General features: G+C 53.6%; 1 protein-coding gene across 1 annotated transcript; it reads left to right on the forward strand.

Moving 5' to 3' along the window:
* Positions 1-39745: 39745 nt before the first annotated feature.
* NKD1 (NKD inhibitor of WNT signaling pathway 1) lies at positions 39746-121663 on the forward strand. The gene is made up of 10 exons (XM_032424419.1): positions 39746-39920; positions 40058-40090; positions 40806-40939; positions 95732-95798; positions 109546-109652; positions 112828-112923; positions 117994-118141; positions 118600-118684; positions 120098-120225; positions 120986-121663. Exons 1-10 carry the CDS (start codon positions 39896-39898, stop codon positions 121573-121575), a joined length of 1413 nt encoding a protein of 470 aa, XP_032280310.1. The 5' UTR covers positions 39746-39895; the 3' UTR covers positions 121576-121663.
* The last annotated feature ends 12026 nt before the right edge of the window (positions 121664-133689 follow it).

The following is a 133689-nucleotide window of genomic DNA, read 5'->3' on the forward strand; positions in this document are numbered from 1 at the left end:
GAAGCAGGCTTCCCGCGGAACAGGGAGCCCGATGCGGGGCTCGATCCCAGGACCCTGGGATCATGACCCAAGCCGAAGGCAGACGCTCAACGACTGAGCCACCCAGGCGCCCCAGGGAGGACTCTTGTACTAAGTCTGGCTTCTCTCTTTCTGGTGTGTTTCTCCAGTGGTCTCTTCATTCTGTCTGCCATGGTGTTGACCTCCTCCCTGGGCTTCCAGTGGTCTCCCCCTCTCCTACCCAACTCCAATTCCTTCAGGCTCTCCTCACATGTCGCCAGGACAGATGGAGCAACACTTGGGCGAAGAGCTTCACACCACACCCTGCAGGGTGAGTCTCTTTCCCTGACCGTCCACCTTAAATTTGGGGTCTGGGTCTCACTGGACTCATCTAGAAGCAGAGGGTGGAGACTCAAGAGCCCCTGCTCCTCGCATGAGGCTGCTCTGGCCACAAGGGATGGAGCCCCTCGCATTACTTCAGTAAAATCACGTGAGCCTCGAAGAACGGGGACGGTCGCTGGTACACCGAGCGCTGAGACTGGAGGGCGTTCAGAGTGCCAGGCGGCTGTCCCATGGGGCTGTCTCTCTGTCCCCTCCGCGTGGAGCACAGGCTCCTCAGCTCAGAGGAAACACTGTGCAGGTGACTCTCCTGCTACCATTTGTCGCCCTACTGTGCTCTGCTGGGTTTCTCTCCACCCGACTCCTGTTGACTCAAGGCCTCTGCTCTCAAGGGCCCCGTGACCCCTCCTCCTTCACAGCCTCGCAGCGTCTGTTCCCGCTCCTCACAGACTTTCCCTCATGTCTCCCAGTCCAGAGGAAGGACCCAGATTGGCCTGGTGTACTAGATGTCCACTGGATCCATACGACCCTGTCTGCTCTTGGCCCTCCGTCCCCTGCTCCGTGCCCAGCGGAGTGGCCCCAGCAGTGGCTTGTGCTGCATGCACCTACCTGTGGGAAGCCCTGGCCGCCATCTCTGTCATGGCGTCTCTTAGCGCTGCTGGCTCTCTCAGCTTCCTCAGGTGGGGAAGGAGCAGCTCCAGCCTTTGGGATGGATCCGACGGGGCCCATGGAGGCTCTGGCCGCTGCCTGGGGTGCCCAGATAACGCATGGAAGAGTAACCACCCTGTGAGGCAAAGCTGGACAAGTGAGTCAGGAGGTGGAGGTTTCTCACTGTCCTCCCTTAGATAGACTCTTCTAGATGCAGTGCTTCCAAGGGTCCTCTCCACATCTGTGGTCACATCTCCACAGAGCAGGCCAACCCACTGGATTTCTCCAGAAGCTGGGACTAGCTAGATCATGCTCATATTTGAATTTTGCTTTCCTTCTTTGTCTCTGAGCTCCCTGGGAAGCAACGCCCAAGATGGAGCTTAGTGCACCCGAGGTTTCCTGGCGTGCTCTTGGGGTCACCGTGTGTGGACGGGCAGGATGGAATCAGCGCTGGGCAGCGGGAGAAGTGAGTTGTGATGGAGTCTCAGTGAGAGTCCTGAGGCTGGTGGGGCTCTTCGGAGTGGTCCTGAGTTGGGGTGAGTGAGGGATGGGGCCTTTCTGCACAGGTGCTCTCAGCCATCGATGGGCTGCTCCGGCAAGGGGCAGTCACCTGGGGGCCAGGTGACTTTAGGAGAGCAATTCCAAAGAAGGCTGGCAGTGGGGGGTCACCTGACAACAGCACTCCCGGGAGCTGGGTGGATAAGTTCCCCACTTCTGAAGGGGGATCCACTCACCCCTCTTCCCAGCCTCACTTCCCTTTTCCCCTTATTCTTGCTTCCCTGGGATTGTATTACCTGTATTAGCTGGTAAGCTTTGACCCAGGTTCTGCTTTCTGGGGAGTCTGGGTTAAGACGCCCACTAAACCACCACCATTCCTTCTGGGGAGATCTTTGTGTTGAGATGTACCATAGATGATTGGCTAGCCTATGATTTAGCTTTCCTAGGTCAGGGGATCGACTCTCTACCAATCCTCTCTGGTCAGAGGCAGGATGACACAGACGTCAGCTACCTGGGCCCCAGGGACAGTCTGTCCCCTCTTCCCTCAGCAGGGGATTGTGAGCTCAGCAGTCTCTAGGACTGATGCTTCCAGTACAACCAGGCACCTGCTATTTAATGGGCCTTGACTAGACAGGACACAGGCAGGGCAGGGTGACAGACATGATTTCTGTCCAGGGAGCTCAAGGTCCCAAGTGGGATCACCAATCTGGTCTTCTCAGAGCCTTTGTAGGGGGAACCCCACACAGAGGCAGAGGCAGACACTCTTGGCTGCCTGCATCGGCCATTCCCACCTACGCTTGCGGTTTCAGGGGGTGAACTGTGACTGTTCTAGCCCCATTATGGTTGGCCATGATGATTGGTTTGAGTCTGGGCATGGGACTCAGCTTGGTCAGTGGCTCTGAAGGGAAGTCTCAGAAGTAAGATTTGGAAAAGAATTTCCTCAACAATGGAAATTCCTCTTTTTGCCAGACTGCACATAATTGCCCAAAACTGCACGTATGATGTGGCCGTAGGGGTGGGGAGACATGGTGGGTGTGGTGAGGGGGGCGGCATCTCTGACGATGTCACTGAGCCACGGAACTGACCTGGCTCCACTCTGGGCTGATGTGTTAACATCCTTATTAGTGCAGGGGCGCCTGGGTGGCTCAGTCGGTTAAGCGTCTGCCTTCAACTCAGGTCATGATCTCAGGGTCCTGGGATCGAGCCCCGTGTCGGGCTCCCTGCTCAGCGGGGAGCCTGCTTCTCCCTCTCCATCTGTGCCTCCCCCTGTTCATGCTCTCTCTCTCTCTAATAAATAAATAAAATCTTAAAAAAAAAACAAAAACAAAAACAAAAAATCCTTATTAGTGCAGCAACCAAGAGCAAGGTCTCTGAAGCCTGACTGCCTACTACTCATTAGCGGTGTGACCCTGGGCGGGGTGCTTAACCTCTCTTGCCTCAGTATCTTTATCAGTAAAATGGACATAAAAGAAGATCCACCTTGTGAGTCTGCTGTGAGGTGTACACGTGTCTGTATGTGTGAAGAGATTAGAACAGGGTCTGGTACTCAGGAAATGGTGTATCAGTGTTGACTGTTCCTGAGGCCCCCTTTAAAGATAGATCTAAGTTAACAGGTAGACAGAATTGGATCAATCACAAGCCTTGGTTCGTGACATGCCACTGCTATTCTTGTTAATGTAACGGACACCTGTGAACCCATCACTCAACTCAAAACTCAAGAACTAGAATATCACCCATTGTAGTTACTCCCTTGTACGTGTTTCTCTTGAACTGGCCCCCTGATCACCCCACTCCTGAGCCCCCCAGTTGAATACTGCCCTGAATTTTATGTTTATTATTCCTCTGTGTGTGTGTGTGTGTGTGTGTGTGTGTGTGTAGTTTTGTCAGATAGATGTACGCCCAAATAGCATGTTATTTTGTTTTGCCTGCTTTTGAGCATTATAAAATGGGTACACGCTGCGTGGTCTTCTGGGAGTTTTTCTTTCCACAAAGACACTTTTATTTGGGGTTTCTGCTCCTCGCAGTCAAAGGAATCCAATCCCCAAGCACCTTCCTAAAGGGAGAAAGAAAAGCCCACTTTTGACGGACAAGAAACAAAAGTTAGATCTTTTCTTCTTTCTCGATTCTTGCACTTAATTTGGCTGTGGAGGTGTCCTAGCCCTCATAGGGGTCCTTCCAGAGATGCCTTTCTTCTGAACTAGTGTGTGAGGGGGTTCCTGTCCTGCCAGTCTGGCCGTCCTGCTGGGCACAGGGTCCAGGTGTGAGGCACCAAGAGATGTGACAGCTCCGAGCCCTGGTCCCCGTGGAGAGAGGCTGCGGCCCCCCTGGAATTTTTCTGATGCCTTTGAATCCCCACTGGGAATCATTTTCCCTTTTCCATCCCAAATATGGGCTAGGGCCCTGGAAGGCGTGGGAGAACTAATTTGAGGCAAGCGTAAACACTTCCATACCAGTGGAACCCTGGCCGGCAGGAATTCCAAGCCATCCGAGAAGTCTGCCAGCCTCTCGTTGGACTTTGGCTGGGACCCTCTGCTGTAGCTACTTTTAGCTGGGAACATTTTTTCCCAGACTTTGGAAGGCCACACTTGAAGGGTTATGATTTACTCAACCAAGACCCCAAACTGACCAGGGGCATTTCTACATCGAGCTGGCCACTTACATGCCCGCCTCCCCAATTTCCCCTTTCTGGGTGGTGGAGCCTGCTTGTTAAGACCCAGAGCTCAGGAGGCAAATCAACCTGGATTCTACCCCTGGGTCTACCTCTTCCTGACTTGGGGCCAAGACCTAATATGTCTGACTTTGTCTCCTCATCTGGATTATAGAGATAATATATTCCCTGCCTTAAGTGTGGTGAGGATTAAGAGAGGTAACAATGTGTATGAACGTATGCACACAGGATAGTGTTTGTACCAGTCAGTCCAGGTGAGGTTATGCTGCAGTAACAAACATCCCCCAAAGCTCAGTGGCTTAATACAACAGAAGTTAATTTTTCATTCTTTTTTTTAAAAAGATTTTATTTATTTATTTGAGAGAGAGAGCGTGCTCGTGCACGATTGCGGGGGAGGGGCAGAGGGAGAAGCAGACTCCCCACTGAGCAGGGAGCCCGACGGGGCTCCTTCACAGGATCCCGGGATCATGACCTGAGCCAAAGGCAGATGCTTAACTGACTGAGCCACCCAGGCGCCCCTATTTTTCACTCTTATAAAGTTTGCTGTAGGTCTAGGCCACTCCCCAGGGCAGCTTTCCTCCCCACCCGTGTGTGATACACGATCCAGATCAAATTCTAGATCCAGCATTTCAGCAAGAAGCCACCGTGTTCCCTGTGGCAGAGGAAGAGATTAGCTAAAGAATTGGGAAGAGCCCTTTCATTCCCAATTAACTGGACAGAACTAGTCACATGGCTTCGTCTAGCAGCAAGGGCGTTGGGATATGCGATTTTCTATAGGTCCAGGGAGGAAACGTGAGCCAGATATTGGGGAGAACTTAATGTCTCCTACAGTTTTCAATAAACATTAGTTTCCTGCCTTTATTATCTACCCTCAAAGAGTTTAGAACCTGTTCAAGGTGACAAGGCATAGATAGATGAAAAGATAAACATATTTCCTTAGTTCTTTAGAAGCATGCAATCCTTTGCATTTTGTAGAAGGCTGTTCAGCCTCATTTCCATAGTCTCCTGGGGAGGATTTTTCCTGCTGGCGTACGGGAAGGAAGACGGGGAATGGAGTGCGGGGGACCTATGTGGGGACTGGACGGGCGAGTGTCAGAACCATCTGGCTTTGTAGAGGAAATTCAACTGCACCACGCCTCCCAGGAGGGCAGGAGAGGAGGCTTGTAACTCAGTAGTTCTTTGTGGACAGAAAGAAGGACAGACCATGTGCCAGGCATCAAGCCAATGCTCTCTGTGCTGTCAGTCATGTCGTTATTAGCACCCTGATTTTACAGATAAGGAAACTGAGGCTCAGGGAGGTGAACTCTCCTGCCAAAGACAAGCAGCAATGGCACGAGGAAGGAGGGAGGAGGGGGGTGGTCAGGACCACCTCTGGCTTGAGGAGGGGGTCAGGGGTGCCTCATTCCTTCAGCTCATGCTATGACTGAACAGGCAAGACAGAGGGATGTTCGCAAAATGCGAAAACAGACAAGAGGCTCTTGGCAAAAATCCAAGGTGCTCACGGGACTTTTTCACAAGTAAAAAATAAGATAGAACTTTTTGGTATAGGAGCAGCGAGTTGCTCCTTTTGGCTAGAAGGGCGTTGGGGAGGGAGGAGGATTCTGCAGAGTGTGAGGGAGGACGTTCTTTTCCACGCTGGGGTCTCAGGCTGGCTAAGATCAGAATCAAGGTGTCCTTCCCTTGTAAGATGGGGAAACTGAGGCCCAGAGAGGGGAAGGGTTCGTTCAGGGTCACACAATCAGGAAGTGGCAGAGGCAGGTGACGACTGGGGTCTCCGGATGCCTGTCTTTCCCATCACCCCCTCCACAGCTGCCTCAGGGCAGAGGGACGTGGAGGCCAGAGGCCACAAAGCCAACACCAAGCCTTGTGTGCAGGCAGGGCTTGGGGGGCCCTCCCCTCCCGGCCTCGTCCGTCCCCGCAAGCCTGCGACATCACAGACAGGAAGGGAGCGGAGGAGTGACATCCCCTCCACACTTCAGTCCCCTCAAGGATCCCATTTCCCGTAAGCGTGATCCGCAACACGTCGTCGTGACAATTTTTAGGATTCTGATAAGATGGCAGAAAAATCAAGACCAGAAAGCACAAGGAGAAGGCAATCAAATGGGGGAAACCCTTTTTTTCTGTGCTTACCAACGAGGCAGGCCTTCTAGCTAGTTCTGCCCTGGCTCTCCCCAGGCTCCCCCTCCTGACGTTAAACCACAGCCTACTCCCTAGTATGTGTGTGACCTGCTCCCCAAACCCGGAACTCGGTTTTGCCAGGAACTGAGGTTTGGAATGTTCAAACGTGGGCAGGCTGCCTGGAGGTGGGGGCGGGGGCGAGCTCCCCAGCTCTGGGCGCGCACAAGTTGAGGTTGGCACGGGTGTGACACGCGGCAGGGGGTGTCCCACAGTTGATGGGGCGCCCCTCCAGATGCAGCCCTGTGCTTCGTCCTTCCATCTGTGTCTCCCCTGGGCTTTGGCTTGTGTTTGGCTAATGGGAGGCAGCATCAGTCAAGCTGTTCATTCATTCCCTGCTTCTCTCCCTGCCAAGGCCACACAGCTCCTACCTGGTGGCCTCTCCCGAAGTCACCCGTGCTGGGTTCTGGTACCTGCTCCATGTCCTAGTCCTTTTAGGCTCTAGTGGGGGGAAGCGCTCACCACTGGTGCTCCCTCATCTCAGGCTGCCTCCCCACCCCTCTCTGTTCCCTTTCCCGTGTAGATGGTCCCATCGGAACCCCCCCACCCCGACTTTGGAAGATGCCATCTATTTCCTGCCGGGACCTGGACTGATACAAACAAAAGGGTGGGACATCGACCCCTTGGACCTGGTCCTTCCCAGAGGCGGCCGTTCCCAGGTCCCGCTGGCGTCCTGGCGTCCTGGCCTTTCCGACAGCCCGGCCCCTCCGCGTGCCAGGCCTGCGCCGAGCTCCCGCCAGCCTTATTTATTTATTGAACAACATGCAAGCACAGTTTCCTTTTGTGTTTAATGTGTCAGCGTTTCAGTGGATTCTGACTTCAAGGCTTGGATGTTGTTGACAATAATGAGATCACCCAGACAATTATCGTTTGATTTTTCAGTTTGCCAGAGAGGGGAAGATTAAAGAAAAGTTAAGAAGCTTTGGCTGTTTCCTGTTATCCATTTGCTGGGAGGGGTGGGGGTGGGGCCGAGGGTCGGGATGAAGAGAAAATCTAACTGCTTCAAAATGCCCACATCGGGAGACCCTCGGCTGTCGGCACCCGGCAGGCTTCGCACGCAGGCGGCGCCCACGTGGGATGATCCGAGGGGCACTGGAAGCTCCTCTCCCAGCGGGTCCTGGCTCCCCTCGGACCACAGGATCCGCAAGTCCGTCAGCTCCCATGTCCGTTCCTGCGGCGTCAGTCCTGGAGTGAGACACGGGACACCGGAATTCAACGAACATTCATAATTGTTATTATGATGGATAGAATTGTTGTTGTTTTGGTTCAGCCAATAACTTGTTGATGCGGGGCTGGCTTTACTTCTCTGGCCTCAGTTTCCCCTCTGGGCAGTGAGGAATGAATGAAACCATCCAAACCCGCCTTGGCCCTGACCTCCACCGCCCATAGCTCCCCCTTGATCTGTGTGGCCAGATTTTTCAGATGGGGAGTCCCCAGGAAGAGGGTGCATGGGTGCTGAAGGGGAGGAGGGTGCTGAAGGCACAGGTAGGTACCAGAACCTTCTTTGCTGCCATCATGCATTCTTAATGAGACCTCAGCCCCAGGAGGATAGCATGTCCCATGGGGTCCCTGGAGGGGCAAAAGAGCCAAGTAGGGCAGGGCAGGTTGGAGAGTCTGCTCCCTCCTTCCATCCTCCATGTGGGGTTCCTAGTGGGGCCCCTCCTGTGAACCCACCCCACTGGCTGACAGGATATGGCTTCTATGCTCAGAAAGACCATCTGGAAAATGGCTCTACCTCTGGAAATGTTCTCATGGCCTCTTCTACACCTTACACCCCTTTCAGGAACAGCACCGAGACCCTCACCCCCAGTGGGTTCTGCCTTCCCCTCTACCTATCACCTCCCCTCTCCCTCCCTTCTAGCCCTGCCTGACCCTGCGGCATTGCCTCCCTGCCCCTTCCTGTGCATGAACCCATTACCCTCTGCTTCTGTCAGGTTGTCACTTCTGGTCTCAAACAACCTGCTAGGTATGCTATGTTGGAAGGTGATCATCGGGACAAAGCGGTTTGTTACTGAAAAATAAAAAAAACAGGAGAGAAATAATAGGGGGGTGAAGGGGACTCAGGAACTTTAAGCAAAAAGAATGCTAGACAAATGGGGAAACTGAGACCCAGAGCGAAGATGGAACCCATGTCTCCCAGCCCGGCTGTAGCCCTTCATCTAGGGCTTACATCCCCCACAGCAAGATCAAGCAAGCAAAGGCAGTTTACTGAGTGTTTCATAAAGCTATTTCTCCTGAGAGTTAGTCCTTCCTATTTTTGGTGTTTAAATGTCCATCCTTTTTTTTTTTTTTTCTTTTCTTTCAAGTAGGCTCCATGCCCAGCATGGAGCCCATTGTGGGGCTTGAACTCATGACCCTGAGATCAAGACGTGAGCTGAGATCAAGAGTCGGATGCTTAGCTGACTGAGCCACCCAGGCGCCCCTAAATGTCCGTTCTTTTATGAAATGTTGGTGATAATGAATAATTGCTGACCTCCTTTTGAGTTTTTAATTTTATTCATTTATTTTTATTGACTTTTTTTCTGATTTCCTTTTTAAATATCTTTGCTTGGCGTAAGACACAGATTTTAAAAATTGGCAATATCAAATTGATAAGCCAAGTTTCGGTGAGATTTGACTGTTGTATGATAGTCAATGTCTGGGAACGTGAGCCTTCCAGCACACTGAGAAGGCATAGACTGGCATTTGCTGAACTCCTCTCCTGGTGGGGAGCTCTCTACCTCCCCCGGCATGTGGTTCTGAGGAGCACAGGCTCATGGAAGCCAAAGCTCACAGCCCCCATGGGCCCAGGCCTGAGCCCCATTGTGGGAGGGAGTTCACAGTCAGGGGCCCCCCCCCCGCCTTGGTTCCTAAGGCCTTCCGTTGCTGTGCGTCAGAAAAAGCAGGACGAGATTTCTCCTGGCCAATCTGTGATTATGGGTCATGTTTCACTTTCTTTACTGTTTTTGCTATTGTCTGACTTTTTACAGTGAGCAGAGTAACTTCTGCAGCCACCTCTAATAAATCATCTCTGCGTCGAAAAGGTATAAGCCCGCAAACCTTTGTCCTCCAATGTTAAAAGTTGTAATTGCTCATGGCGCTATGTTGGAACACGCAGGAAGGACAATGAGAGTGTCTCCTTCCCATGAGAAAGTGATGGCCAGCATTTGGGGTCTTTCCTTTCCATCCTTAGGACCACATAGAAATGGAGGACACAGTCGGCTAGTCCGTGGAAGGCTGTAGAACACAGATGTCGAACGCCTTTGCTTTGGGAGGACACCCTTTGGGAGGGTAGAAACTAAGTCTGCTCCCTCTTGGGGTTCGTCCTTCCACACAGCCCACCCATCCCCTGTAGCTTCCCCAGACACCGATGTCAGCCCAGTAGGAGCTCCCCTGATAGATGTTTGCGGAGCTGAAGGAAAAGGCAGCAGAGCAGAGCAAACCCCTGAGAGGTGGGCCGCCACTCCCCGGCTGGCCCCCGGGAGAGCTCTGTCTTTGTTTCTTCTCGTTGTTTAGCTCAAAACAGAGTTAAGACTCCTAATCATCTCAAATGACCTGAAATGGTTTCCCAAGCAACCTGGGCAGACCCTGGGGGGTCCGGAGGGCATGCAGGGGCCCTGGGCCTCTGGGGCTGGAGGCCTGCCCGTCCCTTCTCTGCCTGACACGGATTCCAGAAGGGCAGCGGATGCCTGATGCCGAAGGGCTGGGGAGAGTGAGTGTGTGTGTGTGCTCCCGGGTGTGGAGTGGGGGGCTGGGCGGGGAGCAGGGGTCTAGCTTGGGCCTGGGGCATTGTGTGCAGGGGCAGGGAGGAGGAAGTGGCCTGGGGTAGCCGGGGACAGCCATGAGTGAGAAGAATGGGGTCATTCTTCCAGAAAGCTGAGCGCTCAGAGCTGGGGTAACTCCCCGGGGCAGGGGGTCCCGGCCACTGTTTGCCCAGGGCAGGGCCGTCTGGGGATCAGTGCCAAAGTATGCCTGGCCGGGGCGGGGCGGGGGAGGTGTCCCCGTAGGAGTGGCCAGTCCCAAAGTGGAGGGAGAGCTGGTGCTGGCCCACCGTGCTGTTCTGGGATCTGGGACTTTAGGACGGGGAAGGCCTTCCAGTCATCAACAGTGTGGGGGAAACCAAGGCCCAGAGAGGAACAAGGACTCTCCTGAGCTCCCTGAATGAGTTAGTGGCAGAGCTGGGACCCTAATCCCGATGACTCTGGGGACCGGAGTTTGAGCCCCGGGTTGGTGGCTTTGTAGGTGAGTGTGTGAGTCCTGGGGCCTCAGTTTCTCCATCTGAACGATGGCGATAAATACAGGCCCCCACAGAGCTGGTGCAGGCCCCAGGCTAACGCATGCAAGGACACTTTGTAGCTGCTATTTACAACTCTTAAATCGAGTCTCCACGCTCCTGCTGGACCCTCAAGGCCCCTCACGGCCACCCCTCCTCCTGGCTCCTCCGTTCAGCTCCTTGGGGACACTTGCTCTTTCTCTGTTGGTCCCCTGGCTCCCAAGGGAGGATGAGCCCAAGTCCTCAGCCTCTCCTGCATTCCTTGTGGTTTTCCTTTCAGAACAGAGGCCTGGGACAAAGGTCTTTCTTCCAGTTCTGGGCATGGCTGATCAGCTGGGGAGAGACGGAGCACAGTTTCCCAGGAATCCGGGTGACGTGTCACCCGGTTTAGCGGCTGCTGAGGAGCCATCAGTCCTCCAGCCCAGGAACGAGGGCTCTGTCCTGTTTCTCACCATGACTGGGCACTTTGGGGGCAGGGTTGGGTGCCCTCTGGCATGGGGGCTGAGCAGCGGGTGGAAGGGGGCCAGGAGGCCAGGGCATTTCCTCAGCACACAGTCTAGGCTTCTGGGCACGTGGAGGCCACGGCAGGGGAAAGTGAAGTCACACCATCGCTGGGGCTTTTCACTGCTGTTCCCACGGCAGCTCTGCCCCCAAACTGGGTGGCCCCCAGTTTCCTTATGGAGCCCAGGGCCTTGAAATCACCCTTCCAGGCTTTCCTACCTCCCTGCCAGGTCTGTGAGGTCAGAGGAAACACAAACCGTTCTTGCCTCGCCCTCAAGAAGTTGAGGCCTCAGAGAGCTCTGGGGTTTCTCTGACCTTCGAGCTCCCAGAAGACCCCGACTCCATACCCTCACCCGTCCCCCTAAAGGGATAGGTTCCAACTGCGCTAGACATATGGAGGTGCGCTCAGCCAGAGGCCTGGGGTCCCGGGGCATTGTCAGGTCAAGCCAAGTCCACAAGGGGCTTGGAGGTCCTGCTCAGTTGGGCGCCCACGGCAGCCTGTCGTCTGCTGCAGTCTGGCTACTCGGCTTTCTTGGACCTCTCTCTGGGAGCTCATGGAGATTCTGTCAGTTTTAAGGCACAGAGATCCCAAAAAGTAGCAATTTTGACCACTAGGTCATTTATTATCTCCTATAAGAGAAGCCCAGGGACAGGGTAGCTCCCTGTTGGTTATGCAATCTCTTGGGCATTCACTTCTGTCCCTTTGTTCCCTCCCCTGTTCTTAGTGTCAGCATGACCTCTTGGTTTGGCCATCCTCATGGCCTCAAGATGGCTGCAGGATCGCCTGCTCATGTGGCACCATCCAGTGGGGAGGAGATGGCTGACCTCACGTGTCTCTCTTTGAGGGTAATAGACGCCCTGCTGGAAGCACCCCCAGCTCATCCCTTGCCTCTCGCTGGCCGGAACTGACACTAAGCTGGTTCTACACCAGGGATTGGTGAGAGGAGTTTTGACCAGTCAGGATTCATCCTGGGGATGGAGTCCAGACTTCCTCTAAAACCTATTACCTTGGACCTGAGCAAAATGTGAATGAAGTGGCAGAGGGGATGCTGGGAACAGGCAGTCAGACACATCCCTTAATCTCTCCACGTAAATACGTGTTTGTATATATATACACACGCACTTATACGTTTGTTCCATTTTTAAAGCACCTACTTTAACATTGTTTTAAAATTCTGATGCTGGGGCGGCCGCTGAGATGGCGTTTAGTTGGTCGGGTCTCACCTGGGCTTGAGGATTACTGGCAGCGGCCCCAGGAGATTCCAACACGCAGCTCGCTCCCACTGAGGACGCACCAGAAAGTTCCCGGGGCCTGTTCAAACTGCCACGACGACCACAGCAAGCTCTCAGTATTAGCTTCATTTCTGCCCATCTGAGAGACAAGAAACAGTCCCTCCCTGCTGTTTTCACTGGAATTTCCCTGGTCACCCCTGAGGATGGGCATCTTTTGGAATGCTAATTACCCCTCGTGCTCCCTACCCCATGATTCCTTCCCCATACTCTTTTTTTCATTTATATTTTTATTTAAATTCAATTAATTAACACTTAGTGTATGATTGGTTTCAGAGGTAGAGGTCAGTGATTCATCAGTCTTATATAACACCCAGTGTTCATTCCATCACGTGCCCTCCTCAATGTTCATCACCCAGTTACCCCATCCCCCAACCTCCCTCCCCCCAGCAACCCTCAGTTTGTTTTTTATGATTAAGAGTCTCTTGTGGTTTGTCTCCCTCTCTGATTTCATCTTGTTTTATTTTTCTCTCTCTTCCTCTATGCTCCTCTGTTTCGTTTCTTACATTCCACGTATGAGTGAAATCATGTTTATAGCAGCAATGTCCACAATAGCCAAACTATGGAAAGAGCCCAGATGTCCATTGACAGATGAACGGATAAAGAAGATGTGATTATCTATCTATCTATCTATCTATCTATCTATCTATCTATCTATCTCAAGGAATATTACTCAGCCATCAAAAATGAAACCTTGCTATTTACAACAACATGGATGGAACTAGAGGGTATTATGCTAAGTGAAATAAGTCAATCAGAGAAAGACAATTATCCTATGGTTTCCTTCCCCATACTCTCACCCATCTCGCCGCTCACAGAGCCAGAGCCCATTCATAATCCTGTCTCACTGGGTCTCCCAGAGGCCTCGGAGGACAGATAGCAAGGGGGAGCCCATTTCCCATTTTGGACACATGGACATCAAGACCCAGGGAGGACCCTGGGTCACCGATGGGACAAGAGGCAGAGATGAGCTCACACTGGGGTCTTTATACTGTTTTCAGGACACTGATAGTTCCCAAAAAAATTTAGGTAAGGAAGTCTTTTTTAGCATCTCACACGTAACCCCAGGTATAGAAGACGGGGAGGAGGCCCGTCACTGAGGGGAATGGTCTAAGGTCTCACCTCTGCAGCTCTGCTCCCTGAGGGCCCGGGTTGGGTCTTCTAAACCTCCTCTTAGCCTCTGCCCCGTGCAGGCCAGGCCACAGGCTGGATTTCATGGATTCCACTCATACTGCTGCTTTGTCTGGTCCACAAGCGATTTTTATTTTATTTTTCATGTTTTATTAAGGTATGCTTTTTTAGAAGGTATAATTTTATTGTACAACTGACATATAGTAAAATTCACCCTTTTCTGGTACTCAGTCCTACGAATTTTGACAAGCCGTCACCACAAGCAACATACAGATGATCTCCATCATTCCTCAAAATACCCCAAACGCCCTTCTTTGTCTATGCCTGTCCCCATTCCCAACCCCTGGCAACCACTGATCTGTTTTCTGTCCCTATGGTTTTGCCCTTTCCAGAATGTCATAGAAATGGAATCCTACACTAAGGTGTCTTTTGATTCAGAGCTCTGTAATTTAGCAAAATGCCCGCGAGATTTGGCAATTTTGTTGCACGTGTAGGTGGTTTATGCCTTTTATTGCTGATCAGCACAGCATTCTGTTACGTGGATATACCACAATTTGTTTATCCATTACCCAGTTGAGGGACACTTGGATTATGTCTAGCTTTTGGTGATTACAAATAAAGCCATCATGAACATACACTTAGAGACTTTTGTGTGAACATAAATTTTCACTTCTCCTGGATAAGACCAGGGAGTGGGGTTGCTGGGTTGGATAAGCAGTGTATGTTTATAAGAAACTGCCAAACTGTTTCCAGTGTAGCAGTCCCATTTTGCATTCCCACCGGCAATGCAAGAGTGTTCTAGTTGCTCTGATATTCGTCAGCACTTGGTATTATCAGTTTTTTTTTTTTTTATGAATTTAGTCATTCTGATAGGCTCATAGTGTTATCTTAGTGTGGTTTTAATTTGCATTTCCCTAATGACTAATGTTGTTGAACATCTTCTCATGTGCTTATTTGCCATCTGTATATCTTCTTTGGTGATGTTTCCAAATCTTTTGTTTAGTTTGTTTTTAATTAGGTTTTGAGAGTCATTTATATGTTCTGGATACAATATAAAGTGGTTTTAAAAATCAGCATCTGTTTATAATATTTAAAGAGAGGCCAAGAGATTTCATGTAAGTGTTGCGTTTCTGGTTTAAAAAAAAAAAAAGGGAAGATCTGACAAGGTTGAGCCCAGTGTCCCACATGGCAGTAGCGGCTGAGGCTGGGTAGGCCCTGCCTCTTTCTGTGGGCCCCATTCTCCAGCCCCTTGCCCGTTTACGGGCCGGCCTCGCTCCTGCAGGCATCAGAGTTTGAGACCCTCTGAATAAAGTGTTTAATGTTTGTCCTGTGATGTGGGTTGTCCACATAGATGGCGCCCCCTAGGGCTGAGTTCAGGTTTTGCACTGTTTTTCTTCTCCCCTTCTCAATGACCCCTTGTCTGGGACTGAATCCCCAAAACCCACTTTTTCAAAAGACCACAAGACCCCTCCTTATGCTCCTTGGTTCCTTGATCTTCCCCCACCGGCCACCATGTGGTGCCACTCATGCGGTGGTTGGCGCCCCCCGGAGTTGTGCAGTGCACAACCCACATGACCATACACGCTTAGGGGAGTCCTTTGTCCCTCCCTAGCCCAGGGCTCAGGTGTTTATTGTTTGCTCACCAGGTGGGAAGATGCTATGCAGCAGAGACCAGAACCTGAAGTTGTCTCAAGACGCCCTACTTTCTTGGCCTTTGGTTTTAAACTTATAAATTCACTTGAGGATTATACGGGACCAGTGGTCCTCAATTTTTGGCATGTGCTAGGATCACTTGGAAGGCTTGCTAAAACACGGATTGCCAAGCTCCACCCTCAGAGCATTCAGTAGGTCTTAGGGCAAGGGACCCAAGAATTTGCATTTCTAACAAATTCCCATGTGATGCAGAAGCTACTACTCCTGGACCCTGCCCTGGGAACCACTGTTCTAGATCATTCCAGAGGAAAAGAGAGAGAGAAGAGTGATTCTGAGTGGGGGCGATTGATTTAGGAAGAGGAGGTAATGAGAAGAAAACGAAATTCCCTGAGAAAGGAAAGGGGGGTGTAGGATTCTCAGGTCCCTAACGGACAGAACCAGAGAGTCGGGGGTGGCAGCCCCTCTGAGGGGAATGGCTACACCTGGGGTGGCTGGAAGGAGACCCCGGGCCTTTGCAAAGGTGCCATGCCCAGGTGAGGCTGGAGGCCTCAGAGCTGCAGCCTCGGGGGGAACTGGGGTCCTGCAGCGTTGTCCAGCTCTGCCTTGGGATGGAGACCCATCAGCAGGGGCCAGGAGCACATTCCTAGTCAGGCTGCCAGGAGAGTGCTCGGAGTCTTGTTTAATTTGATTTTAGAAAAATAAAATAGGGACTTTATTTTACACATCTAGATCACAGAGTAAAATTCATATCCCCTATCCATGATTTTCATCATAAGCACCTCTGCCTTCACAGTTGCTGGGGTTTTAGCCAAAGATAAAATAATTCCATTTTCCTTACACATGCAGAAACCAATGGAAAGAAATCCACGGACGATGAAAATCAGTTTGTAAATAACTGCAAAGTGGAATAGTCAAGAGGTGGTTAAAATGACTGCTTGTTCTCCCTATCACTAAAGCTGTTTAATAATAATAATAATAATAATAATAATAATAATAATAATAGCTACAAGGATGATAAAAGCACAAGCCAGGTGCCAAGGGTCGATGGTATCAGGCACGATGGGCAAGGATCTCCAAGCACATTACATATTTTGAATCTCCCCAAAGCCCTGAGAGGCAGGCATTTATTGCTTCCACTTTTAAAGGAGAAACTGAAGGTCATAAAAGCACTTTTATCATAAAAGCACATAAAAGGACAAGGTGTCTTGCCTAAAAGCACACATCCAGGGGCAAAGGTAGGATTCGAACCCAGATCTGTTTTACTATTTATGTTGTGGATCATACGGCTGTAAGAACAGATAATCTCTCAAATCACCGTAAATTAACATGGTAAACCACAGGAAGGATGGAGGTGACAGCAAAGGGCAAAGGCCGGGGGTGGACTAGACCTCAGAAGGTTTCTCCCCCGGCTCCCTGGGACCATCTGGCCTGTGTGTCTATTTCTCTCTGCACATCAGTTTCATCCTTCTTTCCTTTCAAACACTTCGTCATCGGGGTGCCTGTGGTCCTGTTTTGGTCCTTCCCCAACACGGTTTAACAGACTGGATCCCACTCCCCAGGAGGAAGGATCTGATGGGCCCAGCTTGGGTCAGGTGTGGCCACTAGTCCAACTGGTTGTTTCTAGGGAAGGCATGGGGCGGGGAAGCAGGGGGAGGGGGAGGTCCAGCCCCAGGCAGAACAGGTGTTCTCTGAACACGTGGCCCCTATGTTGTATAGGAAAACCCAAGGCTCTGAGAAGCAATCACCCAGCTCATGATGAACCTGGAATGAAACTGCTTAGCTGGGTTTTGAGCCAGGCAGATGTGGGTGGAACTCTTGGCCCTACTGTGTAAACTCAGGCACGTCCTTGAGGCCCCAAAGCCTTGGTTTTCTCAATTGTAAAATGTAGAAAGCGTAACCCATCTCATAGGCTTGTTGCGAAGAGTAGACAATGTCTAGCTCCTGGCACATGATAGACGTTTAGTGTTAACATCAAGCATCCCTCTGTATAGGAAGGCACCTTTGTTGCTCTTTCTTTTCCAAAATAGCTACATTGACCATAATATTAAAACGGGAGAAGACAGATAAGTGCTGATTCCCTGTGTCTTGTAATTCTTACTTCTGGAGTCTATCGTTAACCTCTGGTTGACCTCAGACTGGTTATTTGAATGCTACATGGCCTCAGGTTTCTCATCTACAAAATGGGCACAATAATTTCCCCACCACCCCCTATAATCTCCAACAGTGGGACAGAGGTTCTGGTGGGCGCAGGGATATACAAGAAAGAACTTCGGGGGAATCATTCAACAGATTTTTTTTTTTTTTAAGATATCTGAATAGAGTTGAAAACTCCTATGCTCCAGGGATCAGGAAAAACCTTCAGAAAACTGGATATCTCATTTCCTTTATAGAAGCCCAGTATTGCCAGATAATCTGATTTTTAAGGAGAAATTAGAAGGGAAATCCTCAATTTCTTTAAGAAGTACTTAAGTATCTGATAATTTTTAAAAAAATCATTTAGGAGTTGAATTCGTATTCACATGAAAAATCATCACAGGGGTCACATAAAGCACACCCCGGGGGCTGCCCATTGGAGACCCCTTCTCGGAGGCAGGCAGGGCGGTTTGGGGGCCCTTACAGTGAAAGCTGTCCCCTACTCAAGCTCGGGTCCAAGCCTCTGGCCAGGCTACAGACAGCGCTTCCCCCCCAGCCTCCTCCCCGCCTGGGGCCAGGGATGACTTCAGCTGGAAGACAAAGGGGCCTTCATGTTCAAAGGCCGGCAAGACGGTTCATCCTCAGTCCTCCACAAACAAACAGGGCGGCTTTGATCTGGGTGGGGGTGGAGGCAGCAGCTCCAATTAGGAGATCAACCCGTGCCTGGGCTAAAGAATGTTTGTAATAAAATAAAAGATCTAAGTGGTGGTAATGAAGGATAATAGAAAAATGGTGTCACTCAGGATTCCCCCTGAGCTGTCCCATTTGACGGGGATTAACTGACTGGTGGGGCGGGGGGCAGTCCGCAAGCCTCTCCCGGCCTTCGCCCTCACCCCCACTCTGGGTGCACACCGAAGGCCCACCCGGAGAGAGAGCATGACCATATTTTCGGAAGCATGCCCTTCTTCACCTTTGCAGACATTGCCACTGTCGCCCAGGGGTGACCACCCTCCTTCATTCAAGACATGTGAGTCAAGACCGTCCCCAGTGACCTTCCTATGGGGAAGGAGCCCCTGCTGTCCTGACCTTTGTACCTCTTACCCTGCTGTGGGTTGATTCACTCTCTGGAGCCTGATCTATGGAGTTTGGTCCTGCGAGATAGCGGGCTTAGACTATTTCTTGCTGGAAACTTTTGTTCCTTGAGGGCAGAGGTGCTTGCAGATTGGGGATGGCAGTTCTTCCTTAGGGTTGACGTCCACCACACTCAGTAGGGAGGAAGGTGCATGGAAAAGAGTGAGCTAAAGTCAATGGTTTGATACGTGAGCTCATACAGACAGAGGCACAGGGTTGGTATCTCCAGCCTTTACATTCGTCATCAGGGCTGCTTGGTATGGTTGTTCGGATTGTGCACTGCACAACCCTATGGGATGCCGTTTATAGTTTAGGGACTAACTATTTCCATAATGCCCTTTGTCTTCATGATAATGCTCAAGGCAGTCATTTTGGTTCTCAGATGAGGAAATTGAGGCTCAGAAGGTTGCATGATATTCTCTGGGCAAGATGAGTAAGCTGGGAATGTGGGTCCTGCTGGCCCATGAAGCCCCTGTTTTACCACAACAGGATATGACACTGAAGGTGAGAGCCTGGAAGAGGTATTCTGTAGGCGCTCTCCTAGGGCTTTGTCTTTATGAATTCCTTGAATCCTTACACATCCTGATGAGGTGGTAGAGTGATTATCATCTCCATTTTACAAATGAGGAAGCTGAGGCAGAGGGTGGACTGGAAGTAGCTTGCCCAAGGACATTTAGTATGCAGAGTTGTGGGTATTTGGTTTGTGTGTGTGTGTGTGTGTGTGTGGTTGTTTTTTTTTTTTTTTTTTTTTTGAGAGAGAGAAAGAGAGAGAGTGAGCGAGCAGGGGAGGGGCAGAGGGAGAGGGAGAGAGAGAATCCCAAGCGGGCTCCGTGCTGAGCCATGGGGCTCGATCTCATGACCCTGAAATCATGACCTGAGCCAAATTAAGAGTGGGACGCTTAACTGACTGAGCCACACAGGCGCCGCAGAGTTGTGGGTATTTGAAGGCAAGGAGCTGGGTGCTCAAAGCCCGTGACATTGTCTGCTATGCTATCTTACCATCATCATTGCCCCATTTCTGGTTACTTGTGGGTTCTTTCCCCTTCTAAATTGGTGGTTCCATTGATCTGAGAAAGCCTGGGGGGAGAATATTAATTCCGTCCCTGACCACGCTGGTCCCCGGCACGTGGCAGGGATCCCTGGGCAGAAATTTCCCGGGGTGATGGGGTCTTCCTCCTTCTTGGCACCCTCATCATCCAGCACACCTCTCCCCGCTCTATGCTGAGGTAGCAGAAATCACCCCCGCTCTCCTTCCTCCCTGCAAGGGGGCCCTGCTTCTCGGGAAACTGCCCGAGGACAGTCTGGATTTGTCTTCCAGGTATAAGAGATTCACATGGAATTCCTTTAGCTTTTATTTTATTTTTTCTGTTGCTAATTAGTAGTTTCTACCAATTTGGTATGATTTGACGTTGGTTGCTTCTGAATGACCAGTGAGTAGATGTCAGGGAGACATTAGCCTGGTTCCTGTGGATTCAGTGACTTTTTAAGAAGACAGGGAGGCTCCCAGCCTCCTGGAAGTTCCAAGCCAGAGGGACCCAAGGTGGTTAGCTCTAATGCTGGGATTTGGAGTTAGTTCCTGAAATGGAGGAGGTCACCAAGTCTGCAAGGTCGAGCCAGTTTCCCTCTGAGCAAGGACAAGCAAATCCAGAATACCACTCTGGAGGCCCCTTTAGAGCCCCCATGTGTATTTTTCTCCTCACTGGCCACAGACTTAAAATCCTTCAAGCTTTTGAAACTTTTGAGTTCGAGTCACGAAGTCATACCTCTGCCCCACTAATGGGCCAACCACATTGCCAAATACAAATCCCAGTGGGGCCCAAAGCACATTGTAGAGGGTCCCTGCCCTTTGTAGAATTCTGGGGGGCTTAAGGCTCCTTTGTTGGCAAAGGTCCACTGGCATTCCCATCCCCCATGGGGAGGGCGATCTGCTTTATTCAGTCTGCTGATTCAAGGGTTAATCTCATCCAGAAACACCTTCACAGACACACCCTGGATAATGTTTGACCAAACGTCTAGGCGTTCTGTGGCTGAGTCAAACTGACATAAAATTCACCATCGCCACATCCCACAGAAGCCAACTCCTCGAAGAAGAGGTGGAGATCTGCCCCTCTGCGCACTGGCTTGGCATCCTGGGCGGGGAAGGTTTCCTTAGAAAGACATGTGCCACTCTCTGGGCCACGGTAGGGGTTTTCCAGGGTAAATCTGACTCTACTCCCGTCTCCCCATCCTGGCTGATGAGTGCTCGGTACCCCCTAAACCGCACATCCACACACACCGCTCAGGCCTACCACCTCCAAATTTCCTCCCTTATTGTCACAACCAATCCTGGGTCCCAGCTACCTGTACTTCCTGGCTGGCCCCCGCTCACCCAGGCTGCTGGGGTGGGGGGGGGGCCTTCAAAATGCTCGCCTTTGCCAAAGACCCGTTGCGTGAGAGTGCGTGGCAGGTGTGGGACCGATAGGGGTGGGCTGTGCACACGAAGGGGGATGTGAGTGTGAGTGACTCCTACAAAGCAACCCCAGGCAGTGGACATGGGATTGTGGGCCGGGGGCAAGGGCCAGGGCAAGGGCACGGGCCAGGCAGGGTCGGCTAGCTGAAGAATAAAACCGATTCCCCAGGATCCTCATTAGGGAGCCAGCCTTGCACCTGCTTCGGACACAACCCACTTCCACGCACACGTGCCTGGGAGGCTTGCACAGGGGCTGCTCTCTCTGCTCCCAGCTCTCCTGGGAGGGGCGAGTGGCTGTGAAAGTTCACCTGGGGTCCTCCTGCCGGTTGGTGCCCTGTCCCAAGGCGAAGCCAGGGCCCAGCTCCCTTGAACCATTTCTAGCTGTGTGCCCCCCCCCCCCCACCGGCGCACAGCCCTTCGGGGCAGAATTTCTCCCATCTGTACGGGAAAGGGTGTGTCAGGCTGGAGGCCTGCCACACATCAGTCTTCCCGGCCAACATCTGCCCCCTGGCCTTGGCAAAACCCGAAAAGTAAGGACAATGCCGTGGGTTGTTCATAGATCTAAATGCATTCCGTTTAATGGGCTTTCCTTTCTTCTGAGATGATGTCCTTCTCTTTTTGATATTTAAATGCCTTTTTAAAAATCCAATGCTAGCTGCTGAGTGTGTGGGGTGTGCACGGGCATGTTAGTTTACATGCTTATATATATATTAAAAAAAAAAAGGCAGTGTGTGTCAAAGGATGGCCGGAGAATGCCCGGGGGTCCCTAAGACCCTTTCAGGGGGTCTACGAGGTCAGGACTATTTTCATAATAATACTGAGATGTTATGTGCCCTTTCCACACCAGAGGTGCAAGAGTAATGATGGGTAGACCTGCTAATGTTGGAGCACAACGATGCACTCACAGTTAAGACAAAACACAGAAAGAGACCGGATCACCGAGGAATGTTCTCGAAGCAGGAAAATCTATTAATGCGTTGATTTCTCCACACTTGATATAACCAATTCAATATCTTCGGCCACCAAATGCATCCAGCCTTTCTCCTGCAGACTGAAACACAACAGTTGTCTTAAGGAGAAGTATTTGTGTAGTAGTTTGAGTTGTGAGCTGACCTCACCGAACACCACTTTTACTTTGGGGGGGGGGGAGAAAAAAACAACTCACAGAGAAATTATGGTTCATCAGACTTGAGTGCCGGCAGACATTTCCTTGCCAATGAATGAATGAATGAAACATGCCTGTCACGTCAAGGAAAATAATGGGGAGTGTGTGTTGCCAATGATAAAATCCAAGCTTTCAAGATACTGGCAATAGCTACCTGGAACAGAATGAGTGTCCCATAAATGCCATCCTTCCCTTTCCCTCCCAGCCCTGCCTCCCTCCTTCCTTCCCTCTCTTCTTGTTGGAGATTAGCTCCTCGGCACCTGGACAGCAGGCCTCTGAGAATGTCGTGTGAGCTGGGGGAGGAGGGCACAGGTCAGTTAGGGCACAGGGTAAACTGCTAGAAGAATCGTGCCCCTGGACACGCCAGGTGACCCCCTACCCGAGCTGACCACCCGACTCCTTCTCCCGTGTTACCTGGGAAACACTGGCAGACTTTACATAGGGAAGAAGTTAAGCAAACTTGTAACGCACAGTCGGAGAGAACAGACAGAAGGAACAGAAGGAGATAGCTGAAGGAAGCTCATCCAAAGAGGGGTTATTCTCTCCCTTTTCATTTATACATCACTCGAGATCCTTGTGGCGGTAGGGGCAAAAATCCCACTCAAGCCTGCTTACACAACAAAGGGGGAATTTATTGGCTTCCACACTAAACGATTTCATGTTTTTAAGGTAGGTCACTTTCAACACCCCACTCCTGGTACCAATTTCTGTATCACGTGGGGTGGCTTGAGGACAGGTGGCTGCCGCAGGCTCTGATTCACCTGAGCTATTTGGGCTTTTATTGGAATATACCCGGGGTAGCTCAGAGGACTGGAGAAAGGGCTGAAGAACTGGATCTGGAGGTTATATCTCAGAGGATGTCAGAACAAGGGATCTGTCTCCTGATGCTTTGGTTGCAGCCACCTTCAACCCCCTAAGTTCAAGGGCCAGGTCTGGGGAAAGAGATTTGGATTGCGTGCCCGACCCTGTCTGATACCAGAAAAAAGATGGGGCCAAGAGGGGGACTTTTGCCTGATAGACAAAAACCTCACTATCACACCTTCAACCTCCCCGTGGACGGACCCGTGTTTATTTAATGGACTGGTTACGGCTTTCATTCTCAAGTTTTAACTTACAGATATGTGTGTAGACCTTATTGGTGGCATCTTTCTAATGGGAGGCGGCACATACTGTAGTGAGAAAATCTTGGCCTAACATCTAGTAATGCTATAACCTTGGGCAAGTTATTTACCTTCTCGGAGATTCCATTTCTTCATCTTTAAAATGGGAATACAGATTCCTCGCTGTTGAGATGATGAAAGAGATAAGGCATGAAAGGATCTTGAGGTAGAGTGGCATTCAGTTTATCCCCGAATGGTGATAAGTGGTGGCGACGTTTATCACTGTAGCTTCTCTCCCTCTCTACTCTCTTAGGTTGGGTTCCCAGAAGCAGCTCCAAAGAGGAGGGAATGTGCGGGATGTGGGAAAGTGGGGCTGGGAAGGGAAAGTGTCGGTTAGGGCACAGATACTCAAGCAAGGATGTGGTACCCAGCGAGGACGGGGTATAAAGCGAGGATGGGATATCAAGAAAGGATGGAGTGTCGAGCAAGGGTGGGATATCAGGGATGTGCTAGGATGAGCTAGCAAGGATGGGCTATTGAGCAAAGACCCCCAGAGGGTCGTGTGGGCTCCCCGCCACATGGGTGCTCTGGAGATGCATGAGTCACGGCTCAGAGTGGCAGAGAAGCAAGAGAACTGGGAGAGTGACTTCCTCACTCTGCTGGGCATTGGCTGAGTTCTCCAGTCACTCGAAGGGAGCTTGCCAGCCATGAGATACAGGTGCTGGTTATTGGGAACCAGAGCACATCAGGGGTCGGGTAGAGGGGTCCGAAGAGGTGCGGGCAAACCCTCTGTCCTCAGCAGTCTCTTTCATATTCGCACAGGAGACTTGAAGCTGGAGATGATTTTAATGGAGGGGCCAGGGTTAGAGAAGGCGCGGGGTGGGCCCAGCAGCTTCTGTTCTCTGGGTCAGAGAACTCCACGGTGCTCCTCTTGGGGCTGCCAATTTGCAAAGCACTTCTGAATAGGAGAATCAGTGTGCTCAGCTCAAAAGCTGGGAGTGGTTATTTGAAATCCCAGCCTGAGGAATGAGGATTTTGACCCAGAGGCCCTCTGCACCGTGGCATTTCACCAGCGGGCTCTAAGCTGGGCCAGGCTGCATGTACGTACTAGCCTAAGCTCACGCCGTATTCCCAGTGCTTGCATTTTGAGGGTGTAGAGACAGGCTGCAGTTTCACAGGTGGTAAAAGGCCTCTTGCTCTGGTGTCCTCCCAGGCCTCCTAAGCACCTACCAGGCACCAGGCACTGACCTCAGCACTGGGAAGACCTCAGGCCTCACAGATTCACTGACTCCAGCTGCTGCTCAGCATCGGAAAAGACAGGCAGACCATGCGTGTTGGAGTGCTGAGAAAAAGAGATGCCACTTCCCACCTGGAGATCGGAGAAGGCCTCAGGGAAGGGGCAGATTCTGAGCCCACCTAGAAAGGATCTGAACTTACCGTATCGGGAAAGGGAAATCAAAACGGCCCTAATTAGTTCATGGCCTAGAAGGTTTTGGAATATTCTAGAATATTCTAGAATATTTTAATATTTATTGAGAAACATTCATCTGGCACTTACTATGTACTAGGACGAGTTCAAGAGTTTTCATATTTGTAAAGAGTATGAAGATTCAAGGGATCCTGGGGACTTGGGCTGCCTTGCATCTGACCCTCTCCTCTTTAGGAGTCATATATCCATTCTTTCTTCTCTAATGGCTAGGGTGTGGCTGGGCCAATGGGATGCTTCCTTCTTCAAAGAAGCAGGGGGAGCCAAAGATTCCCACTCTGTAAAGCAGTGGCCTGAGGATCCAGTGCCCAGAGTCCAGGGGGCCAGGGGTGGTCCGTTCCTCAGCTATGACTCTTCTGGCACTGGTCCCAGCTGCCTGACATTACTTGCTTTCTGCCCATTTTCTCAGTCTGATTTTACAGCTACCTGTGCGTCCCTTTTCTGTTAGGATTAGTCATGGTTAGATTCTGTTTTAGCGCTCAGAGTCTTGACTGGTTCAGAAGAAGACGTGAGGTGATGAGGCCGGAGAGAGAGATGGAAGACTGACTGAGGAAGGTCTTGAGCGCCAGGCTAAGCATTTGTGACTTTTATCCTTTAGGCCAGTGGTTCTAAATCGGGGATGAGCTTCCGAATCACCCGATGTATTCGTTAGCTGTTGCTGTGGTAATGTCGCATAGCGAGTGATCCCTTGCGGCATACGACAACAAAGATTTATTTTTCTCACTACAGCTCTGAAAACCAGCTGGGGGACTCTGATGCGTTTGACTAGAATTGGCTGAGCCGGGCCGGGGATTGGGTTCATATCCGTTCTGCATGTCTCTCATTTGGGGACCCAGGCTGAAAGGCTATCTGGGGCAAACTCTTTCATGGTGGATCGTAGAAGAGTGAGGAGGAGGAGGAGTGGAAAGATGAAATGTCTCTGAAGGCCTTGGTGTGGAACTGGCACTGTGTCAGCCCTGCCCATATTCAACTGGGCAAAATAAATCACACGGCCAAGTCCAACTTCCTGGGTATGGGAGAGCCTCCTCTGCTCACCATGAATCATGTGAAAGTGGACAGGGAAGAATTGGGGACAAATCATTTCATCTACCACACCAGGAGTTTTTCCCCAGTCTGAAGCCCTGATTCCAAGCCTTTGAGTAGAATATTTGGAAAAAGCTGCGCTAGTCCTTCTCATGTGCCCTCCCAGGGGATAAGTCGTCCTGCTCGGGACAATGAGAGGCCGTGGAAGGCTTTGAGCAGAAGCAGGACATCATCAGTCCTGCACTTGGAAAACAGTTTTGAGCAACCGACGGACGTGGAGGCCGGGAGATCAGTCAGGGAGCGTCTGGTTGCAAACTGAACCAGAAGAGATCATGAAAGCTTGAGCCTGTTGTTCAGGTCCCTCTGCTGTGTCACAAGCCACCACAAAACTCGGTGGTTCAACACAGCCACCATTTAAATGTTCTCTTGTGATTTGGGCGGTGACTGGGCTCCGTGGGGTAGTTCTGCTCTGTGTGATGGCGACAGGGACCTCAGTCGCCCGGGGACTCTCTTATGTTAGACGTCCAAAATGGCAGTCGTCGCTGGCTCTCCACTAGAAGCTCAGCTAGGGCTGTCTACAGGCACACATACATGACCTCTCTGTGTGGCTTGGGCTTCCAGCATTGCAGCCGGGTTCTGAGAGGGAATGTTCCAGAAGCAAACATTCTAAGTGGGAGAAAACAGAAGCTGCTCATCCTCTTAAAGGCCCAGCAGTTGTGCAGAATCCTTCCACCAGACTCTGTTGGTTCCATGGTCACAGACCAGCTCAGACTCAGCGGGAAAATAAGTAGTCTGCTTCATAGGGAGAGGGACAGGTAAGCCATCTTCAATCAATCACACCTGGGCAGTGGCGGTGTGGAGGGAGGGGATGCAGATGGAAGAGACATTTAGGAAGAACTGTCAGGACTTGGCACCTTTTTGGTCATGGAAGGAAGAACTGAGATGCCCAGAGAGCCTCGCCCTGAGGGCTTGCCAAGGTGGAGTCAGCTCTGGGGTTCTCACATGGAGTGGCCCCACTGTCATGTATTAAATGTGTTCCCCGGGAGGGAAAGGTGATTGGTGTCTTCACCCGGGACACCTCAAATGACTCTGGCAGGTACCCGTTAGTCAGATGAGCTGGGCTTCTCACAGGACACGGGACAGGTAAGTTTGGAGAGCGGGGAGGGGGGAAAAGAAATGCTGGATGCTTCTGGAAGAGGAGATTTGCGGAAGCCAGAGGAGGATGGAGCATGGGAAGGTCTGGGAGACGGAAGGAGAATGGCTTGTCATTATCCTGAAGAATGAAGACCTTGCAGATCCTGCCGGAGACGGAATGATTTCCCCTCAAGGGCAGCACTGGCCTCTTCCCAGCGGTGCCCATTGATCCAGGGGGCCAGTCCTGATGGCAACGCCCCCATCACAGATCCCCTCTGTCCTTGGAGGCCCAACTCCATCTGGAGAAGGACATCTTATGGTTCTCCTCACTAGGAGAAAATCCCAAAATCCTCTTCCTGAACATTGAGACCAAGCTTTGGAGGGCGGCCTGGGTCAGAGTATGATACAGATTTTTCTTTTCTTTTTCAACCTCTGGCTCCCTCACCAAGCCAGCTTTCCTTCAGATCTGTGGCTTCTGGTCTCCATGTCACCTGTGTGTCCAAGAACAGTTGCTAACTTGCTCCTCAGATTGTTCAGTCTCTCAGTCCTGTGTCCCTACTGTCTCCCATTTCCCTTTCCCAGGGGTCAATTTTAAGAGGTCAAGTCTACGCATTTGAAGACATCTCCAAAGACCAGGCTCCGTTCTGGACATGGGAGGAAGTGCCTACTCATGGTCAGTCTTTCTCCTCCTCATATCAGGTGCACAGGGAATAGATAGAAGGGACACTATGGAGGCAGACACTCCTAGACTGAGTCCCAGGGCCACCACTTACAGATGATATGACCTTGGGCAAGTTACTGTACAGATTTGAGACTCATTTTTCCCATCCATAAAGTGGGGGCAATACTTCTCTGACAGGCCCTGAGTTTTGCACACTGGAGGGTGGAGTTATAAGGACATTCTGCCTTCCTCAAGTGAGATAATGACTCCTGTCTCCCCCTTTCCTTTGGGGGACTTGTTCCTTCCCAACCAATATTGTGGTGGGGGTGGGGCTGGAGCTGCCAATCAACTTCATCAAGCCACAGGGCTGGGCATCTGACTCAGGGGGGACCAACCAAACTCCTGTAGGGATTGGTTCAGAAATGTGCACATGACCCATGCTGGACCAATCAGAGCCCTTTCCCAGGATTTTTCTCTCCTGAGCTGGGAAGAATAATTCTGTTTTCAGTCTCAACACAAGGTTGTTAGGTTATGAGTCTGAAGCTGCTCATGATCTGTCGTCCCAGTACCTGGGTTACGTGAGCCCATAAAGTTCCTTTCTGCTTGGGCTAGTTTCCGGTGGGTCTTGTCACTGCCATTTATAACCAAAAAGTGCTAAAAAAACCATTATTTTTTAGTGCTTTCATAATAATAATAATAATAATGATGATGATGATGATGATGAGAGCCCCTTTTATCACATGTTTCTTTGCTGGGCTCTGTGCCGAGTGTTTCCACACACTGGCTCACGATTCACCTTGGTCCGTGGTTATTTGTATGCGTGGTGACACTTTCCATGTACCTCATCTCCTTGAGATGGGTTCTGTCCCAACACCGTGCAGAGCACCCAGCCGGTGCCTGGCCCGCACGAGGTGTAGGGCAGCCTGATGCCAGCCCCACAGTGGGTCACCTTGGACTTAGCGTTCAGTGTGAGGTGAAGGGGGTGGTCAGTGTAGACAGTCTGTTACCACAGAGATTCCACCGGCCACAGGGGCTTGGTCCTCTGGCCAGAAGTTGTGTGGGGACTGATCCTCGGGAGGCGGCTGCCTAAAAGTGGGAAGGAGCCCGCTCCTGCTCATCTTGCAAACCCAAGCCTCAGTGCCTCCTTCCCTATTAATATGTTGACAGCTGGCTCCAGAATTCCTTCGGAACTGTCTGTTTCACTGGGGCTGGAGGTGAGGCCTCCCCAGGGCTCCAGCCTGGGGTTAACACGGAGGCTGGCAGCTGGCTTGCCGAGGAAGTGACACTGAGGCCGGCATCGAAGGACTAGCAGGAGCCCGCAGTGGGGAGAGTGGGGAGCAGAACAGCAGAGAGAGGTCATGGCCTCAGGGGGCCGCCGGGGCCTCCATGGAACTGGCCCAATGGTAGCACTCAAGGGGGCCCGGGTGGGAGGTGAGGGGGAGAGTGGGCACTCCGACACTGGCCCTCCGGGTTTCAGCCCAGGTTGCTAATTTTTAAGAACAGAAAAGGCATTTTTATTGGCATTAACAACTTTTTCAAGTTGGAATTATTATTATTTTTTAAAAAGATTTTATTTTATTTGCCAGAGAGAGAGCGAGAGAGAGAGCAAGAGAGCGAGAGAGAGGGAGAGAGAGAGAGCGCACAAGCAGGGGGAGCTGCAGGCAGAGGGAAAAGCAGGCTTCCTGCTGAACAAGGAGTCCGACATGGGGCTCGATCCCAGGACCCTGGGATCATGATCTGAGCTGAAGGCACACACTTAACTGACTGAGCCACCTAGGCATCCCTAACTTGGAATTATTTTTACCTGGAGTTAGAGATATCCAGGATGTTACATGTGCATTAAAACACTAACTTGAATGGAAGGGGCACTGGTTTTGAGAGGGCCCACAGCTCTCCTTGCGTAAAACCTTGACTTATTGTTGTTTTGTTCCCATTGCTTGGGTTTTTTGTGAGGCCAAAGAACTTTTCGCAAGTTTGCTAGTCCACCGTATGTCCTCCTGGACCATCTGGGCGCCCGATAGATAGCGGGCTCTTACAAGGGCAGGTTCATGTACAGGGGAGGGGCAGGGGCTCCCAGGACCTGTTCTCAGCCCCTCCTTCCCCTCCACTTTTCTTGCTGGGGTCAGCTCCATTCTCCCAGGGCCTGACCTGCCAGCCTTGGATCCTGTGTTATGGCCAGGGCCCTCCCTGGAGACACCCATGGCAATGGATGGAGGAGCCTTGGCCCTTGCCCCTGGCCCCCTGCTCCGGGGAACAGCATCTGAGGACGGAGGGCAGTAGGGAGTGTGGGTTCCACCTCACTACACATGGTGTGGGAGCTCTGTCACCTTGCGCTTCTGTTGCAAACACAAAAGGTCAGCTGTGATGTGCAGCCTCGTGAGTTCTTGGAAGTTAGCCTGATGCCAGATGAAAGTGGGAGCCATGGAAGTCTCTACACAGGAGGGAGACCCGGCCTCTCCTGAGCATGGTTCCCGTGGTGGAGGGCTCATATGACGACAAGCATTAGTGATGGCCAATGCCTATGGAGAATCCACCCTGAGCCAGGCACTGCGTACCATTTAACAGATGGAGAAAGTGAGGCCAAGTAGCTGGCCAAGGTCACCCAGCTGGTAGGTGAGGAAGGCAGAGCCATCTCGGATAGCTTAGAACCCTCTCCAATTGTTTCTGGCATGCTCATTTCCTAGCTACACTCCCCATTTACAGATGAGAGAACTGAGGGCAGATATGGGAGACAGGAAGAGCTAATGTTCTGCGTGGTCTTTGTTTCTCTCTGGTACCCACGGAAGGCGGAAGATCTGGGCAAAGGAGGAACTTGTTTCTTCACCAGAAGCAAGATTTGTGCTGGGAAGAAGGATCTCGGGGGTGGGGCGCCTGAGTGGCTCAGTCAGTTAAGCAGCTGTCTTCGGCTCAGGTCATAATCCCAGGGTCCTGGGATTGAACCCCGCATTGGGCTCCCTGCTCGGCGGAGAGCCTGCTTCTCCCTCTCCCTCTGTCTGCCTCTCTGCCTACTTCTGTTCTCTCTCTATCTCTGTTAAATAAATAAATTAAAAAAAAAATCTTAAAAAAAAAAAAAGAAGGATCTAAGGGGGAGGCCCCAGACTCAACATTCCTTGGCTGAGCCCCAGGGCTTTACATATACCCTGATGAACACTCACTTGGTTGACATGTACAGTTGCACAGTTGAGACACTGCACAACTCCAAGTGGTATGTGGCATAAACCTGGGTGACCCATCCTGTAGCCCATGAGACAGTGTACAATAGTGGCCACATGTAAGGGCTTGGCTGGCAGGCAGTGGGGGATCGAGTCTCTTTAACTTGGTTGAGAAGCCCTGTTATTCTCCTTGAGCCCACTTCCTCATCCATAAAGTGGAAATGATCATCACAGTCTCTTCATTTCCAGGGGGTTTGTAAGGATGATGTGAGATAACAAAACACATAGAGCCCTTCACACAGGGCCTGGCAATTGTGGGGGACCCTGAAGCAGCAGGAACCAGGCTGGCATCCTCTCCCTAAGTTTTCCCTTTTGGGGCCTGGTCTGAATGATTGCCTCCCCACAAGTCACCCTCCCTGTCTCCAGTGCTGGGTTCCCCAGGCTGGGTGTCCGCAGGCAGGCCTGTTTCATACTTAACATGTTTTACGATTAGTTGCCAACTGAAAAAAAGGGGGAGATTTCACTTCGAAACCTGGCTTTCCAGCTACTCTCGAAAAATCCAAAGGTCTAGCAACTCTGGGCCGTTGGGTGGGAGCCGGTGTTGAGCAGTACTGTACCTTTAGGCTGGGCCGATGGCACCGGACCTCGCTGGCCCAAGCCCCTCCCTTAGACTCGCTGCCCTTCCCCTGGTGAACCTGTGAGCCCCGGTTCTATGGCGCCCCTGTGCTGTCCCCGCGACCTCTCAGAGCTTGGCTTGCTGTGCCAGCCGGTGCCAGGGCCTTCCTCCGTGTGATGGGTGTACCTCACTGGGGAGATTCTGCGCAGGCGCTCTCAAATGTGCCGGCCAACGTGCACAAGCAAGCCCCCAGTGTCACCGTCCTGCGGACCTTCTCTTCCTCCCCCTGCCTCCGTCCTTCCTGCGAGGTGGCTGCATTGTTTTGGGACGCAAACATACACACGTTATTAGAACCCCAGATCAAAGGCGGCGTCCCACCGCCTGCCTCTCAATGGTCCCTTTGTGCAGACGGAAGCCGGCCGGTTGAGTCAGAACCCAGGGATAGAGGGAGGGGCTGGGGAGGGGGCGCCCAGCACAAAGATACTTGTCACCCAGAGAAGTCCACAGATCGTGATGTTAAAAGAGGCGCCAGGTGGAGGATGTTCCCCCAGCCACTGTGGGAAGATGCAAATGGGGGAGAAAACACTCATCCCTGTGGTTTCAGAGGGGAGGGACCACGGTGGCCGGTGCCTGAGCAGCAGTCTCCATCTGTCCCCCTGCCCCGGCTGGGAGTGGAAGCTGATTGGAGCGAAGGCGTGGGCAGTGACCTCTTGGGCACAGAGTCAGAAGAAACAAAAATGATGTGGGAGGGGCCTGGAGGAGGCCAGGAGAGGCCGTGGGGGACAGTGTCGCCTCTGGTCAGATGGGTCCCTGCGCTGTCATTCCTGCCTACGGCAAGCATCTCTAAAGCCCCTACTGTGCGCCAGGCGCGGTGTGGTGAGGCCGGCACAGACCTGACCGACTCAGGGCCGGGCCCCCACACGTGGAGGGCGAGGTGCCGTGCTGTGACCGCCCTCAGGGATAGCTGGCGTCTGCCCGGTCGGTCGGTCCGTGCGGGACGCCCTAAGCGGTTCACACACATTGTCTCATTTATCTCCGGGGCTGGTTTGAACAAAGAAGTGCTTTGAGAGTTCAGATGCTGAGCCAGGAATCTGCCAGCTTGGGGGGGGGGGGGGGGTGATGCAGGCAGTGGTGAGCAGGTATGAGAAGGATTACTGAGAAGGGAAGGGGGTTCTCTGGGAGGGGAGCCTGTGAGGACCGAATGGAGGTCAAGAGGTCGAGGTGGTGCTGGATTCTAAGGAGAAGCTTGCCGACCCCTAAACTTGGCAGGGCCCCAGGGCTCGATTCTGTTCTCGGTCTACACTCCCTTCCCAGGGGATCGCATCCACTGTCAGGCTTTAAGTTCTGTCTACATGCTCATGATGCTCAGGTGGATCTCTGCAGACTGCAGCTTGCTTCTGAACCCTAGTCTCACGGATCCACCTGTCCACTTGACCTTGCTGCTTGGCTAGGCAACAGGCCTCTCCAAGTAACGTGCTCAGACTGAGCCCGGGAGCTTCCCCGCTCTGCACCCAACTCCACCTGCAGTCTCCCTCCTTTCCGCGGATCAGGTCAAAAACTCTGGCATCTTCCGTAACTGCTCGTTCTCTCTCACCCCATGTCCACTGTGTTAGCTAACCTCGTTGCTTCTGACTTCCAAATACGGTCACAGCTGACTTCTCACCTCCTTGGCTGCTATCACTCAGGGCTAAGCCACGATCATGTCACAACGACATTGCTGCAGTCACCTTGTTACTGGTCTCCTTGTTTCTGCCAGGTCTCCTGCTGCCAACCCCTAACCCACATTCTGCTCACAACACAGCAGCGCGGGTACTCCAGGTCACAGGTCTCTAATGACCCCCATTTCCCTAGAATAAAGCTGAAGCCCTTGGCAAGGCCCACAAGGCTCTCATGATGAACCTTGTCACCTTCCAACATCATCTCCCCCCCCTTGCACACCCTATTCCCATTCCCCCATGCTTCAGAGCCACAGACCACCTTGTTCCCAAAACATTCATATCACGTCCCTGCCTCAGGACCTTTGCACCCGCTCTTCCCTGCCTGGACCTGCTTTTCCCCTGGCTTCCCTATGCTTCTCTATGGCTCCCTTCTTCGTTTCCAAGTCTTCACTCAAAGACTACCCTCTCACCCCTCTACCTAAAACTGCAACCCCTCCTTTGGTACTTCCTCTCCCTCTTTCCCACTTGATTTGCCCCCCATAGATACACCATCTATTTCACGGACTTATTTTTGTCTGTTTGTTAACATAAGAGCCTGGTATAAGTTAGGCCTTCAACGGATCTTTGTTGAATGACTTAATTAGTAAAAGAGAAACACCTTTATTTCTCGGGTTCCTTCTCCCTGACTTCTGTCCCTCCTTCTCCTCTGAGTACTGCTACTTACTCAGTGACAAAGCAAGTCATAAACCCTAGCAGCTGCTGAGAATGCGTAACTTTCCTGAACTTTGAATGTGGTCTACAGACCAGTGGCAGCAGTCTCCTCTGGCAGCTTGTTAGAAATGCAGATTCTCGGGTCCCACCCCAGACTGCGTTTTCACACCATCTCAGGGAATTCATATGCACGTTAACTTCCAAGGAACCCTCAGCTAGGCTATTTGACCCCGGCCCAGGAAAGGGGGACCAACGGTCTGTCAGGGACCCAAGGTCAGAACACACAGGCAGAAGCAACAAGGTTAGGAGCCGGGAACAGGCTGTATGAGGGACCGAGACAGTCTGTCCGCGTGTCTCTCTCCACCTGCTTTACCATCTCTGCTTCTCTCTGCTCCTAGTTCTGCTTCTTTTTGCCTGTTCCTTAGCCCACGTGGACCCCAAGCAGCTGCTCCAGCCCCTGGAACGATGGAGCCCTTGGGTTTTGGAGACCACCAGCAAGCGGACCCCAGACCCTGGGCCTCTCTTCAAATCCTACAAAGAGCTCCTGACTGGGCAGGCTCCCGGGGCAGGCATCCAGCCGGCTGTGGCCAAGGAGCGAGGGGTCATGTGGTACCGCCATGGCAGCAGGGCCCCCCTGAAGCTGTGCTCTGTGGGGTGGAAGGAGAAGGTGGCGGTGGTGGCAAAGGCGATGGGAGGGCGGAGGGGAAGGGGGAGGAGGGGGAGGAGGAGGCGGGGGAGGAGACTGAGATAGAAGAGAAGGCCAGTGAGGCAGGCAAATTGACCATGAGCTTTCCTACAGTGATGCTCTTCCTTCTTGCCTCAAACTGTGGCCATGGAGCCTCATGCTGAGTGGGTGTCTGATTGCTCAGGGGCCTGGAGGTGGACATATACGTCCTGGGACACGCTAAGTGCACACCATAGACACACGTGGGTGCATATATCTTTTCACACTGGCTCTGTCCTCACTGACTTTCCTTCCTGCCATCCTCTTAGGCTAGGTCCCTGGATTAGGAGTTGGAATCTCAGATTGGAAGGAACCTTAGAAGCCGTCTAGTCCGGCATTTTCCAAAGTGTGTGCCATGACCATTTGTTTGCACTCAAACTTCCTAAAATGGGTTCCCCAGGTCGGTGAGTTTGAGCAACACTGCTTAGGATGCCTTCCTCTTGAAGAATCACAAAGCTGAAGGTTCTGACAAGTCCTGCAGAAAAGGAACTTGTCACCCTTCAGCTAAGCCAGGGCTGCCCAAAGTTTCCCACAGAACCCTTTCTTTCACGTCATGATAGCATCTCACAGCTCTGGTGTTCTCCACAGAACCTGCTTTGGGAAATGCTGATTGGCCGCACCCTGCTTTCTATTATATGGACGTGCAGACTGAGTGTGGTGATTAGGGCCCAGGTCAATTGCATGTAACTGAAAAACAAAGGCTCAGGAAGGTGGAAGTTTCTTTCTCCCTTTTGTGACAGAAGTCTGGAAGTAGACAGACCGGCACCCTAGCTGGGAGGGCTTCACAGATGCACGGGACGAGGGCCGAGAGGCAGGGATCGCAGGAGAGAGAGCAGGGTCTCACCGAGGAGCAGCATGATGAGGCCAGGCTGGCTCCCTCCCTCTCTCCTTCCCTCCGAGTAAGCCTGTGCTCTGATCTTGCTAGAACACCCCAAGGGCGCTTGGGTGGCTCAGTCCTCTGTCTTCGACTCAGATCATGATCCTGAAGTCCCGGGATCGAGCCCTGCATCAGGCTCCCTGCTCAGCGGGGAATCTGCTTCTCCCTCCACCCCTCACCCGGCTCGTGCTGTCTCTCCCCTCCCTCAACTAAATAAAATAAAATAAAATAAAATAAAATAAAATAAAATAAAATAAAATAAAATAAAATAAAATAAAATAAAACACCCCGGACCTGGGAGAAGCTGGAGGCCCAAAAACTCAATTCAGTTCAACCAATACTTAGGCTCAAGTAGTGTAGCTGTCTTTGGGGCCTCTCTCCCGTAAGATTTGAATAGAATGGCTTGGGGGACCTCACCCCTTGTTCTAGGGGAAGCCCAGCCTCTTCTACCTCATCTCTAAGGAGTGATGCTGGGGCTGGTGCTCCTCCTGGCTGTATCCGGCTCCCATCTTTCGCGTCTGCCCCCCCCCCGCCCCCCCGCCCCGCGATGAACATTTCCACTGCCTGTGGCCTATTGCCCTATGATGACCTATGCTGGGCTCATTCCTTCATTCTGTCCTGTGCCCCTAACACACACGTGGTTAGGATTTTGCAGAGGTTGGGAGTAACAGAGGGCGATCCCACCCTACAGCCGAGCAGGTGACAACTGCCAATCACAAGTTAGACCTCACTGTCCTGAAAAGTGATTGACCCCGCTCCCCTCCTCACTGGATTGCCCCTTCTTAAGGCCCTGATTTAGTGTCCTTCTCCCATACTCTCTGGTCCCCTTGACACACGTCTCTTCCCTTTCCTGGTTGTCATCTCCAAAATTCCTGTGACTTTCTCATGCAGACTACTTCAACTCTCCCTTCCTCACCCCAAACCGGGTTTCCAGGCCACTTAGCAAATGCCAAATCTCAGTGGGGGTTGCGGAATGAAGCAACCCAGGGACCAAGGGGGAACCAGCAGAGTTAGACATTAATTTTCTCTTCAGTGTATCCCAGAGCACATTCTTGGCAGGGGCCAACCCTCTCATGGACAACACACCCACACACGCCAGGTGGGTGGTGTCTGTGGGACTCAGCGTGCTCCTCTCAGTCTGTCTAGAGCACCTCCTATGGGCAGTGCTGGGTACTGCATCTAGAGATGCCAGTCAGGCAAGACCCCCTCTTTTAAGGAGCCCAGACTCCAGGAGGAACATTGAGTGCCCTCATTATAAAATAAGGACTGCCAAGCCCAGAGGCAGGGGAGGGGAGCTGGGCTAACCCGAGTGGTCAGAGCTGTTCAGGCTGGGAAGTCAGGAGGGCTTTCTCTAGGAGGTGGCCTTTGAAGGGAGCCAGAGCTGACAGCTATAACCTGGGGACAAGCGTGGGGGTGGCCAACCAGGGAAGAAAAAAACCCCCCTGGCTCCACGTCTAACAGATTTCACCTAAACCAGCCTTGCTAAATCTCAAGCCCCATGAAAACCGTTTCTGTTATAATCTCTCTCTCTTATCTCTTCCTTCCCATCCTTTCTCATTCTCCTCCCCCAAAGGATGGGAAATCTTCAAAGAAAAAGATGTGTCACTGTAAGTGTTCAGCCCAAGAAGTGGGCCAGATAAATTATTAAAACACATAAAAAGACAGTGAGTCGTGGGGCGGGGAGCTGGCGCAGGCCGAATAGCCACCCCAGGGGGACGGTGGGCTGGTGGCGCCCAGAGAGCCCCTCCTCGGAGTCCTGGACAGGCTAAGGTTTCACCACAAGGCCCACCTCTCTGGTTTCTCGCCCCAGGGCCAGGTCGGTGGGGGTGGTGGTGTCACGATTCCAACGGCGGAGGCAGCAGCGAAGTCCCCGGCGCCTGCCCGGCTAGGAAGGGCCAGCCTGAAGGTGGAGGGGGGCCTTTGTGTCTGGGCTGGACATTTGGGATTTACTTCCCCCAAGACTCAAACTGGTAACTGCGGAGTCTTAGTTCTTGCTTTTATCTCTTTTTGAACTGTAAAAAGAAATTCCCAAGGGGAAGAGGGGATACTTTTTTCTCATGAAAGAAGAAAGCCATGACCGGTTTAAGGAAGTAACCAACTTTTTGAGCACTGTGAGAAAGAACGAGCAGAGTTTTTGCTTTGATTTTGATGCACCCTGGCACCGGCGGGGGGTGGGAGGTGAGAGAGTCTGACGGCAACCCCAACCGAATGCCATTTCCTTTGGAGGGGCTTGCAGGAGAGCTCCTGCCCTCTGAATCAGACACTCAAACCCCCCACTTCCCTCCTACTCCTGACTCCCGTTATCCTGCTCTGCTTTTCGTTTTCCTACAGCTTGGGCGGCGGAGGGGGGGTTCATTCTGGCAATATTGACATTTTGGGATGTGAGGTTGAGACTGTGTTGGGGCAGCCTCATGGAGTGAAAACAGCCTGGCCAATTGGATCAACAGGCTTGGGTTCAGTTCCTCACCAGATCGCTGGCTCGCTGTGTGACTTTGGACAAGCAGCTTCACCTCTCTGAGCCTGGTGGTTTCCTTTCTTTGTAAAGAACAAGTCCAAGCCTGCGTCAGAGAGTGGTTGTGAGGGCTACCCATGACTTAGGATGATGGCTGGCTCGTAGCAGGTGCTGGGTAAACAAGTGCACTATAAAATAGACAGTAACAATATTTTGGGGAGTCCCAGCACTCCTCAAATGAAACCAGCCTGCGAAGGACATTAATATACCTGCTTATAAGATTAGTCTTCATTTTCACCAACAAGGGTGTGGGAAGCATGAAGTTTGGACGGTGGAAGTTAAGACATTCTTGAGACATTGTGGAGTAAGACATTGTAAGAGATTTATGACTCTGGAGGCCCCTGCAGTTCCCAATGTCCTTTTGAGACAGGTAGAGGGTCCAGAGCTGGGATGCCCAACACAGCAACCACCAGCCACACGTAGCTATTGATCTCTTGCGATGTGGCGGAGTCTGGGTGGGGATGAGCTCTAAGTGTAAAATACACATCAGATTTCAAACAGTGCCAGACAAAGAATATAAAATATCTCATTATATGTTGAAATTATATTTTTGGGGTATCAGGTTAAATAAAATATATTATTAAAGTTAATCTCATCTCTTTCTTTTTGCTTTTTTTCTATGTTGATGAGTGAGAGGGCCTATTTTTTCTTTTAGTGTTCTTACAAGCTTCTAAAAGTTTTTCCTTTTATTTTAATTTCTTTATTGAAGTGTAATTAACACACAGTGCTGTATTAGCTTCAGGTGTACAATGCAGTGATTCAACCATTCTATCCATTACTCGGTGCTCATCGTGATAAGTGCTACTCTTAATCCCTGTTTCTTTTTACTTAAAAAAATGTGGCTACTAGAAAGTTTAGCTTTACACATGTTGCTTACGTTATCTTTCTTGGGCAATGCCGCTCCAAGGAGCTGGCAAAATGGGGAGACTTGAGCCTCCATTTTACAGACCACAAAACTGAGGCTCACACAGAGAACTCACTCCCAGGGGCAGAGCCCGGCTCCTCACGCCTTAGCACAGGGTTTTCTTTTCCCACGCCCAGGCCGCCCGGTACCAGGTTGAACTTAACAGGCCCACGCTGTCCCCAGCAGAGCAGGCATTCTCCCTGAGAACCACAAAGGTGGGGTGGAACCCCTTGATGGCGCCCTCCCCTCCGCAGAGACTTCCCCAGACAAAACAAACAAGCCCTTGGGTCTGGCGAGCTGCAGCAGGGAGCGGAAACCAGGGAAGATCAAAGACCCAGCGGTTACCCCCTTCCGGGCCGCGCGGCTGGCAGCGCGCCTCGACCCCGGGGAGGGCACCCACGGGCCCGGCATGAGGCATCCGAGCGATTGGCTGGCAACTCGTGGCTGTCGGACACTTGTAGCCGCCAGCAGTGAGCTGGGCCAACAACCGGCTCGAGGCGCGGTGGGGGCTCCTCTTGGATCCTAAATCAAAACTTAGAGGGGAGGAGTGGGAGCATGGGGCGAGTAATAAGCGAACACTTTCCGCCAAAGGCAGGTCGTGGTAAGATCGGGAAGGGGCAGCGCAGCAGGCGCGCAGTCGACCTCAGCGCCGCAGCCGCGTCTCCTCCCCCGACCTTAGTCACATCACCTGTAAATTGGAGCCACTGAGTCCTGCCCGGCCCTCTTCGAGGAAAAATAGAGCGGAGGGAAGGCACAGTACTGTTAGCGAGGGCAGCGGTTGCTCTAGAGCAGACCGGACTCGGGAGGGTGTCTGGTCCGATACGCCCACTGGCCAGAGGCCCTTTCTCCACTCGGGTCCCCGGGTCTCCGACCCCAGGTCCCTCGACCTGTCGGCCCCGCGGCCCCCGGCGCGGGGCTGAAGACCTCAGCCTGGAGGGGGGCGCTGTGTCTGCCCCGCGGCGCCTGGCCCCGCCCCGCCGTCCCGCCCCGCCCTCCGCCCGCCCCCGCCCCGCCCCCATCCCGCCCCCTCCCGCCCCCTCCGCGGCCCGCCTCGCCTTTGATGCGCCGCGCCCGGCCAATGGGCGCGCGGGGAGGCGCGGGCCGCGGCGGCGGGCTGGGGGCTCGGCGCGCCCGGGCGTCAGTCGGGCCGCGGCGACGGCGGCAGGAGCGCGTCCCGGCGCCGCCTCGGGCTCCGCTCGGCTCGGGGTTGCTCCGGGAGGAGGAGAGCGAGGCGAGGCGCGGCGAGCCGCGGGCCCCGCGGGCCGGGCGCATGGCTTAGGGACGCCCCCGCCCGCCGCACCCCCAGCATGGGGAAACTTCACTCCAAGCCGGGTCAGTGTCCCCGCCCGCGCGCCGGCCCCCTGGCCCCGGCCGCCCTCGCCCCCGCGATTGCTAACTCTCTGCCTCTCCTTTCTTTCCGGCTCCCGCCGCCGCCGCCGCCGCCGCCGCCGCGCACGATGTGCCTGCAGCCGCCGTGTGCAAGCGCAGGGAGAGCCCGGAAGGTAGGCGCGCGCGGGGCACGGACCGGGGGGATGGACGGGGAAGCACCGCGGACCGCGGCGGAATGGCCTAGCCCGCGGGATCTTATTACCAGGGCCACCCCCACCCCCAACTCTGGCCACCAGTCCCACAGACCCGCTCCGGGAGCAGCCTTCGCGCCCCCTTTTCTGTCCCACCTACCCCCTCCTCGCCGTCCTGTGCTCTCTCTTCTGACCCCCAACCCCTCCTTTTGCGGTCCCCGCCCTCCGCGCTCACTGCGCCCCCCTCTTCAGACTCCTAAGCCCCTTCCCTCAAGATCCTGCCCCTCTGTTTCCGGCCCTCAGCCCCTTCTCCCGAGCTGTGGGCTCTTGCGCCCACTGCGCCCCTCTCCTGACCCTCAGTTTTCCACTTCCCCTCATCCCGTGCTCACTGCACCCGTCCTCTGACCCTCACCCGTCTCCTCTGCCGTCCTGGCCTCTGGCGCTCGCTCTTCTGATCCCCAGACCCCTTTTCCGGGGTGCTGCTCCCCCTTATGCGCTCCCCTCTGGGTCTCTGCTCCTGGGGCTTCGCTGAACCCCTTTCTCCCAATTACCTGCGTCCCTCTCTCTCGGATTGTGCCCCGACGCTCAACCCCCTCCTGGCCCCACTGCCTCTGCCGAGCCCACTCTTTCCCTCCTCTCTCGGGTAACTTTCGGCCCAGGGGCCAGACTCAGGGGCTCCGTGTCTTCCCCGCCCCAGGTGACAGCTTCGCCGTGAGCGCCGCCTGGGCCCGGAAGGGCATCGAGGAGTGGATCGGGAGGCAGCGCTGTCCAGGCGGCAGCTCTGGACCCCGACAGCCGCAGGTGGCGGGCACCGTTGGCAGAGGAACCCGGGTACGATCCCCACCTACATTTCAGCCCCAGAGACGGGTCTCCTTACCCACCCCAACTTTTAGCACCCTCTTGGCACAGCTCCTAAGTCCAGAAAGTCCCTTTGCAGCTGCCCCTGCCCCACCAAAACCACTGGTACCCCCATGTCTTGGGGAATCTTAGAGGTGGCTCAGGTGTCAGTCTCCTGTCTGGCTGGGGGTGGAGGGCTGTCTGGGGAGAGAAAAGTCCTAGGTGGGGAGGTGGTGCGGGTCCAGTCTGTGGGGAAGCTTGTGTGTGCTGGAGGGATTTGGGGGCCTGCTCTGACCTCTACCTTGTTTCTGCGGTCAGCATTCAAAGGTAGATTTGGAGGGGGGTTGCTAGGAAGACAGGGAAGGCATCTAGGGGTGTCTGGGTGGAGGGCGGGACTGTGCTGGCCTCCAAATGTGTTCCAAGTGTCTGTGGCATTCATCAGTACCATCTGCCCAGGAACTCCAGTAGAAGAGGCTGTGATCAAGGTAGCAGAGGTTAGGGGGCACTGAGACCTGGTACCCCTTCACTTGGCCCACAGGGAGAGAGAGGGTCTCCTGCTGCTGCAGCCAGGGCCCACCCTGAGTTGGAGTTATTCCTGGGGGAGCAGTAGATGTGACAGGGAAGTGAGTGAGTCCAGCCCCAGCTCTTGGCCTGGGACTGGTGCTCACAGATGTCCTAGGAGCTCTGGAACTCTGCACGGGGCTTTCAGATGGTCTGCGTGGAACTCGAGCAAGCCAAGGATCAAAGGATGAATCAACTTTTTGATGTGACATTTAATTTTTTTTTTTTTTTTTTTTTAAACTTAGAGGGGAACAGACTGAGTCTCAGGTCTGGTTAGTTCTTTGGTCTTGTCCATGGGCTAGGGAGGGGCCTGTGGAGTTTTCAGATGTGTGGGGTATGTGTGTGTGTGTGTGTTTTGGGGCCGTGGCACCTGGGCTGGTTGCAGCTCAGTTGCAGGGGCCGGTGTGGGAAGTGAGCCTGTGGATAAAGTCCCCTCTTGTGCACGTATGCAGTAATCTCTGCATCTGGGAAAAGCCCCCATCTCCTCCTCCCACTGCCTTGCTTAGCTGGGGGGCTTTCTCTTCTCCATTTTTCTTCATCTCTTGGCTGGGCTGGAATTGGAGCTGCTGTCCCCCAGTAAAGGTCAAAACCGGGTGGGTGGGGGGCACTGCGGTTGAGGCCCTTTAGAAACAGAACTACAAACTTCCCTTTCTTCCCCCACCATTTATAGTTTTTGATCTACTTACTTATTTAAAGCCCAGTGAAAATGATCCGATTTAGCCATATGAACAAATGCATTTGCAGCTCAAGACAGAGGCCAACTGAGTGGATTTCCATTAATCAAGTTTTGGGTTTTTTCAGCCTGTTTATTTTTACAAAGTATTCCTGCAGAATGACATTTATTTGCAGTCCCCCCCCTTTTTTTTTTTCCTTTCCTCAACTGCCAGGCAGCTTGCTCCATGCTTTAGGGGAAACTTGAAATACAGCGAGGGCTTACTTCAATTGACTTTTATCTTCAAAGCCATAACAAATGTTACCCGCATGTTTTTGGTGGGTCTCCTTGGCATCCAGTCCTGGAGGATGGGAGGGAGGAGGAAGGAAGGAGAGGAAAACAAAAGTCTGTCGTTTTTAATTAAATAGTAGTATTCCCAGCAAGAGGAATGTGAGGCAGTAAAAGCTGCCATTGGGGGAAATGAGGGAGGGTGGGGAGGGGGCCCAGCTTAAGTCTGTGGCTTTGGTGAAGTCATGGAATTTTGTTGCCTGGTTTATTCCCCCAGCTGAGGACAGCATGGGGTGGTGCTTGCCCCCTCCCTTCCTCGCCCCCTCTCTCAGAGAAACACTGAGGGGTCATTAATGTTTGTTCAAAGCACTTTTGAAGATGTGAGACACAGAGCCAGCCGCGTGACATATGTTGGGTAGTGGAGGGCCGGCACTGCCATCCAAGGTATTAAGGGGAGGGAACCTCTGCTTCCTGGGGAGTTCTGCTTTGGTGACTGGGACTCGGACACCAGGGTTCCTACCAGCCCTGGCCCAGCCACCGAATCTGCAGGGGCGGGGGATGGCAAGCCCAACCTGGGAGAGGTCAGGGGAAGCGCAAGGTCGGGGGCTGCACAGTGGGGGTGTGTGCACTGATTTCAGGTGGTACCTGGAGGAATGTTTGTTATCTTAATAGGCAAGCATTTCTGCTACCAGAAAAGATAGTAACTAGGACATAAAACCCATGATTTCACGGATAGTATCACTTAGGACGAAGCTAAATTGAAAGAGAGTGGTGAAAGTTGATTCCGAGCAAAATACTAAGTAAAAGTGGTCAAAACTGTGACTATGGAAATGGAATGTCCAAAGTTTGGGAGACATGGAGAAATAGTGAATGAGACAGCAGTGGGCAACCTCCCTCCTAGTTTAGTTTCCCTGATTCCCAGTGGTGCAGAAAGGGTGGCGGCAGGTTCTTCCGTTAGATCATCAGGATGTAGGGTGTGGGCTCCAAGGTCTGCTGGATTCCAGGGGCTGGCAGAGGTCCCCCCACCAGCCCCAGGCCTGGCATAGGGATGGTCTCTGTCTCCACTCCACCCGGCCTTTCACTAAGGTGGCTGGAAGCACATTAGTGGTTCACCCAACTAGCATTATTATTATTGCAGTGAACATTATTATTTATTAAGTGCCTGTGTATGTCAAGCACTTTGCTTACATTGTCTTACTCCTCCTCATAACCCTATAAAGTTGCCAGCTGGCTGATGTGGACTCTGTCTTTCTCTCTTTCTGGAGCACTTTCTAGAAAACAGGGGCCATGAGTGGCAAAGCCCTATGCTAGAGCATCTGCCTGGGGACTGCCTCCCTTACTCATTTCCAGAGAGGCAGCATGCTGACCAGCTGCTGAGTACTTTGGGAAGAGGTGGGTGGTGGGGCAGGCAGGGACAGGAGGGGCCCCTGCTTGCCCTCTTCCTTCCTGACCGGGCCTCAGTAGCTTTGTAAGTGTTTAGGGTGGGTCCCAGTTGCTTGGAAGGTCCTGGGATGGGAGAGGGTGATCTTGCTGGCGCTAACCTAAGCCTGCCATCCTGAGTACAAAAATAAATGAGGCCAGGCTCTGCCACTGTAGCTTGCCACCTTGTATAAGCCGTTTTACCTAAGCTCATCTGCAAAATGGGTATAATAATATTCTCATCCCTGGCCGTGTTATGGCATGTGACTCTTGGAAAAAGAGTTCAAAAGGGAGAAGGGTACCAGGAGGTTTGCTGAGGCACTGGTGGGGCAGAGATGGGAACCCAGATTAGGAATCCAGAAGTTTCCTCCCTCCCCTGCCCCACCATCCGTTGTAGACGCACTTGGATGGACAATGGGCTAAGGGCGGGTCTTCAAGGAATCATGAGCTCAGAGGAGAAAACTAATGAGAGATGGTGACAGGTCCAAGTACTATGAGAGAACAATGACTTGAACGATCTATAAGCCAGACAACAGTGCGCTAAACACTTAGAAGTTTAAATAAGCCTAATAATCTCAAAGAGATAAAGAAGGAGAGGTAAACACAAAACTAACGGGCGGTTACAAAAGAACACCAATTGTGAATACCGGGTCTGGAAAACGTAATATAATATAATGGGTGAAATCAAAAACTTGGTAGAGGGATGGAGCCGCGTAGCAGACACAGGGAGGCTGATGGTGAACCCCTGGACAAGCAGAACCTGGGTGCACTGTGCTCCCGAGGTGTGTACCTGCGTGCGCGGACATGAACGTGTAGGACCAGCAATTCCTGGCCCCCCCATCCCCCCAACCCCGGGTTTGGCCCTTTTGTTCTTTTATGGCAGATCTGCCTTAAGAGGCGGGCTGAGAGCTGTGGTGCCGGCAAGCCTGCTTGTGGGTTGAAGGTGGCCGCCAGGCAGGCTGGTAATTTGATTAGGGGGCACCTAGTGCATTTTGATACTTGGGGAAGATTGGGAGGGCGCAGGCCGCGTCGGAGCCCGCGGGGCCGTGCGGGGCTGGGTGATGAGGTTGGAGGCTGGCTGTTGGCCCAGCTGCTGCCCCAGTTGCCGGATTCCAGGGGAATCACCCTTGAATGATACCAGTTGGCACAATTAAAAGGCCCCATGTCTTCACCATATGGAAAGCGTTAGGCCTCCTTACGTGGTTTCAAAGCTATGTGCCGGGAGGTAGACTTGACATTTGAGGTAAAGCATAAATTAAATATTTGGTGTTTTTAGAATTAAAAGATGATTTGCTTTGAGGCTGGGGGAGGTATCTGGGCCTCTGCTTGCTGGCATCTTTGGGTTCTCCATGGAGGGTCTCCTCTGCCCATGGCACCCAGGACCAGCTTCTTAGCCCCATCTGGCAGCTTTCTCTACCCCGGGGGTGGGGTGTGGGAGGGGAAGAATGGGGAGGCCTGAGCTGGGCAAAGTGCCAGGTGGGGCTTCTGGTTTCTAGTAGGGCTGGGTCCCTCAGGAGGGCAGGTGGTGGGCAAGGGTGTCATATTCTGAAGGCTTTAATGAATCTCTGTGATGTGGTCTCTGGGAGACTTCGAGGAGCATCTCTTCCTACCTTTGGAACTTTTCTTCTTTGGGGGAGAAGTTCCCCCGAGTCAGGGCCATGTGTGTTCTAGTCCCTGGAATTCAGGAACAGCCTCTGCACATTTGCGTTTTATACAAACTGTAATAAACCCCGGGAGAGGCTGAACCAGGAAGCAAGCATGGCATGTCTCCTGGGGTCCTAGAACTTGGGGGAATGGTGCATCCCCTCACCCAGTGGGGATGGCCGGAGTGAGCAGAGAGGGTGGGCCACGGCTGGGCAGAGAGGACTCCTAGCCCTGGGAAGCTCCGGTACCACCCGCAGGGAATAAACTGTCCCTATGAGGGCTTAAAACAGCTACACGGAACGTCAGCAATGAAAGAATCACTTTTTGAGAGGAATACATCTTCCTTGTGGTAGCCCCAGGGCACATGGTGGACACTCACGATGTGTTTGCTGAATGAATGAATGAAGATAGATTAGGCCACCATCCCTGCCTCATTCTCTCCCACATCCTCTTCCTCAGGCAGATGGAAGAGTGGGATCAGGCCTTTGCTTTCAGGTACTCAGCTATTAATTATGATCAATAATGAATTGTTATTCCTAAGAACTCCCTAGCTGGACCAGGCATCAAGGACACAGTGGTACATAAACGAGATGTGGTCCCTGCCCTCCCATGGCTTCCAGTCTAATAAAGGAGACAAAGAAATCAGTACTTACAGGCACATTAATGGACAGGAGCACTTGGGAGAAGCTGCGTGAAGGTGGCATTGAAGCAGAGACCTGAGAGGCTGTGAGGAAGAGGGTATGGGAGGAGAGAGTTGGTATTCGTGCACAGAATAGCTGTGGGAGGCCCCAGGCTTGCCATTGTCCCTGGGAACTGGGTGCTGGTTGCGCCGGGAGGGTGGACTCCGAGTGGCTTGTAGCCTGTGGGACCTGCAAAGCTCTCCTGGAGCTCAGGCTTTCTGAAAAGCCCTGCGCATTAGTGGCTCGTGGCATGTTCGAGCTACCTGTCCCCTGGACAGGTGTGCGGGGTGGAGGAGCGGGGGGGGCGGGGGTAGTCAGCTGCCGCCCCAGCCAGCAGCACGTGCCTTAGAGCCGATGGATGTGGCGTGTCATGGACTTGGGGCCTTGGGGGCACGACTCCAGCTGTTTGGATGGATCAGTGGCCCCTGCTTTCCTGTGGGGAGGGGGCGTCGGCCGGAGGGCCAGAAGCCCAGCTGTGGTGGGATATGGGGGGCCTGAGGGGTGGGATTGGATTGGTTGCTCAAGGCAGAGAGAGGCACCCCAAGGACGAGGGGATAAGAGGTGGTGACAAGCCAACCCCAGAGAACCGTTGTGAGCCTGTGCTGAGGGAAGAGGACCCCTTGCCTTGGTTTACCTGATGTGTCTGAGAAAAAGGAGTGCCAAGGGACCCTCTGATCAAGGGGCCAGTGCCCACGAAGGGGTCTGCTAGCACTGGGAGCCAGGCACCCCACCCATCCCGGCTTGGGGGCTCTTGTAGCCTCCCTCCCTGGCTGTGGGTTCACAGCGTGCTTTGGTTTAGAAACTTTTGGAATTTTTAGGTCGCTTGTTGGATTCCAAAGCAGGCGCTTCCGGCTGCCTCCCTGACTTCCCTTTCTTTTTCGCTCACACATGTTCTTTTTGTGGCTCTTGTCTCTCACAGACATTCTTTCTCTTCCTCTCGCTCACTCTCTCCCCCCACCCTCCCTTCCCCTCTCCTCCTCCCTCTCCCCCTCTCCCCGAGGAAGGAAAAAATTCAGACTCTCACAAACAAAATATCTGCCATTCCATCTGAGGGAGAACTGAGGCAGGAGCCCAGAATATCCTGGAAGAAACGCCAGAGAGAGCTGAAGGCCTCAGTTGTTTAATCTGGAAGGCGGTCTTTGATGTCACCGTGCTCCGTTTATCCTGGGAGGCTGCCTGCTTCTTTATGGCTGGCTTCAGACTCTTCGTATGAAGAATGGCCGAGAGCCCTCAGGGGCTGGGGGAAAAGCCTGATCACTCCCCGAAGGGCAGGCCCGAGGATGCTGCCCCTCCTGCCAAGCCCAGGTGGGGTGGAGAACCTTTTCCAAACAAGCATTTCCAGAGACATAAGTAATTCTTTGATAACGTCACGGGGAAGCAGAGGGGGCTGTTTATCCATGTAGGCAGCAGTCACAGGGCTTTGTGAGGAAGGCTCAGGTCCCTCCATGGGTCATCCCTAGCCCCAGAAAGGCGGCTCTGCCCACCCGGGTGTGCCCTGCGTGTGCGTTTGTTTAGAGGAATCAGTCTGGGCTTCACTTTCTGTACTTGCTGAGCCACGTGGGCAGCACCCTGTGTGCGTGGCATTGTGTGTGGCTGATGCCTTTCAGAGGACCCCAGGGTCCCGGAGGGGGGCTTCACAGTGGTGTGGCATCTCCTCCCTTCTCTGGGCCTCGGGTTTTTCCAGCTGAGAAGTAGGATAAAATCACTTATTATAACTTAGCAACTAATGCATTTTATTCAAGTCCACAGATAGTCCTTCCTGCATCGGTGCGAGAGATGTTGAGTACCTATTTTAGGCCAGGTATCCATTTACTCTGCCAGTAGAGCATGCCACTCATGTTCATGGAGTTTATGCTCTAGTAGGAAAAGAGAAGTATTTTTAAAAACAAAGGACACAATTTAAGTTGTGATATGTAGCTCAAAGGAGGAGTACTGGGGTGCTTTGAGAACACTGAATGGGGTTCAGACCTCATCTGGGTGGCTGTGCTTTCCACAGATATTTGCGTGTGCTTAGGATGGCGTGGAAACTATGAAGCATACGGCCTCACCAAACTTAGAGTTTAGTTGGACTAAACGTTCATCTTTGCCTCTCATCTGTTTTTCTTATCTTATTGCATTGGTTAGACTCTCCCATACTATTTAATAATAGTTGGTTGCTTATCTAGTTAAGAAAGCTTTCTTCAACCCCTGGCTTGCTACTATTTTTGAAACCGGGAATAATTACTGAATTTTGTCAAATGCTGTTGGGCTGTTGTCATCCTTTGCTAATGTAACAAATGATTATGTGCATGATCGACATCACTAGATTTCCTAGTGTTCAACTTTCTTTGTATTCCTAAACACCATCCTTCTTCATCACGAGACATTGCTATTTTAAAATGTTGCTGTATTTGATTTGCTAATCTTTCACTTTGGATTTTTGCATCGATATTCATGTTAGATTGGCTCATAGTTTAGGAAGGTGGACACTGAGCAATGAAGACAATGTTAGGGGAATGCTGGAGGACACTCTGGGGGCTCTGACAGTCTAGAGCAGGGGGTGCCAACTGGCCTTGGGTCAGAGGTGGTCTTGGAGGAGCTGTGATTTCAGCCCAAAGGTGAGTTGGGGAAGGGGTGGTGGGGAGCAAGGCAGGGGGAGGGGGTGTGTAATGGCACCATGAGTGTCTGCTAGATGGACTAGCAGTGTGTGAGAGAGCCCTGTAGTGAAGGGGGCAGTTTGTTTGAGATGCTGATTGAAGTTCATTTGGCCGAGGAGGGGTCACAGTCTGGGCCTGGGGGCCTTCTCAGCCATGTTATGGACCTTGGTCTTTGTCTAGAGGGAAGACGAGTGGCAAGCCCTATGTGAGGGGCCAGCAGGGCAGAAGTGGGGGAGCTCTCATGCCCCGGAAGAAGGAATGTGGGGACGGGCTCTCAGTTGTAAAAATACTCTGGAGGATAAAGAGGAATCAAGTAACTCTGTCTTCTGGGCTCAGTGAGAGATTCTGGAATGTCTGCATAAATCCAGGCACAGCACTTGACTCTTGGGGGTCACCCGGGGGGCCCTTGAGGAGGCTACCAGCAGATGAAGGACCCAGAGAAGGAGAACAGGACGGAAGGCAGCATAGTGTGATGGTTAAAGAGTAAGGACTCTGGAGCCCGATATCCTGGGTTCGATTCTGGCGGCACCATTTTCTGACTGTGGGACCTTGGGCATAGTATCTAATCTCTGTGTCAGCCAGGGGCCTGTACTCTAGACAGTTTAAACTAATGGAAGCTAACTTGTGAAGCTGTGGGAAGGGTTACAGCACCTTCACGGGGTCTTGAGGCACCCAGGGAGTGCTTGGCCCCTGGCAAAGGCAGGGGGGTGTTACCATCCCAGGGCAGAAAGGGCAGGGGAGGAAATGTTGGGTATTTTAGATTCGGATCCCTGTAGAAACCACAGCTGAGGAAGGGAAAAAGCCAGGCAGGAGCTCTAGATATGGAAGATGAACCATAGTCAGAGACACGGTGCAGAGGGAGTCGGGGGTGGGGAGAAATACCCCAACCTCTCTCTGCTTGTATCCTCGGGTTTCCTGCCAGGGCCTCCCATTGGCTGAAGCTGGAAGCCAGAGACCAGGAAGCTTCAGCAAATTGGTCTAAGGGGGTCAGCTTCCCGGGGCACAGAGCAGCATAGAGGAGGGCGGGGAATGGATGGGGGTGGGGAGGCCAATAGAAGAATCAACTCTGGGCCTCGGTTCCCTCATCTGTAAAGCGGGGATGGTAATGGGACCTGCTTCACAAGGTGGTTGTGGGGACTCAAACTGTAAAATGGTTATAACTGCCTGGCACAGAAGTGTGTGCTCAGTACAAGTGAACTATTAAGGTTCTAAAGCCACAAGAGACACCAGGCTATGGAGATTTGGGGAGGACTTCTTGAAGGAGGTGGTGTGTGAGGAGGCTCTGAAGGATGGTCAGAGTTTAAAGGGCCAGAGAAGTCATATTAAGGAACGTAGTGGGCTGGGTGGGAGACACGCAGGAGGGATGGGGACTGGGGGCCCCTGGGGGCACACGTCCTGTCTCAAGGGGGCAGCCCCGCTCAGTCCCAGCCAGTGGTTGCTGTGTGGGAATGTGGCCCTGGTGTTGCCACATCTGATTAAGAGAATCCAGCCATCTGGATTTTTATGTGAAATCATTCTAATTAAAAGAAAAATTGTCATCAACCAAATAACACTTTTAGAAAATACTTTCTTTGGGTGGACCCAGGCAGCTCGGTTTGGCCTGTTGTGCCCTGGCTTGTGAGATGAGATTTTGGTGGGGGACGAGTGTGTTAGTGGTAATAGTACATACACGTGAGTACGAAAGCGGCCTCATGCTTTACGTGCGGTTTTTCCGTGTGTTGTTCCCCCATGCTGTGCGGATGAGAGACGGGCTCAGCAAATGGAAGTGTCAGGCCCGGCTAGGGAGAGCCAGACTCAGGCTGCCTCTGAGCAGAGGGAGCAGCCCCAGCGAAGCCTGGGGGCTGGGAAGTCAGGGACAGCATTTTTCGGTTGGGCAGGACATTGTGGGAGGGGCAGGTGGGGTAAACACGGAGAGATGTGGGTTGGGCCACTTTGTGGACAGCATTTGTCCATACTTCGAGCTTGTATCTAGCATCTTGCATTGGTTCTCTTAACCTCCATTAGACCCGCCTTTGGGTTCGGGCCCCGTTGTGCTGAGGCCCCCGTGTGCACACAGAGCAGGTGTCAGAGGCGTGGCTTAAGGAATCAGACTTCCTGGGTCTGACTCCTGACTCCCAGCTGCATGTCTCCCCAGCTGGGGGGCTCCTCTCTGATCCTCAGTTTCCACATCTGTGGAATGGGTAGAATCTTGGTTCCTAGCTCATGGAGTGTTCTAAGTGGGAAATGAGTTCCTCTCAGCCACTCAGGGAGAGTAAAGCAGATGTCTCTCCTCTTACAGCTTGCTAATGATCAGCCAGATGCATGCTAAACGTGATGAGGAAAAGAGCAGGCTGTGGTGGGAGAGTAAGGGAGGTTCGACTGTGGACTGGGGGGTGACATTTAAGTTGCTGCGACCCAAAGAATAAGTAGCCGGCTAAGGAAAGGGGCATCTCAGACAGAGGGAAGTGCAAAGTCTGTGATCAGTGCAGAAGATCTTCAACTCCCTCCTGAGTGTCTGACCCAAGACCAGACTCCAGGCTCTGAGATGTTAGGACAGAAAAGCATATCCCAGCAGAGGGGGGTAGGCATTGCCTGGGGTTGGGCGGAGAGAGGGGGGTCTGTTATATGTCACAACCCACCACGAGTCCTGGTCCACCCACTGCAGGTGATTTGATTTTTTTACTGACGTCTGCCCACTCTGCCTGCTCTCCTTTCTGGCTGGATGGGAGGTAAGGGGAGAAGGCATGGAGCTGATTGGCTGGCCCGCTGTGTGCTGCCCAAACCCCCTGGCCTTGAGTACTGATCTGGGGCCCCGAAGAGGCCAGGGCAGAGCATAAAGGGGCCCTGTTAGCAGGGCTGGCCTGGCAACCCTCAGGCCACAGGTGAGGGCTGGGGAAGACCAGAGCCTCCCAAATGGGCTCAGGCCCAAGGGTGTTTTTCTAATTCCAGAAGGCCACGCAGGCTGGCAGGCCCCTCACACAGAGGTGTGGGCTTGCGGTGGCCCCACTGAGTGGGTTTGGGACTGCTGCTTCGGGGTGCCATGGCCATGCCCCACCTGGCTTCCCGAGGGAGCCTTGTTGCAGGGCAGTTTTTGACCTTGACCCTGTTACTTTACCTGTCTTTCCCCCAGTGATCTAGAGAGACTTCAAAAGCAAAAAGGTGATGAAGAAAATGCTACAGACCAAGAATGAAGTTGTTTTTTCAATGGGCACTGGGGAGACGCCTTTATTCCCCTGCCCTGGAAATTCAAAGGAGCCTGGTACCTCGATCGGTCTTGTTCATGCCTCGTTCGGTCTTGTTCGTGCCTCGTTTTTCAGTGTTCTATGGCTGCAGCCTCAGTGTGGCTACAAAGTGTCCACTCTGTTCTGCGCCCCACGCCAAGCCATCCGCAGCACGCCAGGCCCTGAGCCACGTGTGGCCCATACTGCTCAGCGCTCGCAGCACTGTTAGAAGGCAGGTGCTCTTACTATCCTCCTTTTACCGCTGGAGAAACTGAGGCACTAAAGGAGTCTACCTCCTTGCCCAAAGTCACTTGACTTGGAAGTAGAATCTTGCTCCAGCAAGATTCAAATTCAGGTTAATCTGATTTTAGAGTTGTCTTCCATCATTATAGGTGAGATTTTTTTTTTTCACCTTCAACCATATGTTTTAATCCCATTCGTCGCTCATGAAATCAATTTAGTGACCGTCATTAAAAAAAAAAAGAAATAGAATAAAAACGAGAGAGGACATTGCCTAAAGTAAGAGGAAATATTGCTTTGCATGACTTTTTGTTTAGTTTATAGGCATGGATATTCATGTCTATAGATAATAGATTGATCAGTCTAGATCTGTGGATATCTACCTACACATCTGTACCCAAATCCATATACATAGAGGCCCATTCTAAAATGTAATTCTTACTGCGGGTTGAGGTGTTGGAAAACACTGATGTTTGGTTATCAGTGCAGGCTCTGAGCCTGAATGCTTGCTTTCAAACCCCAGCTCTGCTGCTCACTAGCTGTGTGACCTTGGGCAAGTTCCCTAACCTCTCTGTGCCGAAGTTTTCTTTCTTAACCTCAGGGCCTTTTGGTTTGTTGACTATTTGGTCACGACAGATTCTCCCAGGATGGCTGGGGGTGCTTTCTTGCCCACCTACTCCCTTTGCTTTGGGCATGAAGAGAATGAGGAGTCCTTTGTGTGTCCCCAAGCCCTCTCACTTGAGAACCAACCTCTGAGCAGCAACTGCCTCCTGGAAGAACACGTGGCTGAATCTTTGGGGACTGGACAGAGTACTGTGTTGGGTATCCTGAGCTGGGGGTGGCCCTGGCTTGGCTATTAGGTAGCTAACGTGACCTCTCATGGCCTTCGCCTCTGCATCTCCAAATACACTGAAGAAAAGGAGGGTGCTTGGGTTCTCTTTTGCTGTGTAACAAATTACTCCAAAATTTAGTGACTTAATTCTTTTATGATTTGCTTAACATTATGTAATTTGGGTTGGGCTTGGCAGAGGCAACTTGTCTGTGGCTTCACGTGGCATAGCTGGCGTGGCTTGAACAGCCAGGGGCCAAGAGTTCCACTTGGGGAACTGGGAAACTGGGGAACCCCCAGCCTGGGGCCTCGGTCCTCTTCCACACGGCCTCACCACATGGTTAGCTTGGGCCGCCTCAGAGTATGGTGGTCTCAGGGTAAGCTGACTCCCTACTTGGTGGCTGCCTTCCTGGGAGTGCAGAAGTGGAAACTGCCAGGCCTCCTGAAGGCTTAGGCCTGGAATTGGCAATGCCACATTCTCAATGTTAAAGCAGGTCACAAGTCGAGGCCAGGTTCAGGGGAAGGGACTACACGGGGGCAGAAATACTGGGAGGTGGCATTTATTGGGCACCATCAAGGTAGTCTAGCAGAGAGGATGGCCTCCTGGAGAGAACCTGCCCAGAGGCTGAGTCGGAAAAGGGGCTGCAAGGTGTCCGATGCATATGGGATCCTGGTGCTTACAGCGGGATGTGGCAGGAGTTGTCTTGGTGGGATGACAGCAAAGGCGGGACGGGCCTGTGTCATGAAGGGACTGAGGGAGCCTTGCAAGTATGTGCTCTGCTCACGTGCAGGAACATCCACGGCTGCGTTATTTGGAAGAATGAAAAATGTGTAACAACTCAAATATCCATCACTAGGAGACAGCTAACAAACACGGGGTGGCCGTGTCACGAATCTCTCTGCGACTTGTGAAGCCAGGGCGAGTGAGGGTGGGCAGCGGGCTGACGGGAAGGAGGCCCTGAAATGCTATTGAATGAGCAAAGCGAGAGCAAAACAGAAGTATAACGTGGTCCCGGTTTTTTGCAGGATACAAAAGTCTATTCAGACCCATGTCTATATATTTGCAGGTGCACAGAGAAAGATCTGGAAGGATACACTGTCAAAGGCTGCTTCCCTGAGGATTGGAGTGGTGGGAGGTGGTGAGGCAAGAAGGAGTTTCACTTTTCACATTAGATGTTTCTACATTGTTTGACTTTTTTTTTTTCCCCCGTCCAATGAGCATGGATACTTTTGTATTTTTCAAAAAGCCCATAGGTTTTAGAAGAGAATGAGAGATGAGAAGTGGATCGCGTGTGCAGGAGATCTATGGAGAGGCTTTGCTGGAGGGGGTGGAGAGAGAAGACAGTGGCCGGAGGGGGGTGTGGGGGTGGGGAAGGGCGCAGGGTACAGCGAGGACCACCTGCATCGGAACCTCCCGCGTGCTGTCTCGGATGCAGAGCCCTTGGGGGCCCTCTCCCGCCGGGATGCTCTCTAATTGGAGCTCTCTGTATTGGGTGATGCCTGTCCTGCCTGGACACTTTGGAAAGGCTGTCGGGGAGGGGCCGGAAGGTGAGGGCTGAGGCAGGGACGGCGCTGCCCACGGGAGTGGCCCCGTGGAGAAGCCGGCGCAGTCCCTGACTCACGATCAGCTCAGCCAATGGTTCTGTCTGCTTCTGTGCATTTCCCCGTGGCTGTGGCGTCTGAAACCTACAAGTGGATTTCGATCTTTACTGACAGTTGTGGATACCTGACCTTTCTTTCAAGACCTGCCAGGACTCTCGTTTTGTAACCGGAAGGAAGGAGACGCTAAAAGGACCTCGAGACGAGCGCTGTCCGAGAGAACTTTCTGTGATGATGACAATGCTCTGTGTCCGCGCTGTCCAATAGGGGCATCATTAGTCGCCTGTGGCTCTTGAGCACTTGGGATGTGGCCTCTGGGACTGAGGAACTGAATTTTCAATATATTGGGCTAGTGGCTCCCTCATGGGTTGCACAGCTCTGGACCAACGGGAGAGATCCAGTGCTGCGACGCATCAGGCGACCCCCCATCCTGAGCGGGACATAACTCAAAGGAGTAATCTGCAGCAGGCGCTGGTGGGAAGCCCTGGTGAAACCCTTCTTGGGGTCTTTCCAGACCCCGCTCCTTGGAGGCATGACTTCCCTCCAGCTCGGAGGCAGGCAGCCCCACCGGCCACCACTATGTCAGTGATGAGAAGGATCGTGGGGTCCTTCCAGGGGGGTGGCTTGGAGCACCTTCTCCTGGTGTCACAAATCAGGCCTTCCCAGCCTTCTTAACCTTGGGAGGGGCCTGCTTGCCATCTTGCTTCTGGGGTTCTTGGGTGAGGACCTGTCCCTTTGGCCCTGAGCTTGGAGGCACAACCCGCTCCTGGGGCAGTGCTGAGAGGGGCCAGCTTTTCTCCAGGAGGAAGAGCCAGGGCTTTATGGTCTGCAAAGCCCTCCTTTGGTCAGGCATTTAATGCTTAGAGAAAGCTGGCCAGGGCCAGCACTAATACGAGGGGGGAACGGAGGCCGGACGGCAGAGTCCACGGAGCCAGTTCTGTGTGGCTCACCACGGCATCCTCGCGGACTTTTACACAGCTTGGCATGTGGCAGGTGCTCAAGGAACACTTGCCGCATAGCCGGGGCTGAGAGGGGCTAGCAGCTTGGTCCGTGGGTGCGTGACCCCAGAGGAGCAGGAAGTCAGGTCCTGTCCCTCCACTCCCTAAGCCCTCAAAGAGAGCCTCTTCTCGCGTCTCCCCTGCCTTTTCAAAAGGGTCCTCACCTTTCTCCTTTTCGTAAATGAAGTAATGCACGTGGTAAAAAATAAAAATAAAGACATTCAAAATAGTACTAAAGGTTATGTAAAGAAAAGGAAGCCTCCTTGCCGCACTGCCGCTGGCCTCCCAGCGCCCCTCTCCCCGGGCACCTGCTGTTTCTCGTTCTTCCGGTGCATCCCGCCTTGCTCTGTGAGTTTGTGCACCCTTATCCCCGCTCAGACAGCAGGAGCCCTCTAGGCCAATTGGACTGGTATCTGTAGGTTAATTGAAAATGGATTTGAGGTGGGGAATCATGAAAAAGTGATAGAGACTTTGTGTTCCCTTCAGTCATAACCTGGTTTTGCACCTTGCTTTGTTAACAGTGCATCTTGGAAATCAGTCCTTATCAGTACATTGAACCTTATTGCCTTTCAAGGCTCTCAAGCCTTCCATTCTAAGGATGGACCATAATTTACTGCACTGATTCCCTATTGTTGGGCAGCTAGGTGACTCTGGGCCTTGTGCCTCTAGTCTACCCTAGATCAACGGTGTACATTTGTATAGCTCTTCTTCTGCATGCACACCCCAGCTCCAACACACACAGCACACCCTGATGTCATCAGGGGTGGTTCTACTGCTTTTCTGGCAAAGCCAGAGTTTCTCCCCTGGCCTGGTGTCTTCAGAATGTGGGAGGGCTGTGGGTTCAGGGTGGGGGTTGTGGTTAAGTAAGTGCGACCTTTCTTGGTGTGGATTAGTCAGGATCCCTTGGGTTTTCAACCCATCCCCACTGTTTCATACAAAGGCGTGTTCTTGGCCTGTGTCACCGGCAAGTTCCGAGGGTGACTTGAATTCAAGTACGCTGGATCCCAGAGCTCCAACTCCGTCCCAGGCCGGTGGTCTGTGCCTTCAGCTCTGCTTTCTTTGGGGTTGGCTTTGTTTTCAGGCACAGGCTCTCCCCAGGTGGTGGCCACTTGGCACCCAGTGGTCCGGACTGCTGTTCCAGGCTGGAAGGGAGTGGTTTAGCCAGATCCCAAGCTGGGCTGCCATCGTTTTGACTTGGGTCACGTGCCCATCACAGAACAAATCCCTCCACTTCTGATGGTCCTGGGTCAACATGGTCATCCTGGAGTGGGACCGGGATCAGTCCCAAACCTCAAGGGGCTTCGGGGGAGAGGGTGGGCAGTTCCCCAGAGAAAAAGCACCTGTGAGGAGAAAGCTGCAGAAGGCACACTGGAGGGAGGGGGCCAGCATCTGTGTCCTCCCTGGGCCCTGGGGTTCAACTCACTGACTGGCTCCTGTCAGCAGCTGGTGGATGTGGGTGGGGACAGCGCAGCCGACAGCTGACTCTCTAGGGACAGCCACTCCTTGCCACTGGATCTCAGAAGAGCCCTGGTGGTTTGTCCCCTCCTCCACGCAGCCCACATGGGTCACAGCCTTCCTTTCAAGCTCCTAGCTTCTTAGTGATGATGATCTTAACCTTCAGGGAGTAGATAACAAGACCCTTTTGGGAATCTGCTAAATCTGATGGTGTCCTTCTCTTCAACTAAAGGCTCTCATACCTTTAACTCCAATTTCAGGGCACCCATTAGCTTCCCAGTTAAGAACCTCTGCCTTATTTTGTATGGCTTTTTTGTTTTGTTTTGTTTTTTTGAAGATTTTATTTATTTATTTGACACAGAGAGAGAGAGACAGCGAGAGAGGGAACACAAGCCGGGGGAGCAGGAAAGGGAGAAGCAGGCTCCCTGCCGAGCAGGGAGCCCGATGAGAGGCTCGATCCCAGGACCCCGGGATCATGACCTGAGCCGAAGGCAGACGCTTAACGACTGAGCCACCCGGCTTTTTTGTTTTTAACTTCATTATCATTATTATTATTTCTCACGTGGATCTTCTTCTAATTCCAGGGGCCACAGTGCTTTGGACCTGGCCTTTGGATGTGGGTTTATAGGGAACCATGTTGACTGTATTGACATTGGGTCTTAATTTCGTCACTTGTAAAATGAGAAAAAAGAAGTACCCACCTCTTGGAGTTGTTTCGAGGATTAAAGGAAATAGTGCATGGAGCAACTTAAGGCTTAGCATGCAGTAAGCACTCAGTAAACATGCTCGGTAGCTCAGTAAGGCCTCCAGAGCTGCTGGTAGGTTCTGGAAGATTCCCGGGAAACCCACTCACATCTCTTGGGGGCCCAACACAGCACCTGGAAGGGGCTTGGTTTCTGTCTGGTGGACGAAGAAGTTCAGAGAGAACATCTTTGTTTGCTGAGGAGTTGCTGGGGCGATTCGTCTCTATTTCCATTTGGGAAAACTAAGGCCCAGGAGGCTCCCGTGACTCATGCAGGTGTCTTGGGGTTAGTTTGGGGTGATCGTGGGTACCTTTACGTTCTGATCTTCGGACACCCCTCACTTATTTTCACAACCGTGTCTCCTGTCTGGCCAAGGACGGGTCATAGGTGACGGCTCACCTGTGCGTTCCGGGGCTTGAAGGAGTTCCCCAATCTCAGCAAAGCCCCAGCTGGGGGCTCTGCCGCCAGCCGGGCTGGACACCAGGTCTGGGGTGGTGGGTATTGTTCTGTAGAAACGCGAACTGGTGCTCTGCTTTGAGAGTATTAAGACACAAAGTCCCTGTGGTTAACAGCAAATTAATCACAGTATTAAGGAGGGAACGTCTGGGTAGACATGACTTCATGAGCTTGTCATATAGTCTGCCCCTGCCATGTTTTGCTCTCCAAGATTTTTGACTTTCAGAGAAGGAACCACAGATAGAGTTTCCCAGTTTTACAGAAATATTTTTACTGGGCAGAAGATTGCTTTATGGTGAGAGCCAGTTATTTCAGGAGACAAGCAAAGAGCCCTTTATTCTCCTGTTCTGTGGGAGGAAAATATTATGCTAGGAAGCCCGCTTCTCCGACAGGCCGTGTGAGGGGCTGGGCTGCATTTCTGGAATTGGGAGTGAGTGACAGAGATGGTGCAGGGGTCTGGGGGGCTCCCGGGCATGCACCCACCTTCTCTTAACCCTCCCCTGGGGATTTTGGGCTTGTTACACAGGCGGAAGGAAGCCTAAAGTCATAGAGCAGGGAAGGGCGGTGGTCAGAGCTGGATTTTGGGCCTGGGGGTGCGTGGCAGAGAGGGGGAGACCGTGGGGTGGCATGCCAGTGTGTGAGGCCCCGGGCTGGAGAGAAGCAGGCCTAGGTCAGAGCAGTCTGTGCCATCAACCAGGCGTGTGACTCTGGGTCCGCGTGTAACCTGGGCTTGTGAGGATGAAGTGGGACTACCCAGGCTCAGCATTTCCTCGTTTACTCGATCCGTGGTGTCCACGGTGATGACTTGAGGCAGGGAGACCGGCCTTCCTCCAGTCCACATTCCAGAAGCCGCTCATCATGCCGCTTCCTTTGCTATAGTCTCTCAAGTGCAGCGGGCCCCGAACAGAGACTCCTGGTCTGATAGTGCAGTCGTGAGGGATTTGAGATCTGGGCCACCCCAGCCCGTTGGAGATTTATGGGCCTCATTCCTTGAGCTGGTTAGTATTTCAGTTCATGGAAGGGACTGTTCTCACCTGGAAATCAGGGGAGACGATGTTGGCTTGATCGTACTCAAGGAGGATGGGTTTGACCTTTGTGGATGGAGACTTTGTTCTCCCCTTCCCCCCTCGATGTGGAAGAAGAATGCCTGCCAAAAGTTTTGTTTGTGTCTGGGGCAGCCATGCGCCTGATAAGGAGACAGCATCCTTGCCCCTTTCTTGCTGCTGACCACCATCCCTTTTAAGTTGGGCGGTTGGAGAGGGTTGATTGATGTCGTTCTCTTCCTCACCTCCCTTTCGTTATTTAGAATGTGAGGGAGAGTTTATCTTGTTCTCCAGGAGATCTATTGGTTTGGCTTTGGAATGGCATCCAAGTTTACAGAATGGAGTCTGGTGCCCAGAGCCTTCTGGTAAATATTTTGGGAAGTTGGATTCCACTGGCATTATGGCCCGTGGGTTTGGGCATTGGGTGCTTTTCCATGGCTAGATGCTTGGACGTGCACCCTTCTCATGCAGTGCCTCACGCACGGGTACGTGCTGAGACATCTCAGCGCCCAGAATCTCTGCCTCTTAAAGGCTCGAGGTGCTGTGCCTTCCGCTAGGAATCCTCACATTGCTCATTCACTCCCTGCAGATACACCTGGTCCTTCTTTATCCTTGACACCCTCGTGTCCTTCTTCTTCCCATGAGACCTCCATCATTCATTCACTAACCCCACCCTTCCCAAAGCCATTCTCCGAGTCTGCCCCCTTCTTTCCTAAAAGCCTTCCTGTCGCTTTGCTGACACCTCCTGTGTCCCGACCTGGGTTGGCCAAGTCCCATAGATGGGCCCTGGGCAAGACCCATATGCTCTCCAGCCTCAGTTTCTTCATCCATAAAAGAGGCTGGAAATAACAGGACTCCCTCCCCCCTCTTCTAGGGTGAGCATGAGGACCATCAGGAAATGGGTGGGAAGCCTCAAGGCCACGTGTACAGAAGGGTCTGGCACGTTTTTCACTCCCCTCCGCTCCCCACTTTAGATTATAAGCTGCCCAGGTAGAAGCCAGTTCTTACTCCTCTTTGTGGCTCCTTGAAAGCATCTCAGCATGTCTCATCCACAGTACGCCCTGAGAACATAGTAAGTGGAACCCACTGGCTAGGAGGGGGAGTGACTCTCCCTAGGGTTCCTTGGATGGAGAAAATCTCTCAAACCTAATTTTTAAGGTTCTGGGGAAGAGAAACAATATTGCTTCAGCAGGGTGGTTAGAACGCTGCCCACTATGGTAGCCGTGAGCTTTACACGGCTGTTGAGCATTTGAAATACGGCTGGGCTGGATTGTGACTACTGCGCAGATTTCAAAGGCTTAGTATGATAACAAAGGATGTAGAATTTCTCATGAACAATTTTTACATTGATGACGTATAATGATAATACTTAGAAAGGGCAATTTTTAGATGCATTGGCTAAATTACGTTATTAAAATTAATTTTCTTTAATGCGGCTGCTAGAAAATTTTAAACTACGCATATGGCTTGCATTTCCTATTGAGCAGCTTTGGTCTAGATGCTAGACCATTCTCGATGATGGTATTGTCCCCAAGTAGGCAACAGTTGGTTCTTGGGGCCGTGGGGGGGCAGGGGCAAAAAGTTCTTATTCATTTTAGGAATGAAGCACAAATATACATATTGGTCTACATAAATAGTTACACAGAATATTTGTGGTATTAAAATTTCAAGTGATTGGGAAAAAAAAGTTTAAGTAGGCTCTGTGTGGGGCAGGGGGCAGATAACAAGGCCTGAGAAACTCTGCTCCAGGGACAGTCAGACCTGAGTCACGTGCTGGCTCTGCCTCCTATTAGCTGTGTGACCTTGGGCAAGTTCCTTAACCTCTCTGTGCCTCTATTTCCTCATCTGTAAAATGGGAGGAGAAATGGTCCTTATCCTGCAGAGCTGTTGTGTAGATTAAAGGTGAAACACTTTGCTCAGTACCTGATAAACAGGGCAGTTATTATTGTTAATTCTTATTCGTATGTGATAAGCAAGGCCAACTCACAGAGTGACGGTAACGCCTGTTTTCCCGATTTTCCATCTGGAATCCCTGGGAAGACCTTAACGTCTGCAGAGCACTTTGTACAGGGCACGGACATGTGGCTGGAGGGTATTTGAGCGCTGGGTGCCCCCATCCCCAATCATGCTAGCGGTGCGCCAGGCACTGGGTGCGGGGGGGTCCACACTGAGGGCCGTTCATCAGTGGCCTTTGCCAGGCTCGTGGCAGAGGGGCTCGGGGTGTCCAGCTGTCAGGGCGGGGCCGGGCCAGGGCTGTGCTGGGCATCTCCTCCCTGGGGCCGCCTTCAAAGGGAGAGCCTGCGGGAAGGTGGAGGGGGGAGGAGGGGCTGCCCCATTGACTGCCCGACACAGACAATTGGATTAAAGGTCCCTTTCAAGGCCTTGGAAATTGTTAGTGACATGGACCCTGGCCTGGGGACTGCTGCCTTTTAATAACAAAACCAGATTCCCTCTTCTGAGATCACCATTGAGAGGCACAGATGCCGGGCCGTGCCTTCTGTATGAGGAGGTGGTGAGCGAGGCCGCTGGGCCGCACGGCTAGGGTGAGGAAGACCTGCTGGGCGCTCAGCCCGCTGGACCCCCCCAACCCTGGAGTCTCCACACATGGTGGCTTTGGGGGGGCAAGTGGGGGTCTTGGGGGTTTCAGGTGATCCGGAGACCTTGGGTGCCCACTGCTTGACACCTGCTCTCGATGCCGCTCACACACCCAAACATAACCCGTCCCAAACAGCTCTCTCCATCTTCCTGGGAAACCCATGACCGGCCCTCCACTCCCCTGTTGCTCCGTTTGGAAGCTGGAGGTCATTCCCGGCTCTTCCTCTCAACCCTCTTAACTGAATAGCCGGCAGATGGACAGCTTTTGTCAATTCTGTGACCAAACACCTCTTCGATTTGTCTGCTGCCTCGTCACTGTCCCTGTCTGGTCGAGGCCACAATCATATCCCTCCTGGAGGGTTCCAAAGCCTCTGATGTTACCTTCTGTCATTCAGCCAGGCTGACCTTACAGGACACATTGGAATTTTACAGAATCATGCCCCTCTTTAAATCCCTACTGTGCTTTTCTGCAGCCTTTAGAAGAATGTCAAATCCTTCCTATAGTCTATAAGACTGAGTACGATTGGCCCCTTCCCCACCTCTTCTCCCACTGCCTTCCCGTCACTCCCTTGGTCCCAGCCACTCTGGTCCTTTTTGAACACACCCATCACACTCCGACCTCAGGGCATTTGCACATGCTGTCCCCTCTCTTGAGATGTTCTTCCTGATATTCTCTGCCTGGTTCTTCCTCACCCACCCTTCAGGACACAACTTCCACATCACTGCCTCGGCGCAGCCTTCCCTGAGACCCCACTCACGGTGAGTTTCCTTCCTCCTGCTGTTCCTTCTCCCAGCTCCTTCAACTTGGGGGGTGCTTATCACCATTCAGACTTAGCAAATTATTCATGTGGTGATTGAGTTGCTGCTCACCTCCCACATGAACATCAGCTCTGTGGTATCTGGGGCAGGTGCTGTTATTAACCCCTGCAGCTCCAGGCCTACCACAGTGTAGAATGGGGGGCGCCTGGTGGCTCAGTCAGTTAGGATCTGACTCTTGATCTCAGCTCAGGTCTTGATCTCAGGGTCGTGAGTTCAAGCCCCGTGTTGGGCTTGCGGTGGGTGTGGAGTCTACTTAAACAAACAAACAAGCAAACAAACAAACACAACAACTTGCAGAATGGAATTGCTTTGCTCTGTGCTTTGGACACATTCCTTCCCCTCTGGGCTTCAACTACCCTGTCTGTAAATAGTGGGGATAGCTGGACTCAGTCGCTTCTAAGTCGCTTCCATCTTGGATATTCTTTGGAATTAATGTGCTTTTTCTGAGACCCCATATGGTGCTTGGGGCTGGCTGGAAGGCTGGGTGTGGCAGGGTCACATGCCCCACCTTCTTCCTTTGTGCTCTAGCTGGGCTGGGGCTCACAGGGTCTACTGTGGGACCCCGGGAGAAAGAGAAATCCTCTGTGTGCCAACTAGCTCATTGGTAAAAATGGGTGCTCATCACCACCACCATGGTTCTTCTTAACCAGCCTGGAGGCAGCGTGGCATTGGGTTCGAGTGAACCTCTGAGTCAGGCAGAACTGGATCCGAAGCCAGTCTCTGCCCAGCCCAGAGCATGCGGAGGTTAGAAGGGATGCTGACGGGCTGTTTGGAAGAGGGCAGGAGAATGGGCTCTGGGATCAGGGGAATTGGAATCCTGGGCCTGCTTCCTACCAGTTATGTGACCTCAGGCAGCTTTCCTGATCCTTCTGAGGCCTCAGTCTCCTCATCTGTAAAACGGGACTACCAGTTGAACCTCCCCCTTGGGGTTGGTGTATGAGTTCAGTAAGATCTTGCATGTGAACCTCTGTGGCCTGGTGTAGGCCAGGTGCTCAGTAAATCTGCTTTTTATTATGACTAATACATATTCCCTTTAAAAATTGCTTCTTGTGAGGGAGAAGGAAATAGGAGAAGGAAAAGTCTTTCTGGAAATTTCTTTACCCCATGGAAAGGTCTTTGTTATGTCCTTCCTTGCTGGAAAACCCCCACCTCTACCTTCAGCCTCACCCCGTCCCCGTCCCTCCATTGTCCCTCTGCACCCTGTCTGGTCACCAGGTGACTCATTAACTACTCCAGCTGGAGGGTTGCTATGGACACCCCCTTATGCTGAAATTGCCCTGTGGCTGGGTGGACATCCTGTGATGCCCGCCTAGGGCCCGAAGGTGACGGTCAAGGGGACAAAGGGAGGTTCGGTTTGGAGACTCTGGGCCTCCATCCTCCCCTTGACCTGCCCTGCAGTGTGAAGGCGGGTGCCGGTGGGGGAAGAATCAGGGCTCTCTGGAGTCAGATCAGTGTGCTGCCTGCTCTCTGCCCCATGGGACCTCCCCTCTTGGAAGCTCCTCTTGGCTCAGTTCTGGGAGAGAGTCCCGTCTTCACAGCCCTTTGGAATCTGAGACCCTTTGCAGATGTGCAGCTTCCGGGGGGGATTAACACCCTCTCCGAGCCCTCTGGGGTTTTTCTGGCAGCTCTAGATGGCCTTGTGTGCATCAGAATAACCTGGGGAAATTAAGTGAGTAAATAACTTCTGGGTTCAACCCCCTGTGAGTCTGATTCAGTAGGTATGAGAACGCTTGTGGAAACAGGTCAGGCCCATATCAGCCACAGGGACTGAGAGAGGGGAGGGATGGTGCCCCGAGGAGTATCACACAGATGGGGGAGGGGTGCCTGGCCGCATGAGCGACAGCTGTTGACTATATGTCTGGGGGGCAGCCCAGGAGTCTCTTTTTAAAACACACACATGTATGTGTGTATGTATAATACATGCACCTTGATACATATACATTTCTAGGTTTTTGTTTGAAGTAGGCATTCTTACTCCCATATCCCAGATGGTAAAACTGAGGTTCTGAGCGACAGGGTCCCTTCTTCCAGGTCAGTATCGAGCAATGGACCTCGATATGGGATCCAAACTCAGGACCGCTGTGCTCATCCTGCCTCACCACTGCCTCTCTTAGGACTCAGTGTTCCTGCCTGTCAAATGGGCACACTCCACTTGCCTTGGCCACCTCCTGGGTAGCCAGCACTTGGAGAGCGGGACTGAGGATTGGGAACCCGCGTGTGTGAGTCACCCCTCCCGACTGAGGGGTGAGCTCCTTGGAGTCGGGGCTTGGGGCTGAGGTGGCCTGGGAGGGCCTGTTTGGTTTGGTTGACATTTCTGAGAGATGCTGGGCCTCACTGGTGCCCTGGCTGAGGAGACACAGCCGTCTCCCCCCCCGGGGACTAAATTTAGGATTCCTCGGCTCTTGGCTGGGCCTCCTCTTGTTTTTGGAAAGTCTCCATTTTGTTCCTCCTGCTGCCTTCGGGCGGCCGGAGCCCAGCCACCCAGCCAAATGACTGCCCTGCCCGCTCTCCACTCACGCTCTGGCCTGAATTGATCTTGTCGGAGTTAATTAGCAGCTGGTCCTGCTGGCCTGGCCTCCAGCGGGCAGGAGCTGTGCTGGGGGTATGCCAGGAGCCAGGGGGTCCCCACCCCACACCCCTGCTTGCTGCCGCCTCAGGCAGAGGCCCTCTGGAGGGAGGCTCGGCGGTTTTCTTTGGCACTTGGTGAGCAAATGGCTCTCTCTCTCCCTTTTCTTCTGAGCCCTGTAAAAATAAAAAGTTAAAAGACCCTCAAGTTTGAACAGTAAAACCAAATACATGAAACCAAGCTGTTTCCATGTGGGGGCCACGGACTGTGAACACCCAAGTTTGAAACTTCCTCTCGCTGGAATTTATGGAAGCCTTGGAAACTTTTCCTTTTCCCTTTAAACAGCAGAATTGGCTCAGGGCATTCTTTAAAAGCATAACCCTGGTGCTGCTCACAGCTTGATTTAATACAGCTTGAATACAATAGTAACTTCTGAACGGGGCTCTCTTCAGAGAGCAGGAAAGGTGTTTCATGACACCAGTAAGTAGGGTTTTTTTTTTTCCCCTTTAGCCAAGAAGTATATTCTAAGATTTATTAGATTCTCCACTGCCCTCCCCCTAGTAACCCAGATTTTTGCTAGAAGTAAAGGAAACTTGCTCAGAACAAGTTCTTTAACTAGGGGCTAGAAGATGAGACCAGTCCTCTGGGGGGACTCGGGCACTGAAATACTCACCCGTGCCCAGAGGCCGGCTGGGTTTATTGGCAGGTATTCGCTTCACAGACCAGAACCGCTCAGGGCCCGGGCTTTAGGAGCATCAGCAGGAGGGTAATTGTGTTTTGGGGAGAAGGGGCGAAGTGTGGGGGGTGGGATGTTGCTGGGGACAGTCAGCGTTCCTGCAAAGGGAATCCGGTCTGGGCTTCTGGGGACGGGTTTGCCGGCCTGTATTTCTGGGAGGGGTGTTTGGAAAGACAGCGATGTCGTGACAATGTTCCCCAAGAAATAAGGCAGATTCCTGATCTGCCTCTGCCTCAGTGGTATGAATCTCACGTCTGAGGAGCTCTTTGCCAGGGCTGTGGGGCCCGAGTTTGGCTCTTAGGGAGCTCAGGGGCTGCAGCGTTGGGAAGGGGGTTGTGCCCTCAAAACAGCAGGCCTACATTTCCATGTGGTCACCAGTGGCTGTGCCCTTTAGAGCAGGGCTTCTCATGGGAACAGAGACGTTTGGCAGTGTTTGCAGACATTCTTGGGTATCACGCCAGGGGGCTGGTGCTACGGGCATCTGGGGGGTAGACCAGGATGCTGCTGGATACCCTACGTGCACCAGACAGCCTCACAGCAAAGAATTATCTGGCCCCAACAGCACCAAGGTTGACAAACCTTGCTATGGCGCAGCACCTGCAAAGCCCACCAAGTCCACTCCTGGCTTCTAGAAGGTTCTGAGTTCCCGAGATTGGTTGCTAGCTTCTTGGCTTATTCCCGCCTTTTGTTCAAAGTTGGGACTGTGTGCTAATTTGCCCTCACTCCTCCCAGGGCCCTGCCCCGGCCCCAGACACATGGGTGCTTGGTGGCTGGTGCGTGTACTGACCGCTAGGCACGACCCAGAACAGAGCTTATAGGAGCTGCTACCCCTACTGCCGTAGTATAGGAAGGCATTTGGCCCCTCCCTGCCCCCCTCCCCTTCCCCTTCCCCTTCCCCAGGCAGCAAAGAAGATGCCCCTCAGTGGTAGTGATTCCTGGTTTAAATATCGATAACTCCCTACAGTTCAAGTTAAGGGTCTGTAGCTGGGCACTGTGAGCTGCAGAAGGACAGGCTCCGCACCCCCTTCAGGAAGAACCCAGTGTAGCGGGAGGTGCAGAAAGGGATTTGTGGGAAAAGGTGTAAAATATTCCAGAGCAGGAAGGGTTGGTGGAAGAAACAAATCAAAACCCAGTCTGCCTCTCCCAGCTACGTGACCTTGGACAAGTCACTGAATTTCTTGATCCCGTGGCCCTCACTTGTCAATGGACATAATAGGAGTAACTTTCTAGCAGGTTGTTGAGTGGGCAGAACACTTATTTTTTTTTTCAAAATAAGTTTTCCTAAGTCATTCTTGATCAAGGTAGTAGGCATAACTGAGTGTCCAGGGGTCTTAAAGTGCACCTCTATCTAGGGGCATTCAGGGTGGGCTGCATGTAGGAGGTGGCAGCTGATCTGACTTAGCAAGGTGAGTTTTTTCTGCCTTGGTTTTGCCTTGAGCTGCTCACTCTGGTGAGGATCTGTTTTCCTGACCCCTGGCATTTTTCTTTCTTTCTTCTCCTGTTTTAGACGGGGTGACCCTAGTTGTTGGAGCACATAAACCTTGATGTTGGAGTGGCTCATGAGGCTAGAATTTTCTTTATCGCTCATGTACCAGTGTAAAACAGGTATCTTGTTTGGAAGGTGACTCTTGCCCAGGCAGTGATTCAGTGGCCTGGGCTCCTTCCATCTTGTAGCTCAGGTTCTCCAAATCCGCTTCCAGCTGGCAAAGGGGGAATGAAAGAATGAAAAAAACACCCACTCCTTAAGATCCCTGGCTGAGATCACATGACCTGACCCTGATGCAAGGGGTGCTGGGAAATGTAGTTCTTTCTGGGCAGCCACCTCCCAGTGGCAACCCCACACCATGGAAGGGAGAGCATGACTCTTTGGGGGGCAGGTGTCTATCTGTCACAGCCCCCGCTTGCGTCCTTGTATTCTTTGCAGGGTCTCTTGGTACCTGGGCCTCCTTTTCTGCTGATTTTCTCAGCTGGCCGTATCTAGCTCCATGTTACAGAAGCTTCTGCCTCTGTTCCCATGTGGAGTGGCGTAGCCCCTAGGGGGATGCTGGTGCCTTCTGGGAGATTCACACCCAGGTTCTGATTGGATGCCCACACTGCACGTACTTCTCGCACTGCTGTGGCTGGCTGTCACATTCTGAGAATGCCCAGGAGGCCTCCTGCAGGCCTGTGGTCCTGCTGGGTAGCCTGGGAGCTGGTTGGGCTGTGGGGCTGGGCTGGGGCTGGGTCATTGCTTTCGTGATGCCTCGTCCTATCAGAGGCAGCTTTTGTCTCTGGGAATGCAAGTGTCGCTGTGTCACCCTGGAGAAGTGACTTTATGTCCATCGGCCTCATCTGTACAAGTTAAACACGTGCTCACATAAAACCCTGGCCATCCTGAGGGTCCCCGGCGTCCCTCACTGTGCAGTCTAACCCCATACACACATGCATTCTGTCTATCCCGTGGCCTGCACCTGCCTTTGTAGGTCTTTCCAGGTTGGTTTTCTGTTTTTGTTTTCAGTTTGAGAACAAATCCCATTTAAAAAAAATTTTTTTTATTGTTATGTTAATCACCATACATTACATCATTAGTTTTAGATGTAGTGTTCCATGATTCATTGTTTGCGCATAACACCCAGTGCTCCATGCAGAACGTGCCCTCCTCAATACCCATCACCAGGCTAACCCATCCTCCCACCCCCTCCCCTCTAGAACCCTCAGTTTGTTTTTCAGAGTCCATCGTCTCTCATGGTTCATCTCCCCCTCCGATTTCCCCCCCTTCATTCTTCCCCTCCTGCTATCTTCTTCTTTTTTTTTCTTTTCTTAATATATATTGCATTAACAAATCCCATTTTTTTTTTAAAGAGACCTGAGTGTTACGACACCATGACGGGTTCTCTTGATGGCCTTGGCCTCTCATCATGTGCTGGCTCATAGCTCACCCCTTCCCACATGCGCCAGGGCAAGCCCAAGTAGGGGGCGGGGCCTAGTGCTTGGGGTGGAGCCTTCGCCAAGGCAAAGCCTGCATCTTTGGGAGGCCCTCGATGCATCGGGCCCAGGCACCCGTACACACAGGGAAGGCAGTGCCCGGGCTTGGGTGAATGTAAGTAACAGCACCCAACACAGCCAGAGTGCCCACACCCTGCAGCTTGGCTTCCCGAGGGCTCCCTGGCCGGAGAAGATTCAGGAAAGCCGACAGCACTTTACTTAGTGTGTTTTACTCCCTTCCTTTCGGCAGAGATTGCAAATGGGTGGACTGAATCTAACCCCCGGCTTGTTTTATTTGACTGATTTAATTGCAAAAAAAAAAAAAAAAAAGGATCAATGCTTCAAAACGGAGGATTTCACTTAGAAGTCCAGATTTCTGCCTCCTTTTTGAAAATTGGAAAAGCTGGTAATACTGGCATCAGCTTTGTAGCCTGGCAACATTCAGCTGGGGCTGAGTGTGGCTGGGCCTTTGGACACGGTATACGCCTCCCAGAGCCCCGTGGCGCCCGCCAATCCTGTTTCTCTCTGGGCCCTTCATCATTGTTCTTGCACATGTTTTCTTATAGAGATATGTTTCTTCTCTCTCTTTTTTTAAAAAAGATTTATTTATTTATTTGCCAGAGAGAGAGCGTGGAGGGAGGGGCAGAGTGAGAGAATTTTTAAGCAGACTCCCTGCTGACCCATGCGGGCCTCGATCCCTCCACTCAGGAGATCATGACCTGAGCCGAAACCAAGAATCGGAGGCCCAATTGACTGAGCCACGCAGGCGCTCCGAGATGTGTTTCTTTTTAATAAGTTTTTCTAGTTCTCGCAAAGAAAAAAAATTGCTATCAAAGATGGGGGGAGGGGTGGAGATGAACCAAGATGGTTCTTTAAGCAAAATGAGAGCGTATTTCTCCGTGGCGATGAAAGGTTCTGTATGTTTCCTATGTGAATATTAAATGTGGCCCACTTCATTCATATAAATAACCTAGCTCCAATAGGATTGGAGCTTGTCACATCTGCCCTACACTGATGTATTGCTTCCTATAGGACAGTATTTCCCAAATACAGTATCCCACTAGGAATTCTGGGGGGTCAAAGATTCTATGTTAAAATAGGGTTTGGGAAACAGTAGATCTACTAACCAAATTAATACGTTTCTTTACTGCAGGAATTCTCAGTGCCTTTATTGTGCCAAGATACACTATGAATCTCAAAATGGGGTTTTAAGCATAACTCGGTGTTCTTTCGATTTGGTGGCCAGTTTCCCAATGTTCTCTGACCAGGGAGCCCTTTGGGAAGCAGAGCTGTAGGGTTTGAGTGCTCTCACACTGTTAAGTGCTGTCTCTCCCATTCACCCAGCCTGTGTACTGCATCCCCTGCGTGTACCTGCTCTTAGGCTAGATGCACTGAGGGCCTCCCCAAGATGCAAACTCTGCTTCGGCAAAGCTGTCTTCTGCCAACTCCCCTCGGAGATTTCGAGTCCTCCTTGCTGTGTGGGGCCCCTGCCACTTGCTTAGAAGCGACTTGGATTGAGCGAGCTGGCTGAACAGCCAGTGCCCTCTCTCTGTGGTCAGCTTGTGGCTCTGGGTACTTTGTGGGCTTCCACAGAGCTGGTGACTTGTTTTCTGATCCAGGATGATGTTGGGCTATTTGGCACCAGCTCTCGGTCGCTGTGAGTCTACAAGGGCTCGACGAGTGGGATCTGGGGAGGGAGGAATCATGTATCGGGAGATTGCCTGGTCCATCTCCCTGAGCTGTGTGTGCCGTGAGGTGTATTTCTTGCCCAGTAACGCCTTTGTCTCCTTGCCTGGCCCCAGTAAGACAGCTCCTGGACCAGATGTCAGCCTTGATCTGCTGAGCATCCTGGGATGTTCCTGAGAAGGCCAGAGTGCGTTGCCCGCCCAAGGATGTCTCAGCTAATTAGTCCATTCGAACCGATGGGCCTCAGATCATGAATTTGGAGCCGTCTGCTAATTATGCCTCAAACGTGATTTTAGTTAAACGATTAAGGGCTCTCCCAGGGCTGCCCTTCCTACGGCAGTCCCACAGGCCTCTGCCTAGAGTGCTTGCCGAGATGTGATTCTTTTTTGTCCCGGGTCCCCAGGGCCCAAGGGAAGCTGGATCTTGCAGGTGCTCATTTCCAGACTGAGGTCTTTGCAAAGAGCATGGTGGCCTCATACCTGCCAGATGTCGCCGTGTAGGTGCAGGAATAGGAGCAGTGCCACTCACTAGTCGTTTCACATGTTCAGTCTGCAAGGGGCCTCGGGGTCTTCGGGTGACCCACCAGGGATCCTGGGGTCCCCAGGCTGCTGCTTTGAGGTGTTTGTCCCAGAATCACATCTGGGGTGAATGGTTATGGGTGTTCCGGCCCAGACCCGCTCTCGATGACTGCAGCCCCAGCCTCCAGCAGCCACGTGGGAGATTTCAGGGCAACCAGCAGAGCTGCCTGGCTGAGCCCAGTCAATCTGTAGCATCACAAGGGGTTAGAAGGTGGTAGTTGGAAGCCACTAAGTTCGGAGGTGGTTTGCTACACAGCAGTAGAAAATCAAAACGGGTGGCTTGATGTCAGCTTGCATGGAAGAAAGATGATGTGTCCCCTGGCACGTGGTGGAGCATCGCCTAAGTATCGAAGAGAGAAGGGCCGAGCAACAAATGGTCTCCCTTGAGGGACATTGGTGCACAGTATGGTGGAGGGACCAGGGTCAGGACCGCAGATGCGGCTCCATCCCTTCCCGGGTGTTGTCAAGAATTCTGGGATTCAAAGCCTCCTCCAAATACAGAAAATCCTCGAGAATCCCTCATTTAAAGCAAACCCCTTGATTTAATGGGTTTCTCATTCAAAATAGTATCACTCGTCACCCTGTTAAGCTCAGGAGGTTTATTTCCTATGTCAGAAGAGAATGGGCAGTAAGAGTATCTAAGTATCTATATGTATATATATTTTTAACATGTAACTATATGTGTACAGGTAGATATATATCTACTATATAGAACTGTAACTATATATGTGCACATAACCAAATACATACAGGTAGCTCTTGCTGGGTAACAAGCCACCCTATGACTTTAGTGACTTAACCATTCATTATTGTTCACACATGTACGGTTTGTTCGGAGCAGTTTTACTGACCCGGGCCAGGCTGGGCTGCTCTGGGCTGGGCTTGCTCAGGCTTCCGAGGATGGCTGGCAGGTCGACTGGCAGCTGCCTGGTCTGGAAGAGAATCGGCTGGGACAAGGTGAGTCTCCTCCACGTGCATTTCACATCCCTGCAGCCAGTAAGCCCAGGCGCCTCTCATCATCTCGGTGGATGTCTAAGAGAGGAAGTGGAAATCCCAGGTGCCGTGTCAAGTCTCCGCTTGCCTCACGTTGGCTACAGTTCCATTGGCCGAAGCAAGTCACATGGCTAAGCCCGGCGTCCGTGTGGGAGGACACCACCAAAGGGTCATGAGTGCAGGGAAGTGTGGACAAATCGGGGCCATTAATACAATCGGCTTGATACAATGGGGCTGAGGGCTCTGTTTCCTGCCCATTGGTCCCCGGGTTGCGACTTTCCAAATGGGTGATTTAGTTATTATTCAGGCCGTGACTCAGTTTTCCCATCTATAAAATGGGCATAATAATGGAAGGACTATTGCAAGGGCTTCAAAAGAAGAGAAATGTAAAGCGGGTGGTATAATGTCTGGCACAGAGTAAGCCCATGGTGAATATCAGCAATTATAATTATCAGCCAACGTATGAGTGACCCTACGTCACAGGTACGTGGTAACTGGGAGCTTCCGGGGCTGGTTGGTTTCTCTTCTTTGGCCTCCGTGGATAAACAAGGGGTCTGTTCCATCTAGGATGGCCCCCGCTGAGCCCATCTCCCCCTGACTGGGGGCAGCAGGGCCTCGTGACACCCCAGCACCTGTCCTGCATCACCCGTGGCCCCGAGTGTCCAGCCTGTCACCTGTGGATGGTAGCAAGTCCCAGACACCAGGAATAAGGGGGCCCAGGCCATGGCATTCCCCCCCCCCCCCGGCTCCCCGGAGCATCAAGGATGCTGTTTAGATTCAGGATGTGCCGCTCTGGAGGAAAGAGAGGGTTCCCTTTTGTTTCTTTTTCCTCCAAACTTGGCCTGTTGTGGAATTGCGTTCCTGTCGTTAGATTCAGAGTTTGACCACACAGTACCCGCCACCGCTCAAGCACCAAGGGTCCAAGAGGGGTGGCCATAGCCCCTCGCCGGCGTGTGTACCAAACCTGTGGCTGGCACAGGGCCTGGGGACGCTGGCACTTCCCGTTTTGTCCACTCAGGAGCTAGACGGGGCCTTTGTGGGAGTGTAGCAGAAAGCGTCCCGGCAGCTGGGCTCCGTCAGCCTCGTGGAGACATGGTCCCTGCTGGCCAAGGAATTCTGGGTCTGAGTTGGAGATGAGGCCACTTTGGAAGCACATCCCAGGCCCTGGAAGAATCTGAGTGCCCTGGGCAGCAGGCCCGACGGGGGGACTTGGGGCCCGAATGCCGGGAACTGAAAGCTGGCCTAACTTCTAAGGCTTGTGGAGCTGGCCCTCCGGAGGCCTCGCTGCCTCCAAGATCCAGCCGCCAGGCGTTTACCCAGGCAGGGCCTTCCCCACCTCCCCACGCTGCCCTTGTCAGCCCCCCTCCGCGCCTCAGCCCTCCCTGGGCTGCACAGTGTGGTCGGTGCTGATTTTCTCCTCTTCTCTCCAGTTAGAAACTGGTAATGTAACAAGAACGATAGTAGCAGGATGGGCAGGGATGTCCGTGACCATTTACTGAGAGACTTCCATGTGCCACGGACACGCCAAGCGCACCACGCTCAATATTTCGTGGCATCTTTGTGCTGCTTAGTGAATCTCACCGGTAAAGCTCGCCCTTCTTTGGAATTGTGAGGATGTTTCCGTCCACTGGTTGTGTTTATTCATCAGATGTGCTCACCGTGTGCCTGGTACTGTTCTAGGTATGCTGGGCACCGTTCTTATCTGCATGTTCCAGACGAGGATTGGGGGCACAGAGCAGTCAGTTCATACGTGGGGCTGTGATTTCAACTCTAGTGGGCAGGCTCTGACCCTCAGCCATGGAGGGTCAGCCATTCCATCATGGAATGATGTCCATGGCCTAACTTTTTTTTTTTTTTTTAAAGATTTCTTTCTTTATTTTAGAGAGAGAGCGTGTGAGCGGGAAGGGGGGCGCAGGGGGCTGGTAGGGAGGGGGCAGAGGGAGAGGGAGAATCTCAAGCAGGCTCCATGCCCAGCGTGGAGCCTGATGCAGGGCTCGATCCCAGGATCCTGAGATCATGACCTGAGCCGAAATCAAAAGTCAGACGCTTAACAGACTGAGCCACCGAGGTGCTCCCATGGTCTGACATTTTAGAAGACAAGTCCCCATCAGAGTTTTCCATTTGCACCCTGTTCTGTGAGCCGGGTAGAAATTGCAGTTACTTGAAGATGCCGGCGGGTAGAGTCTGCCTAGTCAAGGTGTGGGCCATTGGATGAATGAATGAGGATCTTCTTCAAGGGGTTTCTCCTGTTTGCGAAAGCTTGGATCCCAGAGCCACAGAGGTGTCTCCTTGCTTCAGAGGGAGTGAGGAGGGGTGTCTGCCCGCCTCCCCACCCGTCCCCAGCCAGGGGTCAGTTAGCTCTGCTTGCTGTCTGTGGACTATCGGCGATCCAGGTTGAAGGTGTTTGGGCCGGAGGGTTAAAAATAGGCCCCATTTTCTGTTCAGACTCTTAAGGCCAGAGAGGATTCCTAGGCGTCCGTGAGCCATTGTTGTCCCCAGCCAGCCCTTGGTGGTAAAGGGGGGCATTTCCACTTCCTGGTCTTCCCAGAACTCTGGAATTAAAGAGGAAAGTCCCCCCTATCAAGCCTGACTCCTTCTTAGAGTAGGAACCCTCTCCAGTACATCCCGTACAGAAGGCCACCCAGCCTCTGCTTGAATACCTCCTGTGACAGGTAGCTCACTATTCTGAGTGGCCTCTTCCTTTGTTGGATAGCTTCAGCTCCTGGAAGGATAGAGAATATTGGCCCTCTCTGCCCTGAGTCCTGCTCTGTCTTCGAGAGACACTCCGAATTGGCCTTCTTTGTCTGCTGACGTGTGTGAAGGCAGGAAACCGGCCTCTTCCACCCTCAAAGTTCTCAACCTTTACCCTTGTGTTATCAGTTCTACCACTTGGAAGCTGTGTGCCCTGGAGTAAATTACTTAGCCTCTCTGAGTCTGAGTCTATGTTTTAGTCTGAGTCATTTTATCATAATACAAAATGGAGATAGCCATGGTCCTTAGCTCAGACTTCTTGCGAGGGAGGGTTAAATGAGTTAATGCCTATAAAGTACTTCAAACAGGGCTTGCTGAGTAAATAAATATCAGCTCTAACTATGCAGTCATCTTTCTGGTCACCCCTAGACCAAGGCTTCTCAGGCTTGAATGTATATACGAATTACATGGATTTCATGTAAATATGCCAATTCCGATTTAGTACATCAGGCGAGGCCCAAGACCCTGCATGTCTAACGACTTCCCAGGCTGTGTGGAGACTGCTGGTGCTCAGCCCACACTTTGAATAGCAAGGCTCGTGTAGTTGTGTCTTTCTTTACGAATGAAACTTCATTTTCCAGGTAGGGGCTATTCCGTTCCAGTGATGGTAGAATCATCATGTCCCATGATAGAAGATACAATACTTGCAGTAAAGCAGGCTGACATTGTAGTACTCGAAGCGGGGAGAAGTATTATCTTGGATGTCAAGGTAACTTTTGTCCTCTGGCTTCTGAGTCTGAGCCAGTGATCGATGGAGAAATTGTCCTGTAGGTTGCATACAGCCTTCATGGATCTGAAAGAATGTGAGGATCTCTGAGGGACATGCCTTGCCTCTGGGAGTCCCTCTGCTCCCGATCCTGGGGTGTATCATGTGGCTAGCCAAAGCTCAGTCAGTGAGGGGAGTCCCTCCGGGTCCTGTGGAGTGGGGTTTCTCGCGGCAGGCGTGGCCGCCATGGGCAGCGAGTGAGTGAAGCAGCCTGGTGTGGGCGATGGGTCGGTGCCCTGCTGCCAGTGGGACCCCCTCGTGTCCCAGGGACTGCTGCTCACAGAGAAGACCACCGACACCTGTTTGTACTTACAGGGCTCGTTCAACTTACATAATAGAGAAGCCGATTTTTCTTAAAGACTTAAATGCTAATTTCCAGTTGCATTCCCGGAAACCTGTGGGGCAGAGGAGACAACCTGAGAATGACAGATCGAACCCGCTGACAAGAGCACGATGGTTAGGGACTTACCAGTGCACTTCTGATTCAACCTGTTCCAAAGCTGCCATGATGCTGTAGCTTTAACCAGCGTTTCTCTGTTCCTTATCTGACTCTGCTGGGCTGTGATCTGCTCTGGGCAGAAAGGGAGTGGCCGCTCAGCATGGTGGTTAGATCCAGCACAGCCTCCGAGACTAGGGGGCTCGGCTTAAATCCCAACGCCACTCGGTCAAATTTCTTCACCACCCTGTGCCTCAGTTTACTCATCTGTAGAATGGGGGAAATAGCAATGTCTACCTCATAGTTGTTGTCATCATGAAATGAGCTCATAAACACAAAGTGCTTAGGAGGGTGTCTGGCCCATAGTGCCACACGAGATTTGGCCCTTTCCCGTTATGTTGTGATCTCATTGTGCCTGAAAGAAATCGAGCCTCTTCCCACGACCTGGCATCACAGGATCCTGGTTGTTGACCAGCTTATCCGTGGTGAGTCTTGGACTTGGCTGCTTTTGCCGAGATGATTCAAAGTCAAGCTCTTGTTCTTCCGGCTAAGCTGCCCTCCCGCTGCTGCATCCCCTCCCCTCCGACCCCCACCACTTTAAGAAGTATTTAAGAAAATTTCAATCCTACACAAAACTAGAGAGAGTATGGAAATGAATCCCCTCGAAGTAATCGCCCAGACGCAACAACCAGTCAGCTTTCTTGACTTCTATTTATTTATTTATTTATTTTTCTTGACTTTTTTTTTAAGGAGTAAACTTTACTTGTGGGATAATAGAGCTTTTTAAGCTTGTATCGTCCTCATAGGTTTCCTACTTATTTACTTAGACTTAGAAAAATCTTTTTATTCTCATTTTATTGTGGTAGGAACACTTAATATGAGATCCTAGCCTCTTAACAAATTTTCACGTGTACAATACGATATTGTTGACTATCGATCCAATGTTGTACAACAGATCTGTGAGCCTATTCATCTGGCTTAGCTGACACTTTATGCCGGTTGAGTAGCAACTTCCTATAACTTCTTTCCCCAGCCCCTGGCAAACACCATTCTGCTCTTTGATTCTATAGATTTGCCTATTTTCAGTACCTCACATAAGTGGAATCATGCAGTATTTGTCCTTCTGTGACTGGCTCATTTCACATAGCATAATGTCCTCGGGGTTCATCCACATTGCCGGATATTGCAGAATTTCCTTCCTTTTTAAGGCTGAATAATATTCTATTGTATGTATACACCATGTTTTCTTTCTTTTTTTTTAAAGATTTTATTTATTTATTTGTCAGAGAGAGAGAGAGAGAGCTCAAGCAGAGGGAGCAGCAGAGGGAGAGGGAGAAGCAGACTCCCCGCTGAGCAGGGAGCCTGATGTGGGACTCGATCCCAGGACTCTGGGATCATGACCTGGGCCAAAGGCAGACGTCCAACCAACTGAGCCACCCAGGCGTCCCTACACCATGTTTTCTTTATCCATTCATTTATTGATGGAAATTTAGGTTGTTTCCATACTTGGCTATTGTGCACAGTGTTGCTATGAACATGGGAGGGCTAATATATCTTCAGGATCCTGATATATTCAAAGTGCTTGAAGAAGAAAACTGCCGGCCAAGATTAGTATACCCAGCAAGTGTGTCCTTCGGAAACGAAGGAGAGATGAAGTCTTTCCTAGACAAACAATAGCTGAGGTAAGGAGCACCAGACCTTCCTTACAAGAACACTGAAGAGAGTGCAAGTCACATTCAATAGCAATGCAATAGCATAAGAAAGCATAAAACTCCAAATATATAGACAAATACAGAATACTGTAATGGCAGTGGGTAAATCACTTTGAATTCTACTATAAAAGTTATAAGACAAAAATATGAACAAAAACTAGAAAAATATGTTAATAGATATGCAATACAAATATATGTAAATTGTGACAGCAATCACATAAAGTGTGGCTGGGAAGGGGAGAAGTTGAATTTCTGTATGCAGCTCAAACAATGGATGCTGTTAGAACTATGAGATATTTTTATTTATTTATTTATCTATTGATAGAGCGGGGGAGGGGCAGAGGGAGAGGGAGAGAGAGAATCTCAAGCAGGCTCCATGCCCAGCGTGGAGCCCAGCATTGGGCTCCGTCTCAAAACCCTGAGATCATGACCTGAGCCGAAATCAAGAGTCGGACGTTTCACCGACTGAACCACCCAGGCGCCCCAGAACTATGAGATGTTTTATGTAAGCCCCATGGCAACCACAGAGAAAATTTTTAAATTATATGAAAGAGAAAGAGAAAGGAATCAAAGCACATCAGTAGTACAAAGAATCAACAAAGCACAGAGGAAGACAGGAAGACAGCAAGAGAGGGAAAGATGGACAAAAAAACTCTTAAGACTAACAGAGAACAATGAAAACAATGATAATAGTGAATCCTTCCCTGTCAATAATTACTTTAAATGTAAATAAACTCTCCAATCAAAAGACAGAGTGGCTAAATGGATTAAAAAAAAAAAAAATAACCCGATGATGTGCTGTGTACAAGAAACTTGGAGGTTTTGTTTGCGTTTGGGTTTCTGTGGCCCGGCATGCTCTGTATGGAAGCCCCGTGTGGCTAGCGCTCACAGCTCACTCCCCTGGCCTTGTGAAAAATCAGCCCGGTCAGGGGCACTGTTAAGACAGGGCTGTGCCTTGCTTGCACCATCCTATAATTAGAGGGATCCCCCGTGTGTGGCTCTTCCTTGGAGGAGGAGGTGGCTCAAGTCTGGGCAGGTCCTGCTCCCCTATGATGGGATCAGGCAAACAGATCATGTGGGAGCCCTCTGGCATGCACTCTTTGCACATTGGCATTATAGTGACCTCTCCTGCCAGTCCACCTCGGAAGGGGCCCAGTCCTTTCCAGCACTGCTGGGCTTAACTTCATCTCCCCATATCGATCCTCCTGTACTCGCACAGAGAATCCAGGAACATATCAATACCTCATAGAAAACTGGCAGATGCCCAATAGAAGAAGCAAAAACACCCACATGCCTTCATACCCTCCTATGGGTCAGAACCAACAGATGCTCACAAGATATTTACAAACAGTATTCTTTTTGTTGGATGACCTCTCCTCCTTCCTTTCTATTGTAAGTATGTCTTTATGCACTTTATAGGAACCTTTATTTTTGTTTATTAAATGAACATTTTTGTAGAGCTCCCGATAAGCCAGGCATTAAGTGCTTGGCAAATATCACTCACTTTAATCACCACAGCAACTCCATGAGGTAGATATCATTTCCCTGTGATACAAAGGAGGAAACTGAGGCTCAGGGAAGTTAGTATCTTGCAGCTGGAAGGTGACAGAGCCAAGACCCAAACCCCAGGTGGTCTGGGGCAGAATCTGGGTCCTACCCCACTCAGCGATGCTGCAGGCTCCTTTCAGTGCTGTTATGAGCTCACAGCCGTTAGGACTCAACCTATTGTAAAATTAACCTGATAATTGCTATCTTTGGAGGTGCATGTTGTCAGGCTGAGGCTGCTGGGGTCCTTCTGCGGGTATTTAACATGGGTGGCTTTGTGAATGGGTGATGGCCCCGTGAGGTGGCCTAAAGACAGCAGAGGAAGGATGGAGGTCAGGGCCTGGCTGAATCAACCCTCTCATGAGCCCATGGAATCATGGCCTGTTGTAGCAGGGAGGCCTTTGGAGACACCCCCTTGCCTCCTCCCTTTATACAAATGGGGAAATTGAGGCAGAACGTGAGTTTCCCAGGCCAGTGTTTTTTTTCCCTACCATAACCATTTGTCTCCTGGTGAGCAGGACTGGGAAGGTAGGACAAGCCTACAGAGGGATCTGAGTTGGTTGGAAATAGGGAGCCATTGAGGGCTGCAGATCAGGGGAGGGAGCCTGTGGAAATAAAGAAGTAGTGTGTCATCTAGATTGGGGTGTGAGCCAAGGAGCTGGTCGGCAAAGCATTTTCCAGGTAGCTGACCTCAGCCCAGGAGCCTGGATGAACCAAGAAATCAGGCGGGTGAGGCTGCCCCAGGGTGGGCCAGAAGAGCCGTGTGGGTGGGGGCCAGGCAACCCAAGGGGATGCTGTCTGCTCATGAGTGGAACAACCCAGGCTGTGCGTGGGTTGGCCTTGGTTTCAGGTTGGAGAGGCCCTTTGCACCTGCCCAATTTGTGTTCTGGGCAGTGACTTGGCTGCCGCCGAGGACAGAGCTGGCCGAGGCTGCAGGGAAACGCCGGGCCTGTGTTTTGAGCAGGAGCCAGGGCTGGATTCTGGAATAGGCAACCGGCCCAGGCCCAGTCCACACTGGCCCCTGATCAATGAAAACTGTCGTAGGGCCAGCGCATTGCCGCCGCTTGCGGGCCGCTGAGATGGGCGGGGCCTCCCAGCGCTGCTGTCCCCAGAGTCCCTGGCTCCGAGACAGTCATCAGCACAGCCGGGCCTGCCAGGGCCCAGTCCTACCCCCCGCCCCACACTCTCCCTGCTCCGTGATTCATAGCCCCGTTCATCCCTTCCTGATATCTCCCCCAGGATGGTTCTGGCGACGCACGGAGGAAACACAAGACCTGTGGAGAGGAGGCAAAGGAGGGTTAGTCGTTTACTTTTTGGGTTGCTGTTTTATGTGCTCTAGGCTCTATGCCAGGTCTGTAGGGCCTTCGGTAACGAGGAAGAAATGTACGGTCCCTGTCCTCGGCCACGTGGGGAGATTGGCGATCCAGAAGTAGTAGTCCTACCGAGCACTAAGGACCACAGTGAGGCCCTCACAGGTTGGGGGGGGCACAGAGTGGGGGCCATGCTGAGTCTGGGGGCTCCTGGGCTGGCTTCTCCAGGAGGGAACATTACAGCTGCGCTGGGAGAAGGAATCAGGTGGTAGCTAGTGGAGAATGGTGGGAGTGGCCTGGGCAGAGGGCAGTGATGGGGCGAGAGGGGGGTGGACAGCCTGGAAGGCACTGACCACAGGGGTGGGTGGAGGTGGGCAAGGCCGGTTGTAGGTAGGGCTACCACTGGCCCACCTACCCATGACCGTGCAACTCGCTCCTGTTGGCCTGGCCCAGTTATTAATAGCGCCCCCTTTCACTCTCAAAAGACCTGGTTTGGGCAGTAAAATTATATGGGCACCCCAGAATCTAGGTACTAGTGTTGTCATTTTATCGGATGAGAAAACTGAGGGTCACAGAGACTCGAGTAAGTTGGGCCAGGCCCTGGAAAGAGGATGGGAATGGAGCTGGAATGGGAACCGGGCCTGTCTGACTTGAAAGCTCAGGCTTTCCCATAATCCCATGCCACCTTCCATAGTAAAGTGTAAAGTCAGAGACGTATGGAACTTAAATATTCACTGAGCCTGACTCTGTGCCACATTGTACAGGGTTGCATGGGGTCAGGGGAGGCTGGATTGAGCAGCACTTCAGTGGCCCGTGAAAACAGAAAACAAGCTCAAACTGGTCTAAGTAAAAAGGGGTGATTTAGTGGTTCATGTCGTTGAAAAGTCTAGGGGAAGGACTAGCTTCAGGCATGGTTTGATCCAGGCACTCAGTGTTGTGGGGACCCATTTTCTATTGTTTCAACTCCTGCATCTGTTTTCCTTCATGTTGGTTTTTTCTTTGAAAGACTATCCCTGTAAAGAGGTAAAATGTTTTTTCAGTGTCAGATTTCCACCCTCCCATTTCATTAATGTCAGCAGAAAAAGAGCTGATGTCCTGGGATTGCATCTATTTGACCCAAACTTGGGTCATGTGCCCAGTCTTGACTAATCCCTGTGGCCAGGGATGTGCAAAGTTCTCACTGGTCAGGCCTGGATCATGTACACACCCTTGTGGTGAGGGGGAGAAATCAGCCCTGTCCATGCCTCATGGATGAAAGTGGTGGAGGGGTAGGGTTTCTAGATACCATACAGTACATCCAGTTTTATTTCAGATAAATAACACTTTTTTTTCTATAAGTATATCCCAAATACTGCACGAGACATACTTATATTAAACAATGACTGAATCTGACATTCAAGTTTGAGTGTCCTGTGTTTTTGTTTGTGAGGTCTGGCCAGCCTGTGGAGGGGTGGGTCTCCAGGGAAAATCAAAGTGTTACCAGAAGGAGGAGGAATGGATGGTGGGGGGTGGGGAGTTGTTTGTCCAAATTACAGGAGCCCACTACAGAGTCAGAGAGAGGGATAGAAAGCTTTCCTTCGGCCTTGGATTCCTCCCGAAGTCAGCCCTGATAGCTACGGATATTCAGTGAGAGAAGTCACTGGAGGATGAGGTGGTCAGGAAGGGCTCCCTGTACTTGAATTAGGCCCCAGAGATGGGGAGAGGCATATATTGAAATGGGGGTGGGGTGAGTGTTGGGTGGGAGAAAATGTCCATTTCTGTCTGCCAATCAGGCCTGAGCCCTGGCATAGGGCTCCTTGCCCATCACCTTTCTGGACTGGCCTTGGGGTGACCCATACCTTTGTCTGAGACTAACCAGCTTGCTGGTCAGCCTGTCTGCTCCATGTGAATTTACCAAATATGTCAGGATTCCTCCAAAGAACCAGGTAGTTCAGTGGGGAGCCATCAGGTAATACCATAGAAGCAGAGCCTGAGACAAGGGTCATGTGCAAGTGATTCATGAAGGATAATCTCCCAGGGCAGACCAGGAAGGAAGAGAGGGAGCTCCTGCAGGGAGCTCTGGAGTATGACTTCTGCCTCAGAGTTGGTCCCCACTGGAGGTGAGGAAGCTGGGCTCAGGGCCACCTGGCAGAGGGTGGGGTGGGGAGGTTTGCAGTTCTCTGAAGGCCTCTGAAGATGCCTCACAGGTTCAGGCTGGTGGTGGGGAAAGCTTACTGAAGGTGGGGGTGGGGGCCATGCAGAAATGGCAAGAGATCCAAGTGGGAGCCATAAGCAAAGGGCCTAGAGAAGTTGGGGAAACCTGCACACTGTGAGCACTTCAAGCGGCTCCTCGTGCAGATCGTCCATAATATTTGAGAAGTCCCACAGCGAAGGACCTGGGCTCTTCTCCCAACCACATGGGCCACAGGACCCTGCTCGTGGGGACATTGGTCTGAGGGTCTGAGCTTGCTGACTCGGAGCACCTAACCCCTGGCTTCTGGTGGAGTTGAGGCGCTCTCATCTTTATTGCTGGCCCCTGTGGGGACTGATTTTTGCCGGCTCTTGCTGCCGGTTTTGACGTCCTGGATCCTGACTGTGGCTGTACCACTCTTCGGCTTTGTGACTTTGGGCAAGTGCAGTCTCCTTCTGGGGCCTTAGTTTCCCTGTCTGTTCTCTGAGGGGGTCTTAACCTGAAGTTCACAGAAAGGTTCGATGTGCAGTTTTATTTGTGTGGTGTTTTTCCAGGGGGACTTCTCAGGGGGGTCTGGACCTTCCCTCTGGTCAGAAGCTCTGCACGAGGGCTCTAGTCTGGCCCCGACCCTGTGGTCCGAGGGACTGTGCGTGTGCGTCTGCAGGCATTTGTTCCTCGACATCCAGAAACACGCCAGGGTTCGTGGCTCAGGAGCCCCTGGCCTTCTTTTCGGGGGGTCTTGGTCCCTCTCACCTGCACTACGTGTTCCTGCCTCCCCGTTCAGAGCCTCTGCCTCCTCATGTGTAAGAGGGGGTGAGGGCTCCTTCCTGACCTCTTAGGGTTGTGGGTGAGTCCGACGACCCACGGGCTGCAGTGGGACAGGGTGCGACAGATGCGGGCACTGCTGTGAATGCCTTCTTGCCCTCAGACCCACGTGCATCCTCTGACCTTGGATGCTGGCCATACAGCATCTCCTAGGTCTCCGTGGGCTTCCTGGGGGACCACTGTGGCGGCAGGGGTCCCTGGTATGACCTGTGGGGGCAGGTAGCCACCCTACAACCCCCCTCTTTAAACAAACAAACAAACAAAAAACCCCAAAGATTTTGGCTTGCCTGAGAATGGAAAGAGTAGAATTTGAGGGGTCTGGAGAGAAAGCTGCTACTCTCCCCCACTCCCAGTGACAGCCCGCCGGGGTTCACATGCTCAGCTGGCCTCGTGCCGTTTCTGGAATCAAAGCCTGTCTGCATTACATGACCACAAAGAAGGTCTTGCCTGCACCCACCCCCCACCGGCTTCCTCTGCACCCACAGCCAAGCGCACTCGGGAGCAGGCAGGTTCCTGGTGGGTTCTCTTTGTGGGCTGTGTGCATGGCGTGGGAGGGAGCAGTGGGGTCTGGGGTGCAGAGAGGCCCCTTGCCCCCTCCCTCCCTCCCAGGTGGGATCCAAAAACCGCCCCATTTCCCTTGGACATGGCAGACCACACCCCCTGCTAGGGCCAAGACCCTTCTAGCCGACTTGTGTGGGCGAGTCCTTCTCGAACCAACGTGGCCCATTGCCGTGTGTTGTAACGTGTTTTCTTCCAAGCGCTTCGCTGTTATTTCTGATTGTCGAAGTAATGGTGCAGGTTCACAGTGAGCCATCTGACAACCTCGACTCCAGCACCCAGGTACCACCTCTGGGAATTTGGCGGCCACTCTCTCCAGATGGACCTCTCTGACCACGGCGCATGGAAACGCGTGTAGATAATTTTAGCGGATGCCATCCCTTCTCTCTGAGCTTTGGCGACTGCTTTTCTCCTTGAGGAAAATGTGGGGAATGTTTTTCTGAGTCAGTAAATTTAGTCAGAGCCACATTTAGTTGTTTCACACATATTCATCGAGCACCTCCTCTGTCAGGGAATACGTGGTATGTCAGATGGTGGTGAGTGCCCCAGAGGAAACTGAGGCAGAGAAGGGGTAAAGGGGGGGGGCGCTGCAGTTTAAATATAGAGGGGTTTGGAAGACCTCACCCAGGTGATGAGGTTGAGTCAAAGTCTGAAGGGGCTGCTGCGGGAGGGGGTATGTGGAGAAAGAGTTTCAGGCAGCGGGAACAGCATGTACAAAGGCCCTGAGGTAGGAGTGTGTTTGCAGCAAGGAGGTGAGGGTGAGGTGAGGGTGGCTGGGGCAGAATGCATGCAGGGAAGTAAGAGCAGGGCAGGTAGACGATGGGGCAGACTGGCCGGGTGGGGCTTTGTAGGGCATTCGTACGACTTTGGAGAATGGACGAGGGGGTACAAGGGCAGAGAAAAGGCAATGGTGGCCATCGTCCCAATGAGAGAGGATGACCTCTGTGCAGGGCCTGGAGTGCACCAGGGGTGCAGGGAGGGGGGAGGTGAGGATGTGCTGGTTTCCAGGTATGTTTTGAAGGTAGAGCCAACAGGATGTAGTGGGGGTTGGTTGGAAGGGTTGGAAGGGCAGCGGCAGGCTGACTCCCGGGTTGCTGGCCTGAGGAACAGGAAGGGGGGCGCGGCCCTGGTCGAGTGCAGGGAGGCAGTCTGGGAGGACTGGTTTGGGGCGGTCGGGAGTCAGTTTGGACACGTGAAGTTGCAGGGGCCTGTGGAGCAGCTCGGTGCACATGGCCAGTGGGCCGGGGAGCCACAGCAGTCTCTTCGATAGAACAGTGCTTTAGAAAGCCTGGTGTCTTTTGAGTATAAAAGCATTGCATGTTCTTGGTTACAAAACATGGAGCGAAAGAGAGAGAAGGGGAGGGGAGGAGAGACAGCACAAATCCAGATTGTCCAGAAAGCTGGGCAGCTGAAGGGGACAGTTCCCCCCACTGCTCATTCCTGCTCCCCCAGGGGAGCCTCTGTTACCGACGGGTAGCGTGTCCTTCCAGAAACATTCTGGAGAAAATGCCTCTTTTATTTATGAGCCCAGTGGGATCTAGCTGTCCTCACCTGCTCTCCCCCGTGCAAGCGCACCTGGGAGCCTGGGAGCCCCGGCTCCCAAGCAGCGCTGCTAACCCTTCTGTTCTTCCATGTCCGCCTTCTTATGTGACCTTCAAGGCACACCTGTGTCACAGGCCCATTTTGTGGGTGTGGACACGGAGACTTGCAACCACAGATCCAGTGGCACAGAAACGGCTAAGATTCTGAAGGCACGGACTCCTCTGGGAGTTCAGACGTGCCACCCTTGATTCTGCCCAAATGCAAAGAGGTGGGGACGTTGGGAGTCAGCAGTCACACTGGTGGGGGCGGGGGGGGGAGACTTCACCAGCAGGCAGTCAGCAGTTGAGGGTGGAGGAAGCAGCACGGGAGGGGGTTGGGAGGCCCCGAGGTGGGGTCCGGCCAGCGAGGGGGCTGGGGAGAGGTCCTGCGAGCTGGGCTGTGGGGCAGGAGAAGGAGGCCAGGACAGAGGGAGGTCTGGTGTGGACAGGCATCGGAGGGCCAGGAAGATGACTTTTGCAAGCGCTTTCAGGCCAGATGGGGTGGACTGAGTGTGTGTGTGTGTGTGTGTGTGTGCGCGCGCGTCTAGCAGGAGGGTCCCAGAGTCTGGCCCAAACCATTTTTCTCTTGTTCTCTCATGAAAATGAAGCCTCCTTACATGTACAAAATGAGACGGCCTTCTTCCCTGTATTTATTTAAGTGAGGAGAAACCGGAAGCCCAAGCCCCTCACTCCCAAGGCTGAGAGAGACATCATGCTTCCCCAGGGCCCCAGGCCACACAGGGCCCCCTCCTGTGCTGGCCTCTGCCCACAATACGGTGGCCCCGGCTCTACGCACCGTCCCCTGGCCGACAGATGACAGTGCTGTGAGGCCTGAGCAGCCTGGCTCCCGGCCACCCCGCTCAGCAGGGCACACCCGCCGGACCCTGGCAGCAGACCCACGGCCTGTCCCAGGGCCAGGAGCTGCTAGCAGAGGCCGCCCCAGCTGCTCAGGGATCAGAGGCCTCTCCTGTTCTCGGCACTCGGCTGTGTGGCCCGGCAGGCCGGCGGTGGGGCAGGTCAGTGGTGTGGCGGGCTAGCCGTGTGGCAGGCGGGGGCCTGGCGGGTCCGTGGCGTAGCGGCGTCGGCGGCGTGGCTGGCCGGGGAAGGGTGGGTGGCCAGGCAGGGGGGGTGGGCAGAGACGGGGAAGCGCCGAGTGCTGGCAGCCGGCTGGGGCGCTCCTGGGTCCGGCTTTGGTCAGCTGTGGGGCATCCCTGAAGGCAGCGGGGGTGGGGGAGAAGATGGGAGGGCGGAGGGGGAAGGACGGGGGCCCCCCTCCCCGCCCCCTGAGAGCGGAGAGGGGACGGCTGCGTTATGGCCTGCTGACTGCTTGGTGGGTGCGCTGAGCGCCTTACCCATGCGATCTCATTTCTCCTTCCAAGTGGTCCTCCCTGGCACTGCTGTCATTCCCATGTTCATGTGCAGAAACTGAGGCACGGACAGGGATATCACGTGTACGCGGTCACACAGTATCAGGCAGAGGAGCCAGGGCTCAGGTCGGACCCTCACGGGAGTCACTTGACTTCCCTAGGCCTGGGCTCCCTCCTGCCTACAGGGGGTGACAGCGACACCCCAGCTCACAGGGCTGTTTGGAGCGTTCAGCTAGGCACCAGCGTGCTGAACAGAGCACTTGGCCCACGTCAGCCACTTGTGAAAGAAATGCTGCTAATTATTATCACTGAGTCCTTTATGTTCGTGACCTCAGTTACTCCCATGCCCCGACAAGCCCATCGGATCCTGGTTTCCACTGTAGAAACTCCTTTGAACTGCCATCTAGTAGGAAAATTCCCATCACGCCAGCAGAGAAGCCCTAAAGCCCCATGTCCCGCCCAGCCCTGGATAACCTGCCTTGTGTTGGTTCATGTCCTCCTGAGAGCGCTCAAGTCCCGCAGCCTGGAGATTAAGGCAGGCTCTGGGTAATGCCAAACTTTGCTGTTTTCTCTTGGCGTTAGCTGTTTTTCTCTCCATGCCCAGGATTCCTGTTCCCAAAGCACAAGCCCTGGAGGAGGGCCTGGGACCGGATGGGGGGAGTGTCCGCTGGGCCTGGCCGCTTACCTGGGGTCACCCTCCTTCCTCCCCCCACCCCTTCCTACCTGTCCGATTGCTCAGGGTAGGGTAGGGGGGCAGAAGACTTCAGTTCTGGGCTCTTTAAACCTTATAGTTCCCAAAGCATGATCCGCATTCTGCTGGGGGGATGAGGCTTGAGGTAAGTGGTGGACAGCTTGTATTTTAATGGTTCTGCATTTGTTTGATACAAAATATATTTTTGAGAACCCCAACGGTAACTAGGACATCACACCCACGATTTCACTGATCTTATTGGCAAGACTAGGTTTTAAAAAGAAAGAAAAAGGGAAAGAGAGCCAATCTAAAGAAAAATGTGAATTACTCGTGGAAGCCCAGGTGAGACCCAGTTCTGGGGGTAGCTGGGATGATGGTGTGTGGATGCTGGCAGCTTGTTGGTGTGACAACAGCCCAGGAAGTAGACTCTGCTGGCCCATTGCTGTCTCTGGCTGGCTGTGTCTCGGGGACTGGGCAAAGCCATCTTTGGGGCTTTTTTGCACCCTGTAGGGTGGAGGGCCTGAGGCTCAGAGAAAGGGAGTGTGGTGGCCCCGGAGTCAGACCCCAGGGTTGGAGGTCCTTCCTGCTAAGTGATGCCATCCCACTCCCTCCCCGTCATCCACCTTCCTGATAAGCAGTCCCTCAAGTCCAGAAAGGCAGCTCAGGCTGGAGCCCCCGAGATGTGGGGGGGCAGAGGCTGGGATGTGCCAATGGGAGCACAGGGATTACATCTTGAGCAGATAAAAACAGTCGGGGAGAAAGCCAAGGAATTTTAATTCCTGCTGCACATCTTTGGAGTCATGAAGGCCTGGTCCTCGCAGGCCAGCTCTGCACACGGAAGCCCTCGGAGCCGCTGTCCCCTCTTCTGCTCAGCACCCCCACCCCTTCCAGCTGGGAGATACCTGTGCAGGTGCCCATGGCTTAGCGGGTGGCGACACCTTCCTCCTTCTGGCTTCCAAGCTTGGCTGGGATCTTGGGCTCTGGTTTTAAGGGACTGTGGCTTGGTTCTGAAGGGTCTGGGGGTGGGGGGTGGGTCAGAGCTTTCAGTTCCAGGTAGAAGCCCAACCTGAATTGCTGTAAGCGATGAAGGCAGGTGAGGGTGGATCTGGCCCCAGGGTTTATCCAACAGATATTTATTGTTTACTATACATCAGGCCCTGTTCTAGAACAGCACAGCCCCAGTTTCCTGTCCTCGGGGAGCTGACTTCTAGAAACGAGTTGACCTAAGGCCTTGAATGATTGTGCTGGCCTGGGCGTCTGTCCCTTTGTGAGCTCTCACCTGGGCTGCGCTGTCTCAGGCAGCTGGAGATGAGATTGGACGCAGCCTTGGCACCAGAGAAGACCTCTTTCTTGCCAGCTCCTATGAGAAGGATCTGCAGGGAGGACTTCAATTTGCTTAGCTGGGGCAGGCAGAACCCGTGGCCCTCACTGGGGGCTCCATGGCCATGGGAGGCTGCGGTGTCCTCAGGGGAGTGTCTGAGGCCTCTGCCCCCCATGTCACTTGTTTGAGAAGAGGGGCCATTTCTTTCTGGCAGCAGCCGTGAGGTCTAGGTTCTGCTGACATCCGGGAGGAGTGAGTCCCCAGGGAGGAGGGAACCCCCAGCCCCTCCTGGCCTGTCACTGGATCCAGGGCCCCCAGGAGCCTCCCCACCCCCAGCCCTTTGTCAGTGGTTATCTTTCAGCCCTGGCTTGCACGTTGCACAGGTGGGGGTAAAATGGGTAATTCCCCGCATTTTTGACCTGCCATGCTCCTGGGCAGAGTGGCTCTCAGGGACAGAAGTAACAGAGGTCCACGGATTAAGGTGCACTGTGGAGATGGGGACATTGAGGCCCAGAAAGTGGATGGCCCCAGCTTTCTTCTCACTCTTGGTTCCTGCTGGGTCAGGGGGCTGGAGCCCCAGAAGGTCTCATCTCAAGGGGACCACGAGCATCATCCTGGCCCACTACCCCCATACTAGAGACAAGGGCCCCAGGGCCTGGGTGGTTCTAATCCAGCTCTGCCACTTTCTCTCCTTAAGTGACCTGGGGCCAGTCACACACTCTAATCCCTCTTATAAAGGGGGTTATTGTGTGGGGTTTTATTAAACCAGATTTCACTGGCCCAAGTGATACAGGAATGTACTAGAACGCTTCTGAGAACGTTGAGGTTTCTCGCCTCCCATCCCCCTCGTGCCTTCTCTCCCTGGCGGTAACCACAGGGATACCTGTACGTTGGGTGCCCTAACGGTACGTGTGTGTCTGGTGTTTTCTTAGATGTACAAGTCGCACTCTACTTTGTGTGTCTCCCATGTAGCGTGGCACTCCGCATGCCGGGATTTACGGATCTGCCTGTTTCTTCGGAACCACCGTGTGGCATTCACGGTGCGGATCTAGCACAGTTTCCTTTCTCAGGCATTTAGCGTGTTGTAGACTGTTGGTGAACTTGAGCAGGCCTCCCTGGTGCTCCCGTGAGAATGTTGTCCCAGGGTGGACACTGAGGTGTTGAATCACTGGACGTGAGGTTTTTGCAGGAGTAAAATGTGAGAATGTTCCGAGCGTGGGGCAGAAGTAGGGCGCTCTAAAAGGTGCAGAGAAGCTCATACTTAGTGTTTCCCACTATGTGTATTTTGTCTACGTTTTCTCACTGACTCTTGACATCTGAATCCCCAGGTTACAGAAGAGCAGAACGGGAGCCAGAGTGGTTCAGGAAGGCATCTGCTGTCACTCAGCTGCTGAGGCCGGGCAGGTGGGCGGGCGGGCGGGCGCCCTGACTCCTGGGTCCCGCCGGGTTCTGGGAATGGAGCATCCCTGCCCTGGACGGCCAGAGCCTGCTCTCGGCGAGGCCTGCCCACAGTGGCGCCGGAACCCCAGGCACGCCCGGCCGGCCTGCCTCTGCACAGCGTGCTGGGAAGACGGAGCTCGCCAGGAATTTCCTGGGGCAGCTCCAGGGCAGACTGCTCGGATCTAAGGGTTACAGGGTGGCTGGGTCGTGCCTCCCACCCCTCTCTTCCCCGGCATGTCCCAGTCCTGTGCATTCTTGGGATCTAGAAGTTGCGCCGTGTTCTCTGGGCACCAGGAGTTTGCTTTGAAAGCCCGTGGCACCAACATCTGTTAGCTCTTAGAGAACAGAAACATTGACAAAGAGCTGCTGGGCAGGCGGTGGGGGGAAGATATGAAGCTCAGGAGTAGGAGTCTCAAAGACAAAAAGGAAAAACCCTAACCGAACTCCAGCCCGCTCCCAAGCCCTGCTTTGATGTGGTTTCCCGTCCCCGGAGGCCTTATAAGGCCTTATGCCTGCAATTCTGGGCTCTGGGTTGGTGCTGACTGCACACTCAGTGCCTGAAGGAGATGGTCTTTCTTCCTGGGGCCCAGCATGGGGCAGAGTAGCAGCAGTGCCGGGGCGTGGGAGGGAGGGAGGGAGGGAGGGAGGGAGGCCTGGGCCCTGTGGCCTGAGAGGCTACCAAGCCTGGCCACTAGGCAGGGGGTAGCCTGGCATCAGGCTGGGTGCAGCAGGAGGTCCGGGGATCCAGGAAGGCCTTTGATAACAACTTAGAGCCTAGTCTGATGCTGACTGTCGTGGAGGCCAGAGGAGAGGGGGCTGGGGACCAGGGGCTGGAGTGATGGCTGAATAAAGGAGCAGTGAAGGGAAGTCACTCATACCAAGCCCCATACTTGGGCTTCCTACAGGGCAGTGGGGAAGGGTGTGGGCTCTGGAGCCAAGCGCCTGCCTTCCAGCCCGGCTCTGACACTTACTAGCTGTGTGACCTTAGGCAAGTCGCTAACCTCTCTGTGCCTCAGTTTGCTCATCTGTGAAGTGGGGATAATAGTGGTATGACCTCAAAGGATTGCCATGAGGATTAAATGCGAAGCATTAAAAACAGTGTGCCGGGTAGGAGAGTGTTTCTCAGTGTCTTTGAGGGCGCCTTGGGGCTGGTGAGTCTTTGAGATTCTCTGAGCAATGTTCTGGTAGCTATTTGACTGTCGGAGTAGAAGAAGCGATAAACAATAACTATTGGTCTATGGAGCCCCAGTCGTGGTATCAGGTGTCATGTTAAGCACTTTCCATGCAATGACTGACTTAATCCTCACACCCCCCCGGAGACATCACGAGCACTATCGTCCCTGTGTACAAATGGGAGGCTGAGAACGTTCCTACACCCACATGGTGCAGCTGGTATGAAGCAGAGCTGGGATTTGAACCGAGGTCTGACCAATTCCAGTTCCATGCCCTGCACCTTCCGCAGTGGGGCTCCGCGTGGGGCCCGTGGCTGTTGAGGGGTCTGAGTACCTTCCTGCAGGATGGTCCCGAGGGCCTGGCCCCACACCTTGTCTGCGGGTCTCCCGGCCGGGGCTCTGCTGAGTCCCCAACCTTAGTGGGGAGGAGCTGTGGGCCCTTTGAGTCCTGTAGCACAAACAGGAGGCCTTGGCCACCACCCTCGGAGCTGGTGGCAGGGCTGTTCTCTTTGTACATCTTTAAATGTGATCCCTGGTCCCTGGCAAGTGACTTACCGGGGCTCTTGGCTGCCTCTGTCCCATGCCCACAGGAACCCTGACTCCACTGTACTAGCTCGGGCCAGGCTTCTGGGAGAACTGGCTCAAATCTTGGCTCTGCTGAGGATCCAGAGCCTGTCACCTGGCCTTGTGGAGCCTCCTCCTCATTTAAATACAGGGCTTTTGGGAACCCCATTCCCTGGAGGTTCTTGTGAGGATTCCCTCGGTCCCATTATCTCCTGTCTCCTATGTCCCTCGAGGACTGACGGCACTTTCTTCGTAGGAAAAAAAAAAGGGTAACAATTATAACTCTCACTTTACGAATTGCAGATCATTTTTATGAGCGTTTATTCCTGGAGAGATGGAAAGTACAGGGCAATGGTGAAGACTGAGGGAGATAATAAATATCCTTACAAGGTGTCTCGCGTGGTGCCTGGCACTGAGGAGATGCCCAGTAAGGTCAGCTGTCCTGTCATTGTGCCCATTTTACAGAGAGATAGACTGAGGTTCCAAGAAAGCAGTGGCTGGCCCCACGTCCCAGGGCGAGGGGAGGCCATGGAGCCAGGACGTGATCCTGTGTCTGCCCCAGCACCGCATTGCTGCTGGCTTAGTGATTCAAAGCTTGAGGACCACGGACAGTGCACTCCCTGGGCGTCTGGCTTAGCAGATGAAATGAATTTTTTTTTTTTAAGATTTATTTATTTGAGAGAGAAAGAGCGAGCAAGTGGGGGCAGGGGCAGAGGGAGAGGGAGAATCTCAAGCAGACTCCCTGCTGAGCACAGAGCCCTATGCCGGGGCTCGATCTCACGACCCATGAGATCACGACCTGAGCCGAAACCAAGAGTTGGACACTCATCCAACTGCACCACCCGGGCGCCCCGGATGAAATGGATTTTTGCCGGCATCAATCACCTGTGCCTCACAACGAGTCCGCGGACCCTGGTGCTGGGGAGCTTTTACGGTTCTACAGAGCAGTGTAGGGTTTAGCACGAAGAGGCGGACCCCGGAACTTGCCAGAACTCTGCTTTCATATGCAGAGGCATGCCTTTACTATGTCAGGGAGCTTGGTCCTCCCCGCAGACAGTTCTCAGAGTGCGTGATGCACACCGCGAGGCATCATTACTTGGGGTTCCAGACGGCTGCTTTGTTGCGGGAGACCTTGGCAGTCTCTAAACTCCTCCAAGTGTGCCGGCAAGAAGACGTGAGCGCTCGCAGGGGTGTGCCTGGCAGGTCCTGGTCGCCTCGCTGGGAGCGGCTAGGGTGGCGGGCCGAGGTCAGCGCTGAGCCCCCGCTTTCCAGAAGACCTCAGCACGAGCCCCTTGAAGCCGGTCGCCAGCTCCTGGGAGTGCTGCCTGCCAGCCTGTCTGGGGGAGGCAGCATCTGTCTTCCTCTGGCATGAAAGATGGGCTCTAATTGGCTGCCGGAGTGTCCCAGCCACCTAATGATGCCGCCTGAGCGCGTGCCGTCCCTGTCACCGGCTCCCAGCTTCCCTGTCAACTCCGGCGCTGTTAACACAAACAGCCAGTTTACAAGCCCAGGAAGTGTTCGGTGATTATGATAATTGGCGGAGGAGGTGGAGGGAGAAGCCACCCCGACTCCAGGAATCAAGGAGCCTGGTTTTGAAGTCAATGGGACACCAGGAGTCTGAATGACCACATTTTCACAACCTGCAGGGGAAAGAGTGTGATGCCCCAGGACGATTTGGAAGAAGAGGGAGAATGGAGAACACCAGGCCTAATCCATAAAATGTTAGCTGTTGATCCTTTCAAAACAAAACAAACAGAACAAAACAAAACAAAACTAGAGACTTATCTCCAGCTGTGTCCAGCTGGTAAGATCAGCTCTACCAAGCGTGATTTTGGTTTTGTTAATCAAGACAAGCACTGGTGTTTCTGTTAAGTATCTGAAGTGTGGGATTTTTTTCCCCCTCCTAATTTTTCAAGGAGAGGGTGCATTCTCTTTTTCTTTCTCTTTGCACTTTTTTTTCCCCCAAAAAAGAGAAGTTGGTGACAGCTGCTGAGTTTGGGCTTTTTTATTGCTTGTCATTTTGTGGTTCGAGAAGCACTGCCAGAGCATTGTCGTGGCATCAAAAGAGATAAGGCGGTGTAACCCTCCCAACTTTGTCTCTTCCCCAGAAGAGGAGCATTTCCCAAAGTGGGTTCCTTGGAACTCAGATCCCATGGGATGCTTTTGAGACACGAAACTCCATGGTCTCAATAGGTTTGAGGAATGCAGCATAAGTTACCACTTGGATATTCACGGTGTCCGTTACCATAGTAAATTCTTCAGTAAGGGATCTTCTCTGACTTGAAAACAATCTTTTTGGATCACAGAACTCTTATCGGCAGAACACCAATAATGCGGAAGGCGGTCTGACAAGTGCTGGTCTTGCTTCTTCCATATCTAGGGTCACCCTGCTGGGTTAGGGTGAGATAAGTAGTACCTTTGTCGACCTTCCAGAAACTTCCCAGCCTGTGGGCTAACCAAACTCCCCTTGCCAACCTGACAACACCCGAGTGGCAGCGTGACCAGGCTGGTCGGGAGCAACTCTGCCACCGGGCATCCTGAACTCACACGTGGGGCACCGGGCAAGGCAGTGCAAGGATCAGGCTCGTTTCTGGAATGTGTGTGCACTGGGGAGAGGCGGCAGGCATGTCTGAAGATCAGCCAGGAGGCAGAGCATGCAGGCTGCTGAATGTGATGCTGAAGAGTTGGGGGGTTATGTTAGGGGCTGTAGAGACCCACTCTTGTGCACACCAGGCCCTCTTTGCAAACCCATGGAGACAGCCCGCCTGGAATCTTCTGCTGGAGGAAGGATTCACACTGAGATCCCTTCCTGGGCCCCACAGAGGAGGCTTGTTGGTCCTGAGTCCATCAAAGTTGACTCCGAGGGATAGATGAGGAACGTTTTCCCATCTTGTCTCTGTCTTTTTCCAGGGCAGAGGGTGGAACTTCCTTTCTGAGGGAGAAGCGTGCAGTATTTTATAGTGAGCTGTAGGCTAAGAAAAAGGTACTTCCTAAAAAGCATGGGGACAATTCACTTTTCAAGCGAGAGGATCCACCTCAGTTGACCTGATTTCCCATCAGAAGAATCAGAGCAGGATCCCTGCTTCCCTGTGACCAGCCAGGCACACGTTCATGATGCCACCTTTACCGTCCCAATATTGGTTTCCTCCTTGACTCTGTCGGATACTTACTTAACGTCCCTGCTTTATCTTCCTCTAGGAGCTCGTGGGTGAAGTTTTCAGAGAAACGCTCAGTGAGGAGGAAGAGGAAGACTTTCGGCTAGAAGGTACTGGAATCCATTGGTCTCTTCCTAGGGTGCAGTGAGATGGGGAAGGGGCCATCTGGTCCACCACATGCCCTAGGTACGCTCCAGAAAATCTGCAGACCAGGCAGAGGACAAGACCCTGACTGCCGGTGGGGGTGGTGGGGTGAGAAGAAAGAAGGGAGTGAGTGTAGCCCTTCATGGGTCCAAGCCCAGAGTGGAGCCAGGTTCCTGAGGCTCACATCCTGGCCCTACTCTGTATTGGCCGGGGAACCTTGGACAGGTTGTTTTAGCTCAGCTTTCCCGTTTGGTGGGGGGTGACCATACTGTAAGCACTACATAAAGTAGCTGTTGTATTTCCCCGTTTCTCAGTTCACATCACTCACTTGGAGCACAAACAAGCACACATACAAACAGCCCCCCACCAGCCCCTCCCCTCTCATATCTGTAGCTCTCTCTCCTGCCTTTGTTCAAGGGGAGGCACCGTGTAGAAGGATGAGGATCTTGGAGCAGAGGGCCGGCCGGCCACTGGTGCCCTCACTTGACTTCGGGCAAGGCACGCCACCTTTCTAGAAGAGCCTTAGTTGCCACACTTACAGAGTGGGAATGAGAGCCTTCTCCCTGCTTGACTCCCTGCATTGGGTACGGAGCACAGATGGCACTGGAAAGCATTTGCTACATGGGATAGCATTTCCATTTTATACTCAGAGAAGAGAATCACTGAACTGGGGAAGCCTTAGGTTAGTAGGGGCCTTGCTGTGGAGGTGAGGACAGGCAGCTCGCAGGAGAGCCAGGGGGCCCAGGGGCTTGGCGGGGCGGGGATCTAGGCCTTGGTGCCCTGTAGGGCCTTGAGAGGAGCAGATAGTGCCAAGAGTTTCTCGAGGGGAGCCTGGGCCACACCTGAGGGCTGTGGCCACATGCAGCCTGAGAGCTGTCAGCCCCAGGCCATTTGTCCTTGAAGAGGCTCCCCGGGTGGCTTGTGCGCACATTACACTTTGAGAAGCGCTGTTTTAAGAGATTCACTCTTTGCCTACGAGATGGAGGCCTGCCGGGACCCAGGTATCTATCAAACTTTGTTCAAATATGAGCAGGTCCTGAATCAAGGGCTGGGGGGAGTCCCATGGATGGAAGGCTTTGTGCAGCCTACAGAGCTGGTAACTGCACTCAGAGGCTCTGCAGCCTTGATTTTGTCATTCCCCTGGGCTCCCCCAAGCCTCAACTGTTGTCTTTGGCTCCATGGAGAGATGCCAAGAGTTGGTGCCTTGACATCTGGGGAGTCAGGTAAAGGTGGGCAGGATGTAAGCCCTGGGGATTGGAGTGACCCCAGACACTGATTCCATGGGCTGCGGCTCTCATTCCGGTTATGTATTCAGTTCCCCCTCATTCGCATGGTGACTCAGTAGCAAGTTCATTCTCTTGTTCATCCATCCCTCCACCTACTCCATCCATCACCCATTCGCTACCCATCCAACCAGCCACCAGTCCACTCGTCTGTCTGTCCCTTCAATCACTTATCCCTCACTCCTCACTGTCCCACCACCCACCCACCCACTGGCCATGTCCCACCCATCCGTCCATCCATGGTTTGCCCTACTCTCCTGTCCCCCGTCCACCAGCCCGGCCACTCTGAGTTATCATGCAGCCATCCATACTCCCTTCTCTGCCTGTGTGTTCATCCCCCGTCATTCATCCCTTCATCCATGGACCCATCCTCCAATCATCGTCTGTCTGCCTATCCATCATGTATTGAGCCCCTCCTTACTGCCCCATAGGGGGCACTTCTCTGTCCGTCGAGGCTCAGTTTACAACCATGTAATTGATTTCAAATGGGATGTCGTTCCCTGCAAACAGACACGAAATGGCCTACCCATGGAATCCACTTCCCTCTGGAGGGGAGGGTTACTTTGTTCACTGTCTACATTCAGTGCGTGAGTCCCGTTGGAATGATGTAGAAGGAATGCTGGCCGAGGAGCACCTAGACCGGGGTCCCCTCCCAGCCCTGGTAGCAGCCCCCTGTGGATCGCGGCCAGGTCCCCCCAGCTCTAAGCCCCCTTGCCCTCTGTCACATGATGAGTGGGGACATGAAGCTGGACTCTGTGGGTACGCAAAGGCCGTGGGCTCCTTGCAGGGAGAAGGAAGCCCTGTGGCAGGGGGGAGGGCAGCACTTACAAACATTGGCTGATGGATGGGGGATGAAGGTGAGGCGCCTGAGGGTCCCGGCTCCTGATGGGGAAAGGGTGTCAGGTTGGTGGCACTCGGTCTGACCCCATGGCCCCCCAGCCGCACGCCAGGCTCGAAGGGCAGCCCAGGCACCTTGCTAGTCCCTGGTGATATCCGGGCACATCGGTGCCACCACTCATGAGGGAGGGGGTTAGGAGCCATTCTCCTACCTCAGTTTCCCAACTAGGGGTCAGACTAAGTTGTTGGTGGTCCAGCTTTTCGGCCTCTTTCTTCAAACAAAAGTTTACACAGAAGCAGAGAACATAAACCAGATCAGATTGCAGAGAGACTCAGTACGCCATGGCCAGTATGTTTTATGTAAAAAGGGGCATGAGAGAACGCTCTGTATTTCCTACGTGTGTGAGTAGAGACCACGTGCGTATTACTGTGTAGCTGGAGGGCTCGACAGACAAAGAGAGGAGGCTCCTCTTGGACCTGGGAAGAGGACACTAAAACCGGAAAGAGCTCACAAAGAGAGAGGGCTGTAGTATTAACGGGGATGAATGTTTTAACTTTCCCAAGAAGAACGAATTGAAAGACTCAAAGCAGAATTAAAAAGTGAAAACGGTGAGTGGGTGAGGCTGCTCTGGTTTGCGCCCGGGCCGGCCTGCGTGGCTCTGACGCTGGTGGGAGGGATGCTGGACCCATGACCGTCTGTGGTTCCACGGTCACCCGTGGTCCCAGCCACGGTCACGGAGAAGCACCCACCTGGCCCGGGGCGGGGGCTGCGGCACCCCTCTGTGCTACCCGCCCGAATCCTGAATCTCTTCTTTGTCTTCCTGTTGGCCAAGTTCATTGCCTCTTGGCGGGCTGGAGGGCTGTTTAAGGGAGAAAAAAGGCCATCTGAGGCGTGAAGATAAAAAGAAGTCTTTTAGCCATCCCAGGAGAGGACAGCTTTAGCTCCTGCGTTGTTATGTAAAGCCGGCCCTAATCCAGCATCTTAACCGCCTTAACTGGCCAGCTGGGAGCTCGCGGAGGGCAGATTAAGTCTGGGCTTGGTGCGAGGGCTGCCGAGCTCCTTTTGAACTGTGGAGAGAACAAAGTAAACATCAAAAGTCCCAAGCTCTGAGAGCTGGCTGGGCGTGGCAGGGGCGGGACTCGCGGGGCTGGCTTTCCAGGGGAGAAGGGGAGAGGGACCCTCCCTCTGCTGACCCAGCAGGGGTCTGAGCACAGGGGAGGGCCCACCCCACCCTTCACTCCGGTCCCCACCTGGCTTCCCCATCTCGTCGGTTGGGCCACACGACAGGTGGTGGCAGCTTGTGGCTTGTGGCCTGAGGTACAAATTGGAGCCACACCTGTTTGGCAGACCCACCGTACCCTGAGTGGCCCCCCCGGAAGCACTGGTCTGGGGGCGTCCTCCCCACTCGGTGCAGCTTCTGCTCTGGGCACTTGGGAAGGGAAAGACCTGTGCGTGGTCACAAGCCCCTTCTCTCTGTGTCCCCTGTCTCCCTGCCACCCAGGGATGTCCCCACCCCTCCCAGGGGGCTTGACTTCCAGTCTCTGGCCACAGACCCCCAACACCGTGTCTGTTTCCTGTCCTCCGACCTCCACTTGGGGCTGGAAGCAGGCACATTGCCGTCTGCCTGGCATCTCTGGAAAACTGATTCGACAGACCACCCGTAAAGGAACTGTCAGAGGGCTTGAAGTCAGGCGGCCCCACCCCTTGGGGGCCCAGGCCCTCCCTCCAGGCCCCCAGGGCTGCTGCGGGGCAGGCCTCTCTCCCCCCAGGCTGGGCCTCCGGGGGTCCCCACTTCCCTGGTCCCAGGATGGATGTGTTAGAGTAGTTGGGCCTGCCAAGCAGGGCAGTGGTGTTGGGCCTGAGGCTCTGGGGTCTGAGTAGCCCCACTGGCTCTGGGGGTCTGAGTAGCCCCACTGGCTCTGGGGGTCTGAGTAGCCCCACTGTGAGCTCAGGACCCGTCTGACTCTGCAAGGGCCCCGAAATTTGTCTCACCACCACTGCCCCCGAATCCGTGAGAGGCACCTTCCTACCTTTATTCGGGCTTTTTTTGGGAATTTGCAAGTCAGACCCCGGAGCCAGCCTGGCTTTAACCACCAGTCTCTGGGTGACCTTGGGTGAATCGTTTCACGACTCTGTTTTTCATTTGCCTTTTTGGGGGTAATCAGAGCCCTTCTGCAGGGTTCCTGTGAAGACAGTGAGGTCGTTTATGCAAGTGCAGAGAACAGCCCTGGTACGCGGAGTAAGTGCCCAGCCTATGTGAGCTGGGAGGAGTCTTATTGTTTCATGCGTCCCTTCTTAAAGAGGAGCCAACTGGTGTTTATAATTATTTACTAGTCCAGATCAAAGAAGACCTATTTTCAAAGCTTCTTTAATCCTATTAGAACCTCTCCTTCTCCTCCCAGTGCATGACATAGAGTCTGGCATGCTATACGTGCTCAATAAATACTCACTGGAAGAATGAAGTCAACAGCATGAAGTCATTGAAGTCAGGCAGTCCCCTCCCTAGGGCCACCCAGGCAGGTCCCATGTACCACCCCCTCCACCCCGCGGCCCCGGTCAGTTTGTCCCGGCCCCTAGGTGTGGCATATCGACCACTCACAGACCCGAGGAGCCCTCAGGAGGCTGTTCGTCCACTTCATTTGTAGTTGGAAAACCGAGGCCCAGAGAGGGCATGTGACCTGTGCAAGGTCACACAGCACACTGAGAACCGAACTCGGGTCTGTAACTCCTCCTCATTCGGGGAGTCTTTACTGAGCACCTGCTGGCAGGATGTCACACGCGGGACGCGGGAAGGACCGTGCAAGTTTCTGGTAGTGGTGCTCTGCCAAGAGGTGAAACCCAGTGGAGGGTAGAGGGTAGCAAGGCCTCTCTGAGGAGGTGACGTGTCAGCAGAGATGCAGGTGCCGGGAAGGAGCCAGCCGTGGAGGATGTGAAGGGAGAGCAGCCAGGAGGAGCAAGCAAGCAGAACCCCAAGCGGGAAGGAACTTGGGGTTTAGGGAAGCACAAAAGGGGGACCTGTGGGCCCGTCAGCAAGGGTGGGACCACGCGCTTGCTTTTACGCTGCTTTTGAAGAGAAAGTGTTGGAAAATTGTAGGCACGTGAGTGCCAGCTTCTGACTTCCATTTTAACAAAGTACTTGTGGCTTCTTGGAAGGATGGGCCCTGCGGGGGAAGGAGGACGGAGGCCATGACAGTGGGACATGATTCCAGTAGTGCCGGCGAGGGTGGGGGCGTCAGCCTAGCGTGGAGGCCATGGGGCTGGAGAGCAGTGGGTGGGCCTGGGGGTAGGCGTGGGAGACGGGAGGTGGGGTGAGGGGGTGGATGAGGGAAAGAAAGGGATCCTGGGCACCCCCCCCCCCACCGGCTTAAGGACCAAAGGCAAGGCTGGGGCCACTTCTGAGGTGGAGGTTTGGGCAGGTGACAGTGAAGGCTGTCTGTTGGGGGCATGTCAGGTGGCAGATGGCTGTTGGACATCCAAGTAGAGATGCCAAGTAGACAGACAGTTGGACACTGAGTCTGGAGGTCAGGGAGCAGCTGGGGGGCGGGGAGACAGTGAGAGGGAAAGGGGGGGAAGGACTTCTAAGGACGTCTCCACAGACGGCCCTGCACGTCTCCCCAGCAAAGGCTGGTCAATCACTGGGGCTGGCCGGTGGTTCCCTGGAAGTCTGAGAGGAGGAGGAGGAGATGACTGGGGAGCAGCGGGGACCCCCCGACGGAGGGCAGGCGGGCCACACCCCGCCGGCTGCGCGCTCTCAGTTCAGAGCCCGTCCTCCTGTGAGTGTCAGCGGGACCCGACTCCGCTCGGCGGCAGTCCCCCCAGCAGCCCGGGTGACGGCAACCACTCTGGAGTCTGTTCTTCATAAAAGCTCAGCTGGAACGGTGGAAATTCTGACTTGTGTCACATACCGAGCAGGCTTCAGTAGTTTCAAGTAGCTCGGGGTTAGATTTTAAAAGTTGAATTGCATCACATGTTTTAACTTGAGCAGGGATGGAGGGAGAGTGGAAGGGACATGGTATTTTTAGCCCAAAAAAAGCTTTTTTCTCTTTCCTGCTCCCTCTCTGCCGGCATCCCCCCCTCCCCCCGTCGCCCCCTGAACAGATGTTTCGTTTCAACCGATTCAAACCTCAAAGCAGAGTGGCCATCAACCTTGTGCTCTGATGAGGTAAAAGGCTGGAATGCTATTTGTTGGGAAGGTTTCTTTCTTTCTTTCTTTCTTTCCTTCTTTCCTTCTTTCTTTTCTTTTTTTTCTTTTCTTTTCTTTTCTTTCCTTTCTCTTTTTTCCTTTCCTTTTTCTCCTCAGTCACCACTGGTCCTTAAATAAAATCTCCCTACAGTAAAATGCAGCCTGGAGAGGCAAGATTGTGGAGGAAAAAAACCCCAGGCTGGCATGTCTGGTCTCAGGAAGGGGTAGACACCCACTGGCGGAAAGGCCAGAAACTACCTTGGAGAATCCCGCCACATTAGGTCAATTCCTCTTTGGGTGGTGGTGGTTTTTGTCCTGATAAGCAGGGGCTTAGAGTTAAGTCAGGATTCTTTGGGTTCTTTTGACACTCAACCCAAATGCGACGAAGCTTTGGCTGATGATCTTGAAAAATCCTAGGGTGGATCCTGCCTAAAAAGGGCCAGCTGGATCCTGGAGCTCAAAACATGTCATCCACACACACATCCACTCCCTCCCTCCCTCTCTCTCTCTCTCTCTCTCTCCCTCCCTCAGTCACCTCTCCCTCTGCCCCTGTGTTGGTCTCTCCCGCTAAGGTGGCAAAGGGTAGCTACCCAGCTCTGGGCACTCCCATCCTATGAGCTCAGCCCCCTCAGGTGAAAGAGAGCCCCCAAGTCTCAATTCTTCTTGCAAAAGTTTGGTTCTCACCAGGTGGATCTAGGTTGTGTGGCACCTGAAGTTTATCCCAGTTTGGGAGCCATCTTCAAAAAAAAGAATACATGATTCTTTTATTTATTTTTGCACGATTCTTTTATAACTTTGAACCAGATGATAGATCTATCCCACTAAACCTAAAGAAATATATCTCCAACTCAGCCTTCCCTTAGCTCAATTCCAGAAATGCCTATGTTCCCTCCAACACTGCGTGACACATTAGGACGTTTGGGAGTCAGAATGGAAAGAGACAGTGGTCGTAACCAACTGAGGTTAAAATACCTAATTTTGAAAGTATCAGAAAACCAAACGACCATGTGAACACATTGCCAGGGCCCATGTAAGGGAGGGGCCCACAGGCTCAGCTTCACTGGCTTTCAGGATGCACCCTCCCTCGGTACTGACCTAGGAGCAGCCCCAGTGGCCGTCAGGATGAAATTCATTGTGTCGACTGGGTGCTGGGTGCATCCCCAAAGCCGGAGTCAGATCAGCCCTCCATAAATCCATGTGGATTGAGATGGGAGAGGGGTGGCCCACCAGAGGAAACCCAGATGCTATTCTCAGAAGGAGGACGATGGTTGCAGGACACGCAAGAGCAGGTGTCTACTATTGGGTGATGGAGTGGACAGACCAGAGGCTGGGGAATCAGGAAACAGGGATTTTCGTTCTTTTGTTTCTACACTTCTGGGTTCAAATCCCGCTTGTGCTACTTACTGTTGTCTCGTTTTGATGATGATGATGATGATGATGATGACAGTGCTGATACGCCTAGATGTGGGGTGACAGACACTGTGCTGTATGTTGGGGCTACTTTAGGAAGATCGAATTAACAGAATAATGATAATAGTGGAGTAAGACGGACTCACCAAGCAGGGAGCCCTAACCTAGGCCCTGGGAGCGTGCAGGCACGTTCTCAGAGGTTGGAGGGCTGAGGACCTGAAGGATGAGCAGGAACTGGCGAGCCAGGACGAGTGTTCTTGGCAGGGATAACAGTGTGAGAGCACGGCTGGGTTACAAATTAAAAAGCAGTTCATGGGAGAGACAGGGCCAAGAGACAGCAGCGGGAAGATCACTTTCAGCAGGGAACTACATGGCTAAATCCATTTTGCTAAGATTCTTAAGATTAGTTTCCTCTTTGGTTCGATGCAAACAGGAACCTACCCTGCCTGGTGTTCTTAACAGGCCCTAATGGAATACTGCACGTACCCACTAACCTCACCAGCCCGCTGCCGTGCTCGTTGAACGAACAGATTTGCGTGCCTCCCGGACCCTTGCTCCCTCAGGAGAACCTCGCACAAATGATGCGAGAAACCATTTGGCCTGGAATGCACATATGATATCTTTCTCTTTTTACTGGCAGCAGATTTACCCACCTAATTATATTTGGCATAGGCTAATATTAAAATTCATCTGCATTCCCTCTAACAGCTGCTGGTGGCGGGCTGGGGAGTCAGAAACATCCTGGCGAGCCACCCCGAGACTAAAATATTTGCAGCAGATAATCTGCACGCGGACAATTGAGAAAGGCCAGTGGAGACGTTAGGGCGGGTGTCCAAACTCCAGCAAGGAAGCTCTGGCTTGTGTTAGATCTTACGTCGTATCAACGGAGAAGAACGTGGCAGGTAACCGGGAGGAGAAAACCGCTTGTCTGAGTGTCAGTCATTTCTGGTCTCTGGGGAGGGGGGGAGGGCTGATAATAGTCATAACGGGATTTCAAATTTGTCCGTATGTCCTAAGTTTATTATCAACCAGGCCTTTCTGGATTATGTTAAAATAAGCTGGCGTTTGCTCCTATCATCCAGGGTTTGGATTTTAGCCGAAGTATGGGATTCAGGAACAGACCTACCTTTCTCCCCGCCGGTTCCCAATCTCAGTCAAGCCAGAATTTATGGTGTGTTTGTTATGCAGCCTTACTTGTGTCTGCCTGTGGGGTTTGGTGCAGTTTTGCATGCTGGGGTGGATTGGCTGCCCTGTGCATGTGCTGTGGGCATCCCAGGGGCACTAGCCGGCAGGACCCCGGCTCCCAGGAGACTTGCAGTCTGGCCGCCAGGATGTGGCAGGCTCCTGTGAAGGAATCGGAAGATCCCAGATCAGATTGCGCAGAATGAAGTGTTGGGCCGGATGGGGAGAGACCGCACTCTGCTCGCAACAAATGCATTCGTGCAATGTAGAGAAAGGAGCTTCCCCCCCACCCCCTCCCCCCGGCCTCAAGACACCTTTCTGCCATCTGTCCAAAAAATGTCACTGGCGATATACAAGCGTATGAGGTCCAGCCTGTGAACGGCGCCCCCTAGAGTTGTACACTGCACAACCCGTCTCTCAGATGACCCTAAGCTCCCTGAAGAACCCTGAGGTGCCTGTCCTGCCTGGGTGCCAGGGAGGGTGCGGCTGCAGGAGGGCAGATCTGTTTTGTTTTGTAGCTGATTCTCATGCCGTTTGGGTGGTGCCAGCTATCAGCAGCTCATGCTGGGTCGGCTGTGCCATCCTGCTCCCTGGGTCACTGCTATTTGCCAGGCTAAACAGGCTACAGGAAGTGACCGGGTCTCTCCCAGCATGCGGTCCCAAATGAGCTGTTGATGCCTCCTATTGGGATTGTGGTTGCAGGGTGAGGGCTGGGAGTCTCGACCTCACGATCACCCCCAATGACCATCCCAGCCATCCCCACTCATCCCCACTCGGGTCTTTCCTCGCTCCCTGGTGCTCCTCTGTACTCTCTTCTTTCCCTCTCTTCCCTCCCAGCCCCCTCTTCTTTTTAAACTGGGGGAGGGACAGGGAAGAGACTGTCTTTGATCTCAGTGGAGGAAAAAAGTCTGTTCTGTTCAGGCTTTTGGCTAACACAACAAACAGTGTTTAAAATTTAACTTTGCTTAATTAATTAGTAATTCTGTTTAATGCTGTCTGATCTCCCTCCAAAAGGTATTTTGAAGCTTGAGAAGGGAACATCAAAGGGAGCCGGGTGAAGATGGTCAAGTAATGCATTTAATCTGGCAGTTGCTGGGGGTGGAGAGATGCCAGGTTGGGAGCTAATGTGGGAGAGAGCCATCATCTGGTAAACACAGCCAGCAGGCTCCTCGCAGCCGTGGTGTGAGAAGGGACAGGGAGCGGTTTCCAAAGAGAAGGAGCTCCACACACCACCCCCAGACTCATCTGAGCTGAGAATTGGTTTGAAGAAATCAGAGTTGACATTTTCTTTCTTCCATGCCTACTGTGTATGGTTGGGCAGGTTGTGTACTGCACAAGAGTTTCCAGGTAAGCAGGTGAGCAGCAGGTGAAATCCAGCCTGCACCCTGCTTATCAGGGTACCCTGGTGGGAAGGGTACCTAAGTGCAGTTCATAAACTTTTCTATAAAGGGCCAGGAGAGTACAACTTTAAGGCTTTGCGGGCCATATAGTCTCTGTTGTGATTACTGAACTTTGCCATCATAGAGTGAAGCAGCCATACACAGTGCATATGAACGTGACTGTGTCCCAATAAAACTTTATTTACAAAAACAGGTGGTGGGTGGGCTGGCTGTTCTAAGTCATCTACAGGTACATCACATCTAAAGGTATGATAGGAACGTAGGCTATAAACCCAGAATACAAGTCTTTGAACATGAAGACTTTTCTTTCTGCCTTGCTCCAACCCTTCCCTTCCTTTCTCTACTCTTCCTCCAGCTTTCCTTTCTTCTTTCAAGTTAGCAGTATCTCCTGTTGTTGCTGTGAGTGATTAAAGAATGATCAGAGTCCCTCTGAAATTATGCCCCCCAAGAAGATCATCTCGGGGGGAAAAAAAAATCTCTGGGCTGAGCAGGAGTAGGAGAGAGAGAATGGGCTCAGAATTTGGCGCCAAAGCCCATCTCGACAAAAATGCCATTCTCTTTGCTGGTTGGTGGGACCTTGGCAGCCCGAAGTGGGTACCCTTTACCCTTCTTGTGCCTGCCCATGAGCCCAACGATGGATGTATGGAGGGCAGTTTGTTCTGTGCAGGGGTGGCGGGGCTGGCTGCTGGTCGATGTTTGGTTTGAGAGGGTTCACATGTGGGTGTAGAAGCAGGGCCCCAAGTCCCAGCCCCTGCCTCTGGCACTGGGGTCTGCTAGGCTTTCCGATCATCTCTGACACCTCCTCTGGCCATTGGGCGGGGGACAGTGACAGGGTGAAGGGCCTTCTTCGGTGGGGGCGGAGGGCGCTGACTGTCCCTGTTCCTAGCCCCCAGGGCTCGGGGGCAGGATGGCTCCCAGTCCTATTACCCATCGGTGGCCAGCCCCATAGGTGTCTGAGGGGTTTTCTGAGCTGGGATGGGATGAGGGACCCCTTGGTGAAGAGAAGGCAATCCAGACCACGCTGGTCTTTAGAGAAGACACAGGAAGAGGGTGAGCGGTCGAGGGGGGCGTTTTCTACCCCATTGGGTGAGGAGGAAGGAGGGGAGGCAGGGAGGGCCTGCATGTGGGGGGGGTGCTCCAGAGAAGGAGGGAGCAGGGACAGAGCTTTCTTTTCTTTGGGTTTTATCAAGTGGAACTTGAAAGGCAATGTTGAACCTGAAGGTGGTTTTCTGATAACTTCTCTTTGAACTTGAAGTTTGGTTTCAATAAGCCTGGCTGGCTTACATCTCCAGCCAGGACCTCTGTGGAGGGAGGCTGCAGCTTTGAAGATGGAGCTGGGCTTTGTTTTCCTTTCTTCTTCCCCCCGCCCCCCACAGGGGGGCCGAAAAGAGGATGTTGCCGGCCAGAAGAGCACCATGGTTTCTCCAGTGGGGCGGTTTTGGGGTGAGGGGGATCCTCTGGATCTGGGCTATCGGCTGGGACCACGGCTCCTCTCCATCTTGTGCAAAGCCAAGCTTTTACTGAGCACCTGTTGCACGCAGGCCACTGTGCTAAGGAGGGACTTTCCTCATTGCCTCCCCCCACCCACCCCAGTAACCCTGTGAGGAAGAAACCATTTCATCCCCATTTTCCACACGAGGGGACTGAGATCCTGAGCAGTCCAGGGCCTTACCCAACGTTGTCCAGGCCAGTCAGTAGCAGGGTCGGGATATGGACCCAGAGTATCAGTCCTCTCATCAGGACGCTCCCGCCGAGCTCAGCTGCGCCCACCGGAGATGCTGGGGCCTCCTAGAGCTGAGGGCTAGGAATGGAGAGAGACTCCGCTCCCTGACTCGCTCTGACAAGCCTCTCTAGACCTTTTTGCCTTTTTCTAAGTGGGGGCGGCCGTAGTGCCCACTGCTTTGTGGCCTGGTCGAGCGCTTTGCCTTGCACCCCGGCCGGTCCCACGATGGCGGATGCTCGGGCCCAGCAGGACCCGCAGATTTGGGGTGGGGGAATCAGGGTGGCCCAGGCTGCGTGCTTGGCTGTCCTTGGGTCACTGGCTACCTGCCGGCTCGACTGCCCCAGGACTCAGCGTTGCACTGGGCTGGCGTGCCGCCTGGCCATGGTGGTGTTTGCTTTGGAGGAGCAGGGAGGGCAGGACCTGGTTTTATCCACTAGATCAGAAGCCGTCAGCGCCGTCAAGGCCCCCCCCCCCCCCACCCCCCCCAACCCCCCCCCTGCCCTGGAGGCCTCCAAGGAGCTGGATCTCCTTTTAGGTTTGTCCTTATCAGCCTCATTCTGTGAAAGCACCAGGAGGGAGCTGGGGTCGGGGGCTGAGACAGGGTCTCCCGCTGGATCCCTGACAGCTCTAAGGAGTTGTTGCCTTGCTGTGGGGGCATTGCGGGCCGGCGGGGGGGGGTCCCCCTGAATCCGTCTGGGTGTACCCGGAGTGAAGAGAAAGGGAATACTCAGGCCCCTCTGGGAGGGGAGCTGTGGATGGAGCCAGGTCAGTCTGTTGCTGCCATGGCCTTCCTGTCCCCACCCGTCTGGACTGGTGACCGGAGCATCCTTATCTTCAGCTCCTCCCTCCCTGCTGTTCCCCATCCCAGGCTGCCTGTGTTTGATACGAATCGTGTCCTTTTGCATTCCCAAGGCCTCCATTTTGAGAAAACTTAGCTACCAACTGTGCTGATTCTGGAGAGATTGAGTTGGGGTGGGAGGGAGAAGAGGACATCATTCCCCTTGACTGTAACTATTCGCAGCTGCTAGGACCCTGTGTACTGGCCCTGGGCTCTTGGCCCTTTCAGTCCTAGCTCACTGAATCCACCCAAGGATCCTCTGGGAGGGGACTGCTCTGATCCCTGTTGACAGGGAAACCATCGAGATGTCTGGAGAAGGTACACGACCCACCCTGGGTCACACATAGTGTCAGGAGGACCCAAGCAGAGACTGAGGCTGCTCCTCAGGCCGCCTGAGGGAGGCCCCGCGCCTCCTGTTTCCCTCAGTCCTCCTGACTGCCCATGCGGCGTGCCTTTGCCTGGGCCCAGGCCGGCAGCATCTTCGAGGCCAAAACGTCAGCAGGGAAGGCAGTGAGACTGTGTGGAAAGTGGCCACGGTCTATGAGCTTCCTGTCCACCTGCCTCTGGTCTGGCTGGCTGCAGGCTGCTTATCTGGGCTGTATAGTTGGGGCAGAGAATGGCGGCCTTGAGGCACCCTGGGGTCATCTGAGTGGCCGGCACAGGTGACCTGGGAGGGGGGCCTCCCCTCGGGCAGCCCTGGACATTACCCGAGGCCAGAGAGCCAAGTGATTTTGACTTTAGCGCACGGGCAGGGCAGGAAGGGGCCTGGTCCCCAGACCAAAGCCCCAGTGGGTGTGGTGGCCCCGAGGCCCAGCTGGGGACAGTCCTCACGCTGTCTCACTTGTCCTCCCCGCAGTGGCCCTGCCTCCCGAGAAGACAGACGGGTTGGCCAGCGGAGATGAGAAGAGGAGGGAGAAGGCGAGTGAATCTTGCCCGGGCTCCAAGAAGCAGCTGAAATTTGAAGTAAGTTCCCTTTCCTGGCGCTGGGCTCTGGAGAGTAGGGCTTCTATCCTCTCGGCGGTGCTTTTCGAGGAGGGGCGCTGAGGCCCGTCCAGATGCAGAGGGCTTTCACCTCCTGTGTGAACAGCTGCCCTTTGTGGGAGGTTTGTCCCGCCACGTCTGGGGCTGCCCCAGCTCCGCGTGGGCCCTGAGGACTCAGCACCGCCATCCCACGGGGCTGTGACCCGGCGGTCTGGGGGAGGACGTGAGCGAGGGCTGGGGGGACGGCTGGCCCTGGCGCTGCCATTACTGTACTAGGGGCCTGCCTTCCCCTCTGGGCCTCGGTTTCCTCGTTACTGGAAGAAGCCTTTGATTCGACTCCTGGGGCTGTTCTGGGGAACGTGTCGGGGCTCTCGGGTGGGCTGGATGCAGAGTGGCAGGAGGCCCTATCTGGGACTCAGTTTCCCCATGCGGTCAACAGCTAAAGGAACACGTCATCCTAGAGCTTGCAGTCTGTCTGTCCTGCCCCATCCCAAACAGTACGTTAAGCTCCTTCTGTGTACCAAGCAGGGCCGGGTACCGGAGAGTGGAACCCGGGCCTGTTGGCACGGAGCTTACCAGCTTCTCTCTGCCCTCCCTTCTCCTCCCTTCTTCCTTCTCTGCTTCCCTCCATGAGGCCACTGGGGCATAGCTCTGGAGCCAGCAGCCTAGGGTTCCCATCCCCACTGGCCTCCCCTGGGATATGCGGGTAGTTTCAGTCTTTCTTATCGGGGTATTTATTGTAGGCCTGGTGAGTTAATGCGCCTAACATGCTTAAAAGGGTGTCCACTATCACGTCAGCACTTTCCTTCTTCCTTCCAACCAAGCTTGATTGACACCTGCCGGTTACCAGGGGACCCCACAGTGAACGGGGCATGGCCCTGCCCTCCCGGAGCACGGTGTGGTGAGGGGGACGGGAGAGTGACCTAGACCCAGTAACTGCACAGCTGGGGATGTGATGGGGGTCCGGGAGCACGCGGAGGGGTGGCCGCCTCGGTCAGGCTGGGGCGTGCAGGGTTTGGAGGCAGTTCCTGGGTGTGTGCAGGGTGGTGGCTGTAAGCAGATGGTGGGGCGGATGCGGGTCTGAGTTGAGCCTCTGAGTGCAGGAGTAGGAGTTGGCAGAGGTGAGGACACGGAGCCCCTGGGATAAGGAGAGCACTTCCGGCTGAGGGAACGGCAGGAGCAAAGGCCCAGAGGCCTGTTGGGGCCGCAAACTGTGTGGACACAAAGCTGCATCGTGTTGCGTAGTGATGGTGGGTGGTCTGGGGAGATGACTCGGGACAGGGTGTGAGACAGGTCACAGTGGGCCCTGAATGCAGGAGCTGAGGGGGGCGGGCAGCATCCCGTTGGGGAGCTGGGGTTGCTAGCTGCTTCCTGGAGCCCACCAGCATCCCTGCGTGTCTTCTGGGGTGGTTGGCAGAGCCGAGGGCCGAGTGCAGCGGCAGAGGGAAGGCTCAGACCGAGACGTCTCACTTCCCTGGAGGCCCGAGTGGGCCGATTTCTGGGGAGGGCCCGGCTGACTGCCCGGGACTCATTCACGGCCCATGAGGAGGACTCACCTGAGAAGCCCAGGTGGTGGGGGGCTGGGGGGACAAAGACATATATGACAGAAGTTGAGAGGGGGATAGTTACTGAACCCCGAGCTGTCTTTGGAGCCGTGCAGGAGGGCCAGCGAGAAGGAATCAGATGAACGCTGTGTGAGTGTGAGTGTGTGAGTGGGGGGGGGGGGGGCACGTGTGCAGGGCGAGCACTGTGCTACATGAAACGGCGCCTCACAGAGCAGAGCGGGCACTTGGCAGGTATCAGACGGGCATGTCACAACTGAGGGAAGGCTGACTTTGAACTCCGCGTGGGCCGCCCGAGGACTGCTGGAGGGAACTGGCTTCGAGCTGCAGAGGCTGGGGGCAGGGACGCCGCGCTCGGGCACATCCCTGCCGGCGTTCAGGGGCCAGGTACCACTCCTCTCTGGGGGCCCGAGCCCGTCTTCCTGCAAAAGGAGAGGGCAGCTGAGGCAAGACGTGGAACGGAATGGCCTGGGAGCGTCTTTGCTTGTTTTCATAGGATCTTGTGACCCTCTTTGGCAAACCAGCCAGCCTTTCTCGAACTTTCTATCTTGTGTTCAGCTGGCTCCTGCATACGCACTGCCAGGGACAGAGCTCATCACTGCCCAGCTCGGGTGCCTGTGGTTAGACACGTCGGGTCCTGTGAGCGATGATAATGAAGTCATTGTTAACGTTACGTGCATCATATGTTAACATGACAGCAAAGACAATGGCAGCTACTATCATTAATTGGACTTCTCTAGGTGCCAAACAGTTCCACGCTTTTTCCAGTTCCCCCGTTGCAGAGCCCGAGGCAAGGACTTGGCAGGTGATCCCAGGGAGCAGCAAAGGAGGGAAGCCAATACCAGTGGGTGAATGGGTGGATTGGTGCCAGAGCAGCTGGGGCCGTGCAGAATGCCTCACACTGCCCCGGGCACTCAATCCCCGGCTCTTCGGGTCTTCCTCGGACACAGAAGCTGGCTGCTTAAGGTGGGAGGTCAAGAACCGTCCACCACAGCTGCCCGGGAACGCCGAGGGGATGCGGGGCGGGGCGCTTCATGCTCCCATCTGCCTCGTGAGATCAGTACTGGCCTTTCCCATAATTTACACAAGGGGAAACTGAGGTACAGAGAAGCTACGCCCAGGGTCACACAGCCATGGAGGGCCATGTACCTGCTGGCACCCGGGGCTGAGCTGGGGCTTTACCTTTTAGTGCTCGCTCACCCTCCCCTGCCTTCCAGGTCAGGTGGCCACCCTGGGCATCCTGTAATAGCTTCCCGTTACTAGTCCCTGTGTCTTCCAGTAACTTCTGTCCCTTGGTCCAGGTTCCGTCGCCCTGAGGCCACGAAGCCTCCTCGCAGACCCCCAGCTCACACCCCCGCCCCGGCCCGTGTTTCTTTTGCCTTCAAAGACCCAGAGGCTGTCCGGCACCCCTGCAGGCGTCTCTCCCGGGGCCAGACCTCCCCTGCCCGGCCTGGCCTCCCCACCTGGTCCCTCGTGTCGTGGTCGTTGTGCTCTTCCTTCACACGAGGTCTGGGGAGGGCAGTGGGGAGGCGGCCGCCCCGTGACCTGGCCTCTGGGTACCCCAGCCACATCCGTGGTTGTCTGTCTGTGTCCAGGAGTTACAGTGTGACGTGTCCGTAGAAGAGGACAGCCGGCAGGAGTGGACCTTCACCCTGTACGACTTTGACAACAATGGCAAGGTCACCCGTGAGGTGAGTGCACCTGCCGGGCCGCCGGGGCTTCAGGGAGACCTGGTGAGTGGGCAGCGGGGACAGAGGACGGGGTGGCCGGGCTCCCCTGCACTCAGCCTAGGCACTGCCCCCCCCCCCCCCGGGGGAGGGGAAGGGCGGGAGGCAGGCGCAGAGCCCTGAGGGCTCCCCAGAGGAGGACCCTGAGTCCCAACAACGTCCCATCCTGCCTCCTCCCTCGAGTCCCAGAGCTCTGGCTGGGGCAGGGGCTGCGACCATCCCAGGCCACTTCCCACCTCAGCCAGTGCGCCCAGGAGCTGGGGCCGGGTGGGCACACGGAGGCCAGGCAGTGCCTCCCTCTGCCGGGCAGGAATGAGCACCCCCAGCACCGAGAACTCTATGCCTGGCCTGGCCACGGGCCTGTGCTTCACCACCCTCTCCCTCTGAACGCCGGCGTCTCTGCCCTCAGCCCTCCTGCCACACCTCTGTCCCCCCTGTGTGCCTCTCACCCTTCTTCCACGCCTCTGTCTGAATACTGAGCACCCACTGTGCGCATCCGCCATGCCCCAGCTGTGGGGACGAGGGGACGAACAGTTCAGACACAGCTCCCAGCCCGTGGCTCCAACAGCTGCTGAGGGAGGCTGGTCCCAAACAGTTACAGGACGGTTGTGAGGTGAAGGAGATCAACAGTGTGACAGAGAGGGGCCCGTGTGTCTAGGGAACCTCCTAGGGGAGCGTGGCCGTGCGCAGCTGGGGGAGAGGCGCCCGGCAGGTGCAGACCAGGAGTGCTCGGGGTGTTGAAGGTGCTGGAGGAGACCCGTGTGTCAGGCCCTGGTCTGGGGTCCTGGGGCTCAGGGAAGCCACCGGTGGGTTGGGGGAAGCAGGGACAGGACCTGGTCGGAGCTACTGCGGTCTCTGCCTCCCTTCCACCCTGGGCCTGGGTGCCACCCCTTCTGCCTCCTTGTTGCTTTTCCCACCGTCCCTCTGCGACATCCTCTCCCTCCCCAGGAGGCCCTGGTTTTCAGATATGGGACCTGCTACCGGTCTGCATAGGGGTCTGAGAGCAGCATGGCTGGCTCCGCGCCCGCCTCACGTGCAGCTCACGAGGGCGTCCGGGGTGTCCCCAGAGAAGCTTTGCTGTCTTCTCTCCCTGCCTGGTTCAGGGCTACAGATTTTCTTTTCTGTGGCTGGTGCAGGAGAAGCTGTCAGAGGGGACGCCTGGGTGAAAAAAAGGGTATCTCTTCCTCAGGCCGTGGCTTAAGGAATATTCAAACAGGGCTGGGGAAGAAACTGTGAGTGACTTAAAATCATGCAGGGTTCTTGGGGAGGTAAGTGACAGAATCCCAGCAAACTGTTATAGGTTAAAAAAAAAAAAAAGGAATATATTGGTTCACATAACCGAAATGTGGCCCAGGGCACTGACTTCAGGCATGGCTGGATCCAGAGGCTCGGTGCCTTCAAGACTAGCTACCTTTAGTGGCTCTCTTTCCTCTGTGTTCCTCCATTGCCCAGCAGCCCTGCCCTGGCTGACGTTTTCTCTCTATCCGGGACCCTCAGCAGCTCTCGCAATTCAGAAGTTCCAGAACTAAATCTCACTGGCTCCGACCCCCTCACACAAGTGGCCCCAACCCAGTCATTTTTGCCGTGGGTTTGCGATGCTTGAGATGGCCCTATTCCGGGTCGTGGAGCCGAGGGGAAGTTATCAGATATGTGAGCCACGAAGACTGAAAGTGAGAGGGGGCGTGTAATCGGCTCACAATATAAAATCAAGCAGGGGCAGGACCTGGTCTGAGCTACTGCAGTTATTAGGGGGCAGGGGAATGGATTCTGGGCAAGCAAAGCCCCAAGAGGGACCTGGGTACTTGGGAAGCAGTGGAAACCCTTTTTGGTTGGAGATGTTGGGGAGGCCAGGGAGGGGGGCATGGTTTAGGTGAACCCCCATCCCCCTCCAGCTGTGATGCTTTGTGTGGAGTGAGCGGCCACCGTTCCTCCCCATCCTGTTTGGGAATGGCCGCCGCGGTGTAATTATCTTCACGGGGAAGCACACTGCAGTCTGGAAGCTTGGTTAACTGAGCTGAATGGCGGTGGCCCCAGCTGTCTCTCAAGGCCACGCAGGCAGCTGGGCTGGGCTTCTCGGGGGTGCGGTGGGTGGCATTGCCCTGTCTTCTCACTCGTGTGGCGGCCAAGACCCCTCTGGCCCTGTTAGCCGCCGCCTTCATTCCTTGCTGGTTCGGAGATGCTGACCTTAAGAGGGATGGCCCCCCGCTCGGAGGCCTTGCAGAAACCCGCGGGCAGACACTGCCGTCTGGTTCTGCATCTTGCCTTTCCTTTACCCTCGGTAATGAGAGGAAGAGCAGGGAGGTGAGGGTTCCCGAGGAGGGTGCCCCAGCCCGGCCTAGAGAAGGCCATCCCTGGATCGTGTCTTCCTCCTGCCGAGGAGCGAGGGGGCTGGCTTCCAGTCCAGGGAGAACCCAGCCTCGTGTTTCCCCTTGGTCTATTTTTAGCCCCAAGGCCACTCCTCAAAGCTGGCTATAAATACCGGTCCCCTCCATGCTCTCTGGCTGTCTGCAGGCATGTTTCTGTGCGCTGGGGCAGACAGGCTCCCACCTCACTGCAGCTATGGCCCAGAGCTGGCGTCTGGGCTCACTTCCCAACTCAGAAGAAAGTACCTGTTCGTTTGTGCAATAAATATTCACGAGCATCTACTTCTGTGTGCTGGGCCCCGTACAGGCAAGAGTCGATTTTTCAGCTGGGATTGCCGAGCAGGCCTGTTCCTAGACCCTGAGTCCCTGCCCCCCACGCCTGGCTTGGGATAGGACACTTGGGGGATGATGTTGGTGGACCTCACCTTCCGCATCTGTAAAATGGAGACACTGCGTCCTCCTGCATGGACTTCCTAAGCAGGAGGGGGCAAACGTGGGTATGCAGAGCAGCTCAAGGGAAGAAGGGGCGAGAAGAGGAGTCCTCCGCGGGCCTGGCCAGAGGAGCTGAGATTGCTGAGTGAGCCAGCGAGCCTGGGTCTCAAACTGGCAGCCTTCACAATCCCAACGTAGCCCCGAGATGTTTCGGCCCAGCCCCCCAGAAGGTTTTGTTAAAAATTAAGTTATCACAGGCAACCGAAGTAAAAATAGATGAATTGACTACATCAAAATTCAAAACTAATGTGCATCAAAGGACACAGCAGAGTGGAAGGCAACCTACAGAAAGAGAGAAAATATTTGCAAATCACGTATCTGATAAAAGATTAATATACAGAATATAAAAAGAACTGCACCTCCACAGCAGGAAAGCCAACAACCCAATTAAAAAATGGGCAAGGAACTTGATCATTTCTCCAAAGAAGAGATACAAATTAATGGCCAAGAAGCCCATGAAAAGGTGCTCAACATCACTCATCATTGGGAGATGCAAATCAAAACCGCAGTGGGATCTCACCTTATATGCGTTAAGATGGCTACTATAAAAAAACCCAATAGACCGACAATGACAAGTGTCCCCGAGGAAGCGGCGACAGCAGAACCCCTGTGTGCTGTGGGTGGGAATGTTCAGATGGCACGGCTGCTGTGGAAGGCCGCGTGGAAGGTCCTCAGAAAGCTAAACACAGAATTCCCGTATGACCCAGCGATTCCACTTCTGAGTCTCTGTAGCCCAAAGCAGGGTCTCAAGGAGATACCTGGACCCCCAGGCCCGCAGCAGCATTTTTCCCAAGAGCCAAAAGGCAAAGCCACCCAAGTGTCCCTGGCTTCCCGCAGCAGAGGGGTGGATAAACATATACATACAATGCAGTATTATTTAGCCTTAAAAAGAAAGGAAATCCTACCAGGTGCCACAACAGGGATGGGCCTCCGGGACCTCTCGCAAAGTGCGACAAGCCAGTCACAAAAAGACCAATCCCACGTGATTCCACTTCTTTGAGGTACCTGGAAGAGTCAGATTCATGGAGTCAGAAAGTGGAATGGTGGTCAGCAGGGGCTGGGGAGATGGGAAAACGGGGAGTTGACAAAAATTAAATGAGTTTCCAGTATCAGAGATTCTGAAGATTTAGCCGAAGATTCTGGATTTCTGGAATGACCCTCCCTTAGCCAGCACTGCCACGGAGCCAGTCGGCGGTGCCGAGTGGGAGCCACCTCTGTGGGTTCCCCACTCCGGGTCACTCATCCGTATACCTGCCTGGCCATGGTAGTGCTTGGCGTCGCTTCTGTCTGAATGGCTTAGGGGTGGGGAATAAGGTGAGGGCTGAGTCTGTCTGTTTATGAAGAGCCGCAGGGCTGATAACTGGCCATCTGTGGGCCCGATCTATAGAGAGCAAATACGTTTTCCAGAGGCTTCATCATTTAAAGCTGGAAGCCTCCCCTGCATGCTCCCCCCACCGGACAAACGCCCTTAACAGACGCCCAGAACAAAGGGAGACCTATTTTATCCCTCCATTCCCCAGTCAGAAGTCTCTGAGACGCTTCACGGAGCATGGGTTGGACATCCCTGTTCTGCTTGAAGGCATAACTGAGGCCCAGAGAGAAGATGAGATTGGGTCAAGTTCTCACAGAGTAGTTTATCTTTAGCGACACATCTAGTTTTCCAGTTTTCACTCAGAAGGAGCTCATCAGACCCGAAGTAGGTGCTGTCGGGGCCCTTCTGCCAGCAGTCTCCTTGACCTGCCTCTCAGTTCACCTGCTGCTGGTGGACAGTGCCCACCGTGAGAGCTTTCTCCAAGTGGGCGCTGGCTCAGCCTTTGCAGGACAGCCCGGAAGTCCCGGCAATGTAGCGTCACCCCCAGGGCAACTCTACCCTGGAGGGATGAGACTTTTCTGAGGTGGGGTCCACACAGTCCCTCCGAGGACCCAAGCGCCACTGAGGCCAGTTGCCCGTGGCTGGACCCGCTCATTCACGTCATCCCCCGCTCCCTGCCCCTTTGCTCCTGCATCCTAGGATCCCCTCCCAAGTGAACCTCATATGCACGTTTCTGCCTTAGGCTTGACTTCTGGGGGAGCCAGGGGGCTTTCCCTTCCTCAGGTTTCACTGGGGCCTCTGATTCCCGGGGCTGTGGATGCCCTGTGGCTGAAGCCCCGGGTGGCTCTCTGCTTCGCTCCCCTGCAGGACATCACCAGCCTGCTGCACACCATCTACGAGGTGGTTGACTCCTCCGTCAACCATTCCCCAACGTCAAGCAAGACGCTGCGGGTGAAGCTCACGGTGGCCCCCGACGGAAGCCAGGGCAAGAAGGGCATCCTTCTCAATCACCCCGGTGAGGGGCTGGGGGGCCGCCCCGGCCACAGAGGCCAGTCCACTCCCAGCTCTCAGGAAGGATCACACCCTGCCCTGGGAAGAGTGGAAAGGAGCCCTGGGGTCTTTTCCTGGGAGTGACTTTGTGGACAGGTGGAATTTGAGCAGGTTCTTGAAAGAGCAGGATTTGGATAAGAAAGGAATTACAGGTGGGAGGCCCTGTGTAGGCACCGCCTTGGAGGTGGGGAGGAGTCTGGGGAGGAGGGGAGTCTGGGGGGAGAAGGTATGGGGCCAGGTAGCTGTGAGACCCCTCTGTCTGGTCCTGGCTTGGAGAACCCTTCCCACAGAGCCATGGTGAGCCACTGTGGGCTAGTTGTCAAGGGTTGCATGCCGGGGAGCTTAGAAAACCTCACCAGAGCCAGGAAGCTGGTGGGCACAGGCGTAAGCCGCTCACCTGGCTGTCTCTCGGGGGGGACTCAGACCTGCAGAGCACGAGGCCCAGAGCGGAGACCAAGCCCGCCGAGGAGCTTCGAAGCTGGGAGAAGAAGCAGCGAGCCCCACTCAGGTACAGTGGGTGTATGTGTGGCGGGGGGTGGGGGGTGGACGACAGCCTAGTGCCCCTGAGCACATATTGAACACCAGCTGTGTACCTGCATCTGAGGGATTTTGAGCAGGGGGCGCCAGTCTGTTTTCTCTTCAGGGGGCAGTGATTTCAGAGGACAGGCTCACAAATCAAACTCTGTTTTTAGAAAATGACTAAATGTAGGTCCACATTCCTTTGTCCAAAATGCTTTGGGCCAGAAATGTTTTGAAATTCAGCATTCATTGGGTTTTAGAAGAGATGTTCCCAGCATATTTCTCATATATTCTACTTGGCGTCTGGGCAGCACCCTGGGATTTCACACACTGAAATTTCTGCGCCGACACGTATGAATATCCACACGCAGTGATATAAAGGCTACAGTTCCCTTTACATCCGTTTAGGGCAGGCTCGGCTGCCAAAGAAGTTATGAAAAATCTTTGTCTTCAGGCTTTTTGCGTTTCAGAATTGTGGCTAAGGGACTGTAAGGCTCCGATTCTCTTCCACCTGTTATTTCTTTAACTGCAGGGAGGGAAGGAAAGGAGGGAGGGAAGCGAAGAGAGAGCGTGTTTAAAGAAAAGCATCGAGTAAACAGGAATATAAAGTAACAGCAGTGTAGGAGGTGTGAGGATGTAGGAGGCGTCCGTGGCCGGAAGTCAGGGGCCGGATGGCAGCACCTGCCCCGGGGAACGGAAAGGAAGTGACCCGATTGGGACAGGCACCCGCCCAGAGGGGAAAGACTGAAGGCAGTCCCAGCAGGGGCCACAGCTCGGTGTGGGGAGGGGCATGCAGGCTGCAGGCTAGCTGTGTTGGGGAGTGGGGGGATGAGAGGGGTGGGGCTGGAGCTCAGAGAGCCTTGCAGGGGAGAGGCAGGGAGCCCAGACTCCCGCAGTGGGAGAAAGGTGGCCTCTGGGGGCACCTCTCTCCCCACCCCCTCCTGACACACACACACACACTCCATTCTTGGCTTACAGAGCCTGCCCCCCTCAACTCCAGTGGCTTGGGGGCTTCCACTGCCCACACTGTCTGGGAAACCAACCCACGGGTGAGGTCTCCTGTCTGCCCAGGGCGCATATGGTTCGAAGCCTGACTTTTGGGCTTAAGTTTTGACCAGTAACCTCTCACCTTTACTTTGGACCTGTTCAAAGCAAATGCCTCTCCAGTCCTCCCAGAAGGCCCAGGGAGGCCAGCAGAGGTCTACGTCTCCACGGCCAGGGAAGGAACTAGAGACACAGATTGCCAAGATGACCACTCCCTCCCGTCCCCACCCTTTCCCAAGACCCAGAAGGAGGTGAAAGAAGGGTCCAGAAGGATCCGTCCTGGTGGCTTCCCAGGAGACCGTGGGGCTACCCCCACTGAGGGCCAGTGCCCACCCCCTCACTGGCCTTCTTGCCCTAGGTTCCAGGGTGACAGCCGTCTGGAACAGTCCGGCTGCTACCCCCATTGTGTGGATGAGAACATTGAGAGGAGAAACCACTACTTAGATCTCGCCGGGATAGAGAACTACACGTCCCAGTTTGGGCCCGGTAAGGGAGCTCTTGCTACCCGCGAGGCGGGGCGAGGGGAGGGCTGGGGGGGGGGGGAGGCGTGCTGGGTGGCGCTCATTACACCCCCCTGGGCTGGGGGAAGGTGCAGCTTTTACTGGACGGGTTAAAGAATCTTCTTGGAGGAGACGACTTTAAAAACGTTTTAAAAACAAACACATGCCCCAAGTTGAACAAAATCAAATAGTATCTCAGGGCCTGTCGTGCAATGGAAACAGTGGCTCTGTGCCCCACCCCAGGCCACTGCCCCCCTCGCCCCTGTTCCATGAGCAAAACGCTGCTCTGTCTTCATCAGCTGTTGACATCTGTTGACCCCCTGCTAAGATAAATGAAGAGGTAGCCCACTTAATTTCACACCCCCAACTCCTTTCTCCCCTTCCTCCTCCTACGTGTAGTCCCTGTTGGTCACCTCCGCAAGTTAAAGAATATGCCTGTCCATTTCCTTCTGTTCCCATGACCTCAGACAGCTACCAGTGTCTCTCTCTTTCTCTTCTCTCTCTTGGAAGGGGAGTTACTTATTTTTAAGGACCTAACAAAGCAACAGATCTTCCCCCTTCACAGATGGCCAAGTTCCATTCCAGAGAGGTTCCTCCAAGGCAGCGAGGAGCAGTCAGGGCGGGGAGGGGAGCTCTCCGAACAGTTACCAGTCTTGGAGCACAGGGGCTGGAGGGGGTTTCTGGGGCACAGGGCAGCCCCGGCACACAGTAGGTGCTCATTAAATATCTGTTAAATTGGTTCCTAGGCTCCCCATCAGTGGCCCAGAAGTCAGAGCTGCCCCCCCGCACCTCCAACCCCACTCGGTCTCGCTCCCATGAGCCAGAAGCCATCCACGTCCCACACCGAAAGCCCCAAGGCGCGGAGCCGGGCTCCTTCCACTTCCTTGACACCCCATTCGCCAAGGTCTCGGAGGTCCAGCAGCGGCTCCGGGGCGCCCAGGACGGGAGCAAGCACTTTGTGAGGTCCCCCAAGGCCCAGGGCAAGAGCGTGGGTGTGGGCCACGTGGCCAGAGGGGCACGAAGCAAAGCCCCTGTGGGCCCCGCCGTCCCTGCCGTGTCCCCAGCCGCCCAGCTGGCCGCCAGCCCCGCCCTCCTCCCCGCGCTGGCACCCCTCGGGCCCAAGAAGCACAAGCACCGAGCCAAGGAGAGCCAGCAGGGCTGCCGGGGTCTGCAGGCGCCCCTGGCCGTGGGCGGCAGTGTCGTGGGGAGGGACCGCGTGAGGGACCTGCCGGCCGTGGTGGTGTATGAGAGCCCGGCCGGCCAGGCGGTCCAGAGACATGAACATCACCACCACCACGAACACCACCACCATTACCACCACTTTTACCAGACATAGACCCCTCCCCGGAAGCCCCCACCCCGGCCATATGAAGGACCCCCCCTTCCCCAGGCCCCCCAAGGCATTATTATTCTATTAATTATTGTTATTATGACGATTATTGTTATTAATAATTATTGTTACTCCACTAATATTCAGCTAGCCTCCATGTAGAAGATATATGGAAACACAGAACTAAACTCTTATTTATATGTTGTGAGGACTGCATAACTTACCCAAGACAATGACTCTGGGTTTGGAAGTGGCCTGTTGAGGGTGGACGCTCGCTCGGGCTCCCGAGGGGCAGTTTCCACGCAGGCTGGTCCACACCCTTCCCGGCTCTGGGGGAGCCCTCGGCCAGAACTGTGCCCTACCCCAGTCTCTTCCAGGAGAACACCCTTACCTGGCCCGCTTCCAGAGACCCTCGAAATCTCCGAGAAGATAAACAGCTGCTACCTCTTAGTATTATTCTGATTTTCTTTTGCCCTTAACTGATTGTAATGTGCTACAAGGGATTTCAGCGGACCGCGGACGCGTGACCTTCCTGGCTCTTGTGTTTTTATGTCCCAGCCTAGAAACCCTAGCTGTCCTTTCTGGAGTTCCCTTTCCTGCCCCTCCAGCGGGATCACGTCCTCGCCCCAAACCAGTCCCATCTTTTCTGCCGCGCACCACATGAAAATACGCTTCTCCTCCTCCCTTCCCTTGTTCTCTCTTCTTTAGAACGATACACACACACATATTTAAAGACTGCCCCTGAAACCAGCCTTCTCGTTTTGGAAACCTCTGGAGAGGGAACCCGACCACAAAAACAAGCGTGGTTTTCCCAGATCGGGCATTTGTGTGTTGTCGGTTGTGACCCAAGATGTGGAAACCTCATGTTCTCTACCGTTGGCAAATACAGACCTACCTACGTGGTTCTCTACCAGAGCTTCCTTATCTATAGCTAGGCGCCATCTGCCGTTTCCATGTATCTTTCTATAAATATACACTCTCAGGTAACTTTTCCGGTGTGCCGAAATCAGTGGCTTGCTTCTCTAGACATGTTCGGAGCCCAGATGTCACCCTGTGTGCCTCCCGGTGGGACCACAGTCCATCAGATGCGAATGGTCGCTTGCCTCTCCTCGGCAGGTCCTTTTTCGGGGCTCGGGGTCTGACAGATTTAGAGAGGCCTGCTGGAGTCCACAAGCTGGGAGGGCAATGGGGACAGTGGCCAGAGTTGGGGCCCCGGAGCAGTGTCCTGCACAGAGCATGACTTCGTCTGATGAGAGCCTGGGGAGACTAGGAAAAGGACCACTGTCAACCAGTCGGGGTCCCGTGGGAAACATGACACAATCTCCGACTGGGTAATCTGAGGGAATACTTACAAAGTGTGGGCCAAGACTCCGGAAAGAGTGCAGAATCCGGGGCGAGCGATATGTGGGGCCACTCCCGCCCCTACAGTGGAGCAGAGAGGGTGGGAGTCATCTTCAGACAGAGCCGTGGGGCCGTCACTCGGGGACGCAGCCAGCCTGTGGGGACCCTACAGGGAAATCCATCTCCTGGCCTCACTCCTTCCTGCCCTGCATCCTTTTGAGACACTATTGGCTGAAGCCCCTGGGAGCCAGAGGGAGCCACAAGGCCAGGGAGCTGTTGAGGGCCACAGGGACGTTCTTTCTAGACAGAGAGGGACACATGAAGGAGTGGCCAGCTGCCTGGCTCTCTGCTGCGTGGCTGCCAGCTAGCGTCTCCTCTTCCAGAGCCTCCGGGTTTGGTTTAACGTGGCTGGTAAGGAGTTATTTTTGAGAGTGAACTCAGGGAGAGCGTCAGGCTCAGAGAGGTTAATTCGCTAGAGATCACACAGCAGGTGGCCGAGCTGGGATTCTAGTCTTCCCAGACCCCTGTAACCACTGGGGGGTTTAACCACTGGGTCAGGGCTTCCCTTGTTTTGAGCTGTGGGCTTCTATCAGTCGGCATCAACTCAAACCGATGGGAATGTAACCAAGGCAGGGAGGGAGCTGGCTTTGAGAGGACAGGAGCCAGGGTGGGAATGAAGCCGAGAGGCGCTGGGTCCTACCCCTCCCGCTCTCGGTTTAGACTTCTACCTCGATAGGCTTGGTCACGCTGTGGGGCGCTGCGGGCCCTCTGAGCCCCACGACCAGCTGGAAAAGGATCTTCTGCTAGGGATAGTCCAGGGCAGGATTCTGATTGGCTGGGCTAGATCCGGTACCCACTCCTGGGCCAATCACTATGGCCCACCTCGGGTCACATGTCCAACCCCGGTGGCCAGGGGGCGGAGTCTGCGGGAAGAAAGGAAAGGCAGGGTGCTGAGCAGGGACCCAGGACAAGAATTGCTGCAAGGTGGAAAGGAACCAGGGATTGGGTCCACGTGGGGAGTCTCCCTGCAGGGGCTGTAGAGTGTTCCCTCAGCCCCAGAGAGGGGGTTCCACGCCACTTCTCGCAGCCCCATGCCCGCCAGGATTCGGTGATTTCTTAGGAACTGGGGATTTATTTAAAATACCATTTTGAAAAATCGTGACCTGTGCACATGTTAAAGATTCAAATAGTACAGAATGGGCGGGTGTGCAGTAAAAAGTACACTTCCTAAAGAATCCCTGACTCTAATATTCCCGGGCCCCTCCTGGGCTGAATCATTCAGTGAGGCTTGGGCGTTGTGAGCCCAGACTTTGGGGCCAGGCTGCCTGGGTTCAAATTCTGACTTCCCCAGTGCTCTGTGCTTCAAGCGATACACGGTACTTCTCAAGCCTCCGTTTCCCCTCTGCAGAGGGGGATCATAAGAGACCTAGCCCATGGGGTTGTTGCAAGAATTCACCGAGTTAAGCCCGGCCCAGAGGAGCACCACGAAGATGTTAGCTGCCATTATTATTTACAAGATAAATGCATTTCTGTAAGATACCTTCCTGCTCAAATTTTGTTAATTCTTTGAAAAGACTTGTTTCAGAGCAGTTTTAGGTTGCCGACAAAATCGAGGGGAATATACACAGATTTCCCACATACTCCTTACCCCATGCATGCACAGCCTCCCCCATCATCAACATCTCTCACCAGAATGGTACTTTTTTTTTTTTTTAACCAAGGATGAACCTACAGGGACCCACTGTAATGATCCAAAGTCCATAGTTTGCCTTGGGGTTCACTTTTGGTGTTGGACATTCTGTGGGTTTGGACAAATATACAATGACATATCCGTCATTATAATATCATACAGAGTATTTTCACTGCCCTAAAAATCCTCTGTGTCCCACCCATCCCTCTCTCCCCTGCCCCGTTTTGTTATTTTATTAAATATTTCAAACAAGGTTTGAAACAGAAAACGGTAACAGTAACTGAACACACCGCCCAGATTTGACAAAAGCTGACAGTTTACAATATTTATTTCAGATCTATTTTTAAGAAAGAAAACACTGCCATGCTGCTTAATCCCCTTTCCACCCCCACTTTTTTATTTTTACCCGAGGAGTAACATAGTCTTCATACTCAGGCCTTTCCTCTGTGACCTCATGTATTTGGAGAGCTAACCCCCGTGGTTATAGAGCTCGGCCCCCTTCTCTCTAACAGCTGCTCAGCCTTCTCTTGCTCAGAGGCACCATCACGGACTTGCCCCATCCCCTCCTGCCAGGCCTGTGGGTCTCTCATCCCAGTGGCACGGAGGGTCCTTGTGCTCAGCTTGACCCGGTGCCCACCAGCAGAAGCAAGAGGGACAGCGCCAGCACCGAACTGCTGAGTTCAAGGGCATGTGTGATTTCAATGTTGGTAGATTTTAAATGACCTCTAAAAGAAGTTGTTCCAAATAGTTACAAGTTGAAGGAAGAAGAGAGAGAAAAAGGAAGAGGAGCAAGGGAGGAAGGGAGGAAACAAGGAAGCAGGGAGCGAAAAGAAAACTAGAAGGGGTCAACCACACTTCTTGGTGAGGCTTTGAGCACATTTTCCTGCAGGCTGGTATGGGTGAGTTTTGTCTTGTTTGCAAATCTCCTGACATCCTTTCCCGAGGAACCGTTGCCGCTTCTCCAGGACGCTGAGCTCTGAGCTCCTCTGGGGCCTGGGGAGAAGGTGTCGGGGGGACAGGACTTGGCTTGGCCAGCGTCGCGCGCTCGTGCGCACAATCACTAGCTGGTGGCTAGGATGCCCCGTTCCTGCTCACCTGTCATGGGGCCCCGAGGACGTCTGGGGTGTCAGGCAGCCAGCCGGGCTGAAGTGTGAGGCTGGCAGCTGCCCAGCACTGCTCTCATCTCCTGGGGAGCACTGGGGGCTCGGGGAGCCTGGGGGTCTCGTGCCCTTCCCACCCAGCCATGCCAATGACAGTTTTTGGCAAAGGAAACAGCCGGGAGCAGTTTCTTTGGCTTCTCCTTCGTTGTTCTCAGCGTTTAGATGTCACATCATTACAGGGCCGGAGGGAAGGCAGCCTTGGAGGTGGCAGGAGGAGGGGAAGGCGGCCTGTATTCAAGTACCGTTTCCGTCAGCCGCCGCCACTAATGACCCCAGCTTCTGGGAGGCCCGTCAGCACTCGCGGGGGTGAAAGAGGACCCTTGAGCGGTGCCTGGTGTAAGCGGACTGGACACCCTCTGACCCCCCACCCCCGTCTTCACCTGCTCATTGAAGGCAGGGTTGCACCCAGCACACACCTGGGGGAGGCAGGCCCCAAAAGACCCCACGGCAGCCTTGCCCTTGTCCAGTCCAGGCCCAGCCTCTGCCCTCCCAGCCCTGCCCTTGCCCCGCAAACCCCGTGGGCACGGCCTGGCTTCACCCCTTCTCCACGTGCACGTGCTGTGTTTTGCAGAACGAATATGGGTAGTTCAGACGAACGCTTTAGTGACCCCTAAAAGTGCTGCCAAGAGCACCTTTCCCCAGTCATTAAAGTTTCATCACTAGCCTTGTTGGGGGCTCTGATCTGGTTTTTGTCTTCTCACCTTCTCCCAAACCCGCAGACCTCTGAACCTGGCCCCTGTTCTCAGGGGCTTGTTGTGCCCTTGAATGATTTTATAGATTAATGTATGTCTCCGCCAAGGGCTTTCTGCCCTCAGCATCTTCCTTTAACGTGAGGAGGGGGAACGAGTGTGAGACCCATTTTCTAGTAGCAGAAGGTGACTCCGGGGAGGAAATGACACTCAGAGCCTGGCCTTGTTTACCCAGCTCCCATTGACCATCCCCTGGGCTTTCTTCCCCTCCACTTTGTCTCCACAAAGGGGAAGAATCCGGGTGCATTCAGCCTGTGAGCCTGGTGGCGACAAGAGGGGCTCTACCTCAACAGGAGACCCTCCAGACATGACTTGGGCATAGACCACCCCGTCGGGGGTGGGGGCGGGGAGGGCGGAGCGGAACGTTCACAGCCTCTAACTCTCATCCTGAGGGCTTCACAATCACCCCAGGAGGTTTTTTAAAATACCAGTTCCTGGGCCCGCCTCCGATGCTGATTCGCTGGTCTGGGGGGCGGTCAGCCTTGGTTGTGGTCAAGCTTACGGCGCCCTGCCCCGCCTCTCCAAGGGTCTGCATTGGGGGCCATGTCTGGGCTGACCCTTTGGAGGGCCCTTCCTGAGCCCCCATGTCTGGAGGGAAGAGGCAAAGGAAACAGCCGGGAGGGGCGGGGCAGGGCGCCCTAAGCTTGACCATAACCAAGCCTGGGTCTGCAGTGCTGCAGAGAGGGTCAGCTGGTGGTTGCACCAAGCCCCTACTCCCCAAGGCTGGCCTTGACCTTGAAGAGGCATCAAGGTGTTTCAGCTCCCAGGGGACTTCCGGACTTCCGATGAGCCAGGTTGAGAACCCTGAGCCTTGAATTCTCCCCAGATGACCTCAGAAGGCCCCATTCGAGGGAAATCCCTAACTTCAGGGGCCACACGACTCTCCCAGGGAGCATGTTAGATGCAGATACCCAGCCCCCCCCTCCCCGCAGAGAGTGAGATCATGTGGGCCTGGGCTGTGATGGCAGCAGGCATGAGTGCCCTTGACCGGCTCCCACCCCAGGGAGTGCTGTTGCCCTTGGGCCCAGAGGCCACAGCGTGAGAAACCCCGCGGCTACACCTTGGAGCAATCGGGGTGGAACCCTAGGGGCCCTACCTTTAGGAGCGTGTGCACTGAGGTGTAAATGAGGCAGAGAGCGCTCCCCACGCCCCTGTCCCACCGCGAGCCTCCAAAAAGCCTTCTGATGTTGGAACAAGTGGCCACGGCCACACCAGAGGACAAAACTGGATAATTCAGTAACAGCCCTCTGGGTGCAGGCCGAGTTCTTCTCATTGCCCTGCCACCTGGGCCCTCAATACCCTTCCCTGCAAAACCACAGGCACCCAAGGACAGCCAGCTCTAGTGAGATTCCCAGGCGTGTCTTCCAACTAGGATGGGTCCACAGTGACCCCTGGTGTGTGGACCACACTCTCCTTCCTTCTTGGCTCTTCAGGGAGATGCAAGTGGCCTTTTCTCGATCTTCCCACTTTGTTTTGGGGTCCTTGCTCGATGCGGGAGGCACTGGTGTCCTCGGTCAAGGCCAGCCTTGGGGAGTAGGGGCTTGGTGCAACCACCAGCTGCCCCTCTCTGCAGCACTGTAGACCCAGGCTTGGTTATGGTCAAGCTTAGGGCGCCCTGCCCCGCCCCTCCAAGGGTCTGCATTGGGGGCCATGTCTGGGCTGACCCTTTGGAAGGCCCTTCCTAATCCTCCATGTCTGGAGGGAAGAGGTATGTGGAGAGGGGCGTCAGAGATTTAGAAGAAGGATAATCAGGGTATGATTATCCAGCCATGGAATAACTACCAGGATCTGAGGAGGCCCTAGAGGAGGCGAGCAGGATGAAGACCTTAAGGGGCTGTGAGCGCTACAATAGGATTACCACCCCCAACTCTCTACCCTCACCCCAAGCTTTGACTTCCCCCCTGCTCCACTAAAACAACTCCCTTCTAGATATTTCTCATCGCAAAATTCTGGAGAAGTTCATCCAAGCTGACTCTATTTGTTTCTTGAACAACAAGGCCTCACTTCTTGGAGCCAGCTTAGCCGGTGCCCAGACAAAGGGGCAGTCAGCAGTACTTGTCAGCGTCTCACTGTGGCTGCTGGCTTCCTCCGAGGCTGGAAGGTGCCCGCCTGCCGCGGCAGGGACTTCTGGAACTGCCCTTCCTGGAGCGTGCGCACAGTAGGTGGTCACTAAAGGGAAAAGAAGGAATGTCAGAGAAAGGAGGGCAGGAGGGAGGGGATTGCGGATTGGGAGTCCTTTAGTGACTGGAGGGTTTATGGGCATTCTCCTGCGGCTGAATCCTTGACTGTGGAGCTGTACAAAGCAGTCATAGTTCAGATAAAAGTCTGGGAAAGCAACACAGCATCACCGGCTTCTGATTTTGTTAAATAAGAATGGAAAAGAAAAGAAAACTGCAGTCTTTTACCGTTTAAAGAATTAAAAAAAAAAGAAAGAAAGAAAGAAAAGAAAGGACAAAATGGAGCTTTATTTGAAAAAAACAACCCCTCACTGCATTGGTGTCCCCAGCCCCCCCACCGTCCCCCGTCGGAAACCAGTGAACATTTGGCTGAATGTTCATCGTATTTGTGAACAGCCGGTTGTGGTTGGGCAGGAATTACTGTCCCCATTTTAAAGATGTGAGAACTGAGTCCGGAGGAGGCGTGTGCAGTCCATGTTGACATTCCTTCCTGCAGCTGAGTCCAGACCAGCTCCCGGGCCCCCTCTCCAGTCTGTGACCTCAGCTGCCTGCTGGGGGACGTGGGGATCGGCATCTGTGATGTCTGGGGAGAGGGTTTCCACAGCCTCAGTCCCGGGCCAGGGACTCTGCCAGGGCCATTGTGGAGATCCTGCTTGCCTAGGCAAAGCTTGGGTGTAGCCAGACTGTTGGAGGCCTGTCCTGCTGGTCCAACAGTCAGCCGTCTACGGTGCCTCGGGGGTGGGGGGGGCGGGCATGGTGCAGGGCTCAGAGCCACCCTGCCTGAGAGCTTGTCGCCCTCCCATCCTTCCCATCCCCTGCCTCCTCTGAGCCTCCCCAGGCTTTCTCCTCTACCCTCTGATCCCTTGGGCTGTACCCAACACATGCCCATCAGCATGTCATGATTGACCCATCTGGGGTTTCAAAAATTTTGAACTAATTTCCCAAATCTGAAGGTTTCATCTATATATCTAGATTTTGAGCTTTTCTCATAAAGGTCAAAAAATGCCATTCCACCAGGCCCACCTTCCGAACAAGGCAGGGATCCCCAGGAGCTATTGGGATGCCCCTTCAGATAGTGCGCATGCCCGCCAGTGTCTTGGCGCCCCGTCAGACTGGGGCCCGTGCGCCTTCCCTGGATTGCCCCTGCAGCATCTCAGCTCATGACCCCGAAGATGCTCAAGCACCTTTGAGGGCCCGCGATGCTCATGAAAACCTGGGCCTGTTCAAGGCAGAGTTTTAGATGCTAATGGGGGCGTTCCAGGCACGGGAGGATTTTCACGGGGAAGATCTCTGGGGCCAGTTCTAGAAATCCGCCCTCAGCACATGTCCCCATTCCTCCTTTAGCTGGGGCAGGGTTGGCTGGGGCCCCTTGCAGAGGGTGCCAGCCTGCGTGAGACCATGCCCATCGCTGTGTAAAGAGGCAAAGTGGGTGAAAAGAGTCCCAACTCAAAAGACTTTGGCTGGATTCCATTTGGCTGGGTTGAGCTGATGACCATGGGCCAGCGACTTCACTGCTCAGAGACTCAGTTTGCTTTTCTGTAAAATGGGCCTAATGAGATCCGCTTTGCTTTTTAGCTCCAGGGTCTTCGGAGATGTAAGCAAGGGGAGAAATACAAGAGGAGAGTCTTACACATTACAGTCCCTGAACAAATCCCCACATGGCTCAGCTCTCTTGGAGGACGCAGCAGAAAGACTGCTGATGAGGGGGGTTCTCAGGGTGGGCCTGTGGGGAAGCCCAGCACTGCCCTGTCCAGGCCCGGCACTGGCCGTGATTCCTGACTCTGGGCTGCGTCTCACCGTTCAGGTTGGGCGTTTGGCCCTTCGCCATCTGCAGATCCAGATGTGGCTCCTGGATCCTGCACCTCTGGTTTGGTGGATGAACTTTGAGGAGGGGATGGGATCCAGCAGCCAGGCCCCAAATGCAAGCTTGGGGGCTCAGCTCTGGTGGTTGAGAGTATGGACTTTGGGGTCAGGCAGACCCTAACTGAAACCTGGTTCTGCCACTTCCCAGCTGTGTGACCAGTGGGACGGCTATGGGCCCAGCGGCCCAACTTCTCTGTGCCTCAGTTGCCTTCTCTGCAGCATGGAGCTAATCAGAGTACCCACCTCCCTGGGGCGTTGTAAGGATCAGAGTAAATGATCCAGTGAGTGCAAAGTGCTCCGCTCAGAGCCTGGCACGCAGTAGGCCCTCAAGAAACGGCAGCCGCTGTTATGAGAATCTGGCCCCCTGGGTTCCTGGGGAAGGAGCTGCAGTCTTGAGGGCTGCCCCACCTGCCCTATTACTTTTCCTTTCCATGTTCCATGGGGTCACTCCATTTCTTCCAAACCTGACCTGCAGTGTGAACTTGGGCATAACTCCCCCCCCCCCCCCCCGCCACCGGCTCTCTGGGCCTTAAATCTCACTTACATAATGAGGCTGCCCGTGGTTCAGACAAGTGGGCCTTGGAGTGGCAGCTCTGGGCCCTAAAGAGATGTGGCAGCGCTAGGACTGGCGCCCTAAGAGCTTTGCCCAGCAGTTCCTTCCCCCCACCGGTGGGGGAAACGGGGAGCCTCTGGGACAGTTCTTAGCTGCCCTGCATCTGGGATTCTCCTTGTCCTCAGAGAGTTTGGTCCGGCCCCTGGGACCAGGCCTTGAGCCCCAGGATCACTGAGGAGTCTAAATCACCATACTTATCACTTATGGAGCACCTACTGTATGCTCAGCCTGCATTTGCTGACATCCTTCGGACACCCTTGTGAAGAAACCATGAGACTATTCTGCTAAGTGACTTATACCAAGGTCACGGTTAATGTGCGGTAGGGTTAAACACAGAGTGACACCTGAGGAGGGGGCAAGCTGTTAGCCACTTGACTCTCCCTTTCCAGGAGCTTTCGGACATTGGCAAAGATGAGCAAAGACTGGTCCTACCCTCTCCTCTACCAGCCAAGTCCGGGCAAATGTGAGTGAAGGGGAAGCTCTGGGAGGTGGGCCTGCTGGCCCAGCCCGAGACCCCAGCTGCAGCAAGATGGTGCCCTGCCGGTCCCCTTCTTCATAGCACCGATCACGTTCATAATTGCAGTCGAGTCCTGTTATGTTCTGTACAGTCATTGCTAACCCTGAATTAGCACATACTGAACCATCGCTCTTAGGAGACGTAAAGGGTTAGGTTCCTGCGAGCCTCTGGTTGCAACGTTTTCATCCACCAGTCAATACCTAGCCTTGTTGTGTGTGTGTTTCTGTTTAAAGACACCTGATTTACAATATATTGTTGATTCGTTAACATCAAACTCATGGCCAACAGCAGTGTAATTCATGCTTGAATGAAGCTGATTTAACATGCGTTTTCACAGCCTTCCGGTGCCTCGGAACACTAGACAGCATGTCAGCACCACATTTGGGGGGCATTTTAAACAGCGAAATCACCAACACAAGGCACACAAATACAAGAAGTGTGGCATGAAGTAGACAACAGCAAGGACACTTGTTTGTAGCATGAGAGCTGAAACAAGAAGGCAGAACATCGCCTTGTTTGACGTCAGTTGGAAATCCACACATGTAAGGGGCTTAAATTTTTCGCTGCTCCAGTGTGAAAGCTCCGTGAGTATCGATTTGGAGGTTACAAGTCGCTACATTTTAGAGAGTAGGCAAATTCATAAATAAAGATTCTGTGAATAATCAGAATCGGCTGTATATTCTTGTTTGTGCCTCTGATTATTTAGTTAACATCTGTGGCCACCAAAGCACGGTCTTGCTCACCAAAGATTATTTTGTAATCCCAAAGGCCCGCAAAGATAGACACTTGCTAGGGGCGCCTGGGAGGCTCAGTTGGTTAAGCGACTGCCTTCGGCTCAGGTCATGATCCTGGAGTCGCTGGATCGAGTCCCATGTCGGGCTCCCTGCTCAGCGGGGAGTCTGCTTCTCCCTCTGACCCTCCCCCTTCTCATGTGCTCTCTCTCTCTCATTCTCTCTCTCTCAAATAAATAAATAAAATCTTAAAAACAAAACAAAACCAAAAAAAGATAGACACTTGTTAGAGTGCCTTCTGGCCTCCCCACCTGACCCCGGGCTAGAGCTCGCATAGGGCCGCTCTAGTGCTCCAGGCTTTTCTGCTGGTTGCATTCATAAAGACAAGTGGGCAGGGAGCCTCCCCTCTCACAGATTGTGCTCAGGTTCATTAACATGTTGACTCTGCCCTCGGGGATGGGTCGTGGCATTTGGACAGACTGAAAACCAGGAATGTACTGGTGATGCTTTGGGTAGCATGGGGAGGGGGGGTAACACCACTGGGCTTGGTCTGTGGGCTCCTGGGGTAGTCCCAGGCACATGGGACCTGGGTGACTTTGGGTGGCTCTGTCCCCTGGCCAGATCCTCCCCAGATGACCATTGTCACCTGATTTCATTTCCTCTGATTCTATCCTCAAAAAGGCAACATCTGACTGTGATTTGTTCAGAAATTCCTAACCGGAATATCCTAGTGCGGTCCATGTGACTTTTTTCCTCACTCCCTCCCTCCCTCCTTCCCTTGTTTCTTCTTTCTTTCCTTCCTTCCTTCATTGTGGAGAAGTTGGCATTCAAGTATCTCACTCAGCCTTGCTGTGTGGTTTAGTTCCTGCAAGTCTGTCTCTGGGAGCTGACCACTCCAAAACTGACACGGTCAGAGCAAAGGGTGACCCAAACTTGGTACTCACTGTTCAGAGAGGCTCCTCTCAGGCCCAGCTGGCCTTTCCCTGGACCACACCTGGCCCAAATTCATCTCCACATTCTTCTTTCTGTCTGTACCCTCAAATATTTACTGATCAACCACTATGTACCAGGAGCCATGCTCAGCGCCAAATAAAATAGACATCCTCCCTCCCTTCACAGAGCTTTCAACCTAGTAGGGGAACAACAGTCAGAAAAAATTACATTGTTATCAACTGTGATCATTTCTGGGGGGATGTGTGAGCGAATATGAGAAGAGCTGCGAAGGAGGCAGAGATGTCTATTTTATTTGGCGCTGAGCATGGCTCCTGGTACATAGTGG

This window comes from Phoca vitulina, unplaced genomic scaffold (assembly GCF_004348235.1).
Source record: "Phoca vitulina isolate PV1807 unplaced genomic scaffold, GSC_HSeal_1.0 scaffold30, whole genome shotgun sequence".
NCBI classification, from domain to species: Eukaryota; Metazoa; Chordata; class Mammalia; order Carnivora; family Phocidae; genus Phoca; species Phoca vitulina.

What these genes read in the sequence shown, in the direction of transcription:
- NKD1 (XM_032424419.1), top strand. Translation starts at nt 39,896, where the DNA reads ATGGGGAAACTTCACTCCAAGCCGG. An exon ending in GAAACTTCACTCCAAGCCGG is followed by an intron (nt 39,921 to 40,057) that starts GTCAGTGTCCCC and finishes ATGTGCCTGCAG; the next exon opens with CCGCCGTGTGCAAGCGCAGG. An exon ending in CATCCTTCTCAATCACCCCG is followed by an intron (nt 118,142 to 118,599) that starts GTGAGGGGCTGG and finishes GGGGGGACTCAG; the next exon opens with ACCTGCAGAGCACGAGGCCC.